General features: G+C 48.6%; 2 protein-coding genes and 1 pseudogene across 3 annotated transcripts; 2 read left to right on the top strand and 1 right to left on the bottom strand.

The window, feature by feature from the left end:
- The first annotated feature begins 47,136 nt into the window (after positions 1-47,136).
- On the top strand, positions 47,137-75,854 carry ZNF592 (zinc finger protein 592). Its single transcript, XM_081114730.1, has 9 exons — positions 47,137-47,261; positions 55,048-57,322; positions 64,811-64,989; positions 70,592-70,768; positions 71,049-71,208; positions 71,323-71,610; positions 71,814-71,926; positions 72,542-72,677; positions 74,527-75,854. Exons 2-9 carry the CDS (start codon positions 55,067-55,069, stop codon positions 75,043-75,045), a joined length of 3,828 nt encoding a protein of 1,275 aa, XP_080970856.1. The 5' UTR covers positions 47,137-47,261; positions 55,048-55,066; the 3' UTR covers positions 75,046-75,854.
- Positions 75,855-83,104: 7,250 nt separating this feature from the next.
- Positions 83,105-133,300, top strand: ALPK3 (alpha kinase 3; the record flags this gene model as incomplete). Its single annotated transcript, XM_081114729.1, has 14 exons — positions 83,105-83,247; positions 87,830-87,868; positions 91,319-91,440; positions 102,529-102,646; positions 103,221-104,451; positions 115,808-117,890; positions 118,889-119,036; positions 119,418-119,545; positions 119,672-119,707; positions 123,271-123,551; positions 124,014-124,102; positions 124,831-125,051; positions 126,851-126,899; positions 127,512-133,300. 14 exons carry the CDS (start codon positions 83,105-83,107, stop codon positions 127,855-127,857), a joined length of 5,034 nt encoding a protein of 1,677 aa, XP_080970855.1. The 3' UTR covers positions 127,858-133,300.
- Positions 133,301-136,508: 3,208 nt separating this feature from the next.
- On the bottom strand, positions 136,509-139,359 carry LOC308535811 (pantothenate kinase 3-like; annotated as a pseudogene). The gene is made up of 2 exons: positions 139,324-139,359; positions 136,509-137,095 (listed from the first exon to the last, which is right to left on the bottom strand). The product of its transcript is annotated as a pantothenate kinase 3-like (transcript).
- Between the last annotated feature and the right edge of the window lie 3,544 nt (positions 139,360-142,903).

Raw genomic sequence — 142,903 nt, 5'->3', positions numbered from 1 at the left:
AACGAAACCACATTCAAAGATATCATTAGCAATCATTTATATATGCAGTCAAGGAATAAAAAACATTTACCTACAGGATGCTGGTGCTTGTGTTGACATGCATGATTTGGCCACTGCGTTTGATCCTGAAATTCTTTTTTTTTTCTTCTTTATATTTCTTTATTGATTTCAGAGAGGAAGGGAGAAGGAGAGACAGATAGAAACATCAATGATGAGAGAGAATCGTTGATCGGCTGCCTCCTGTACACCCCCTACTGGGGATCGAGCCTGCAACCCAGGCATGTGCCCTTGGCCGGAATCGAACCTGGGACCCTTCAGTCCGCAGGCTGACGCTCTATGCACTGAGCCAAGCGGCTAGGGCGATCCTGAAATTCTTAGCCAACCCCACACCCTCCAATCCTGGGCAAACATAGTCCTAAGATAAGACAGAGGGGTTAATGAAGTGAGCTCTGAAGCCAAAATGCTCTACCCCTTACAGACTGTGACACTAGACAAGTTACATCTCCTTTCTGTACCTCAGTTTCTTTATCTGTAAACACAGGGATTGTGGTACCTAGGGGTTTTTATGGAGATCAAGTGAGGTAAGACTGTAAACCAATAGAATAAAGCCTGACACTTCCTATATAATAAAGAGCTAATATGCTAATTAGACTGGATGGTGGAACGACCTTCTAGAATGACAAGTGGGCAGGGGGTGGGCCCGGGAGGTAGCCGGGGCCATGAGGGCTGAGCCGCCAGGCACGAATTTTGTGCACCAGCCTCTAGTACTAAATAATGGTTATTATTATCATCAGGATGTCCTTCTGAATCAAGGGAATGGTGAAATTGAGACAGAGAGTGATTCAAACTGGCCCCATCCAGCATCCTGACTCACCTTCCTCCTCCTCCCTTGCACAATCACTCCCTTAAGCACTAAGCCCTCAGGACAATGAGGTTTTGATCAGGATCAAATAATCTTAGGAGCAAAGCCTTGGGTATATTGACCACACAGACACAGTTTTGGTCACACTAGAGATAAAATCTCGGCCTCAGTTGTGTTTCAGCTCCAGGCCCAGAAAAGCAACAAAACCAGATGAAGCGAGTGCACTGCGGGCTGACAGCAGGACCAGATGCAATGACCAACGACTCCCTCCCCTAGCGTGAACCATCGGTAGAGACCACAACCCTGAAAGGACACACCAGGAAACCTGACGAGTATTCTATTGAGAACCTCCTCTGAGACCTCCCCTAAAATTCCTGCCTTTAGAAAACAGATAAAAAATCCATGCCTTAACTGGTTTGGCTAAGTGGATAGAGCGTCGGCCTGCGGACTGAAATGTCCCAGGTTCGATTCCAGTCAAGGGCATGTACCTTGGTTGTGGGCACATCCCCAGTAGGAGGTGTGCAGGACGCAGCTGATCGATGTTTCTAACGCTCTCTCTCTCTCCCTTCCTCTCTGTAAAAAATCAATAAAAAAAAAAAAAAATCCTTAAGGTGAAGGACCCAGTGCGCTCACCCTGTGCTCTCTCTAGAGCAGTGATGGCGAACCTTTTGAGCTCGGCCTGTCAGCATTTTGAATAACCCTATCTTAACTCTGCTGCCGTGTCACATATAGACATTTTTTGATCTTTGCAACCACAGTAAAACAAAGACTTATATTTTTGATATTTATTTTATATATTTAAATGCCATTTAACAAAGAAAAATCAACCAAAAAAAAATGAGTGCGCGCGTCACCTCTGACACACGTGTCATAGGTTCGCCATCACTGCTCTAGGGCAGGCCAGCGCCTTTCCCCTCCGTCTTTCCTTAGTTGCATATCTTTGCTTCCTTTCTCCAAGGGCCTTTCTTTTGCCTCTGTAACTTGCGTCCTGAGCCCACGCAGCCCAGTTGGCTCACTTCTTCTGCCTCTGTGACTTCCTTTCTAAGGGGCCAAGGCAGCTATCCATGCCTAGGCGCACTCCTGTGGCTGTGATCTTGCCTCTTCTATCTGAAGTCCTTCCTTGGTCTCCCCATCCCCAGCGTCTCCAGCGTTAACAGACGTACTCTCAAAGTCACCTGGACTCGTGTTCTGAAATCATTTCTGCCTGAAGTCCAGATGGGAGAGCCCACATCGCTGACTAACGCTTCCGCCTGGAGGCCTGGCAACTCTAACTTCTTCTTTCAGACCCTGCTTAGGCGCCATCTTCTGTGTGACGCCCACCCAGACCTCCCCTGGGCAGAGTTACCATCCTTCCATTTGTTCTACTCCTGTAAGTCCTTTATTACATGGGACTTCAATCACGCCCCATGTTCTGAAGCCAAGACTAAGACATCAAGGCTTGACATGAGCCGAAAAGAGAATTCTCACTCTACGAGATGCTCGCTTGGATAAAGAGCAGCTCACTAACCGGTTTGAGCCTGTAACTAGTCACCTGGTAAACTTGCACTGAACTGGCCAGGGACTATTTTTGGGGTGGAGCACTTCCTGTGCCGCGCCTGCCTATTCCAGATTTGTCAACACCCTGCCTTCCAGCTCCCCCTGGTAAGTAGGCTGCCAGAGAATAACGCAGGTCAGCCTTACCTCTCACCCTGGGGGCCCCAAAGGCTTCTGGGCCTCCCCTAAGCTGCTCTTTCTGCCTCTAGAGCATTGTTCCAGTCCTCCCTTCTCCCTTTCTTAGCCATTTTTTAAAAAATTATTATTATATAGGATTTTATTCCCATCACCATTTATCCTCTCGATGCCCTCTTCCGTGTCCACCCACCCACCATCACCGCCATCAATGAGTTTCTTAAAAAAATATATATTTTATTGATTTTTTACAGAGAGGAAGGGAGAGAGACAGAGAGCTAGAAACATCGATCAGCTGCCCCCTGCACACCCACTACTGGGGATGTGCCTGCACCGGAATCGAACCTGGGACCCCCCAGTCCGCAGGCCAACGCTCTATCCACTGAACCAAACCGGCCTCGGTGCCATCAATGAGTTTTGAAATGATCCTGGGGACAAAGAGAAGCCACTGGAGGATTGAGGAGGAGCAGTCTGGCAACTGGATTTGCATTTTAGAAGACCGCTCTGGCTACAACAGGAACAGATTGGGGAGGCCAGCATGAAGATAGGAAGAGCAGCTGGGGGTCCATTTCAGAAATACAGGACTACTTCCTCGGAACTCCAGTGCCCAGCAGCAGCTTTGGGAGAATCCAGGGACATACAAGGAGGATCTGCACTGTTTGGGATCAGGGTTCCTGCTGTCTCCCAGACAGTGGTGCTCACAGGGGTCATGGTTCCTGTGCTGGGATCTCCACAATTCCAGATTTAATTGGCAGTCATCTCTGCATCTCCATCAGTGTGGCCAACACTGTTCACTCCACCACGATGATTCCTCCTTTCTTAGCCATTTTTTAAAAAAATATATTTTATTGATTTTTTTTACAGAGAGGAAGGGAGAGGGATAGAGAGCCAGAAACAACGATGAGAGAGAAACATCGATCAGCTGCCTCCTGCATGCCCCCCACTGGGGATGTGCCCGCAACCAAGGTACATGCCCTTGACTGGAGTCGAACCCGGGACCCTTGAGTCTGCAGGCCGACGCTCTATCCACTGAGCCAAACCGATTCTGGCTCTTAGCCATTTTTAATTCAATCTTCATTCTCTCCCCCACACCCCCAAGCCTTTTCCCATCTCCCAAAATGGTGGTATTATTCTCCTAGGTAGCCACTTAGCCCCTCATTCTGCCCCAATCACACTTACTACATTTCATTGTAATTATATGTCTCCTTTTCTGCTAAATTGTAGGGTTCACAAGCCAGGGAATATGCCTGTAAAACTAGCCCTAGGCACAGTCCCTGACCCTTAGTTGATGTTTAATAACTGTTGTTAAGAGAAGCAATGAGCCCTAGCCGGTTTGGCTCAGTGGCTAGAGTGTTGGCCTGCAGACCTGTGGACCAAAGGATCCCGGGTTTGATTTCGGTCAAGGGTACATACCTCGGTTGCAGGCTCCTCCCCGGCCTGGGCCCTGGTCAGGGCGCATGCGTGCAGGAGGCAACCCATCCATGTGTTTCTCTCACATTGCTATTTCTGTCTTTCCCTCTCTCTCTCTTCCACTCTCTCTAAAAATCAATGGAAAAATATCCTCAGGTGAGGATTTAAAAAAAGAAAAGAAAAAGAAACAATGAAATGAATAAATAGAAGAATGATTAGGAGCAAGGACCTGCATTATATTCCCCTGCTTTTTTATCTTCTCAAGGGATTCGCCCTGGGGAGAAAAAAGCCACCTCTCGGCCATAGAAAGAAAATTGCCTGGGAGAGATGGCCCTGAAATATTTAAAATTTCAAACTAGGGACTCTCAGAATGGGAGTGTTTTTCCTATTCCCTTCAAAATCCAGCCTTACCCAATTCAACATGTCTTGAAAGAAAGAAAAAAGTAAAGAAAAAATACAGACAAAACACTTCAGTGTCAAAATAGCAAGTATGTTCTAAGCCTGTGTGGTCCAACACAAAAGCCACTGAGCTCATGCAATGGGGCTGGTCTGAACTGAGATGTGCTATGAAATACAAGGGCCTAGCAGGTTTGGCTCAGTGGATAGAGCATCAGCCTGTGGACTGAAGGGTCCCAGGCGTGATTCCCATCAAGGGCACATGCCTGGGTTGTGGGCTCGATCCCCAGTAGGGGGCATGCAGGAGGCAGCTGATCAATGATTCTTTCTCATCATTGATGTTTCAATCTCTCCCTTTCCCTTCCTCTCTAAAATCAACAAAAATATATATTTTTAAATACACCCTAGATCTTGAAGATTTAGTATGAAAAAGGGAATGTAAACAGCTATTGGTCCTATCTACCTACCTATCTATATATAAAAGGCTAATGTGCTAAGTGTCTGACAGTCCAGGTTATGACGTCATGTAGCAACGCCCGGCTTCCTTTCCCTAGCAACTAGCCTCCTTGGAGTTTTTTCAGTCCCGGAACATGACTTGCTTTATAGCCAGGTGGAAACATTTCACAATTTAACCAAATATTTGTGAAGCGTTTTCCCATGACTCATCTCATTTGATCCTCACAGAAGTGCCGGAGTAGGTAGATAGGAGACTCAGTAGAATCCAATTTTCTTTTCATTAGCTGGAAAATGGAGATTTAGAAAGCTGAGAAACTTGACCCAACTGAAAAGAAGTAAGAAATGGTGGACCTTGAAAAATGACTTCGAGTTTTCTCACTGTGCAGAATATAGTCAAACACTGCTGCAGCTAAATATTTTACCCTTTGTTCCCCATGCGTAATCTACAATAATAATCTGCTTCGTGTTGATATTTACTGCTGTGTTGCTGACAATTACCTGAAAGAGAAGTTAGGGTGCTGCACTGGACTGGAAAAAGTTTAAATCAGAAAGCAGATCTAATTAAGCAAGTTTATTCTATATCTATAAAAGGCTAAGTTGACGCATGCATGCGTGATACATATAAAGCTCTCACTGGCGCCAATCGCACGCATGTGTTTCGATCTGTCATTGTCGATCGTGAATTTGGTTGACACTTCTATTATAGAGATAGGGCGAATAGCAATATTAAAATATTTCTTCTAATTAATTTCCTTTCAATGTGCACGAATTTGTGCACTGGGCCACTAGTTGATTACATATTAAAATACTACTTTGATATACTGAGTTAAAGGAAACAAAATATATTAAATTTACTTCCACCTGTCTCTTTTCTCTGTTTTCTCTATGGCTACTAGATCATTTAAAAAAAATTTTTTTTGTGGGAGTGTGGAGGTTAATGTGCAAGCTGAGCTGGGTCAGGTGGCTACCTCCTTTCTGCTCAGATCTGCTTGTTCAGTCTCTCCCTGGTCAACTAGGTGCCCTTGAACCCTGGCATTTTCTGCACTGCCTTTGGTGTGATCTCTGGGGGGCAGGACTTTGGTGTGGCAATAGGGTCTGACCCCTGTGTCCTGATCTTGGGTCCTGTTTGCCCAGTTACTCTCCACAGCTCTTGGTTTCTGCCTCTGGCGCTAGCCCGGGACCTGACCATAACACTGTCCCGTTCCCTTTGGCCTATGGTTTGGTTTTGGTTTTCTCTGTGCTCACTGCAGATGGGAGTTTGGCAAGAAGAGATGAGGTCTGTTCTTTATGCAGAGATTCTGAAGTCACCTCTGGGAAAATACTGATGGACGAGGAATGCATCACAAAATGCCTCCAGCTGATAATTGTAATAAACGACTTGTTAATATGTGCCAACTGTCTTCTCCTCCATCCCCCTGAATTAGGGGAAGACTGATTCTCCCCTGAAGCAACTGTTGGGGTGGAGGGTTGGGTGAATCCGTTGGCCACACAACTGTCCTGAATCTTCAGCTGTAACTTTCTTGGCCATCTCCAGTCAACTCTCTCACCACAGAAAGGCCAGCTCAGTGCTGTGGCTGGCGTTTTCTTCTATGCAAAGTGACATTTTCCCAATCATGCCAACTTTATTTAATTTATTTTTTTAAAATATATTTTTTTAAAATATATTTTTTTATTTCAGAGAGGAAGGGAGAGGGAGAGAGAGATAGAAACATCAATAATGCCCTAACCCAGTGGTTCTCAACCTGTGGGTCGCGACCCCTTTGGGGGTTGAACGACCCTTTCACAGGGGTCACCTAAGACCATCGGAAAACACATATATAATGACATATTGTTTTTGTGATGAATCACTATGCTTTCATTATGTTCAATTTGTAACAATGAAAATACATCCTGCATATCAAATATTTACATGACGATTCAAAACAGTAGCAACATTACAGTTATGAAGTAGCAACGAAAATAATTTTATGGTTGGGGGTCACCACCACATGAGGAACTGTATTAAAGGGTTGAAGAATTAGGAAGGTTGAGAACCATTGCCCTAACCACTTTGACTCAGTAGATAGAGCATTGGCCTGTGGATTGAAGGGTCCCAGGTTCGATTCTGATCAAGGGCATGTACCTTGGCTGCGGGCACATCCTCAGTGGGAGGTGTGCAGGAGGCAGCGGATCAATGTTTCTCTCTCATCGATGTTTCTAACTCTCTATCCTTCTCCCTTCCTCTCTGTAAAAAAATCAATAAAAAATATATTTAAAAACAAAAACAAAAAAATCAATCATGAGAAAGAATCATTGATCAGCTGCCTCCTGCACACCCCCTACTGGGGATCGAGCCTATAACCCGGGCACATGCTCTTGATCAGAATGGAACTCAGGACCCTTCAGTCCGCAGGCTGACACTCTATCCACTGAGCCAAAAAGCCTAAGGCAATCATGCCACTTTAAAAGTCCACATGCTAATATATGGGGGGGGGGGGGGGAGAAGGAGAATAATTCTAAACAAACACATATTTTTAAAAAATTAAATCCTCACCCAAGGATATTTTCCCATTGATTTTTAGAGAGAGTGGAAGAGGGAGGGAGAGACAGAGAGAAACATGGATGTGAGAGAGACACATTGATTGGTTGTCTCTGGCATGAGCCTGACCAGGGCCTGGGCCGGGGGGCAGCCTGCAATTGAGGAACGTGCACTTGACCGGAATCGAACCCAAGACCCTTCAGTCAGCAGGCCAGCGCTATATCCACTGAGCCAAACCGGCTAGGGCTAAGTAAATGCAGATCATAAGCACAAATGTCTCTTCCAATTCTTTCTTCCTTCACTCGGTGCCTACAGAAGTATTTATTCCTCCTCCTCAATCGTGCCGGCTTCTCTGTCTGCCTGTGGGTTAGAAACACCTCCAGATCTAGATCTCCTGACTTTTAGAAACAAATGTACAAACAAAACCCTCACTTGACTCAGTCACTCTCTGTGGTTAGTGTTTTACTTTTCTCTTTCTTCTCGAAGGCAGTGTTCTCCGATTGCCCGTGCTTTACAGCCTCAGCGTTCTCTCTCTCTCTTCTTCTCTGCCCTGTGTCATCTGCTCTGACACTGCTGTGACCCTTGAGACACTACTTCAGCAATGACCAGCTCCGATGGCAAACCTAACAGTCCCCTTTGTGTCTCCATTCTTCCTGACTTCACCCCTATGACGTTCAGCACTCACCGCCCCTTCCATGCTTCTCTCCTCCTGTAGCTCCCATCCCACCAGAAATTATGCAGCCAGGCAGACACATTAATATTCCTATAAATGCACTGGCGCTGGAGAATCCCTGGCAATCCCATCTCCTCCCTCCAGACACTGGCTACCCCCTCTCTAACATGGTATCCCATTGCCCAGCTGGTGTGGCTCAGTGGTTGAGCATCAGCGTATGAACCTGGAGGTCATGGTTCGCTTCCCGGTCAGGCCACACGCCTGGGTTGTGGGCTGGATCCCCAGTGTGGGGCCTGCAGGAGGCAGTTGATCAATGACTCTCTCGCATTGACGTTTCTAGCTCTCTCTCCCTCTCCCTGATTGACTGATTGAAATCAATAAAAATATATTTTTAAAAATGGTATGTCACAACTTCTCTCTCCTCCCCGCCCCTCCCGCTCGGGTGACATTCTTTCTCCTTTGCCTGTGGTTACTTCAGAAGCCAGCACCTGCAGCCACACCATGTTCCCCTCCTCCCCTCCAGCTCGCAAGCGGAAGTGGCTTCCTGGCTAAAGCCAGGCCCTCCACCTGTGCCCTAAAACCCTCCCTCCTGCCATCGGGGCACCCTTAGGGAAAAAGACAGACCATCAGCGATGTGTCTTCAGCCTCTCCCACTCCACCCCGTCCTCCCTGTCAGCATTTAGGATCCCTTCCATCTTAAAAAGTAAATAAACCATCTTCCTTGCCCTCGCTTCCCCTCGTCCCTGCCTTCGCTCTCCTCTTCCATTTCAGCAACAGTTCCCCAAATCATGAGCTCTCTGCTTCCTCCTCTTGTTTTCCACTCAGGTTTCTGCCTTCGGGCTCTGCAGAGAGCTCCTGGCATGCACAGGCCATGAATGCTAAGTGCCTTCTGGGAATGGAGGGTTCCCTTAAAGCAGCGGTTCTCAACCTGTGGGTCGCGACCCCTTGGGGGGTGGAACGACCCTTTCACAGGGGTCGCCTAAGCCCATCCTGCATATCAGATATTTCCATGACGATTCATCACAGTAGCAACATGACAGTTGTGAAGTCGCCACGAAAATAATGTTATGGTTGGGTCACAACATGAGGAACTGTATTTAAAGGGCCAGAAGGTTGAGAACCACTGCGTTAAAGGCGAAGTGGTGATCGCACTGTCGCTCTAAAATGCGTACGAAATGCAGGTGGCTCTAGTAAGTCAGCCAAGCTCACCTGGCAGGAGTTTGAAACCTGACAGCTGGGCTCAGAGTCTGTGCTTCTTTTTTTTTCTTTTTTTTTTAAGCCTTGTTGAAACAAGGCCACCAAAAATTTTGGTTGCCTCACCCCCCCAAAAATTGGGAGAGTGACAGATAACGTGCTCTTGACCACCATGCCATACCGTTTCCCATGCCCCACTGAATGGTGATTGTTCTCAGCACAGTGCCTTGCATACAGTTGGAGATCAGTAACTGCGCCTGGTTGAATGAACACATATTGCCACCATGGTTCAGGCTTTTCTTCTCTCACGCTTAGAATAACCCACACTCAGTGGGTTCTTAAAAAGTGCGTGGGGCCCAGCTGGCGTGGCTCAGTGGTTGAGCATCCACCTATGAATGAGGAAGTCAGGGTTCGATTCCCGGGCAGGGCGCATGCCTAGGTTGCAGGCTCGATCCCCAGTGTGAGGCATGCAGGAGGCAGCTGATCAATGATTCTCTCTCGTCATTGGCGTTTCCATCTCTCTCCCCCTCTCCCTTCCTCTCTGAAATCAATAAGCAATATATTTTTTAAAAAGTGCCTGGGCTTGGGTTTATGTCTATCTTTCTGAAAGAAGGCATTTTCATGAGTTTTCCATAGGAGTCTGCGTCCAAAAAAAGGTAACCTCTGGATTCATTCATTTTTCTGTCTTCAGTTTCATTTTCACCCACCTCCTCCCCGTTACATCCTGTACATTGCCATAGATGACTAGGTTGTTAATATTTTGTCTTGATTCTGTGACTGGTAGGGACAAAGAACTTCCCTTCACCTAAAAAGTCTTGACTGCCTCCCTGGCTGACTGCATCCAAGATAAAAATCAAACACTTTGCCTAACAGCCGGCACTTTCGATAATCAAGCCGCAGCACATGCTCCCAGTACCACCACCCATTTTCCTCCTCTGTTCCAGTCAAACTGGTCTTCTTATAATTTCCGAACATCTGTTCTAAGCCACCTGTCAGTAGTTCACTCAGTAACGTATGTATTGCATTCCTGATCGAGGCCAGGCACTGTGCCTGGGGCTGAGGACACAGAGATGAATACGACATAGTTCTTTCCCTTGAGAAACTGTCAGTCCAATTTGGGAGAGAGACGTGAAAACAAAATCCCCCAAATATGGGATGACAAACTATTCACGGCAGTTATTCCTGCCTGGAGGTCGGATGGAGCCGAGAGTAAAGGAGACTTCCTCTTTCTAAGTTATATGCGTCCGTATGCTTTGTTGCTTTTATAACAGCGGTTCTCAACCTGTGGGTCGCGACCCCTTTGGCGGTCGAACCACCCTTTCACAGGGGTCGCCTAAGACCATCCTGCATATCAGATATTTACATGACGATTCATATCAGTAGCAACATTACAGTTATGAAGTAGCAACAAAAATATTTTATGCTTGGAGGAACTGTATTTAAAGGGCCAGAAGGTTGAGAACCACTGTTTTATAACAAGCACGCAGTAATTTTGTAACAGGAAAGAAGTCACATCAGGTGACCATTGCACTAAATTCAATTCTGACCACCTGCATTTCAAGTGGGAAAAGCCATCACTGTCAAAGAATGAGCAAAACGGATGAGGAAAGAGCAATCAACCAATAGAAAAACGGGCAAAAGCTATGAATAGACATTCCTCAGAAGATAAAACATTTATGGTCAATAAATATATGAAGACCCCAGAAATCAGCCCGAACCAATATGCTCAATTAATATTTGACAAAGGAGGCAAGAACATACAATGGAGCCAAGATAGTCTCTTCAATAAATGGTGTTGGGAAAATTGGACAGATACATGCAAGAAAATGAAACTAGACCACCAACTTACACCATACACAAAAATAAACTCAAAATGGATAAAGGACTTAAATGTACGACGGGAAACCATAACAATTCTAGAAGAATCCAAAGGCAACAAAATCTCAGACATATGCCGAAGCAATTTCTTCACTGATACAGCTCCTAGGGCACTTGAAACTAAAGAGAAAATGAACAAATGGGACTACATCAAATTAAAAAGCTTCTGCACAGCAAAAGAAACCATCAACAAAACAACAAGAAAACCCACTGCGTGGGAAAACATATTTGCCAATGTCATATCTGATAAGGGCCTAATCTCCAAAATTTATAGGGAACTCATACAACTTAACAAAAGGAAGATAAACAATCCAATCAAAAAATGGGCAAAGGACCTAAATAGACACCTTTCAAAAGAGGACATTCAGCCGAAGCCGGTTTAGCTCAGTGGATAGAGCATCGGCCTGCGGACTGAAAGGTCCCAGGTTCGATTCCGGTCAAGGGCATGTACCTGGGTTGCGGGCACATCCCCAGTGGGAGATGTGCAGGAGGCGGCTGATTGATGTTTCTCTCTCATCAGTGTTTCTAACTTTCTATCTCTCTCCCTTCCTCTCTGTGAAAAATCAATAAAATATATTTAAAAAAAAAAAAAAAAAAAAAAAAAAAAAAGAGGACATTCAGAAAGCCAAGAGACATATGAAAACATGCTCAAAGTCACTAATCATCCGAGAGATGCAAATCAAAACAACAATGAGGTACCATCGCACACCTGTCAGACTGGCTATCATCAACAAATCAACAAACGACAAGTGCTGGAGAGGATGTGGAGAAGGAACACTCGTGCACTGCTGGTTGGAATGCAGACTGGTGCAGCCACTATGTAAGACAGTATGGAGTTTCCTCAGAAAGTTAAAAATGGAACTCCTATTTGACCCTGTGATCCCACTTCTAGGAATATATCCCAAGAAACCAGAAACACCAATCAGAAAGGATATATGCACCCGTATGTCCATAGCAGCACAATTCACCATAGCTAAGATCTGGAAACAGCCTAAGTGCCTGCCCATCTGTAGATGAATGGATTAGAAAACCGTGGTACATCTACACAATGGAATACTATGCTGCTGTAAAAAAGAAGGAACTCTTACCATTTGCAACAGCATGGATGGAACTGGAGAGCATTGTGCTAAGTGAAATAAGCCAGTCAATGAAGGAAAAATACCACATGATTCATGGATAATAAAGACCATTATAAACTTTTGAACAATAATAGATACAGAGGCAGAGCTGCCTCAAACAGATTGTCAAACTGCAGCGGGAAGGCCGGGGAGGGTTGGGGGTGGGGGTGGTAAGAGATCAACCGAAGGACTTGTATGCATGCATATAAGCATAACCAATGGACATAAGACACTGGGGGGTAGGAGAGGCCAGGGGATTGTCAAGGGCGGGGGGGGGAAAAAAAGGACACATTTGTAATACCCTTTGTAATACTTTAAGCAATAAAAAAATAAATAAAAAAATATATGAAGACATGTTCAATATCGTTAATCATCAAAAAGTATAAACTGAGACCGCCATGTGATTCCATTTGGTACCTGAGTGGTGAAAATGAAGAAATCTGACAATATCAAGTGTTGGCAAGGACGTGGATCAATGGGACTTCATAGACAATATCGCCAGAAGTGTACATTGGTAAAAACGACTTTGGCAAACGGTTTGGAATTATCTTGTAAAGTTGAAAGTTCCCATAGCCTCTGTCCCAGCGGTTCTACCCCGATGTAAACCTGCAAGAGAAATTCTTGCATTTGTGCACTGGTGGGTTTTACATGATGATTCCCCAGCCCCCGTCATAGTAATAGTGATAATGACAGGAAATAAGTAGAGAGTGTTACCATGTTATAGCAACAGAAAATAATTAAAGAGTGGTACAGGAAATGTAGAAAAATTATTTTGTGTGAAATACTAAAGAGCACAGGGAATGACCACTCTGGCCAAGCCCTAGCTGCACCAGATAGATAAGACCATAGCTGAATGCTACCCTTAGGAATGACGTATGTAAACCTGATGGACACCTTCTGATTGACGCACTGTGATTGATAACCAGTCTGTACTCTGATTAACACTTGTGTGACGACGTATGTAACTGATAGCCACCTGGATTGCCATGGGCCAGAACAGGCTTAAAAATGGGTCCTTGGCCAAAGCCGGTTTGGCTCAGTGGATAGAGCAGCCGTGGGCAAACTACGGCCCGCGGGCCGGATCCGGCTCGTTTGAAATGAATAAAACTATTGAAAAAAAAAGACCGTACCCTTTTATGTAATGATGTTTACTTTGAATTTATATTAGTTCACACAAACACTCCATCCATGCTTTTGTTCCGGCCCTCCGGTCCAGTTTAAGAACCCATTGTGGCCCTCGAGTCAAAAAGTTTGCCCACCCCTGGGATAGAGCGTCGGTCTGTGGACTGAAGGGTCCAGGGTTCGATTCCGGTCAAGGGCATGTACCTGGGTTGCGGGCACATCCCCAGTGGGAGATGTGCAGGAGGCGGCTGATCGATGTTTCTCTCCCATCGATGTTTCTAGCTCTCTATCTCTCTCCCTTCCTCTCTGTAAAAAAATCAATAAAATATATTTAAAAAAAAAAATGGGTCCTCGACTTCAGACATCAATCATCCTCTTGATCCATGCTCCATGCTGCCTTGCTCCACGCTGGACGGCAGAAGGACGGCCGAACCTCCGATCGTGAGACTTTGGTAGCCCTCCTCCCGCTGACTCGACCCAACCAGACGGCCAGCCACCCAAAGATGGATCTGCCGCTGCCTGCAGAGGACGCCACTCTTCCCCGCAACCCTGTTAAGTCTGAGCCCACGGCACCAGGAACCTTATGAGTAATAAAGTGTGCTGCGTGATTTGCAACTGCATATTTTTGTGTGGCGTAATTCCTCCGGCGATCTTAACTATATTAATACTAGAGGCCCAGTGCATGAAATTTGTGCACGGGTAGGGTCCCTAGGCCTGGCCAGCAATCAGGGCCGATTGGGGCCTTCTGGCTGCTGACCGGGGCCTCCCTTGCCTGACTACCGGCTGGGGCCTTTCTTTGTTCCTTGCCGCCCCCTGGTGGTCAGAGCACATTATAGCAAGCGATCAAACTCCCAGTCTCCCGGTCAAACCCAAGGGGACAATTTGCATATTAGGCTTTTATATATATAGATAAGGTCAGATGACAATGCCTACCCTTGGTCCTGCTTGCTCAGAGTAGTCTCTTCACTAGCAACTACTTAATGTCCAAATACCTGCACGGTTAAGTTTATCTCAAGGGATGCCTTAGATAACGCCCCATATACTCTACTCAGACACCCCCCTTCTGCTCATCCCCTCCCCCCTCTAATTGATCCTTAGAGAGTGTCGAAGGGAGGAAAGAGGGGGAGAGAAAGAGAGAGAAACATCAATGTGAGAGAGACATATTAATTGGTTGCCTCCTGCACAGGCCCCTGACCCCTGAGGTATGTGCCCTTGACCAGGAATTGAACCCAAGACCCTTCAGTTCTTGGACTGACACTGTAAGCACTGAGAAAAACTGGCCAGGACTACACAAAGATTTTTAGAAGCACTTTTGCAATAGCAAAAACCCGCAACACCCAAATGTTCATTATCAGGAAATTGATTGGATCGTGTAGGGTTCCCCCAAAGCAGAGCCTGGGACAAGGACTTGGGTGCTGGTTGTTTATTTGGGAAGTGGCCTCAGCAGCAGGCATGATGGAGGGAGGAAGAATGAGGCAGGGGAGAAGGAAAAGTCCATGTTAGGGGTGTGATTCCATGGAGACCTCTGTACAGAATGCCTCCCAGAATTGTCCAAATGAAGGATGGGAGCCTGGGGCATTTACCTCTTGGCTCACATCTCCCATTGGTTGAGGGTTAATGCTCTTTACCTTCAGGCTGCCCCTGGGAGAGGGCTGAGAAGGCGTTTGTGTCTTTCAAGAAGGCAGGAATATGGAGAGGCCCAAGGCCTAGCACTTATAGTGGAAATTGTCAGTGACTGGGAGCTCCCATGAAATCAGACACCACAGATTCAGCCAATTTCAGAGGTGGCCCAAAGGCAGGAACACAATGTACCAAGAGCTTTTGCTGCAAGGGACAAAGTAATATTAGCATATTCTACACTGGAAAAGTCTACAGCAGACATAATAAATAAAACTCAATTATGTGTAATAAGCCTGAGATAAATCTGAGTCCTATAGCATAATAGTCAAAAGTCCCAGGATAGTATGTGAGGAGTGATACTCTTTTTAAAAAACAAGACAAAACATCTTTTTTATTGATTTTTAGAGAGAGAGGAAGAGAGAGAAATAGATTGAAACATTGATGAGAGAGAATCATCAATTGGCTGCCTCCTGCACGCCCCCTACTGGGGATTGAGCCAGCAACATGGGCATGTGACCTGATCTGGAATCAAACCAATGACCTTTTGGTTCCTGAGTTGACACTCAACCACTGAGCCACGGAAGCTGGGTGATAGGAATGGTACTCTTTTAATTAAAATTAGTAATATGTGTTTTGGAAAGATATGTACATGTCCATATACACACACATATACTTTTGTATGTATGTAAATACATATACATAAAATTTTGAAAATTACAATAACCTTTTTCTGTGTACTTGAATTCTAAGGAAAAACTGAAAAGGATTATTAAAAGAACATATTAAGAGATCTTGAAAATTAATAAGAAAAAGATAAACAACCAATAAAAAATGGGCAGAAAGATATGAATAGACATTTCAAAAAAGAAAAAAATATATAACTAATAAATGTACAAAAACACATTCAACCTCAACTTTATATTTTATTTTTAAAATATTTTTTGCCCTAGCTGGTTTAGCTAGGTAGATAGAGCATCGGCCTGCGGACTGAAGGGTCCCAGGTTCAATTCCAGTCAAGGGCATGTACCTTGGTTGCAGGCACATCCCCAGTATGGGGTATGCAGGAGGCAGCTGATCGATGTTTCTCTCTCATCGATGTTTCTCTCTATATCTCTCTCCCTTCCTCTCTGTAAAAAAATCAATAAAATATATTTAAAAAAAATAAAATATTTTTTATTGGTTTCAGAGAGGAAAGGAGAGGAAGAGAGAGAAACATCAATGATGAGAGAGAATCATTGGTTGCCTGCCTCCTGCACACCCCTTACCGAGATCAAGCTCGCAACCGGACATGTGTCCTTACTGGGAATCGAACTGTGACCTCCTGGTTCATAGGTCGACACTCAACCACTAAGCCACACCAGCCAGGCTAAAATATTTATTATTATTATTATTTTTTTAAAATATATTTTATTGATTTTTTACAGAGAAGAAGGGAGAGAGATAGAGAGTTAGAAACATCGATGAGAGAGAAACATCGATCAGCTGCCTCCTGCACATCTCCTACTGGGGATGTGCCCGCAACCCAGGTACATGCCCTTGACCGGAATCGAACCTGGGACCTTTCAGTCCGCAGGCCGACGCTCTATCCACTGAGCCAAACCGGTTTCGGCAAAATATTTATTATTTTTAAGAAAATATTTTTAAGAGCAAGAAAACCATAAGTATAAGCTTAAGCACTGGGTGGAGGGAATGGGGGAGGGGAATCTGTACTTGTCAATTCTAACGTTCAGGGTGAATTATGAGTAACAAAAGAGGGCTGCACATGAACCAATGAATAGGGTCCTGACCCATGGATTACAGGTAATCCAATCCTGTACCCTTGAGCTTTAAGAGATAAGATTATATGGCATGATATAGACATGCTGACAACACAAAGGAAGAAGCTGGAAGATACTCCCTTATTCCTGGGGAGGTCAGGGACCAAATGGGTGACAGTTCATTGGCATAGAAGAATGTGGAGAGGATTGCCAAATGGGAGGAGCAGAGGGTGTGGCCGCCCATTCCAGGTGGAAAGGTACTGAAATGAAGGACAGCATGGCATGATCTATAGACTATAGATAATTAGTGTTGGTGGAAAAGGAGAATGAGAGTGATAGAGGCAAATGATGGACTCAGAAGATAAAAGGTTAGACACTGCACACTGTAAGAAAACAAGAGCACTGGAGGACTTGAAGGAGGGTGTTGTCAGGATTCACTTCAGGAAGAGTCTCACAGCAGAGGGAGGGACTGGTTGGAGGGTGCCGGAGGCAGGAAGATCAATTAGGACATAATGATCTTAGTCCAGGACAGAAATACTGAAGGCCTAATTTATGTAGATGCTCTGGTGTATGGGCGCCTGTGTGGTCTAAATCAAGAGGTTTTTAAAGAGAAAGATAATTTTGTTTTCCTATTCTCTTGTGCCTTTCTTTCTTTCTTTTTTTTTTCTTTTTGTTTTGTTTGTTTGTGTGTGCCTTTCTTTTCTTTCTTTCTTTTTTTTAAAAAAATATATTTTATTGATTTTTTACAGAGAGGAAGGGAGAGAGATAGACAGTTAGAAACATCGATGAGAGAGAAACATTGATCAGCTGCCTCCCGCACATCCCCTACCAGGGATGTGTCCGCAACCCAGGTACATGCCCTTGACCGGAATCGAACCTGGGACCCTTCAGTTCGCAGGCCGACGCCCCATCCACCGAGCCAAACCGGTTCTGGCTCTTTTCTTTTTTAAAAATATTTTTTGGGCCCTAGCCAGTGTGGCTCAGTGGATGGAGCATCTGCCAGAGGACTGAAGGGTCCCGGGTTCAATTCTGGCCAAGGGCACCTGCCCGGTTGCGGACACGGTCCCCAGTAGGGGGCGTGCAGCAGGCAGCCAATCAATGATTCTCTCTCATCACTGATGTTTCTATCTCTCTCTCCCTGTCCCTTCTTTTCTGAAATCAATAAAAATATATAAAAATATTTTTTGGTGTGTATGTGTGCCTTTCTTTATAGCATTTATCACCCTTGGCATATTTACTTATTTATCTGTGGTCTATTCCGCCCCAACCAGCATGTAAACTCCATGCTGGAAAGGAGATGTTCCTATTGTTCCCCTTAACCCCCAGGGAATGTCATAGGTACTAAACAACTACTTGTTCAAGGCATGAAGTTAAAGCTCGGAAGGAGAAATACAGGATGATACCCACATCGGGGAAATTGGCTAACGCTCCGTCTAATGTAGCTCGTACATATCCCCCACAATCTCTTCCTGAGCTCAGACTCCAGCTTGGTACTTTGTCATCTTGGTCTCGATCTGAGTTAACAATCATTCCTGCCTCTTTTATGTATCCTACCTGCTCTCTAGCTATCTCCACCTTGTACCCCTAGAAACCCTGGTTTTCAGGATCCCTTAAGGTCCCAGTCACTTGCGTAGACAGTTCTCACATTGTTATAGGACAGGGATGGTGAACCTTTTGAGCTCGGCATGTCAGCATTTTGAAAAACCCTAACTTAACTGTGGTGCCGTGTCACATATAGAAATATTTTTTAATATATTTTATTGATTTTTTTACAGAGAGGAAGGGAGAGGGATAGAGAGTTAGAAACATCGATGGGAGAGAAACATGGATCAGCTGCATCCTGCACACACCCCCGCCCCCCCCACTGGGGATGTGCCCGCAACCAAGGTACATGCCCTTGACTGGAGTTGAACCCGGGACCCTTCAGTCCGCAGGCTGACGCTCTATCCATGAGCCAAACCAGCTAGGGCAATATACAGGAATTTTTTGATATTTGCAACTATAGTAAAACAAAGCCTTACATTTTTTATATTTATTTTATATATTTAAAGGCCATTTAACCAAGAAAAATCAACCAAAAAAATGAGTTCGCGTGTCACCTCTGGCACGCGTGTCATAGGTTCGCCATCACTGTTATAGGATCACCTACTGCTGGATAATTCTGCCTTTGTCCATCCAGATCCACTCTCCAACCTTCTCCAGGGCTGACCTTGAAGGACAGCATCACCTGGGCTCCTGTGCCCTTACTCTTCCTCTGGGTTCAGCCACTGGGAGGTATCACAGGAGATGAGAGAGAGAGAGAAAAGAGAGAGAGAGAGAGAGAGAGAGAGAGAGAGAGAGAGAGAGCGCGAGCTGTATTCCTCTAAGTTGCTGTTGGCTCTCCCTCCCCTTCAACTATTTCTCTCACTGAACATTGGTTACATCTCTTTGCCCCTCAGGCCTAGGGTTGATAATGGCTTCTTCTTCTTTTTTTTTTTTTATAATATTTTATTGATATTTTACAGAGGAAGGGAGAGAGATAGAGAGTCAGAAACATCGATGAGAGAGAAACATCGATCAGCTGCCTCCTGCACATCTCCTACTGGGGATGTGCCCGCAACCCAGGTACATGCCCTTGACCGGAATCGAACCTGGGACCCTTCAGTCTGCAGGCCGACGCTCTATCCACCGAGCCAAACCGGTTTTGGCGATAATGGCTTCTTCTTCTTCTTTTTTTAAAAGGATATTTAAAAAATATTTATTTTTCTATTGATTTTTAGAGAGCATGGAAGAGAGAGGGAAAGACAGAAATATCGATGTGAGAGAAACACATTGATTGGTTGCCACCTGCGTGCCCCAGATCAGGGCCTGGGCCAGGGAGGAGCCTGCAACCGAGGTACGTGCCCTTGACCGGAATCGAACCCGGGACTCTTGGGTCCGCAGGCTGATCCCCTAACCCAGTGATGGCGAACCTATGACACGTGAACTCATTTTTTTGTTGATTTTTCTTTGTTAAATGGCATTTAAATATATAAAATAAATATCAAAAATATAAATCTTTGTTTTACTGTGGTTGCAAATATCAAAAAATTTCTATATGTGTCACGGCACCAGAGTTAAGTTAGGGTTTTTCAAAATGCTGACACGCCGAGCTCAAAAGGTTCGCCATCACTGCTCTAACCACTGAGCAAACCGGCTAGGGTGCTAATGGCTTCCCAGCAGATGCTAGCTTTGGGGTATTTCACTATCCCTTGTTGGTATCCCTCACCCCTGCCCACAACTTTGTATGCTGTCCATTCATTAACTCTCCAGCTACACATTTTGAGCCAGCCATCTGTGTACTAGTATTTTGATGCTGATTTTGGCTAATACAAAAGCAAAAAGGCAGATTGTATCATTAAAAAAAAAATTAAGATATAAGTCACAAAATTCACTCTTTTAAAGTGCATGATTCAGTGGTTCTTCAGAAAGTTGAGTGACTTGTATCATTTTTCATTTAATATGTAATTAAGTGTTTTCCAAGTTTCCAGTTGTTTGAGTACTCAATGGTAAGTTATACAATGTTGCTCAAGTTGAGTTAGATGCCTAACAAGAGTCTTGTTGTGTTTGATCCCAAACCTGCTTATGACAACTAATATGCCAGAATACAATTTAATTAAAATTTACATAAACCGATGAAACGTAAGCATGAAAATAAAATCTCTGTGCAATATCAATTGATTGCTTTGGAAACATTAGCTAAAGACCAGCTGAAAATTACTATCAAACCAAATGTGGGTGAGATGATTACAAAGGATTTAAAAATATATATTTTTATTGATTTCAGAGAGATGGAAACATCAGTGATGAGAGAGAATCATTGATCGGCTGCCTCCTGCACACCTCACACTGGGGATGGAGCCCACAACCCACAACCCACAACCCAGGGATGTATCCTGAACCGGGAATTGAACCGTGACCCCCTGGTTCACAGGTCAATGCTAAACCACTGAGCCACACTGGCTGGGCTTTTTTTAAATAAGGAGCCTCTACTTATATTGCTTTGCAAGAAACTTTAAGTCCTCAGTTAACCTTAAAGAAACAGCTTGGAAAGTATTGAAAATACATCATGGATATGACTTAGGTAGGAAAGAGCTCAAGAACTCTAATCAGCACTCCTGCTCCAAGAAAAGGTTTGGCCTCACATAGGAAATTTGGCAACTTGGTTTCCTAATAGGTTTTAAGTGAATATGAAATGTTAAGATGTGTATATGTAATACACGTGATTATTTTAAAAATAATTCACTGCTTTAATATACCTTTTAACCTAACTGACCTTTTTTTGGGCTGGATCCTGTTTGCTTGGGAAGAGATAAATCCTTATTCACTAATCCCTTTATTTTCACCGGAGGGCAGGTAGGGGAGAATTTGTCTTGGTTTTTCCAGAAGACTTACGTAATTGGTGAATTTGGGTCTGCCTGTCCGCAGAGAGAGCGTGCAGTCTTCTCTAATCAGACATGGTTAAAGTTGCTAGACCTCTGCAAGGGGGAGGCTGGAGTTTTGGGGGAGCTACTTTTAATTCGCGGGATATGAAAAAGCCTATTGGTCACCATCCAAGCCCCATTCTTCAGTTCATCTTTATGGGTAATAGAAGTTGATATTGTCATCTTTTCATTGGTTCCAAACTTGTAAGAAAGATGGTACTCACTGTCCCTGTGGATAAGATGGTCTCTATGTACTGTCACAATCAAAACACATTATTTTCCCTTTGATTTTAGTCCGTGATTCTGTTCATTCAAACAAAAAGTTGTCTCTGGTTTGCCGGTGGTAGTCTAGCCTTGTACGAAGTCCAATCTGTATCTCAAGCTAGACAAAGAACACACACACACACACACACACACACACGCACACTATGGCTCCTGAGGAATACTGATATCAGGAAGTATTTACTGAGAAGGGAAGAGGAACCCAAACATTGCTCCTGCCAATCCTTCTCTCCCCTCCCCCACCACATCCTGAGAATCTTACTTGTCCTGATTTCTGCAACAGGTAAACATGGCAAACTTAAGATCACAGTCTTTGCGGCTATCTAAATGGGACCTAGCAAACATTGAAAGGAATCATCTACTAGTTCTTTAGTGGGTCATAAAATTAATGTAGTAGGTCCTGACCAGTATTTAAAAAGAAGTAAAAATAATAAAGTTGAAACTATTAGCAGGCAATGGGTGTATAGAAGTCGAAACAATAATGTACATTTTAAGTATATATGGTTTATTGTATGTCAAGCATACCTCAATAAAGCAGTAAAAACACCTAAAAAGGCCATCTTAAAATAAAGATGAAGTAGAAAAAAACGTTAGCATGCATTGCATAAAATAAGGGTAATATTTCAGGAAGCTTCTTTTTCAGAGGTGTGTGTATCTGGGCACATGTGTGTATACATTTTGGGTTGAGAATTGGAATGTATTTCTTCTAATGGGAGGAGCACAGTCACAAAAGCTTGCAGAGAATATTATTTAGCTATAAGAAAGGAAATCCTGCTATTTTAAACACCATGGTTAGATCTTGAGGGCATTACGCTAAGTGAAATAAGTCAAGCAGAAAAAAGACAAATACTGTATGATCTCACTTGCATATGGACTCTTAAAAAAGCATAACTCACCCCGCTGGCATGGCTCAGTGGCTGAGTGTCTACCTATGAACCAGGAGGTCACGGTTCAACTCCCGGTCAGAGCACATGCCCGGGTTGTGGGCTTGATCAAGACCACCAATGATTCTCTCTCATCATTGATGTTTCTATCTCTCTCTCCCTCTCCTTTCCTCTCTGAAATCAATAAAAATATATATTTTTTAAAAAGCAGCCTTAGCCAGTCTGGCTCAGTGGATAGAGCATTGGTCTGTGGACTGAACGGTCCCAGGTTCGATTCTGGACAAGGGCACATGCCCGGGTTGCAGGTTTGATCCCCAGTAGGGGGCGTGCAGGAGACAGTTGATCAACTGTTCTCTCTCATCATTGATGTTTCTATCTCTCTCTCCCTTCTCCTTTCCTCTCTGAAATCAATAAAAATATACATTAAAAAAAAGCAAAACTCATAGAAAGTTGTGAAAAAAAGTTTGCAAAGCACTGGTTTGAGGTGCACATTTCTTCTTCATGTTTGCTCTTTGCTAATTTGCTCTGAAACTGCTGCCTTTTGAATAAAACCTGTCAGTAACCATGAGACGGGCCAATTCTCACGCAGTAAACAGGTGGCATGCAAAAACTATTGCTCCTACCTCATTGCTCTGAGCCAAATGTCCAAGTATCATTAAGATCGAAGGGCAGGGATCTGGAACCTCATGAAGTAAGAGGCGACAGGAAAATTTACTTTAACGTTTACCTACGCAGTTCAATTTCCAGGGGTCCTTCCCTGCCAGCAAATTACTAAAGGTTCAGGTTAGCGTTCAGGACCATAAGCCTAGCCTACCTTTCCGACTGACTCACTCACTCTTCTCCCACAGGAATCCTGTGCTCCAACCAAACTGGCTTCTTGGTGTTCCCAGAACACTCCTTCCAGTTCTCATTCTGTGTCCTTGATTGCACTGTTCCTTCTGCCTCCTCAGCTAGCCTGTCTCTGCTTGCCAGTCCCATCCATCCTTCAAACATCCACTTCCAATTTCCTTGCTGGGTTCCTAATATCTTTCCTTTGAATTCCATAAATATCTTTTTAAGAAATACCTTTTGTCACGATAACTTTAATAATATATTTAAGAATACCATTGCTCTGGCCGATTTGGCTCAGTGGATAGAGCGTCAGCCTGTGGACTGAAGGGTCCCGGGTTTGATCCCGGTCAAGGGCATGTACTTTGGTTGCGGGCTCTTCCAGGGCCCTGGCCCTGGTTGGGGGCATGCAGAAGGCAACCAATCGATGTGTTTCTCTCACATCAATATTTCTGTCTTTTCCTCTCTCTTTTACTCTTTCTAAAAATCAATGGGAAAAAAAATCATCAATGGAAAAATATCTTTGGGTGAGGATTGGAAAAAAAACAAACAAAAAAAGAATACCGTTTGTCCTGACATTCAGAAACATGTAGTATAAAAATAAGAAAATACAGAAGTCACAGAAAGAAAAACATCCCATTTTTTAATGTATGCATGGTACATAGATGTATATATATTACAAGGTGGTATTATGTCATCTTTTAAAAAATATTTTTATTGATTTCAGAGAGGAAGGGAGAGAGAGAGAGATAGAAACATCAACGATGAGGGAGAATCATGGCTTGGCTGCCTCCTGCACGCCCCACACTGAGGATGGAGCCCACAACCCCGGCATGTTTCCTGATCAGGAATCCAACTGTGACCTCTTGATTCATAGGTGGATGCTCAACCACTGAGCCATGCCCATTGAGCCCCATTGAGCTATGTCATCTTTATTGATTTTTCACAGAGAGGAAGAGAGAGAGATAGTTAGAAACATCGATGAGAGAGAAACATCGATCAGCTGCCTCCTGCACATCTCCTACTGGGGATGTGCCCGCAACCCAGACACATGCCCTTGACCGGAATCGAACCTGGGACCTCTCAGTCCGCAGGCCGACGCTCTATCCACTGAGCCAAACCGGTTTCGGCTGAGCTATGTCATCTCAATCAGTTTCTTCAACAGGGCTTTTGACGGCTGCAAACAAACTATAATTTATTTAACAATCATAGAACATTGGGCATTTTGCTTGTTTTTCACATCTGGGAGCATATATGGGGTAGTATAGAAAGAGCCCGAATTGGTCAGTGATAATTAGGAGAAATGTAAGTCACCCCCCCTCCCCCCCGAGGAATCTTTGGAGATATTTTAGAAATGCTGGTTTCCCGCTTAAAGTGAAATAGGGCTTTGAACCAATTGCACTTTAAAAAAAAAATTTTTTTTTTAAGCTTGCAACGCGGGTGTGTGCCTTTGACCGGAATCGAACCCGCGACCCTTCAGTCCGCAGGCCGATGCTCTACCCACTGCGCCACACCGGCCAGGGCCCCAGGCGCTCGTGTTGAAGGGCCGTAACCCCTGCGGAGGCCCGCGGATGACTCAGGACTCGGCGGAGGGGTCACCCGGGCAGCCGATCCACGGACACGCGCGGGGCGCAGAGGCAGGCCTCCCTTGACGCATCCCTTCAACCTCCCACCCCGATCCCGGGCTCCATGAACCATCTTATCTCTTCCTCTCCCCGCTCCGCGCCTCCGCCCGAGAGCTCCTCCTCGAACGGACACGAAACACCGGTCCCTTGTACTGTCGCTGCCCCCGGAGCCTCAGGCCTGCGTTTTGCCTCCAAACTCGCGGAGAGCATCCCCGGGGACCGCACTCCTCGCCCCGGCGAGCGCTCGGCGCAGGGGCGGCAACCGGGCGCGCCCTCCCGCCAGCGGGGCCTCTCCGCCCGGCTCCGCACCCCGCCCCGCCCCGCCGCGCGAACCGGGTGCGCCGGGGGCTGGGGGCGCCTCGCCGGCCCTCGCGCCGCCCTGCCAGTCACCCCGCGCGGGCCACGCTCCCAGGACGCAGACCCGTCCCGGCGGCCCCGTCCTTCGGCCACCGCGGCAGCCCGGCCGCGCCCCGCACCTCCAGGCCCGCGCGGACCCGCTTCCTGTCAGCGCCGCCCGCGGCCCGGCCGCCGTCCCGGCCCCTGAGGCGCGCGCCGCGAGACGCCGCCAGGCAGCGCCCGGCCCCCTAGTGGGCGACTCGGCCCCGGCGGAGGCCTCGGGCCCGCCCCGCGGCGCCTCACACGACGAGGCCCAGGTCGCGGGGAGCCGGGCCCCGAGCGGTGCTCGCCGGGCGGGAGGAGGGGCCCGGGGCCGGGTCTGGGAGTCCGGGGTCCGGGGGTCCAGCCCTGCTCGCCGCTGTGGGGCCCGCGCCGCGCGGCCCGACTCGGGCGGGAGGAGGCGGGAGGCGGAGGCCGGGCCGGGCAGCCCCTCGGCCGCGCCGCGCTGGCCGGTGCCCAGGTCCGAGTCGCCTTCCGCCCGCGCCCCGCCCGCGGCCCCAGCCGGGTCCCGCCAGCCCGGCTCCCGCCCCCGCTCCGCCCCCGGAGCCGCGGCCCCGCCCGCCGCCGCCGTCGCCATGTTGGGGCTCCCGCAGCCGGCGCCGCGGACGCGCGCGGCCGAGCCCGGGGCCTGTCGCCGCCGCCGCCAGGTAAGCGCCCCCGCGGGCCGGGAGGGCCGGGGCCGGGGCGGGGGCCGCCGCCGAGGTGGCCCGAGCGCGGGCCGGGGGGAGCGGGGCTTGGGGGAGCGCGCGCCCGCGGCCGGGCCCTGCAGCCTCGGACCCTGCGCGCCGCCCCGGGCGCAGCCGCTGCCCCGCCGCCGCCGCCTGGCGGCCCGGCCGCCTCCCACCCGCCCCCGCGCCCGCCGCCCGCGGGACACGCCGCTGCCCTCCCCGCGCGGGGCCCGGGCCGCCCCGCGACAGCCCGCGGCCCCCGCCCGGGCACCGCTAACGGGGCACTTTCGCCGCCGGGACGCCTGTCAGCCGCCGTCCCCGCCGCCCAAGGAGCTGGCGCCGTCGGGAGGCGGACTCTGCGCGCGGCGACCCTTTCGGGCGCCCCCGCCCCCCCTTCACCGCCGCCCGAGTTCTGACCCCGGAGGACTCTTCGCGGGCGGACAGGTCCTCCTGCCCGGAGCGGGGTCCTGGGGGCGCCAGGCCCGCGGGTCCGCGTGGACATGTCCCTGCACCGGCTCTTCCTGCCAAGCCGGGGGCGGCTCAATGTGACCCGCGGAGGACGGGAGCGCCCGCCGGACAGATGGCCTCCTGGCCGCGGGTCAGCGCGTGCGCGGGGGAGGGGTCCTGCCGCCCGAGGGGCGCCCGCTGCCGCGCACCCCGGGCTGTGGGAGCTGCCCAGGAATTTTTTACTTTTTTTTTTTGGAGTAGGCCGGAGGTGGCGTGAAAAGTCCTGGATTGCAGTCACCCCGCAGGCCCATCCAGGGGAGCGCGTCTGGCACCCAGGACCCGCCTGCCATAGGACGGGCAGCAGGGGAGTGGGACCCGGGGCTGCAAGATGGTGCGTGGCCCGGGCCCGGCCCCTCGCCTGCAGCCTGTGCTCACGCAGGGCCTGCTCCGAGCATCTGCCGGTGTGCACACAGTGTGTCTGGCAGGCAGGGCCTGCTCCGAGCATCTGCCCGTGTGCACCGGGAGCACACAGTGTGTCTGGCGCGCAGGGCCTGCTCCCAGCATCTGCCGGTGTGCACCGGGAGCACACAGTGTGTCTGGCGCGCAGGGCCTGCTCCGAGCATCTGCCGGTGTGCACCGGGAGCACACAGTGTGTCTGGCGCGCAGGGCCTGCTCCGAGCATCTGCAGGTGTGCACCGGGAGCACACAGTGTGTCTGGCGCGCAGGGCCTGCTCCGAGCTTCTGCCGGTGTGCACCGGGAGCACACAGTGTGTCTGGCGCGCAGGGCCTGCTCCGAGCATCTGCAGGTGTGCACCGGGAGCACACAGTGTGTCTGGCGCACAGGGCCTGCTCCGAGCATCTGCCGGTGTGCACCGGGAGCACACAGTGTGGCCGCGCAGGCAGGATGTGGACACAGATGTCTGGCCTGGGAGGTGCTTGGCGGGATCGCAGGGGTCTGTTTCCTCAAACTCGGGGCAGGTCCACGGCGCAGCGGAAGAGGAAGTCATGGTGCGGGAACGCACGTTCTGACCATTTCCCCCCTTTTCCTCCGCTGGGTCGCGGCTTTGATTCACGCGGGCCGTTTCTTTACTGAGCACTTACTATGTGCCAGCCGCGGGCCTCGGTGCTGGGAGGACCGTGGCCAACCAGAAAGGCGAGTTTGAGCTCGAGCCGGTCGCAGCCTAGGGGGAAGGCCCGATCATGAACAAATAATCTCGAAATGACACCCAAACAACCGCGTATTTACTCAGAAGCATGTGCCAGGCCTTGTTTTAGATGCTGCGAAGAAAGCTAGCAAAACGTATCTGCCCCCGTGGAACTTTCATTTTCGTGGGGGTGGGGTGGGGGGGGGAAGACAATCAAAGGAGATAATGTAACAAAAGATAGAGCCTGTTCGAAAAGTGCTAAGTGCGAAGGAGAAAAAGAAGATAGGGAAAGAGGATCTGAGATATCTGGTGGGGGTTGCGTTTACGTTCGCGTGGCCTGGGAAGGCCTCCCCAAGAAGGTTGCCTTTTGAGTAAGACTTTGAAGGGGTGCAACGAATCATTTCAAAATGCGATGTGTGCAAGGAAAACAAAACCGAACAAAAAAAGAGCTGTGAGAGAACAGAATGGGCCTTGATTTGAGTTGGGGGCTCGGGGAAGGAAGTGACGAGGAGGCTGAGCGCTGGAGGAGGGTTAGGAGTTAACCATGTGTGGAGCTGCAGCGAGCTGGGCCCGTTGAGGAAGTGAAAGAAGCCTGTGAGGCTGGAGGGGGGGAAAGGAGAGGGGAGATAAGTCTGGGGAGAGGTGGGTGGGATCACGGGGGGTGGGGTGGGGGTGAGGGGGCCCTGGGGCCAGGCCCGCTAGTTCGGATGGTATCCCCAGTGTTGTTAGGGACCTGCGGAGGGTTTTGAGTCTGTGACATAATGACATTTACATTTGAAAAGGTCTCTGGCCTCCGTGTGGGGAATGCACTTTGAGAGAAGCAGGTAAGGCGAGGCTGTCAGCGTTGCGTGGCCTAACTACTTGATCGCCTTCGGAAAGTCTCCGTCTAGCAGCCTGGGGGCGATCCCTTTCCTCCTGAGGCTGTTTTGCCCAGTTTTTAGGAATTAGCATTTATGGAGCCGCATGCTAGGTGGGGCAATCAGCGTTAGAGACTTTTCCTATTTAATCCTCTCTGCACCCTAACAGGAAGGGGTTGTCCTGCCCCTGGGCGGATAGCAGCCCAGAGGGGACAGAAAACAAGCCCCAAGGGGAGTAAGTAGACAATTTATCTAAAGCCACCTTTGTAACACAATCTGCTTTCAAACTCAGCTCTGCCTGATTCCAGAGCCGGGGCATCTTGCTTCTACAGCTTGCTAACAGGATCATCTTGAGCTATGTAACCCCTCTTGTGCCTCAGTTTCCTGTTTGGGAAAGCCTCAAGCTTTCCCCAGGTTACCTAAAAAGAAAAAGGAACTACCTCATGAGGTTGTCATGCGGGTCACATGAACTAATCCATGTAAACATTGTAATGCATAGCTCAAATCTTAGTTGCTACTATTATTTAAACATTTTGTTTTTTATTTTTGTTTTTTTGGTATAGCAAAGGTGGAGATTTATTGAAGAACAAGTACAGACTCCCACGTGGGGAGGGGAAAGAGTCTCCTTAAACATTTTAATATGTTTTATTGATTTTTTACAGAGAGGAAGGGAGAGGGATAGAAACATCGATGAGAGAGAAACATCGATCAGCTGCTTCCTGCACACCTCCTACTGGGGATGTGCCCGAAACCAAGGTACATGCCCTTGACCGGCATTGAACCTGGGACCTTTCAGTCCGAAGGCCGACGCTCTATCCACTGAGCCAAACCAGTTAGGGCCCTTATTTAAACATTTTAAACATCCATGCTGCCTCTCAGCATATTTTGGTCATTTTGGATGAGATTAAATATGTAGATAATTAAATTCTGGAATTTTGTGAGACCCCTGTGTTCCCTCCCTTTTCCTCCAAATAACTTAATGCCATGTTCCATGTGATCAATCATTCAACATTGATCTCCCATTTCATTTGTGACACTGTGCTAGGATTTATGGATACAAAGTGACTTCCATCCCTGAAGAAGCTCAGGGGGCCCAGGGGAGGTCAGATATTTTAAAAGATGAGCTACAATGTACTTAATAAGTTCTCTAATGCAGCTGTAATTAGAGACTTTTTGGGAGTAGTAAGAACTAAAGACATGGGGGCTTCAGGGAGGAGGTGACTTTTGAACTGGGCTTCGGAGGAAGAATAGGAAATTAAAGGCAAGATTGGGCAAAGGACATTCTAGGTAGAGAGAACCATGTGTGAAAATATGGAATCATGAGAGGCTTGGTTTGGCAATGAGGTTGGAAAGCTGAGTTGGAGCTGTAAAAGGCAGGTCAAGAAGTTTGGATTTTAGCCCTAGCCGGTGTGGCTAAGCGGATAGAGCATCAGCCTGTGGACTGAAGGGTCCCAGGTTTGATTTTGGTCAAGGGCACATGCTCGGGTTGCCATCTTGATCCCCAGTGGGGGGTGTGCAGGAGGCAGCTGATAAATGATTGATCTCTCAGCATTGCTATTTCTATCTCTCCCTCTCCCGTCCTCTCTAAAATCAATAAAAATATATTTTTAAAAAAGTTTGGATTTTTCCATGGAAGCTCTCAGAGAATCTGAGATACATCAGACACTTACAGGGATGGGTGCTGCAGTTACAGAGACAGACGTCATACTGGAGGTGGCTTTAGGTTGGTGGAGTCACCCTGCTTCAGGGCCTGGTTCTCAGTTTTGTAGACCCCAAATTCAGTTTTTGTAGGGCGCTCAGAGCTGATTGGGTTCCAGGAGACTGACTGACTAATCAAACTTGGAAGAGACTGCTGTATAGACTCAGGGTATTCACTGGCCGTGAGAAATGAAACTGCAGAATGACAGATGTTTTTGTCCCCTGGCCATTGCCTCCCCACCCCCACCCGTGTCAGACCAGGGCTGGGACATGCTAACAAACTCTTGCTCTTCAATTCCTGTTTGTTTTTCTCAGCCTCCATGAAAACGAACCCTTTCTGTTAACATAATTTTTTTCCCCTCAAGCTCTGTATACTGTCTTCCACAATGATTATTAATTGGTAGAGTGAATGATTCCATATCAGTTGGGTAGGACCCTGTGTTTGTGACAGTTCAGGAAGAGGAGGAATAACTTTTTTAGAATTAAAATGGGAAAAAGGGGTTTCCCCAAATTGGGTTCCTGGAGGAGGTTTGCATTTATTTATTGATTGAATTTATTGGGGTGACATTGGTTAATAAAATTATATAGGTTTCAGTATGCAGTTCTATAATACATCATCTTTATATTGTATTGTGTTCATCGTCCCAAGTGAGGTTTGCCAAGTTCTAAGTGGCATGGGTAATTTTGTGGCTACGGGCATGGGGTTGTGGACAGATACATTGGAAGTTGTTCTGGAAACAGAGTTCTGTGAACTCGAAGGTTTTTTTTTGTGTGTGTTTTTTTTAATCCTTACCTGAGGATATTTTTTTCCAACTTTTAGAGAGTAGAAGGAAGGGAGGGGGAGAGAGAGAAAAAAACATGATGGGAGAGACACACTGATTGGTTGCCTCGGGGATCTAACCTGAAACCCAGGTACATGCCCTTGACTGGGAACTGAACCCATGACCTTTTGGTGCACGGGCCGATGCTCTAACTGCTGAGCCACTCCAGCCAGGGCAGGTATTTCCATACAAGTCGGAGACAGAAAGGAAGGTAGCCATTCCTGTCCCCTGTTCATCCTGAGCTTTCCTATTGGATTGCAGTGTTCATGAGGTTTGAGCCTCTTACACTCTTTCTGCTTCTGTGACACTGGGTAGAATGGTGGACAAGTTTTCAATCTGTATTTTTTTACAGTGAAAAATGAAATCCAAGTAGACCAACCGAGATTGTGCATTAATTACTTTTCTTTTAAAACGGTAAAATTTTCTTTCCAGGAGTATTCATGCCGAAGCACTTAGGAATTGCAGATAGGTATACAAAGGAAATAAAACTAACTAGACCCGGAGCTACTGTCAACATTTGAATATTTAGTGTTTGTATTAGACCTGTATCTTTGGCTCTATCTTTATGTGTAAGTTTGTTTCAAGTTTATCTTTTCCTACAGAAGAATAGGAACATCCTGAAGAGGAGAGAGTTCCGAGTGTTGACGTCTGTGAGCTGGAGCAATTGCGTGCACCCCAAATCTGTGATACCCATTAGCTAATGACTTTTGAGAAATGTTTTCAGGGGGTCAGAGTGTTGCTTCAGCCAACCATTCACTTTTATTTGACGGTGGGAAGTGTGTGTGTGTGTGTGTGTGTGTGTGTGTGTGTGTTGAAGTGACATAGCTGATCTTTTTTATGACTCAAAGAAAAGTTAATAAACACCTTCCAAGTTTGGTATCACCCCAGAGTCATTTCTCAAACCTGTTAGCACTGTGGGCCGTCCTCATTCACTGTGTGACTTTCGGTAAATCCTTTGCCTTCTCCAGTTCAGAATCTGAAGGTGTTGTATCAAGAGGTAATGGCGGCCCCCTTCCTCGCATTAACACGCTCTAGGAGTTGAAAAGGATAATGAAGCCTGTATATGTGACTGATTGTGGAAAGACTGCCACAATGTTTAGTGAAAAAGTAATCTGTTGACTCCTAGTAGTCTGCTGACTAGTATCTGAGTGAACAGATTAACTCCTGGCCTCCAGTCCGTATGTGTCGGGGGCAGGGTGCCTATATGACATTGTAATTTCTGCTTGTGAGAGCTTCAGAATCATTGGAGCCCCTGAAAATTTTCTGAGTAGCCCAGAGGTGGCATGAAGGGTCTTCCGCAAAAATAAAGCCACAGATACCGCCCTAGCTGGTTTGGCTCAGTGGATAGAGCGTCCGCCTGCGGACTGAAGGGCCCCAGGTTTGATTCCAGTCAAGGGCACGTCCTCGGGTTGTGAGCTCGATCCCCAGTAGGGGGCGTGCAGGAGGCAGCCAATCAATGATTCTCATTGGTGTTTCTATCTCTTCCTCTCTCTTCCTTTCTGAAATCAATAAAAATATATATTTAAAAAAAATGTCACAGACCCCACACCCCAGGTTTAACTCAGAATAGCTCACTTCCTCTCTGCAGAGCAGAGTTTACGGTGAGATTCCTTACCTCTGAATAGTGGGATTGGGCTGAGTTTTACTTTTTTCTTTGTTTTTTTTTTTTTTTTATTCCCCATCATGACTTTTTCTATAGGCTTACGTGTCTTTACAGAAGCAAACAATCAGTAAACCTATTTTCATTTTAGAGACAAACATTGAATGCCCTAAAGCAAAAACTCAAGCTGTCCAGAACTGTGTCCCTATGGAAGACACGTGCTGTTGCAGCTGGCCACCCCAGCCTGGTCACATCTCAAAGACGATGTGCGTTTGTTACAGATGCGGCAGACACAGCCCTTCCGGGCAGGTGATCGAGGCCAGGCCCTCCGACTGCTCTAGGCCCTGAACTCGGAGAGCAGGGCTGCACCCGTCTGGGCGGAGCTGATGAGTAGAATCTGATTTGGCTGCTTTTTTCTTTTTACGTTCAGCAGTTGAATGGTTAAAGTCATCATCTGAATGATTTGGCTTCCAGCTTCATTTGTTGGTTTTTTTCTGTGAGAGTGCTTTTAAAGAAATCACTCCCTTTGGGCGTCGTCCTGGGCCTTCTCGCTCCGACCACAGGGCTCAGTCTGCACAGGGACCTGGAAGATGCCGGAGCTCTTGGTGTTACAACCTGGGGACCACCGGACTCTAAAGAGATGGGGTTCTTGTGTGTAAACCTCACTGGGCTTTCTCCCTTTCGGGGGCTCAGCCTTTCTTAGGGCTGAGGTGGGAGGCCATTCCTTCCTCATATCCACCCAGTCTTTGGGCGTAGGAGCATTTTACCGCATTGCTCTTGGCAGTGGAGCTGAATGTGGACCAGCGGAGTGACTCTTGCTCCACTTTGACTGCCCAGGTTTGCTGCTGTTGACAGCATTCTCCTTCTTTCTGCCAATTCAGTTCCTGAAGTTGAAGTTGTTCCTTTAGCTGGCTGAAGAGCAGAGTGGGACACGGGGCGGGGGTTGGGGGGTTGGGTGGGAGGGAGGGGGCTTGAAGGTAGGTGTCGATTGTAAAGCAAGCCTCTCAGGGCTGTTCCAGGGCCTGCAGCACACCTCACCCCGAGGCAGTGCTTTGGCATTTTCAGGGAAGGGAGTCTAGGGGTGGGCAGCGAGCAGCTGTTTGGATTCTCCTGGGGTTTGGCCCAGTCCAGGCTCTGGTCTGTGTGGGCAAGGGCCCCCCCTCTGCCTTTGCCTCCTTAGACAGACTCTCCAGACCTGACCTGAACTGGCTGAGGTGGTAAAAACCGCTGCACTATCTGATACTTTAGTAAGGCTGTACACCCTCAGGCACTTAAAAATATTAGATGTGTGATTAATGCTACTATTAGTTTTTATTTTTATTTTTTTTGTTAATGCTCACCTGAGGATATTTTTCCATTGATTTTTAGGGAGAGTGGAAGAGAGAGGGAGAGACAGAGAGAAACATCGATGTGAGAGAAACACATCGATTGGTTGCCTCCTGCATGAACCCTGACCAGGGCCCTGGCCGGGGAGGAACCTGCAACGAAGGTACGTGCCCTTGACCAGAATCGAACCTGGGACCCTTTGGTCCACAGGCTGACACTCTAGTCACAGAGCCAAACTGGCTAGGGCGGTACTGTTATTGTTTTTATTTGATTTTATTTTAAATATATATTTTTATTGATTTCAGAGAGGAAGGGAGAGGGAGAGAGAGAGATAGAAACATCAATGATGAGAGAGAATTATTGATCGGCTGCCTCCTGCACGCCTCACACTAGGGATCGAGCCCGAAACCTAGGCATGTGCCCTGACCGGGAATCAAATCGTGACCTCCTGGTACATAGGTCAACGCTCAACCACTGAGCCATGCCAGCTGGGCAAGGTACTGTTATTTTTAATTAGAATGTTTACTTGTATGTAAGATTCTGTGGAGCCTTTTAGGAGCTGGGCCATCACTGATCAGTAACCCACAGTTGCTATGAAAGGTCCACCTGGGCCCTTCCCTGTGGGACATAAAAGAATCCTGTGAGATGAACTTTGCCCTCAAGGGGTTCCCCCACAGAAAGCGATTAGAGAACACTTTGCTTCCAGACCAGAAGTGTCTTAAGGGGGCTTTTCCTTCTGAGGGTGGTGGTTACTTTCACACAGGTCACCCCTGAGATGGCTGGGGTTACCTCTGGGGAACATTCTCTGGGGCTCACAATGGATCGAGTGGCCATTTGGGAGGAGGGAGGTGGTGGCAACGATGTAATCTCATCTTTCTTTTTTTTTTTAATCCTCACTCGAGGATATTTTCCCACTGATTTTTAGAGAGAGGGAAAGAGAGAGAGAAATATCGATGTGAACCACATCGATTGGTTGCCTCCTGTAGGAGTTCGAACAGGGGCCTCAACTGAGGTACGTGCCCTTGACTGGAATCGAACCCGGGACCCTTCAGTCCGCAGGTGGACGCTCTATGCACTGAGCCAAACCAGCTAGGGCTCGTCTTTCCTTACTTATCTCCCTTTGGTGCTGTTCTCTGAGCACCAGTACTTTAGAAGGTATAGACGTTTGTCCACAAGTAATGAACCCTTTCATGCCACCATTGTAGCTCCATTCCTCCGAGCCTAAGGCTTCTGCATTTCTACTTTAAAATATTTACACCCCTGGGAGAGGTCAGACTCTTAGCAGTTCACCACCAAACAATAGCTGTAATTATCAGGAATTAATTAAGTCAACAGAGAGAAAGACCTGGGAACCCAGTCAGGCTCTTAGGGGCAAGATTGCCCAAAGGGACACACTCCTGTCGGGCAGGAGGGAAGTGAGGGGGCCAGAGGAGCTCCAGGCACAACAGCTGTGGCTGGGGGTGGTGCTGCGCCCAGCTCCTTCCTGACTCTAGGGCCACCTTGGGGTCCTGCTGGCGGAACCTGGGGTACAGCACTGGTACAGGGGGCCCTGAGGCAGAGGGGGAATGTGAGCTGAGTCTTACAGGGTTGGGAAGGTTGTTGTTATATGCTCAGTTTAAGAATGTTTGGAGCATTCAAGAAAAAAACAAGCCCTAGCCGGTTTGGCTCTGTGGATAGAGCATCAGCCTGTGGACCAAAGGGTCCCTGGTTCGATTTTGGTCAAGGGCTTGGTCAAGGGCGTGTACCATGGTTGCAGGTTCCTCCCTGGCCCTGGGCCCTGGTCAAGGCGTGTGCCGAAAGCAACAAGTCCAAGAGTTTCTCTCACATCGATGTTTCTCTCTTTTCCTCTCCCACTCGCTCTAAAAATCAATGGAAAAATACCCTCAGGTGAGGATTAACCAAAAAAAAAAAAAGAAGAAAATAACCCCACAATCTTATACCTTATGATAGACAGCTAAAGGGGAGTGGCCTAGGCCTAGATTCCCAAGGTTCTCAAAAGCCTGTCCAGAGTGTTGGAGCTCACGCCTGGGGAAACGCTTAGGTTTGTGAGCAGAGAGAGTGACGTGATGAAAATGGTGTTTGGGGGAGATGGCTCTTAGGATGACCGTGGGGAGGTGGTGGGGAAAGAGGTAGCGAGGACAGGGCCATGGAGTGGGACCTACGACGTTGGTGAGACTTGGTTGAGGCGGGATGCCCTCCAGCCTCTGTGTGGCTGCCTTGACAACGGTTTCCAGCGCTCCCAACCTGGTGGGCATTCAAGTATTGCCTGTGACTTTGGGTGTGGTGTCCGTGGGAGAAAGGGAGGGAAGGGGCCTCAGGTTCATGGGTCTGGTGATGTGCTGGCCTGTGTCTCAGACTGTGACCCAGGCTGGAGCCTGTCTGTTCCCTGGTCTGTGCGAGGTGAGCGTAGCTGTCAGTGCGCTCAGAGCGTTCCCCTGAGCCGGCACCTGAAACCCATGGGTTCCGTCACCTTCTTTCAACCTCATGTTCTGTCTCCAAAGTTTTATCTGTTTCTTGGAACCAATTGTCTCTGATTCACAAACCCATTTGGATGGGAAATGCTTATTTCTAAATGGTTTCTGTTTCATTAGGCTTCTAGCCTGGTTTTAAAAAGGCTTTTGCCAGATGAGATTGGTGGAGAAGTGATTTTGACATAATCAGCTTCTTATGATCTTCTCGGATAAGTTATGTTTTGAGATTGGTGTCTCTGATGTATTCATTTCTAGAATAAATATATGAGTTCCCGTTACGTGCCCGGCACTATTTCAGGCGTTGGGAATATAACAGGGAACAAAGAAAAATCTTACCTACATGGAGCTCCTATTCTAGTGTGTGTGGGCTTATAGACAATAAATAAAATATAAAGTACGAGAGATGGTGAAAAGTATTTTGGAGGAAAACAAAGCAGGGATGGAGGACAGGGAGGCTCGGTGGGAGGGGAAGGCCGAGAAGCCTCACTGATAAAAGGACCTTTGAGCAGAGATCGGGGGAGGTGAGAGGGAGCCAGGCCGTTATCTGAGGGAGGAGCCATCAGCCTGGAGAGAAAAGCAAGACAGCTAGTCCTTGAGGCCAGAGAATGCTCGAGAGTCTGTGGAACAGCCAGGAAAGCAGTGGTGGGGCCGAGTGAGGAGGGGGAAGGCCGGGAGAGGTGTCCGGCGCTCCCAGTGGGGCCCCGAGTGTGGGTGAGATGGGAGCCTGCAGGGCTGTGCAGAGCACAGTGGCCTCAGCCTCTTTTGGGAGGGTGCCCTGGCTGCTGGTGATGGAAGCAGGGGGGCTTAGCTCTCCGCGAAGAGTGGGCATCAGCGTCGGATCTGGGAGCCTCTCCCAGGCCGGCTGCTCGGCCGCCCAGGACCCGGGGTCCGCTGGAGCACACGTGTGGCTTCCGGGACTCAGTGCCCTTGTTCCTAACCGCTCAGTGACTGCCACGGCTTCGGACCCCTGGGCCCCACTCCATTCCCGAGTCAGTCTCCAGGTGGGCCCGCGCGCCTGCATCGTTAAGCCTTTATGGGTGGCTTTTGAGGCCAGTGGTCCGTGGTCTAAAGACAGTTGTTTTTTTATCCCAGATAGCATCAGTCACCTGGGTGACCCCCATCCCTAAAAATTCTGATTTAATTGGTCTGAGGTGGGGTTAGGCCAGGGATGGGCATACTTTTTGACTCGAGGGCCACAATGGGTTCTTAAACTGGACCGGAGGGCCGGAACAAAAGCATGGATGGAGTGTTTGTGTGAACTAATATAAATTCAAAGTAAACATCATTACATAAAAGGGTACGGTCTTTTTTTTTCAATAGTTTTATTCATTTCAAACGGCCGGATCCGGCCCGCGGGCCGTAGTTTGCCCACGGCTGGGTTAGGCATTAGTATTGCTCCCTAGATGTGCATCCAAGGCTAGAATCGCTCTTGGAGGTTACGTAAGCCTGCTGCCTGGTATTTGATGGAGCGATTTCAATGGGTAACTGTGAGTAGGAGGCCTCAGCCTGTCTGAGAAGGCGAGGGGAGGCCCGTCCCCTGGCAGGCATAAGAGGAGTCTTTCACAGCAATGAAAACTCTTCAGTCTACGTGCTTTATCTCATACTCACCTCTCTGGGCCTTCATTTTCTGTTTTTTTTTTTTTTTTTTAAATATATTTGTATTGATTTCAGAGAGGAAGGGAGAGTTAGAAACATCCATGATGAGTGAAACTCCGATCGGCTGCCTCCCGTACACCCCCCACTGGGGACTGAGCCCTCAACCCAGGCATGTGCCCTTGACTGGAATTGAACCACTCAAGCCTGCAGGCCGATGCTCTATCCACTGAGCCAAACTGGCTAGGGCTGGGCCTTCATTTTCTTGCTACAGTCAGTGACTTACACTGAAAGGTTTCCCAGGGTCTCTGGCTCTGACAGGTTTTAATCTTTCTGGTCCTAGAAGGACTTCTAATCTGGAATGATGTTCTAGAACAGTGGTCGCCAGCCGGGGGTCCGAGGACCATTGGTGGTCCGCGAGGTTCGAAAGGCTGGCGACCGCTGTTCTAGAGCACTGTTTTCTAACCTTGGTCTTCCAATACCCTCAGGTGTGTCATAATTATGGCAAAGGCTGTGGTGACTGCCTTTGTACCACCTATAACGGCACCTTGGGAAGGCGAGGGTGTTGGGAACCTGAAATGTGAAACCCGACCTCCTGGTTCACAATCCTGAGGGGAAGGGCCGCTTGGTCCTTGGAGGCCTGAAGGAGTCTGGGCTCTGGCCTTGGCCCCGCTCCCCCACTGGCCACTTCCTTGTGCCGTGGGAATCATGTTTTGTAAACGGTAAAGCTCCTGTAAATCAACGCGTGTCTAGGGGGTAGGGCGACCTGGGAGAAGCGGCCAGCTGGGGCCAGTGAGGCCTGGTGCTCAGGTGTGCCAGCTGCGCTCTGCAGCCAAACCCTGTTCACTGGGTGCAAGAGACGGTCCGGATAACCTGGCAGAGGCCAGTGGCCTCAGGAGCCAAGGTTAACGTGGAATAAGTCACCGGGCTTGCTCGCTCGTTGGAGGGCTCAGAACTGACTCGGGACATCGGATGGGAGACCCCGCAGCCCCGGCCCCGGCCCCGGGCTCTGACTTTGGTCCTCATTTGGACAGCACAGTGTCTGCTTGTTAGTTTATATTTTGAAATGTGAAGGTCCCAATACGAGGAGGAAAAAGTGTTTCTCTTTCTCTTCTGTAGAATTGGGGTAATCACTTTTTGTCCCTGCCCCTCGAGATTCTTCCGTTAATATTGTCTAGATCTCCATTTATTTATTTATTTATTTATTTTTTAGGTCTCCATTTAGAATCCAAACTGAATTCTGGTTGGTCAAAGTTAAGACAGAAATGAAGTTCAGTGCGGAGTGCAGGGATAGGATTCGAGTGAGCAGAATTAGGAATGAGGCTTTTTCGTTTGACGTTTGTGGGTACAGGTAGCTGATGGGCCCTTAACAAGGTCTCCCCAACACTGGCCGGTTAAACTGGAATTCGGGGCTGTGGCCAAGCGTCCATTGTTTGCACAGTGCCCGAGGTGACGCTGATGTTCAGCTAGAGGTGAGGACCACCGAGTTGTTGTTCTTTTTATTTTTTAGTTATTATTTTTTAATCCTCACCCAAGGATATTTTTCCATTGATTTTTAGAGAGAGTGGAAGAGAGAGGGAAAGGCAGAGAGAAACATCGATGTGAGAGAAACACATTGATTGGTTGCCTCCTGCACACGCCCTAACCAGGGCCCGGGCCAAGGAGGAGCCTGCAACCAAGGTGTGTGCCCTTGACTGGAATCGAACCCGGGGCCCTTTGCTCTGCAGGCCAACGCTCTATCCACTGAGCCACACCGCTAGGGCTAGTTGTTGTTGTTGTTTTTTTAAAGTTTATTTATTGCTTTCAGAGAGAGAAGAAAGGAGGGAAACATCGATTTGTTGTTCTTATTTATGCCTTCATTGGTTGATTATTGTATGTGCCCTGACTGGGGATCGAACCCGCAACGTTGATGGATCGGGACGGCCCTCTAACCACTGAGCTACCCGGCCAGGGCAGAGGACCACCTCGTTTTAAAAATGGCTTCTGCCATTTTTTCCCTTGTCTTCCCTCATTTACCTCCCCTCCTCAGTGGTGTCCCTTCCTGCCTCTCCCCACCTGTGACGTTCCCCTGCTTACCTGGCCCTTGGTCCGTGCCCACTCCTTGACCCTGTGCTACCTCTGCTTCAGCAGGCTTCTGAGCACTGGAGAGTGAGCTGTGTGGCGTGGTGAGCGCCCCTCATGTACCTTGTCCCTGTCCCTTGTGCATGCTTCCAGTCAGCCTGACAGTTAGGGGTTCGGCAGTCTGCTGGGACACTCTGAGAAACTGTCAGATAAAGCTTGCTGGCCACTGAGGTTGGTGGCATAACAATGAACAAACACGTGGTTGCTGCGTTTTAGACATTGTAGTAACAGCTTTACAGATGTTAACTCTAATCTCCATAACACTCGCTTATATGCGGGGGACACAGACACAGACGTGAAGAGACCTGCTCGAGGTCACATGGCTAGAAGGTAGTCGATCTGGGATTTGAACCCAGGTTGAGGCTGCACTGCGAACCTCTACACTGGGAGGGGGAAGGAGAGAAAGCCTGGGGCTGGGACACGGTTTGTCTTTGACTACATTTGGGGCCTGCATTGAATTTATGTTGGAGATTTTTCTCAGGGTTTGACTTACACTATTACTATCATCATCATCATCTTAACCTGCTTTAACATTTACCTTCAGGCCTATTTAAAAGACTTTTTTTTTTTCTTTCTGCAGGTGGTGTTTGGTCACTAAGCCATGTGCCTAGGTGAAAGCGACTCCTTTCTCCACGGCTCTGCACCCCCAGCAACGCTCACCACACCCTTGTTTGGAGAGCCTCACTGAGGTATGCAGTCCAGGCTGACCTGGGCTAGCCTTCAGGAGTTGAGAGTTTGGACGCAAGTGATTTTGTTGTTGTTGCTGTTCCTTGGTAGTTACTATTTGAAATTATAGTCAAGCGGACATGACAGAGTTGAGCATTCTAACTGTTTTCGGCACTGAGCAGTGGCATTAAGAACATTCACATTGTTGTGAACCATCACACCACCATCCACTTCCATTACCATTTCATCGTCCCCAACATAAACCCTGTGCCCATGGAACATGAACTCTCCCTGCCCTGGCCAGTGTGGCTCAGTTGGTCGAGCAGTATCCCATGCACCGAGAGGTCTCCAGTTCGATTCCTGGTCAGGGTATATGTCAGGGTTGCAGGCTCAATCCCTAGTTGGGGGCATGCAGGAGGCAGCCAATCGATGGTTCTTCCCCTGCCCTTACTTCTCTATCGAAAATCAATAAAAACATATTCTTTAAAAAACTGCTCTCTCCCATTATACTCCCTGTCTGTGTGAATTTGACCACTCTACGTACCTCATATAGGTGTAGCCCTACAGGACTTGCCCTTTTGTGACTGGCTTATTTCCCTTAGCAGAAGGTCCTGGAGGCTTACCCACAGTGTAGCATGTGTCAGATCTTTGTTCCTTTTTAAGGTTGAATAATATTCCCCTGCCTATTTATAGCACACTGTTTACCCAGTCATGTTTTGATGGACAGTCTGTTTGATCCCACCTTTTGTCTGTTGTGATTAATGCCGCTCTGAATATGGTGTACAAATACCTCTGAGACCCTGCTTCCAGTTCTTTTGGGCCTATACCTGGAAGTGGAATTGCTACATCATGTGGTAAATTCTATGTTTAATTTTTTTTGAGAAACCACCGTGCTGTTTTCCATAGTGTCCGAACCATTTAATATTCCCACCAGCAATGAATGGGGATGCCAATTCCTCCACAACTTCACTGACACTTGTTAGTTTCTGCTTTTTGTTTTTTAAATCCTCACCCAAGGATATTTTTCCATTGATTTTTAGGGAGAGTGGAAGAGAGAGGGAAAGAGAGAGAAACATCAATGTGAGAGAAATATTGATTGATTGCCTCCTGCATGAGCCCCAACCAGGGCCCTGGGAGGAGCCTGCAACCAACATACGCGCCCTTGACCAAAATCAAACCCGGGATCCTTTGGTCAGCAGGCCAACGCTCTATCCACTGAGCCAAACCGGCTGTTTTCTTTTTTGTTTTTTAAATAATAATAGTCATCCTAATGGGTGTGACCTTGGTGATTATCTGGATGGACCCATGCTGTCCACTAAACAAGGGTCTGGTGCCGGTTGTGCCTAAATGCACAAACGTAGAGAAGATAAGATGATAAACGCCCATGTACTCCTCACCCAGATCAACGGTTATCAGCTCATGGCCAATCCTGCTGCACTGGTGTCCTCCCTCCCTGCCCTCTTCCTCTCGCCCTGCGCTATTTTGAGGCAGTTGCCAGACATCACATTGTTTTATCTGTAAGCATTTCACCATGTGTCTTAAAAACACAAGGGCTCTAATACTCCATTTTGTCTGATGGTAGAAGGGCACATAGGGCTGTTTCTTTGGATATTATTCCCTGTCATCCCCGAGGGTCACTGGGCACATACACAGTGGGCACACGTGTGGGCACCTGTCTCCACTCTGGGTTGTTGGTGCAAGGCTGCCCGGCTGGGCCCTGCTTTCCTGCAGAAGGCCGACTGCCCTGAGGTCTGAGCAACCATCATGAAAGAGCCCACCTGGGTCTCAGCCGAGAAGGGAAGGAGGGAAGCAGGAGGGAGAGAGGGATGAGAAAGAGGCTGAGAGAGAAGGAGGAGGGAGGGACGAGCAGGCATGGAGAAAGGGACGGGACAGAAAGGCATGGGCAGGAGAAGTGTGTGGAGGTCTGAGAAAGAGAGAAAAAGAGAACACCGGAGAGAGAAACTCTTTTCTTTAAATCCTCACCCGAGGATGTTTTTTCATTGATTTTCAGAGAGAGTGGGAGAGAGAGGGAAAGACAGAGAGAAACATTGATGTGAGAGAAACACATCGATTGGTTGCCTCCTGCACACGCCCTGACCAGGGCCCAGGCCGGGGAGGAGCCTGCAACCGAGGTCTGTGCCCTTGACCGGAATCAAACCCAGGACTCTGGTCTACAGGCCGACGCTCTATCCACTGAGCCAAATTGGCCTGGGCTGGGAGAGAAACTCTACCAGGTGCTAAACTCCTGCTGAAGTCATCTACGGGAACCACAGAGATACCCAGGACTAATAGCATGTTCCGTGTGTCCCCTCAAACCTTCGATTTTGGAATCTGGGAGTGTAGTTCACCTATAGCAGTGATGGCAAACCTTTTGAGCTCGGCGTGTCAGCATTTTGAAAAACCCTAACTTAACTCTGGTGCCATGTCACATATAGAAATTTTTTGATATTTGCAACCATAGTAAAACAAAGACTTATATTTTTGATATTTATTTTATATATTTAAACGCCATTTAACAAAGAACAATCAACCAAAAAAATGAGTTCGCGTGTCACCTCTGACATGCTTGTCATAGGTTCGCCATCACTGACCTATGGTGATGAGGCTGGTGGCACACTGGGCGGCACCAGGCACAGGGGTGACAGCTGGGGACGGAGTGATCCCATGGCACAGCCGCTTTCTCTTTGCTGGGCCCTTTGGTCAGGGAGTGGAGGCTTGGTTCCCAGCAGGTCCGAGGCTACTGGCTTCTTGCTTAAATTCAGGAGTCCCCACACTAAGAGATGATGCTTTTACAGAGTTCAGTGGGAGAGGCTCCTCAGGATGGTGTGGGAACAAGAGGTGTCCTGTCCCCTTTTTGTCTCAGGCTCTGGGTCTCGTTCCCCTCTAACAAAGTTCAGTGCCCAGTGAGTGCGGAGATCTGTGTCCCAGTTATGAACGGTGACGGAGGCACCGGCTATAGAGTGTCGGTCTAGCTCTCCATTTTCAGCTCTATTTACTTATTTATTTTTAAAGTAATGTCTTTTTAAAAATATATATATTAATTTCAGAGAGGAAGGATGAGCGAGAGAGAGAGAGAAACATCAATGATGAGAGAGAATCATCGATCGGCTGCCTTCTGGGGATTGAGCCCGCAACCCGGGCATGTGCCCTTGACTGGAATTGAACCTGGGACACTTCAGTCAGCAGGCTGATGCTCTGTCCACTGAGCCAAACCGGCTAGGGCAGCGGTTCTCAACCTGTGGGTCGCGACCCCTTTGGGGGGTCGGACGACCCTTTCACAGAGGTTGCCTAAGACCATCGGAAAACATATATATAATTACATATTGTTTTTATGATGAATCACTATGCTTTAGTTATGTTCAATTTGTAACAATGAAAATACATCCTGCATGTCAGATATTTGCATAACGATTCATAACAGTAGCAACATGACAGTTATGAAGTAGCAACGAAAATAATGTTATGGTTGGGGTTCACCACCACATGAGGAACTGTATCAAAGGGTCGCGGCATTAGGGAGGTTGAGAACCACTGGGCTAGGGCTTCTCAGCTCTATTTAAACTTTGTTGCCTGTACCTAGTTTCCACTTGCAGCAGCTCAGTCAGCTGTACGGTCCTATCCCCTTTTCTACCTTTTTATCTATTTTAAAATATAGTCACTCTATTGAGAGATAATTCACATGGCATAGAATTCAGTCATTTAGCGCGTACCATTCAGTGGTGTTTAGTATATTCACAGAGTTGTATCCCCCCCTCTTAAGACTCAAGACCACCCCATGCCCTCTTCTCCCTGTGGCTCTCAGAGCCAGCCCTCTGTCTCCTCCGGCGCCACACACATCCCATCCTCAAGACACATGGCCTTACTGTGGGACGGTGGCCAGCAGGCACTTTCCACCATTACAGTATTGAACGTCATCAGCCTGCAGGAGCCCAGCTCTCACAGGCAGGGCTCCTCAGGTAGCCCCCTTCCCGCTGGCAAGCCCCGTCACGACTCAAGGCCTCTTTATTTATAGCAACATTTTAAAGGCTAAACACAAATAACACTGCAAATTTGCCAGCTGCCTGACTGGTGATGAACCTGCTCAGGACTCCGTGAGTGTCCTTGGACAAGCTTAGTTCTGGGCAGATGAACCTGTCAAGTCACTGTCCCTTCCTCATGGTGGGTTTCCTTCCAGTAAACGCATGGGAGCGCTAAACAGACGACGAAATGAGCAATGACAGGGGAGGGCAAAAGTAGGTTTACAGTGGTGAGTCCGTGAAACAGTTTATCCTTGTATTACGATGTGTTCGTTATTGTATTACTTGTTTGAACACTTACGAGATTGTACCTCAGTGCACTGTGCCGCTGCGACATTCTTTTGAGTTATAAAGCTATTGTAATATTCGTAACCCGCACATCTTTTTCCGTACAAACAACGGTAAGCCTACTTCTGCCCACCCTGCATATAACAGGTCCGGCGATGGTAAGTGCTGTGAAGAAAAATAAGGCGGATTAAAGGGGTGGAGGCTGACGGTGGGCTGGGGGGTGGTGTCTATGTACAGTGGTCACAAGACCGTAAGACCTGGTGATATCTGAGTAAAGACCTGAGGGAGCGAGGGGTGAGCCCGTGAGGCCTGCGGGGAAGGACTTCCCAAGCAGAGGGAGTATTCAGTGCAGGGGCTCTGAGCAGGTGTCCACGGGCCTGGGGAGCAGCAGGGGCCTGTGCACACCTGGAGCGGACGGGGTGACCGAGGGACCTGAGGGCCGTTAGATCACCCTCGGGCTGGGGTACAGACTGGGTGTACCTGTGTGACACGGGGGAAGGGTTTGAAGGGTTTGAGGATGGGAAGAACATGGCCCGATGGGAGTGGAAAGGCAGCGCTCTGGCTGCTTTGTGGCGCGTGAAGAGAGGAGGCAGAGCTGGGGGCCAGGGGGTCAGTCCGCAGGCTGCCGGGGACCCAGGGGAGAGAAGGTGATGGCAGAGCTCATTAGAAAGGGCTGGTTTGGATAATTTGAGACGGTTTCAGAGGATTTGTGTGTGGATCAGATGACGGGTCCGGAGGAGAGAGAACTCAAGGATGTCAAGGTTTTGGCCTAAGCCACGGAAAGGAGGGAGTTGTCACTTCCTGAAATGAGGAATCCTGGGAGGAACTCAAGGGTTAGATTTTTCTTTTTTGTTAAAATATATTTTTATTGATTTTTTTACAGAGAGGAAGGGAGAGGGATAGAGAGTTAGAAACATCGATGAGAGAGAAACATCGATCAGCTGCCTCCTGCACACCCCCTACTGGGGATGTGCCCGCAACCAAGGTACATGCCCTTGACCAGAATCGAACCTGGGACCCTTGAGTCCGCAGGCCGACGCTCTATCCACTGAGCCAAACCGGTTAGGGCATCGAAGGTTAGATTTTGAACATAGTAGGTTTGGATGCCTATCTGAGTAGAACTCCACGCCTAGAATCCCAGGGATACTAATTTATAATTTAGTGAGGGCCCGTGCAGGGGCTTATGAAATAGCAGACGGCAGAATGTTTTACTGAAATAACTGCAGTAAAGGTAGAGAACCATGCCGGGAGGAGGAATAAGTGAAACAAGCATAAGGGAGGGTGAGGTGGCTTGTGCTGGGCGGGCAGAGGCCCCTCCCTCCATCCTGTGGGACGCCTGTGCCCCGGGGGAGCCTTCCTGGCCCCGCAGATGTGTGGCTGCGGGTGTTCCCAGCAGGCTGGTGGGGACTGGAGAACAGGGTATGGATGGGCCTTCCCTCTTGTCCTCAGTGCTAGGCGTCGGTCTTGGCACCTGGTAAAGGTTTGCTGGGTGACCCTCCCTTTCTGAGCCCCAGTTCTCCGTGTGTAAGATGCAGAGGTAGACTAGACCAGTGCACTGTGATCAGCTGGGAAGCTTAAAAAATGCAGGCGTCGCTGGGCTGGCGTGGCTCAGTGGTTGAGTGTCAGCCTATGAACCAGGAGGTCACGGTTCGATTCCTGGTCAGGGCACATGCCCCGGGTTGCAGGCTTGGCCCCCAGTGTGGGCGTGCAGGAGGCAGCTGATCAATGATTCTCTCTCATCATTGATGTTTTTATCTCTCTCGCCCTCTCGTTCCTCTCTGAAATCAATAATTAAAAAAAAAAATGCAAGGGTCCATCCCAGACCTACTGAGTCAGAATTTCCAGCTGGGAGCTGGGAGCTGGGAGCTGGGACGGTATTTCAGTCACGTGTTCTTCTTTTGCAGTCGGTGCAGCAGCTCCCCAGACGGGTGTCTGAGAGCCACCGGACCAGATACCTCCCGAGGCCCCTCCAGCTCCAGTGTCCTGTGAGTCTTGTCAGAGTGCTCACAGGATCACTCTGTTCTTGGGACGTGGGAGTTTTGGTTGGGGTGGAAGGGCCTGGAGGGGGAGAGGAGAAGCTGCCACTGGGTGAAGGTGAAGGGCACCGGGGCAGGGGCATCGGCAGGGGTTTGGAGAGGCCTTAGGAGTGGACCCGGGAGGAATATGGGACCATTTTTCCTCCATGTCCTTTGGTCCAGCTGAAGTTTCTCCCTCCTCTCCCACCCACGATGCAGTGTCTCTCTGTGGTCCGTGTTCAGCCACAGTCCAAACAGAAGCCCCTGCAGGTCGCAGGAGCGGCGCTGACCTCGTGCCTGCTCACTCGGTCTCTTCGCCTCGCCAGCTTCCACTCCTGGAAGAAGCGCCTCCACCTGGCAGCCACCGCACGCACTTTCTCCCGGTCCCAGCTTCTGCTAAGTAATTTCTCTCCTTCCCTCCCTGCCTCCCTCCCTCCCTCTTTGTCCCTCTCCCTCACCCCGCCTCTTTCTTTCCGTCTGTCTCTGTCTGTCTGTCTCTCACACTTGAGTCATTCTTTGGTCTCTTGCCCCTGCCATGTTTCTCCTTCTAAAATGCAAAGCTGATGGCAACTTCTCATTTACCCACTTTTTATTTTTTATTTATTTATTTATTTTAATATATTTTATTGGTTTTTTACAGAGAGGAAGGGAGAGAGATAGAGAGCTAGAAACATCGATCAGCTGCCTCCTGCACACCCCCTACTGGGGATGTGCCCGCAACCAAGGTACATGCCCTTGACCGGAATCGAACCTGGGACCTTTCAGTCCGCAGGCCGACACTCTATCCATTGAACCAAACCGGTTACGGCCACTTTTTAATATGTATATATATTTCATTGATTTCAGAGAGAGGAAGGGAGAGGGAGAGAGAGAGAGAAACATCAATGATGAGAGAGAATCATGGATCGGTTGCCTCCTGCATGTCCTCACACTGGGGATCGAGCCCACACCCAGGCATGTGCCCTGATCGGGAATTGAACTGTGACCTCCTGGTTCATAGGTTGATGCTCAACCACTGAGTGACACCGGTCGGGCTCATTTACCCATTTTAAAATCCTTAACCATTGAACCCAGATGATATACATATATGTAAGCCATATTCAGCTGGGGGAGCAGTGTAAAGAGTTCATCCACAGGTCCTAAAACACACGTACATGGGTCCTTTCTTCTAGTCCTGAGCCAACAAACAGTCGCCAGTTCAAGGAACCTTACTCGTGTTGTCTCGTAGCCCAGGGTCCCTTCATCACTCGGCTCTTGCTTTCACAGTGTAAATCTGTGACAAGCTGTTTGCCTCCTTGTCTCAGTAAACAATATTCTCAGTACAGATCAGATTTTCCTTAATGCTTTCAGGGTGCCCTCCTTCATGTCCAGTTACTAAAAGTTTATTAATCCATTGTTGGTGAACTTAATATTGCTAAGAAAAAAATAAAAAGACAACCAAGTTTAATGTTATTTAAAATTCAAAAGCTTCAATACTAAGGGAAAGAAAGCTCATCGGCATAGTGACATTTCTTGTTCTTATTTCTTAAGAGCCTTTTATTATTTTTATTTCTAAATTTGAATAAGTGTGGACATTTTCATATTTATATCACTTATCTGCAACAACTTCCATATGTTTTCTGACTAATGGATCAGTTGTCTTTTGTCTGCATCTTTTATTTCAAACTTCAAGGTGCTGCCCTCTTCTCTCTAGTATTTGGAGGTTTGATGAACAAACCTGTGCTTCGGTTATGCTCCCTGTCCCCTAAGTGTTCATTTCTGCAGAATAAAATAGAGTTCTGTTTTTTAAGGCTCTCATCAGAAAGCTCTTCATCTACGTTACAGCCTCAGCATTCCTCAGACCCTCTTCCTGCTCTGGTGTTTCTTTCTCATGTTGTGGGGGCTGCGAACTACACAGCATACTCAGGCACGGGCCCTGCGAGGTTTTGAATGAGGCAGGATCACAGGTTTCGTGTTGTGTCCAGTGTCCTTTTGGTGATGCCAATGTGTTCTGGGCCTTTGGTGATGAGACATGTAACATGGTGTCATCAGGAAACAGTCTGGGCTGATTATAAAATTATTGTGTTATAAATAATCATCATATATAATAAAAGGCTAATATGCAAATGGACCTAATGGCAAAACTACTGGTCGCTATGATACGTGCTGACCACCAGGGGGCAGACAGTCAATGCAGGAGCTGCCCCCTGGTGGTCAGTGTGCTCCCACAGGGGGAGCACCGCTCAGCCAGAAGCCGGGCTCACGAGCTGGCAAGCACAGTGGTAGTGGTGGGAGCCTCTCCTGACTCAGTGGCAGCGCTTAGGATGTCTGACTGTGGGCTTAGTCGGACATCCCCCGAGGGCTCCTGGACTGCAAGAGGGCGCAGGCCAGGCTGAGGGACTCCCCGCACCCGCCCAGTTGCACGAATTTCATGCACTGGGCCTCTAGTCCTGTATAATCATCTTTGCCATGTGCATATCAACTTCCTTAGGATAAGTTTCTGGAAGTGGAATTAGTGGGTCTTAAGTATGCATTACTAACTTGCTATGTTTTTTTTTGGGGGGGTTTCAATAAGACATTTTTTACTTAAAAATGAGGTCTCTCTGCAACTGTCAACATGGATGTATGTATCACATGATAAACCTAAATTAAGGCATGAAACACGATTGACGTAAAATTAGTGCAGGAGCCCTGGCTGGGAGCCTCAGTTGGTTGGAGTGTCGTTCCATATACCAGAAGGTTGTGGATTTGATTTCCGATCAGGGCCCATAGCTAGGTTATGGATTTGATCCCCTGTTGGGATCTCCGATTGATGTTTCTCTTTCTCCTTTCTCCCTCCAAAATAAAAAGCCAAACAAACAAACAAAAAAACACCACCATATCCTCGGTGAGAATTAAAAAGAAAAGTGCTGAGAGTGCTTTGCAAGTGTTTTATAAGAAATAAATATTACTGTTTTAAGCCACAACAATTCTCTACTGAGGTTGAATCCTGGGAAATGAAAAGCCCTGTGGGTCGGGGGAACATCTGGTAACCTTGGTCAATTTGGTGAGCCCAAAGTGGTTTCTCATTATTTTCATTTAAATTTTTCTAATTTTATTGATAGACTTTTTTTTGTATTTTCTTTCTCTGCTTTTATAACAGGGTAGATTTAAATATATATATGTGTGTGTGTATATATATACATATATATATACATATATATATTATTTTAGAGAGGAAGGAAAAGGGGGAGAGAGAGAGAGAGAAACATCAATGATGAGAGAGAATCTATGATCCGCTGCCTCCTGCACACCTCCTACTGGGGATCGAGCCCGCAACCTGGGCATGTGCCCTTTACCGGAATTGATCCTGGGACCCTTCAGTCTGCAGCCTGATGCTCTATCCACTGAGCCAAACCGGCTAGGGCCAGGGTATATTTGACTGATTTCTGTTTTCTACTTACAAACAGTGTGATAGTTTACAACAAGGCTTAAAGAAACATGAATACTGAGTACACAGTGAGTCCCATCACTGTTATCGAAGACTAGTGTTTTGGGTTTTCCTTATGAGGGCAAAACAGAAATCAGGACTGGATCTTAGGTTTTTAAAAGCATCAGCTTTGCCCTAGCCCTGTGGTCGGCAAACTGCGGCTCGCGAGCCACATGCGGCTCTTTGGCCCCTTGAGTGTGGCTCTTCCTAAGCCTTAGGAGTTACCCTAATTAAGTGAATAACAATGTACCTACCTATATAGTTTAAGTTTAAAAAATGTGGCTCTCAAAAGAAATTTCAATCGTTGTACTGTTGATATTTGGCTCTGTTGACTAATGAGTTTGCCAACCACTGCCCTAGCCGGTTTGGCTCAGTGGATAGAGCATCGGCCTGTGGACTGAAGGGCCCCAGGTTCGATGCCGGTCAAGGGCACATGCCTGGGTTGCAGGCTCAGTCCAACATGCAGGAGGCAGCCAATCAATGATTCCTTCTCATCATTGATGTTTCTGTCTCTCTCTTCCTCTCTGAAATCAATAAAAAATATATATTAAAAAAATAATAAAAGCATCAGCTTTGGTATTTAAAATTCAGAGTTTATAAATGTTTTTCCTGCTGCTGATGTTGAGCTGCCACATCCTTTACTAGTTCTGATTTTCCTAGCAAAAGGCACCTTACCTCACCTCCGACTGCTTTGAGCCAGTTGCTGAGATTTCTCTGTGTGGAGAACATTGCTTTCTTCTGATGTAACACTTCTCTGCTTCAAGAGTGAGACAATAGGAGGCTCCCTGCTATTTCCTTGCACACCGCCAACTACCCCTCCTCCCCGCATGCTCTTCCCAGCTCCTTAAAGAGACCAGTCTCTCTGCCTTCCTCCTCATCTTTTCTCCTAGATAGTAAAAAATAAAGGGGGGGGGGGGGAGGGCTGGGGTGGGATTAGCTTATAAAGCGAATATCACACAGGTGTTTCCTTGGTATTGGGGTGCCAAGTGCTTTCCCTGATACCCAGTATCTTGCCCCTGGTTATGGGTTCCAATACTTCCCAGTCCAGGCACAGTCATTCAGCAAGCTACTCTGCCAACCCGTATTCAGTATAGACAATCCACTTTATTATTATCCACCATAACCAGGCGGCTTTCCAACGGGAGTGGTTTTTATTTCCTGTGAACTCTTAAGCAGGCAGATGTATTTTGTTGGTCGGAGGTTGGGAGGGGGGCAAGAACGCAAACCTGTAAGCCTGTTGATCCCCTGGGGCGGTAACAGGTTTACCTCCCCCACGCCACCTGCTTCCCTGCGGTTCTGAGTGTTTTGTCTTTATTTTCCCATTTAAAAGTTACAAAAGCAGTTTATCTGCACAAAAAAATCTTTTGAAAAAATAACCCACCAGTAATCCTAGCACCCTGTATAATTTTTCTTCTCATCTTGGCTCAAATGCAGACTTAGTTTTACATCGTTATAATCATAGCCTGACATGACAACACTTTGTATTCATTTTTTTTTTTTAACTTAATACTACAAGTAACTTTCCGTGTTGCTATGTAGATGTCACAATTAGGATTTTAGGATTTTTAAACATTTAAATATATTTGGGTAACATTGGTTAATAACATTATATAAATTTCAGGTATATAGCTTTATAACACAACATCTGTATATTGCATTGTGTGCTCCTCACCCAAAGTCTAGCCTCCTTCTGTTATCGTATATTTGACCCCCTTTACTCTCTTCATCCTCCCCCCACCCCTTCCCCTCTGATAACCTCCATTCAGTTATCTGTATCTATGAATTTGTTGATTTTTTTTTTTTTAGAAAGAATTTATTTTATTTCATTTCAGAGGAAGGGCGGGGGGAGAGAGAAACATCAACGATGAGAGAAAATCATTGATTGGCTGCCTCCTGCACGCCCCCTACTGGGGATTGAGCCTGCAACCCGGGCATGTGCCTTGACCAGGAATTGATAGGTTGACACTCAACCACTGAGCCATGGAGGCCGGGCTGTTGGTTGCTTTTTGTTTCATATGCTCCATAGAAGTGAAATTGGGTTCTTGTCCTTTTTTGTCTTTTTTTTTTTTTTTAATTGATTTTTTACAGAGAGGAAGGGAGAGAGATAGAGAGTTAGAAACATCGATGAGAGAGAAACATCGATCAGCTGCCTCCTGCACATCTCCCACTGGGGATATGCCCGCAACCCAGGTACATGCCCTTGACCGGAATCGAACCAGGGACCTTTCAGTCCGCAGGCAGACGCTCTATCCACTGAGCCAAACCGGTTTCGGCCTTTTTTGTCTTCTTTGTTTCACTTAGCACGGGACTCTCATGATCCATGCATGTTGTCACAGATGGCAATGTTTCTTTCATCTTTCTCTGGCTGAGTAGTATGCCATTGTGTACATGTACCACCTCTTCCTTATCCAGTCATCTGTGGAAGGACACTTAGCATAATTAGAATTTAAAAAATAACTTAAACTGTACATGGATTTTTTTGTTTGTTAATCTTCACCCGAGGACATTTTTTCCACTGATTTTTAGAGAGAGTGGAAAGGAGGGGGAGAGACAAAGAGAGAGAAACATCCATGTGAGAGAGACCTGTTGATTGGTTGCCTCTCATGTGTGCCCTGACCGGGGCAGGGTTATCGAGCCCGCAACCGAGACACCTGCCCTTGACCGGAATCGAACCTGCAACCCTTCAGTCTGCAGGCTGATGTTCTAACCAGTGAGCAACCGTCTAGGGCTGTACATGGACTTAAATTTTTAAAAAATTTCCCTAGCCGGTAGCTCAGTGGTTAGAGCGTCGGCCTGCGGACTGTAGGATTGCAGGTTCAATTCTGGTCAAGGGCAGGTGTCTCGTTTGCAGGCTCAATAACCCTGCCCCAGTCAGGGCACATATGGGAGGCAATCAATCGATGTGTCTCTCTCACATTGATGTTTCTCTCTCTTTGTCTCTCCCTCTCCTTTCCACTCTTTCTAAAAATCAATGGAAAAAATATCCTCGGGTGAGGATTAACAATAACAACAAAATTATTATTACTATTATTTTGATTTTAGACAGAGAGAAAGGGAGAGGGAGAGAGAGAAGCATTGTCTCCCACACAAGCCCCTGACCGGGAATTTAACTCACAACCTTTTGGCATATGGGACGACATTCCAAATAACTGAGCCACATCGGCCAGGGCATAATTAGAATTTTTAATGACTGCATAATAGTCTGTCAGTCAGTCACTCTTCTTGGACTCTGTGTCTTTGTGTGTGTGTGTGTGTTTAATCCTCAACCGAGGATATTTTTTCCATTGAATTTTAGAGAGAGTGAAGGGAGAGGGAGAGACAGACAGAAACACCGATGTGAGAGGGACATATCTATTGGTTGTCTCCCACATGCCCCTAACCAGGGCCAGGGAGGAGCCTGCAACTGAGGCACATGCCCTTGACCGGAATTGAACCCGGGACCCTTCCATCTGCAGGCCGACGCTCTATCCACTGAGCAAAACTGGCCAGGGCATAATGTGTGTATTTTTTAAATATTTTTTTTGATAGTATTACAGATATCGCCCATTTTTCTGTGTTGTTTTTAATAATGCTGCACACATTTGCATATGGCTTTTGGGAATATTTGTTCTTAGGATAAATTTCTGGCAATGGGCTTCTTGGACCCAAGGATTTTTCTCCTTATCTGGTTTCTGTGAGACAACTATACTACTTTCTAAAAGAATTGCGTCAGTCTGCATCCAGAAAAGTTTTCAGTATAAACGTGGTGTAAGAAGTATGTAAGCAAGTAAGGCTCTGAGATGCTGAAGCAGATGCAGGATTCAGAGGCTGAGCATGGGAGGCGGTGGGTTTTTCTTCTTCTTTCTGGCAGGTTTGAGCGAGCCAGCTCCAACCTCCACTGAGTGGGAGTGTCATAGGGATTTCCTAACCTCTGTTGTGGTAGTTCTGTAGCTCTGCTTCTCCAGATGATGAAGGAAACAGGTGGATTTTCTTTTCCTTGTATATTAAGTTGAAATAAAATTCAAGGCTCCTCCGAAACCGTTCCTGGCTGATTTGGTAAGAGTCACTTTAAGAGTCACCCTGCCCCTCAGGTTCAGTGGTCTGTTCATCAACCAATAACAGTTTTAGAGTGAAAAGGAAGGAATTAAGTAGATGCTGACTGGAATAAAAAAATACCAAGGGGATAATATAATTTTCTAGAGTGTACTTATGAGGCAGCGTAAATCCTGGCAATAGCAAATCATTTTGAATTTGATTGAAATTTATGCAGCAAGAAACCAGAGTTATACAAAGCCAATGATAACTACGTGTAAATTAGCAGAACTTATAGCCACATCACATATATGAACCAGAAGTTTTCTGAAGAAGGGAGGTGCTGAGCCACGCCTTTTCTCCAGCTGAGTGAGTGACTTGGCCAGTACACATGGAGATGATGTTCCCCGACAGGTGGAGGGAGTGTGCTACGCCTGCGCCTCTTGGCTGTGCAACCAGCCAGGAGTTCCTAGGTGTTGAGGTGTAAGGCCTGCCAGGCTTGTCACTACATATAAACACCCCCCCTCCTCGCCCCTCCCTGTGTCTCTAGCATTTTGGAAACCTGTTGGGGTGAAGCACAAGTGTGTGACTTCCCCTAGGGTGGGCGTTTGTGGGTGGGCGTGCTGGCTGGGTGTGTGTGAGTGTGTTGGGTGTGCAATGAAGGTGACGCTGGGCCGGGTCCAGCAGGAGCCTGGTGATTAGATTCTCTTCTGTGTCTCTGTTATAGCCCTTGCCGGCGTCCAGCCATGGGGGATATGAAAACTCCAGATTTTGATGACCTTCTGGCCGCCTTTGACATCCCAGACCCCACCAGCCTCGATGCCAAGGAGGCGATCCAGACCCCCAGCGAGGAGAATGAGAATCCCCTCAAGCCTCCGGGCATGTGCATGGATGAAAGCGTGTCCTTGTCCCACTCGGGGTCGTCCTCAGACGTGCCTGCCGTGAGTGTCATTGTCAAGAACACCAGCCGCCAGGAGTCCTTCGAAGCGGAGAAAGACCACATCGCTCCCAGCCTGCTGCACAATGGGTTCCGGGGCCCGGACCTGCCTCCGGAGCCCCACGGCCTGGGCCACAACTGTGGGAAGTTTGACTCCACTTTCATGAATGGAGACAGTGCCAGGAGTTTCCCGGGCAAGCTGGAGCCTTGCAAGTCAGAGCCACTCCCCACCTTCAGCCAGTTCAGTCCAATCTCCAGCCCAGAGTCCGAGGATGCCATCAAAGATAACGGCTTCGGGCTGAAGCCCAAGCACTCCGACAGCTACTTCGCACCCCCTCCCGGGTGCGGGCCTGTCGGGGGCCCAGTCCTGGAGGCTCTGGCTAAGTTTCCGGTCCCGGAGCTGCATATCTTCGATCACTTTTGCAAGAAAGAGCCCAAGCCCGAGCCCCTGCCCTTGGGGAGCCAGCAGGAACATGAGCGAGGGGCGCAGAAGGCGGCAGAGCCTCACAAGGACCTGGATGCCAGTCGCTTCTTTGGGGACGCCTTGGACTTCAACAGCCACCCCAGCAACAGTATTGCAGAGCCCAAGGGGCTCGCTGCCGAGCTCGGCTCCTGCTCGTCAGTGCCCCCGCGGCAGCGACTTAAGCCGGCGCATTCCAAGCTGTCCTCTTGTGTTGCAGCCTTGGTGGCCCTGCAGGCCAAAAGGGTCGCCAGTGTCGCCAAGGAGGACCATCCTGGCCACACCAAGGACCCCTCAGGGCCCACGAAAGAGGGCTCCAAAGGCAGCCCCAAAATGCCCAAGTCACCAAAGAGTCCCCGGAGCCCCCTGGAGGCGACTAGAAAAAGTATGAAGCCGCCGGACAGCCCCCGGAGCATCTGCAGCGACAGCAGCAGCAAGGGCTCGCCTTCGGTGGCCGCCAGCTCCCCACCAGCGATTCCCAGAGTCAGGATCAAAACCATTAAGACATCATCGGGGCAGATCAAACGGACTGTCACAAGGATCCTGCCGGACCCAGACGATCCCACTAAGTCCCCTGCCGGGTCACCTCTAGGGAGTGCCGCTGCGGAGGCCCCGAGCGAGGTGCCTGAGGACGAGGTCGCTGCCCTGCCTGCCCCCGAGCACTTTCCTGAGGGGGACACAAATGCAGGGAGCCCCCAGGGCGACAGGAAAGGGCTTGAGAGCGTGACCAAGGCCAGTGAACCTTCGTCCCCCAGCTGTGGCTCTGGGTCCCGGGCCCCGAAGGGGGCCGCCCCGGGCCCCCAGGCGGGCAAGAAGCAGCAGCAGAGCACCGCACCGCAGGCGTCCACCCCGGCCTCTGCCAACCTCCTGCCCAAAGCCGTGCACCTGGCCAACCTGAACCTGGTCCCCCACAGCGTGGCCGCCTCAGTGACGGCCAAGTCCTCCGCGCAGAGGCGGAGCCAGCCACAGCCCACACAGATGTCCGTGCCCCTGGTCCACCAGGTGAAGAAGGCCGCCCCGCTGGTCGTGGAGGTCTTCAACAAGGTCCTCCACAGCTCCAACCCCGTGCCCCTCTACGCGCCCAATCTCAGCCCGCCTGCGGACAGCAGGATCCACGTGCCCGCCAGCGGGTACTGCTGCCTGGAGTGTGGGGACGCGTTTGCCTTAGAGAAGAGCCTGAGCCAGCACTACAGCCGGCGGAGCGTCCACATCGAGGTGCTGTGCACGCTCTGCTCCCAGACGCTGCTCTTCTTCAACAAGTGCAGCCTGCTGCGGCACGCCCGCGACCACAAGAGCAAGGGGCTGGTCATGCAGTGCTCGCAGCTGCTCGTCAAGCCCATCTCCGCGGACCAGATGTTCGTGGCGGTCCCCGTGAACTCCTCGGCCCCGCTGGCCCCAGCCCCGGCCCCCCCTCCCCCGCCCTCCCCCAAACAAGGCCCCGCCTCGGACAGTGCCAGCTCCACCGTTCCAGCTTTGCCGCTCTACCCAGACCCCGTGAGGCTCATCCGGCACGGGGTCAAGTGTCTCGAATGTCACAAGCAGATACGCGACCACACGGTCATGGCGGCACATTTCCAGAGGATGACGGAGAAAACGGAGGGCCTGGTGAGTGACCCTTCCTGTGGCGGGCGTCAGGCCCTGGTTCCCACGGGCTCATCCATGGGGGCAGTGGTGGCATCGTAGCGGTCTGAGAACAGGATGTTTGCTGGACGGTTAGCGACCTGCTTGACTAGATGGTGCTTGGTGTTGACTGAGAAAAGCGTCCTGCCCTCAGCTGACGGGAGGCCCTGAAGATTGGGTGAGCGTTTATGTGGACGTGCCCCACAGTCCACTCAGCTCCCACCCCAGTGGGCTGCCAGGGCCCCTGGTCAGGCCTGGGCTAGGTCTCTGCTGGCAGGTGTCCAGGCAGCCCTCCCAGGTGCCCGCAGGACTCGGGGCAGAGGTCGTGTGACACTGCTCTGCACCTCGGTCTGCCCTTCTAAGAACCATCCTTTGCTGCGTGCTGCCTGCCGTGGGCTCAGCTCCTTGTGCAGAATCCTTTGTGGAAACTGCAGCCGGGCCCGTGTCAGGGCTGACGTGGAGGGAAGCACAGCAGGCTGACCTGTGGGCCTCTTCCTTCCTTCCTTCCTTCCTCGCTCTCAGCCCTCTAGGAAAGCAGCCGCGCGTGTCTGCTCCCCGTTCTTGGTTATGTTTGACGAGATCTGGCTTTATTTCAAAGAAAAAAAAAGGCATCTGTGCTGAAAATATCCTCTGGCACCCTCTGTGCCCTTGGCTGTCTGAGGGAGCAGCGCCCGGTGAAGAATTGGGGCTCCAGACGCCTCCAGAGGCTCTTTTTCTCTCCTCCACGTGGCAGGAGTCTCCTGACCTAGCCAGGCCCGCCCCTCACCAGCTTCCCTCAGCCAGGGCTGCAGAGCCTGGGGCAGAAGTACAGCAGCTTCTTTTTAAATTTATTTTTATGTTTTTTAAAAAATATGTTTTTATTGGTTTTAGAGAGAGGAAGGGAGAAGGAGAGGGGTAGAAACATCAATGATGAGAGAGAATCATTGATCGGCTGCCTCCTGCGCACCCCCTACTCGGGATTGATCCTGCAACCCGGGCATGTGCCCTGACCCGGAATTGACTGTGACCTCCTGGTTTATAGGTCGATGCTCAACCACCGAGTCATGCCGACTGATCCAGGAGCTCTTTTTATGTCAGTTCGACAGGGGCCTGCACACCTGCTGGGGGCCTCTGAGCTTTGCATGTGTGTTCCTAGCTGAGCTCAGGGGTGCCAGCAAGAGGGAGTCGCGCTGTTCCTCCTGGAGCTCCCGGTGGCACAGCCAGCACAGAGCTCGCCACCCAAACAGCTGAGTGTGTGCAGACGCAGAGCCGGTTGGAACAGGCTTGTCAACATCGTTGCAGGAAGTGCCTCAGAGGGACAATTCACTGTGACGCCACACATGACATTTGAGCGTGGAGGAGGGAGAGGCGGGGCGTTCAGGGAGAGGGACAACAGTATGTGCCAGTGCCACGTGTGTTTGAGAACAGGGAGCTGTCACGAGTGAGGCAGCCTCGGGAGTGTGGGGTAGAGGCAGGAGGAGGAATTTGGGGGGGGCGGTGGGGCTTCTGCAGCTCCAAAAGGGACCAGAGGTGCTGAGGGTCGCTGTTGCCTCTCATGTTCACCTCCGTGTCTGTATTTTCCTCCCGGTGAGTCAGGTGGAGTATGGTCTCTCCAGCCCTCTCCTTGGGGTTTCATATACCAGCAGGGTTGACTGGGTCCCAGATTGCACCTTCTGAGTCCTGTGATCAGAGCCATCGCCAGTGGAGGTCTGATGCCTGGGCCTCTTTTTGCCCCACACTGTTCCTCACTGGTGTCTTCTAACATGTGAGGGAAGTCGGGGTCAAGGATCCCCTGCTGGTGACCTGCTGGTCCTGCCTCTTCTCTGTGTCATTCTCGTCTAATCGGAGCTGGACAGCAGGGCCCAGCCGAGAGGAGGGGAGGGACCACCAGGAGGGCTGTCAGGCCTCTCAGCCTCGTTCTAATCCCTTAAAATCTCATGCCTATAAAAGTGGCCTCTGAATCTCACAGAAAGGGTGAGGCTCGAGCTCGGGGGTCAAAACTAGCCTGAATGGCTGTTGGATCTGGGTTTCCCGGAATGAGTGCCCTAGCTTCAGGTTGGTCTAGGGCAGGGGGTAGGCGAGGGGAGGGGGGGTCCCACTCTTCCACTCTGGGGTTGTTGAGTGACTGCAGGACAGCATGTGCGGGCCTTCTGCGTTCTTCCTGGGAGACTGTCCCTGAACCCCATCTGCCTCCCTGTGCAGTGGCTAGGGGGGTGTCCTTCCCCTGACATTCCAAGCCACCCTCTTGGGTGGGATGTCAGCACAGAGAGACAGTTTCTTCTTGTTCTTAATGCCATTATCATATCTAACGAAATTAATAACAATTCCTTCATATGTCCTAACACAAGGCCATATTCAGATTTTCCCCTTTGTGACAAAACTTGTCTTTGAATCAAGATCCAAACAGGGACCACACTTTGCATTGGCTAATAAGCCTTTTACCCTTTTCGTCTAGAACAGTACCTTGTCCCATCCACCCGATCGGACCCCCCTTTTTTCACGTCACTGGTTTGTTGAAGAAACTGGGCCATGTGTCCGGAGGGTTTTCCGGGACGGTCCTGAGCCTGATTACTTCCTGAGAACTTTCCAGGATAATTTTGGCTTTGCCTGATTACTTCCTCAGATAATTAACTTGTTCTTTTTCAATCCCACACTTTGTCTGTAGACTAGAAATTAGCAGTAAAGACTCCCATTAGGTTCGGGGTCAGTGCTGAGGAGGGGAGTTCCATGTCCTCCACATTTCATGACTTCAGGGAGGTGCAAAGTGTCTGATTGTCTGCGTCTTAATGATGCAGACCTTAGGGGGGAATTTAGACAGTGGCTTTCTGGTCCCTTCATTGTAAAGCTCCCTATCTTTTACCTAATGATTTTAATACCCAATCATTGCTGCTTGAGTCACTAATATTAAGACTTGCAGACGGGTGTTTTTCTAACGTTATTCTTTCTTTTTGTTACTTAGTTTAGTAACATTAAGTACATTCACACTCTTTTGCAATCAGTTTCCAGAACTCTTCATCTTGCAAAACTGCAGCTCTTTCCCCATTAAACAACATTTCCTCCTCCTTCCCCCTCCAGCCCTTGGCAACTTCCTGTCTCGATGAATTTGACTACTCTAGGGACCTCATCTAAGTGGAATCATAGTCTTCGTTTGTTTTTTTGTGACTGGCTATTTTACTTAGCATAATGTCCTCTATGTGTCAGAATCCCCTTCCTTTTTAAGGCTGAATAATGTTCCACTGTATGTAAAAAGCATATTTAGTTTATTCATTTGTTGATGGACACTTGGGCTGCTTCTGCCTTTTGGGTATTGTGAATAATGCCACGAACGTGCGTGTACAAATACCTTTTTGAGACCCTGATTTCAATTCTTTCAAGTACATACTACCCGAAAGTGTAATTGCTGGATCATATGAGAGTTCTATATTTAACTTTTTGAGGAATAGCCATACTGTTTTTCAGAGCAGCTGCACAAATTTACAATCCCACCAACAGTGAATAGCGGTTTCAGTTTTGCCTCATTTCCACCAACATTATTTTCTTTTTTTTTTAAATAGTAGCCATCCTAATGGATGTCAGCGACAGTCTGTTATTTTTAGTTTTAGTGTTATCATGAACTCATTCATTTTTAAAAAAATATGTTTCTTTAATTGATTTCAGAGAGGAAGGGAGAGGGAGAGAGAGGTAGAAACATCAATCACGAGAGAGAATCATGGATCGGCTGCCTCCTGCACACCCCGTACTGAGGATCGAGCCCACAACCCAGGCATGTGCCCTGACCGGGAATCAGATTGTGACTTCCTGGTACATAGGCCGATGCCCAATCACCGAGCCATGCCAGCTCGGCTTCAGTCATACTTTTTGATGCTCCAGTTATCTTTGGTCCCTGGGAGCCTCTTCAGAGTGACTCCTGTGTCCCTTTTGGACACAAACCAGTTAAGCCTCGAGAAGCTTTCAGCCCCAACAAGGTGCCCTGGTACATTTCTTGTGCCAAACCTAGAATCAGCCATTTCCCCAAGAAGCCAACTTTCTTTTACTGCGGAATGGTGTTTAGAGGCCACATTCTGGGCAGCAGAGATGCTCATAGCTACTGGATATATCTTTGTTTCTAGGCCTTTTCAGTGGCGAGAGCTAAGAAATAGAAGTTTTTAAAAAGAGGAAAGAGCCCAGCCGGTGTGGGTCAGTGGTTGGGCGTCGACCCAAGAACGAAGAGGTCATGGTTTGATTCCCGGTGAGCGCACATGCCCGGGTTCTGGGCTCGATCCCCAGTAGGGGGTGTGCAAGAGGCCGCTGATTGATGTTTCTCTCATGGATGTTCCTATGTCTCTATCTCTCTTCTTTCCTCTCTCTACAAAATCAATAAAGAAGTCATATTTTTTTAAAAAAGAGAAAAAAAGATCATGAGTTTATGCTGGTATTCAGATGTAAGATTATAGAGTGCTTATGGAACTGATTTTACACTGAAAGTCTTGGTTCCTAAGATTTTCCTTTTACACACACACACACAAATTTCAAAGTATCAAAACCAATATTATTTGTTACATGAAGACAACTGCAGAAAGGTGAAGGTGTGCTCGTAGGTCTTCCTGCCCGCAGGATGTATCTCATTAAGGACATATTGGTCAAGATGTTGTATTTGAAAGGTCCTGGGAGTGCAGTAATCCTCTTTTCTATGTAGTTGATATAGTTACTTGATGTTAGTTAGGTTACATGTTTCTGTTTTTCAATTCTTAGGGAATGCTTTTGGTTATTTAGTTTCATTTCATATTACTTAAAAATTACGTAAAACATCTGATTCTGCCCTGGCCAGTTTGGGTCAGTGGATAGAGCCTCAGCCTGCAGACTGAAGGTTCCAAGGTTCAATTCTGGTCAAGGGCACGTACCTCGGTTGCAGGCTCCTGGCCCAGGCCAGGGGCGTGTGGAAGGCAACCAGTCGATGTGTCTCTCTCACATCAGTGTTTCTCTCTGTCTCTCCCTCTCCCTTCCACTCTCTCTAAAATCCAATGGAAAAAATTATCCTCGGGTGAGGATTAAAACAAAACAAAACACACATTTGATTCCAAAATTAAAACTGTATAGCAGGGTGCATTGAGAGAAGTCTTGCTTCCATCCCTGTCCTTTTGGCCCTGTTCCCTCCTTCCTTATAGGTAACCATTTTTATCAGTTTTGGTTTATCACTGCATTGCTCCTTTTTGGCAAACAAAAGCAAATAGGTGTGTGTATGTGTGTGTGTGTGTGTGTGATAGTCTCCTCTTACACAAAAGGGCATGCTCATTTACTGTTCTTCGCCTAAAGTAATACTTAAATAAAAACTCACCCTTTTTATTATGGAACATTCCAAACATTTACAAAAGTGGGAAGGATGGTTAATGAACTCTCCTAATGGTACAATGAACAAGTACTAGCTCATGGCCCACCTTGAGCTTGTATTTTCTTTTTTTAAATACATTTTATTGATTTTTTTTTACAGAGAGGAAGGGAGAGGGATAGAGAGTTAAAAACATTAATGAGAGAGAAACATCGATCAGCTGCCTCCTGCACACTCCCCACTGGGGATGTGCCCGCAACTAAGGTACATACCCTTGACCGGAATCGAACCTGGGACCCTTCAGTCCGCAGGCCGACGCTCTATCCACTGAGCCAAACTGGTTAGGGCTTTCACGTATTTTCTTACCCCTCCCTTCCCCTCCAACAGATTATGTTTAAGTAAACCCAAACATCATTGTATCTGTAAATATTTCATGTGTCTCTAAAAGATAAGATTTCCCTTCCAAAATATCAACATAGTATCATTATTTCTTAAAGTTAATAATCTCTCATTATCAAATCTTAATATCAAGTGGCTAATGTCCCAATGTTATGCTTAACACATTGTATGCGGGAAACATATTTATACGTTTTACTTATATGTTTTACGTTGACTGGTAGTAGAGCGCGGGACACGTATTAATACGTTTTTTATAGACTAGCGGTAGAATGCGGGTAACGTATAAATACGTAAACTAAAGTTATCGTAATTTTACTGAACGTTGCTATTTGCGCAAAAAATTTGCAAAAATGGCCCGCGCCACCTGTTAGTGCCCGGTAAAAACTACCCGCAAACAATGTGTTAAGTTAGTCTTTTTTTTTAAATGATGTAGATATTTTTTTTTCTTTCAATTTTATTTTGTATTGGTTTCAGGTGTACAGCTTAGTTTTTAGATAATCATATATCCAGAGTGCTCCAAGTTAGTGTTAAATACAATAATATAAAAATATAATAAAGGTAGTGTCTCATTCTTTTTTGCACTTGGCTAGCTTGAATTATTATCCAAATAAGTGCCATACATACACTGCAGTTATTGAAAATTTCTTTTAAATCAAATCAAAAGTTCCCTTCCCTCTCTTTTTTCACCCCCTTGTCATTTATTTGTAGAAAGAGCTGGGTTTGTCCTGTAGAGGCCCCCCATCTGGATTTAGCTGATTAAAGCAGAGACCCTTTTCTGTCCTCCCTAACGACTTGTCCTTCTGCAAACTCCTCGGACCCAGGTCAGGCCCCCCCTCCCCCCACAAGTGAGCAGCACAATTGCCTCTCTTTGCTGAGAAGGACTTCTCCAGATGTGGGCACCCTCAGCCCATTGTTCCTCCCTCTGGCTGTCTGGGCTCCGCCCATTAGAACTTCAGTGAGTCTGGCTGTAGGACTCCTCGTCCTTGGTTCCGCCCCTGCCCACCCAGAGCTGACAGACAGGGCTGAGGAAATGGAAGCTGGCAAGACCCTCAGTCAGCGTGCCCTTGGGGCTTCTGCAGGCAGCCGGGGCACGCTCTGGTCCCCGGTCCCCGTAGGAAGTCACCGAACCATCTGACAAGGTGTTGAGTAGGAACCACCGCTGCCAAGCCAGGGTGAGGACCTGGTGAGTGTGGCAGTGCAGTGAGAGCTCAGACTTCAAGAAGGGCCTTAGGCCTCTGGAGAGGAAAGGCTGGCCCTCTGCTCAGCCAGAGGGAAGAAACCCTCACAGTCCTCGCACAGGACTAATCGGGAAAACAGGGCCTGGTCTGTCTGTGATTAACAAGGTAAGGCTTGCTTGGGTCAGTATCAACACTTTTAAAAAATAGATGCTTTTGAAATTGATTTCAAAGAGGGGTGGAGGAGGGGAAGAGAGAGAGAGAGAGAGAGAGAGAGAGAGAGGGAGGGAGAGATACGAGCATCAATGATGAGAGAGAATCATCGATCGGCTGCCTCCTGCACACCCCCTACCCGGGATCGCGGCCGAAACCCTGACTGGGAATGGAACCGTACCCTCCTAGCTCATGGGTCGACGCTCAACCCCAGAGCCACACGGGCCGGGCCAGGCGGTATCAACACTCTCAATGAGGGCTAGGGTGTCAGGTGTCCTAAGAGGATAGCTGCAGGGGGTGGAGGGCCGTTCTGACCCAGGCCCTGGGAAAGCAGGCAGCTGTGCTTGGAGAGCCAGGGCCCGCGGCGCCTGCGTGAACCGTCTTCTCCGTGCTCTCTCCTAGACGTGCCCGGTGTGCCAGATGCTGCTGCCCAACCAGTGCAGTTTCTGTGCTCACCAGCGGATCCACACACACAAGTCCCCGTACTGCTGCCCGGAGTGTGGAGTCCTCTGTCGCTCCGCCTACTTCCAGACCCACGTGAAGGAGAACTGCCTGCACTATGCCCGCAAGGTGGGCTACAGGTGGGTGCTGCCTGGCTCGCTGTCCTGTCCGGGGGCCGCCCGGGGCTGGTCCTTCTCCTGGCCCAGAACTTGCCGCTGAGCTTGGTCTCCGGAGCCCTGGGCTCCGGCCTAGTAAGACAAGCTGATGGGTATGTTTTCTAGACACCAAGAGGCGGGCGCGGGAGAAGAATACGGAGTTCACACAAAATTAAACATGAGCAAAAATCGCTTCGGAGGGGAAGGTATAACATTCGCTTTGTCAGCTTGGTTTTTTGAAAGATGCTAATTTAATTTGCTCACAGTTATTGTGTTTGGCGTATTAAATGGAAAGCACAATTTCAACGATAAATTTACTAATTGCAGCACTTTGAAATGTTCCCAATTCTCGTTAACAAATGGAGCTGCCAGACTCCAAACTCAGAGGGCTCTAGTGTCGCTGTGTTGATTCGTTTTTGTCAGTTTGTGAGAAGCAAGTGACACCTGAGAATGGAAAAATGGTCGGCCTCAGAGTAAGAACAAGAAAAGCCTATTTGAGACTGAATCTCCTCCAGTGTGTCAAACATATATATGCAAGACGTCATTTTCAGGAAAAAGAGTAGGGGAAAACCCTCCAAAGCTCACTGATCTCTAACTTTCACATCGCCCCCATCAGGTCTCCTGTGCTGGTTTACTGCATTTGGGAGTTACTACATTTCATGGTTTATTTTATTACTTTCACTTCTGAAACTTAATGTTGCCCAAATTTAGTAAGGTTTTCTTCTCTTTGGTATTTAAAAAAAATTGTTGTTTTAGTCTATTTAACTTTAGTACTTATTATTGTCTTTAGCATTGTGCCAGACACTGAAGATATAAAAATGATTAAGACACATTCCCTGAGCTCAAGGGGCTTCAGTCTGGTAGGTTATAAACATGTACACAGAAGTTGTAACTCGGAGTGGTAAGTCCCGTATGGAGGAATGGCCCAGGGAAACTTCAGAGAGCGGGTATTAGGAGGTTTTCAGACAAAAGAAAGGGAGAGTATGTCTGGAGCAAGGGTATGGGCGGGATACTAGCACACACAACAGGGCTTATGGGAAGTTCAGCATTTCTGTAGAGGTGGGTCAGGAGGAATGGGGGGAGAGGTGAGAAATGAGACCCGGAGTTGGTGGAGGCCAGGCCTTGCACAACCTTGTATTCCTTGGTAGACATTTGGTCTTTAGCCTTGGACAGTGGGAAGCTATGGACAGATGTGCAGTGGGGAGTGATTGGCTCAGTTGTTTCTGGGAAGCTGACACGTTATGCTAAGGAGGGTGGAGACTGGAGACGGAGAGGCAAGTGTGACGGTCCAGGTGAGATGCTGAGGGCTTCAGCTCAGGCATAGACTTGGGACGGCGGGAAGGTAGAATTGAGAGAGATTCAGGAAGTGTAAGCGTTAGGGTTCGATGATAGCTTGTAGACGGGGGTGAGGACGGGGAGGGTTAGTGATGACTTCAGCTTTCTATCTTGCTATAAACACATCCAAATGTAGACTAATTTCGTTGCATGTTATGGAGAACAGAGAATGAAGTGCATGAGAAACGAAACGGCCAGACAGGGTTGTGTGAAGCCCTTACCGCCATGTTGCAGAAGAGCAGGGCTTGGCAGCCTCCCAGGCTACATTTTAAGCCAAATGCCTGACGAGTGCTGTTCCAGTGTCCTGTAACATAAACACGTTGTTTGCTAACTGGCTGAAGCTTGTGCTCCTTCCAAGATCCAGTCCAATAGACATGCAAATCAACACTTAGATTTTTAACTTTGAATCTATATAGGTGGATGAATAGAGTTTTTTGTTTTCTAATTATTTTATTTACTTTCTTATATAAGAGTAAAAGGAAACTGTTTCAAAAGCAGTTTAGTTTTTCAAGCCTTTTTGTAAGAAATGTCAGCTAAAATGTATTGTGACTCAGCTATACATTCTGGAAGGATTACTGAATATAACAGACATCAAAATCTCCAATGATCTGTTATTGCATTCCAAAGACATACACACTAACACACTATTCATTACAGTTAAGACCTTCTATTATTAATATATTTTTTGGTAACAGCTTTATTCAGATATAACTTACATACCATACAATTCACCCACTTAAAGTGTACAATCTCATGGTTTTCAGTATATTCAGAGTTACATATTCACCTAAAAAATGTCTATATTTACCCACAAAATCTCTACATTGACTATTCTCCCACCCCCTCAGTCTATAAACAACTAATTTACTCTCTGTCTTGTAGATTTATCTTGGACATTTCATATAAATGGATCATAAAATATGTGCTCTGAGCATAATATTTTCAAGATTCATCCATGTTGTAACACATATACAGTATTTCATTCTATTTTATGGCTGAATGATATCCTATTGGATGTATATACTACATACTGTTTATCCATTTGTCAGTTGATAGGCACCTTTTGACTATTATGAAAAATGCTGCTAATGGATATTTATGTACGAGTTCTTGTGTGGATATATGTTTTCAGTTTTTGTGGGTACATACCTAGGAGTAGAATAGCTGGGTCATATGGTAACTCTAAGTCTAACTTTAAAAAAAGTTTGATTCTAGAGAGGGAGAATGGGGGGTAGAGAGGGTAGGAGGGGGGAAAAGAGAGAGACAGCGACAGAGAGAGAGAGACATTGATACATTGATCAGTTTCCTCCCATATGCCCCTACTGGGGATCGAACCCGAAACCTAGGTATGTGCCCTGACTGGAAATTGAGCCCAAGACCTGCTGGTGCAGGGGACAATGCTCCAGTCAACTGAGCCACCTGGCCAGGACTCAGTTTAACTTTTTGAGCAACCGCCAGACTGTTTCCCAGAGTGGCTGTACCATGTTTACGTTCCCACCAACAGTGCCTGAGAGTTCTGCTTTCTCTACATCCTCGCCAACATTTGCTCTGACTTTTGATTCTAGCCGCCCTTGTGGGTGTAAATGGTGTCTCATTATGGTTTTGATGTGGCTTTTCCTGGTGGCTTGTGGTGTTGAGCATCTATTGGTATATCTTCTTTGGAGAAATGTCTATTCAGATCTTTTGCCCATTTTTAAATTGGGTTGTTTTATTATGGAGTCGTAAGGGTTCTTTGTATATTCCGGATACAAGTACCTTGTCAGATACATAATTTGCAAATATTTTCTCTTGTTCTGTAGGTATTAATATTTTAAAATAAATTCTCAAAAAGTACCTATGTTCCATTTCATTGAGCTTTAGTACAATTTTACAATATTATTTTTTATATTACTTTTGCTTTTTCTTGAAGGCAATGTAAAAAGCCTGTATACTTTATATTTTTTTATGTTTATGTATTCTATGTGCAATGTATATATACATTATTAAAACTGTATAAATTATTCTGCTCTCTGTTGATAATTTGGAGAGTGGCCAATGATGTCATAAGGGAACAAATTTAGGCTGTCTTAAATAAGAAAATAATATGTTATTTTCTTATTATTTGTGATTGTTAGCAAAATCAAAATTATTATTGCTCTCTCTCTTTTCTAAAACTACATATCTCACAGCATATGATTCTATCCCTGTCTGTTTTCTCTTTTTTTCTTAACAATTTGGTACAGACCTGTGTCATGGGGTTGGATTTTCTCTCCTCCACGGAGGCTGCTCGGCGTGCGTTTACCCCTCCACATTCTTACTTTCGGTGCGGTTTCTTTGAAGAGCGTGTCTCCTGGGCAAATAGGATGTGTTCTCAGGCGGATTTTTCAAGAGGATTGTTCCTGCAGGAGTTCAGTCCAACTCCACAAATAAGGCCACTGAGCAGCGTCTTTACACGTATCAGGGGTCCCTGGCCACTGTGGAGGAATTTGGAAATATGTGGATTTTCCCCTCAGAATACCTGTGGTGTGGAAGTTACTCTGTGTGCTAGGGTTGGCCACTCTATTGTTTAACAAGAGAGAAAAATAAATATAGCTAAGTGGTTTGTATAGAGCAGTGATGGCGAACCTGACATGCGTGTCAGGCGACACGCGAACTCATTTTTTTGGTTGATTTTTCTTTGTTAAATGGCATTTAAATATATAAAATAAATATCAAAAATGTAAGTCTTGGTTTTACTATGGTTGCAAAGATCAAAAAATTTCTATCTGTGACACGGCACCAGAGTTAAGTTAGGGTTTTTCAAAATGCTGACACTCCGCGCTCAAAAGGTTCGCCATCACTGGTACAGAAACTCGGCGGCACGTCCAGGTGTAGTAGTAAGTGTTCATCGGCGTTCATTGCAGGCAGCTTTCTGGGTCTGCAGGCTGCTCCTCACTGCTCATATGTTTGCAGAGGTGATTCCGCAACCCCTGTCGCCTCCTCTAGTCACACACACACACACACACACACACACACACACGGAAGGAAAACAAAAACGCTGGTCGGGATTCTGTGATGGTTTCTGTGGATCGTGAAGGAGTTCTTAAGTGAAGGCGCGCCCTTTCCGCAGGGCAGCGGCAGCCCCTCTCCGAGAGCTCCCAGGGGTCACGGCTACGGGGCAGGCATGTGGCAGGCAGTGTTGCAGCAAGAGGGAGGTCGGAGGTGTTTTCTCCTGGAGGGAGGCCTGTGTGTGTCCACGGGCAGGAGGAAGGCCTCTGTGGGTTCAGGTTGGCAAGGAGGCAGGTCACATGCTCAAAGGCAACGTTTATAGAGAGGTATCTGAAGTCAAAAGAAGAGTCCAACACGGCCTCAATTTCAGAAAAGTGGTTGCAGACAGTTCATACATAATAAAAAATGATATATCTGCTAAACAAAACGCAGAAAATAGCAATTAGTAGGGAGAAAGAGAAACAAAAAGTCACCCACCAAGGAGACGTCACAGCACTGACGAGCTGCATGGTCCAGAATGGCACCAGCCACAGTGGCTACTGAGCACTTGAAATGTGTCCAGTACGTCTGGCCGTTTCATTTTATCAACTTAAATTTGAAGAGCAGCATGGACGTTGCAGCATAGGACACTTCCATCATCAGAGCAAGTGCCGCCGGACAGGGATGCTCTAGAGCAGCAGTCGCCAACCTTTCGGGCCTCAGGGACCGCTGCTCTAGAGTGTTTCTTCCTGGGCTGGGGCCATTTGTTTTAATGTGGTTGTTACGGGGAGCTTAGCATTTCTTAACTGTTTCTTATTCGGTGGCCATCCCTGCTTAGCGAGTACCAGCCTGTGGGAAGTACAGCCTCTTGAAATTCCTCTTGCAGTTGTACCACATTAAATGAATACTGTTTGTATCATTTTTTTGACCACTCCCTCCCTTCTCCACCCCCACCAACTTCTCTTAGCTGGGCCCAAGTTTTTAGTTTGCAGACGAATATCCTCTGGCCAATGAGGGGAGGGGAGGGTTTCTCCCCACTTCTCTACCAGGTGTGGCCTTGGGCTTGGGGGGCCCTGGGTGACTGCATTATGCCCGACAAAAGCAGGCAGGCTCTCAGATGTATGAGTGAAGGATGGAAAGTGAAGCTTCGGAACTGTAGGATAGTTCTGGGTGCACCCCCTTCTCAGACGAGTGGTGGTGTGACCATGAGTCCCAACACGGCTCTGTTCTTGTCCCCTATCCCTCCTTTTCCAGGACCACCTCTGGATCTAACCTCCACTCCCACCCGCCCCCCCCTGTCATTCAGGTGCATCCACTGCGGGGCCATCAACTTGTCCTTGTCCTTGCTGAAAAGCCACATCCAGGAGAAACACTGCCAGGTTTTCCACAAATGTGCTTTCTGCCCCATGGCCTTCAAGACTGCCAGCAGCACCGCGGACCACAGCGCCTCCCAGCACCCCACCCAGCCCCACAAACCCTCCCAGTGAGTGCAACCCCGGGGCCAGCAGGCCTGGGGGCAGAGCCCAGTGGCCTGGGTGCTGTAGGGGAAGGTGTTGGGCCCGCCTGGGAGCCGGGGCTAGTGGCAGAGATGTCTGGAGTCCACCGAAGACATCCCGAGGCCGGGGAGAAGCCACCCTGGCTCAGAGTGGTGCTTTCCCATGCCCGACCCTGGTTCAGAGAGAGCGGCGACGGGGGCGGGGGAGGGCCGCGTGGTTCTGCCAGCAGAGCCCTGGCCACCTCACGCCCTGGGGCTTGTCCCACAGGCTCATGTACAAGTGCTCCTGCGAGATGATCTTCAACAAGAAGAGGCACATGCAGCAGCATTTTTACCAGAATGCCAGCCAGGCACAGGTGGGCGTCTTCAAGTGCCCCGAGTGCCCGCTCTTGTTCCCGCAGAAGCCGGAGCTGATGCAGCACGTCAAGGTGGGTGGCCCTGGGGGAGGAGGCTGGGAGGAGGGCGCCTGCCTCGGGCCAGGGCGGTCTGACTCTGTGCCTCTTTCCCCTTGCCCAGTCAGTAACCGCTCTCCCCATCCCCAGAGCACGCACGGTGTTCCCCGAAACGTGGAAGAGCTGTCAAGCCTCCAGTCTTCAGCAGACACGTCCTCCAGCCGCCCTGGTTCTCGAGTTTCCACGGAGCCCCCCGCCACGAGCGTGGCTGCTCGGGGCAGCTCCCTGCCGTCCGGCCGCTGGGGCAGGTCCGAGGCCCATCGCAGGGCTGAGGGCAAGCCCCGGCTGAGGAGCACTGGCTGGACCTGCCAGGAGTGCCAGGAGTGGGTTCCTGACCGGGAGAGCTACGTGTCCCACATGAAAAAGAGCCACGGTCGGGTAAGTGCAGTCTCAGGTCACAGGGCCGCGCCAGCTTCTCTGGACTTCTCTCCTGTGGGGTCAGCGGCCCCTTAGGGGGCCGACCCCCTAGGATTCCTGGTCCTTTGAGGTCTGTGGGCATCCTTTCTGCCCGTGTCATCTGAGAAGGGGCCACACCCAGAACGCTCCTGCAGTCCTGATGCTCCGCTTTCTGTGGCCTGCAGACGCTGAAGAGGTACCCGTGTCGGCAGTGTGAGCAGTCCTTCCACACCCCCAGCAGCCTGCGCAAACACATCCGCAACAACCACGACACCGTCAAGAAAGTCTACACGTGTGGGTGAGTGTCCGCAGGGGGACGCCGCGAGGTCTGAGACCCAACAAGACTGTCCATGGCATTTCTCTACTCTGAGATCAGCACGTCTTTAAATGGAAAAGTGCTGTGACTAGTTCAGAAGTCAGGGCAGGTCAAAACCAGCTCCCAGGCCCTGGGGGCTTCTGAGGCCTTCCCCCTCCCTCTCCCCTAACCCCGGCTGCACTGCCGGTCAGTGGTGAAGGGCCCTGGGGTTTACGAGGAGCGGTGGTGTGACCATGAGCCCGGCAGCACCACCTGCCTGTGCTCCAGCACGTACGCCGGCGTCATGCTGACCACCAGCCCCGCACCCGGACCTCTGGGCAGTGATACCAGGCAGTGGAGGGTAAGCTCACGGCCGAGGGCCAGTGCACACATTCCGACCTGCTGTTGTCTGTCACCTTGGCTGGCTTGCTGCCTAGAGTGCTCTGAGGAGTGCCCAGCACTCCCCCGCCAGCCTGAGGACCACCCAGCCCGCTCTCTGTCTGCTCCAGGCTCTCAGCCCTGGAGCCAGAAGCAGCGTCAACCTCTGCCTGCCTGCCTGGCTCCGCTGGGCGCTGCGGCCTGTCATCTCACACCATTCCGTTGGCCGTCCTTTCTCAGGTATTGCACGGAGGACAGCCCCAGCTTCCCGCGGCCCTCCCTCCTGGAGAGCCACATCAGCCTTATGCACGGCATCAGAAACCCTGATTTGAGCCAGACGTCCAAAGTCAGACCTTCGGGTGGACATTCCCCTCAGGTGAGTGTGGAGCCCTTGCCCACCAGAGCAGCTTGCTCAGTGAGGGCTGGCGCTGGAGGGGCACTGGGAAGGCCGCAGGGCGCCCATTGGTTCTTGTGGCCACGTCACAACAGCCCTGACAACTTCCCTCAAGGTGGGTCACTCTCAAGCCTGTGTGACCCACACCTGGGACTGCACACAAGGAAAGGACAGGGACAGAGACCCGCGAGGCAGCCCATTGGCCTCTTTTAAAAAAAAATATTTTATTGATTTTTTACAGAGAGGAAGGGAGAGGGATAGAGAGTTAGAAACATCGATGAGAGAGAAACATCGATCAGCTGCCTCCTGCACACCTCCCACTGGGGATGTGCCCGCAACCAAGGTACATGCCCTTGACCGGAATCGAACCCAGGACCCTTAAGTCCGCAGGCCGACGCTCTATCCACTGAGCCAAACCGGTTAGGGCCCATTGGCCTCTTGGTCCTGCCGTTTCTTTGTCGCCGGTAGCCCTGCCTTCGGGGTGGGCTGCGCTCAGTGACGGGGGAGCTTTCACACACACCAGCCTGCTTCTGCCTCACTCAGTCTTAGGAGTGGGCGGGGGCTGATTGTCAGGTGACGATGGCCAAGCTTGGCTGACCCCCACCCCCACTCCCGCACCGGTTGTGGGAAGAGCCATACTCCAACACCTGCTCTCCTGGACCCTTGTTCTATGTTTTTTTGTTTGTGCACTTATTTATTTTTAAGTATATTTTTATTGATTTCAGAGAGGAAGGGAGAAGGAGAGAGAGATAGAAACATCAATGATGAGAGAGGATCATTGATTGGCTGCCTCCTGCATGCCCCCTATTGGGGAAAGAGCCTGCAACCCAAGCATGTGCCCTTGACCGGAATCGAACCTGGGACCCTTCAATCCACAGGCTGACGCTCTGTCCACTGAGCCACACCGGTCAGGGCCGGGTCCTTATCCTGTGACCTCATCCCTGTTCCAGGGCCATTCCTGGTGAACTTTGGGGGCAGCCTGGTCTCCCTCTTCACTGTGGCCTCCTCCCCGGGGCGCGGCACACCTGGGGAGCCGAGAGCTCCTGGAGGTCCAGGCCCGCCCATCTGGGCTGTTCAGAGAAGGGCTCTCGCTCATCGGCGAAGGCCCTTGCCCACATAGCAGGTGGGGTGTCAGCATTTTGGCAACATCTGCCTGCGATTAAAATGCACCCCCTTCCCTGCCCTCCAAAAGCGCACACCCTTCCTTCGATGCAGCAAGCCGGCTTCTTGGGTTTATCTGTCCGGTGTCTCTGGCCTTGGGCACAAAGAAGTGTGCTCAGGGATGTTCACTGCAGCTCCGTGTGCGTGACAGATGGAACGCGACTCAATGCCCGCTGGGGGGACTGCTCATCCCCACAGGGGGCCCGCATGCTGCTGTCAGGAGAGCGTGGCCTCTCTCTCAGCCTCATGGAGACCAGCGCCAGTCATGTTGTGCCGTGAAAAGAACAGGGCGGAGGAACGTGTGCGTGCAGCGCTATCATCGTGTGAAAGAGCAGCTTTGTTTTTGTAAACGTGTAGAATATCTCCGGGAGGAGCCCCAGAGGCCGGCCGATACCGCGATCTCTGGAGAGCAGGCCTGGGCGTGGGCCGGAGGGATGTCATCTCCATGCCCTTCCTGTATCTTTGGAATGTTGTGCCACAGCAGACGTCACATTTTAAAAAGCAAATAAAAAACCCCCAGACAGACCCAAGTCAAACAAGCGTTCGGGGCCGGGGTGACCCTGGCCTGGGTGGAGATTCTGCGAGGCCTTGGGCTGCACTGGTCGTGGGTGGGGCCTCCCGTGCCGGGCTCAGCTCGGCCTGGGCTCGGCTGACGCTGTGTCCCTTTCAGGTGAACCATCTGAAGAGACGGGTCAGCGGGGCGGAGGATGCTCCCGGCACCAACAACGGCGAGGCCGCCTCCTCTGTCAAGAGGCACAAGTCCCTTTTCCAGTGCGCGAAATGCAGCTTTGCCACGGACTTGGGGATCGAGTTTCAGAGCCACATACCTCAGCACCAGGCGGACAGCTCCACGGCCCAGTGTCCCTTCTGTGGCTTGTGCTACACCTCCACCAGCTCCCTCAGCCGCCACCTCTTCATCGTCCACAAGGTGAGAGAGCAGGAGGACGAGGAGGAGGCGGCCGAGGCGGCAGAGGAGGCAGCGGAGCCAGAAGAAGGCTCTGGGGAGGAGGTATCCATGGAGACCAGGGAAAACGGACTGGAAGAGTGTACTGGCGAGCCTTTGTCAGGTGACCCAGAGGCCAGGAGGTCGCCGGGCCCGGCCCCTGAGGAGGACATTGTCCGAGACGCTCAGAGTCAACCACTGGCCTCTCAGGACCAGGACAGCCACGCACCGTCCCCTCAGGTGTGACCGGAGGTCGGGTGGTGCTGCGGGTGCTGCACCTGCCGTGTGGACAGTGGGAAATAGAAGGCTCTGCCCGGTGTGCGTGGCAGGCTGTGCCCTGGAGCTGTGTCTGCCCTGAGCTGCGGGGAGCTGGGTGTGCCCCGGCCCCAGGCGCTGTGGGGTCGCCCGGGACCCTCACAGATCTGAATTCTGTTATTTATGGCTTTGTGCTGCTTCTCAGACCCCAGCTCCTGTCTGTATCCCTCCAGCCCCAGTACTGTCCACTCCGCTTGAAACCCTCGGCGGCTGTGCTCTTCCGGGAGGCTCCCCACTGCTGCCCTCAGCCAGGGGACTCCTCGGAGCTCTCTGGGCGGACAGAGCCTGAGAAGGGGGTTTGAGGGGGGCTGGCGCAGTTCCTGTTGGAGAGCTCTGCCCAGCCTGGCCTGACGCGGGCCTCGGCCACCTGGCCCGTCCTTCCTGCCTTCTCTGATTCTTTCCCCCAGAGTAGTCCCGGAGAATTGGCTGTCCCGGCTCTCTGCGTGAGCGGGAGAAACTTCTGCAGCACCCCTGGCTGGGGCCCGGGGAGCAGCAGTGCGGCCCAGGCAGGCAGGCAGGCAGGCGCCGAGGGCAGACCCTTCAGAAGGAGTGTGCGCCTCGTCCGCGGCCGCCCTGCCTCCTGACCAGGGGGCTTGGGGCCCACAGACGTTGGGATATTTGTATTCTTGCTCCTGTGCCATTAGAGAGGCTGCTGCCCCAGGCAGGCCAGCCCCTCCTCCTCCTGGCTACACTCATGTTGCTCAGACTATATTTCAAATAAAAATATTCTTCTTACCATGCAGGTGGGCTCTTGTATTCCTCTTCAGGTGAGCCTGGCCCCACCCTGCTCCCCCCGAGGGTCTTCCCAGACGCCCCCCATGTCCCATTGCTGTAGGAGAGCTGTGTCCCTCTTGTCCACGGCGTCCTCTAGACTCTGGAGCTGTGGTTAGGACACTGGGAGTCTGGGACTTCCTGACCCTCTAGAGCAGCGGTTCTCAACCTGTGGGTCGCGACCCCTTTGGCGGTCAAACGACCCTTTCACAGGGGTCGCCTAAGACCATCCTGCATATCAGATATTTACGTGACGATTCATAACAGTAGCAACATTACAGTTATGAAGTAGCCACGACAAGAATTTTATGGTTGAGTCACAACATATGGAACTGTATTTAAAGGGCCAGAAGGTTGAGAACCACTGCTCTAGAGACCTTCTGAAGGGGTGAGGGAGGGTCTTAGTGCTGGTCAAGAGTCACCTTTAAGGTCTCCCCTGGGCTAATGGCATTGGCTCTAGGGCCACTTGAAATTTTCTGGGCACTTCCATCTCTCCTCCAAATGGATTTTCAACCCAACAGAACCCTTTGCTGGAGGGAGGAATTCTGTCATGTCCTTGCAGCGTCCAAGGGGCCTGGGATTGCCACTGCCACAGGGAACTTGGCTATGACAGACTTGGAATTAGGTATTTGAGGCTGGGCTGCCTTTTCACTCACTGATGGCAGCGTTAGGTCCCGACCCAGTGGGACCTAACCACTGGGGGTGTGGGGGGTGTCCTTTGACCTCTGACCCTCTGACCCTCTGACCTTCTGATGCCCGACAGGATCTAGCACAGCAAAGGGAAGTGAGTGCTGGCTGCGTTCTTAGGATCTTTCAAGGGAGGTATTGAATATCAAGTATACATTACTAAGTTAGATAAACATGCTCGACCTTTTCACAATTGAAAACAGAAATCATTTTCTTCCGCTGTCAAATGCCACATCTTCAGTGGAAATGCTAATGGCGCTGGGAAAGGTTGGTGCTTGCCTCAGTTTCAGAGAGACTCCGCAGTTTAGTGATTGCTATCACCAGCTCTCGACAAAGCCCCTCGCTGCACCGGCCCCACCCCTTCAAAACAGAGGGAGTCGTTCCCATCCAACTCGCTTCTCTGGCTTCTGTGAGATGATGAGTGTGAAAGCATTTTTAGGAAACACTATATAAAAGTGAGGGATTCCTTAAAAACAAATATTTGTATTGATTTCAGAGAGGGATAGAAATAGAAACATCAACGATGAGCATCATTGATTGGCTGCTTCCTGCACGCCCTACACCGGGGACCGAGCCCACAATCCGGGCATGTGCCCTGACCCAGGATTCGAACCGTGATTCATAGGTCGACGCTCAGCCACTGAGCCACACCAGCCGGGCAAAAGTGAGGGATTCTTCCTGTGACTTCAGAGCACCTCGCCTGCCATTCACACTTGGATGCCAATGGCCAGTTAGGACCAATCTGGGACACACCTCTCCCTTATTTAGTCATCCCGATGACAAGAGCACTTTAAGCCCTGCTCCCATGCCCAGCATGTTGCTAAATACTTTCTAGTGAGCCTCATAGTCCTCACGATGATGGATCTCGCAGTTACGCTTCCCTTCACAGAGGAGAACACGGGCGCAGAGAGGTTCAACGAGTTGCCGGGCCACCTGTACGCGAGGGTGCTGAGTCAGGCTTGTCTGGTTTCTTGAGTCCCTGGTGTCAGCCACTGTGCTGTCTTCGTGACCTGCTGCTTTGGCCGGAGGCCAGCTTGTCGGGTTTGCAGACATCCACATGCCTCCCTCCCCTGCGGGTGGTGTGCCAGGTTCTCTTTGGAGTCAGTCTGCGCCTCGTCACCCCAAGGAGGGCCCTGCACATCACATTTGCTTGCGACAAGAGCACAGGCAGTGTCGCTATAACCTTGGATTCCCATCGGGATTTAACTTGCCATTTGAAGACCCTGCTTTTGAGGGGAGGGGGGCGTCTGTCCCAGAGGCGGCTGCCTAGCCCTTGCAGGGAGCCTGGTGCCCTCAGGGTCCAATACCTTTTGATCTTTTCTTCTTCAAGGTGTTTTTAATGGCCGTGCTATCATTTTTATCAGAAAAGGCTTGCCATAAGCAGCACTTATCTGCACATTAGCTGGAGTGCTCTCCTGATGAAGTTAAACAGATAAAATCCCCGCCCTCATAGAAACTACAATTTAACACATGCCGAGGCTTGACAAATGACTAGTATTTATTTTCCAACTGCTTTATCTCTGTAAAACGCTATGCGGAGTGACTATAAAGCTCGTTGAGTGTGTAGAGAGAACTGTTCCCTTCACTTATGTAAACAGTCTGGGTTTTGAAACCTTAACAACACGTGTGGCCCAGCGAGTCCAACACACTTTGCCTTCCCGAAGCCGGAGGACCCTCCCCCATCCCGCCTGCCCTTTCACCGCTGTGCATTCAGCACTGAGCACACCTTATTTCACTCGTTTTAAAAATGTTTGTGTGTTTTGAAAAATTAATACATATACATGGTAAGACATTCAAACAATACAAAAGAGTATACAATGGGAAAAAAGTAAGCTTCTCAATGGAGGTCTCAGCTTTCAGTTCCCTATTCCGTCTCCGGAGTTAATTGCTGTTATCTATATCTTGTGTATCCTTTCTGAGCAATTCGATGAATTCACAACTTTATAAATATGTATATTTATATATCTATTTTTAATACAAATGGTAGCATTCTACACGAAGTGTTCTGAAGCTTGCTTTTTTCAGTTATATAATGGAGATTGTTCCACATTCGTCCTGTGGGTCAGTCTAATATTTTAAAGTTCCTTGCATTCAGTAGTGGCTCAAAGAGTGTTTGAGTAAGTGAATGAATGAATGAATGAATGAAAAAATCAGATTTTCTCAGGGTCTGATCTGAGCAAGACAGGATCTTCTAGATCGGGGTGGGCAAACTTTTTGACTTGAGGGCCACAATGGGTTCTTAAACTGGAACGGAGGGCCGGAACAAAAGCATGGATGGAGTGTTTGTGTGAACTAATATGAATTCAAAGTAAACATCATTACATAAAAGGGTACGGTCTTTTTTTTTTTTTTTTTTTTTAGTTTTATTCATTTCTCCGCCCGCGGGTCGTAGTTTGCCCACGGCTGTTCTAGATTCTAGAACATTCCCTCTCCAGGCCTCCCCCTCCCCCCCCTCCCGTCTTCTCTAAGTGAATCAGGTCATGTTGACCTTTTCTATCATCTGACAGCAGCCTTAGGAACTGGGGGGCATGGGCCCCAGGTCCCAAGTATGGGATTTCTTTGCGGTCCTTATTTAAAATTGCTTTTTCCTTTGGGAAATGATATAGAATTATTAGAAGAAGTAAAAAACAACCATGCACATTTATAATCCCATCTCACCTTTGCAGTCGTTTTTATTTTGTATATCACCTTTCAATCCTTGTTCAGTTAATAGCTAAATTTAAGGCATAATTATGATAATGTCAGTGGTTAACAGAACATTTCTACAATGACAAACATTTTTTTTACATTCATCCTCTTATTTAGCCTCATGAGAATCCTCTGAGACAAATGCTGCTTTTATTCTTTTGGAGGTTCAGAGTGGTTGAGTGATTTCCCTAAAGCCACAGAGCGAGGAAAGGGGCAGAGCTGGGATTAACTCAGGTGTGAATGAATTCCATTTTCTGCACTGCCCTGGATTTTGTACCCTGCTTTTTTACACTTAACATTACGTCTGGACATTTCCATGTTTCTCCATAGTCTTTTATTTTTTATAAAGTATATTTTATTGATTTTTTAAAAATATATATTTTATTGATTTTTTACAGAGAGGAAGAGAGAGGGATAGAGTTAGAAACATCAATGAGAGAGAAACATCGATCAGCTGCCTCCTGCACGCCCCCTACTGGGGATGTGCCCGCAACCAAGGTACATGCCTTGACCGGAATCGAACCTGGGACCCTTCAGTCTGCAGGCCAACGCTCTATCCACTGAGTCAAACCAGTTAGGGCTCTCCATAGTCTTTTAATCACCATATTCAATAATTGTAATAATTTTTAGATCAACGTAATTTATTTACCCACTTCCAGTCCCACTTCATCATGGCAGGGAATGGAGTTGAGCATATAACTTCTTATGCAGAAGTATTTCCTCGGTATTTATCCCTATTTCTCTTTTTAAAAATTAATTAACTTTTAAAGTACATTTTTATTGATTTCAGAGAGGAAGGGAGAGGGAGAGAGAAACATCAATGATGAGAATCATTGATTGGCTGCCTCCTGCATGTCTCCCACTGGGGATCAATCCCACAACCCAGGCATGTGCCCTTGACCGGACTCGAACTCAGGACCCTGCAGTCTGCAGGCTAATGCTCTATCCACTGAGCCAAACCAGCTAGGGCTATTTATTTTTTATTCTTTTTTTTTTTTTTGTGGTGGTTATATATATTTCCTTTTGTTTTTCATATTCCTATTTCTCTTAAATAAACTCACTGGCAGTGTGATGGAATGATGAAATCAGAAGCTAGGTTCCAGTCTGGGCTCTGAAACTAAGTCATTTGATCTCTCTTGGCCTCAGTTCTTGCATCTGTCAAATGGGGAGGGGGGGGTGAAATTTTTGGGAACCTAGAGTCTGGCTAGATTTTATCTTCTTGTATATGTTTATGGCAAAATAGGGGACATCTCAAAGGCAAGAACTCTCACTGAATTTCTTTTGTTGTCTTATTTATTGGCCTAGATATATCACCAAATGGACAAGATTCCTCCTACTCTGCCCCTCCCCCAAAGCAGTATCACTTTTAATTTGCACTTATTTATATTTCAATTTGCATTAGATGTGTGCTTCTTCAGATAGAGGTTGAGCTCTTTTATGAACACCTATTTCTTTTGGCTTTTCTCAAGCCTTTCAAGTTTGAACTGTTGATAATTCCCAAACGTCTTCAAATCCTTCTGTTACCCAGGTCTCTGTTCAGTAGGGACCTAGGTCCAGATCAAGCATGTCAAACTCGCGCCCTGCGGGCCACATGCCTCCTTTATTTGGCCCGTGTTAGCCTTTGAGTTTGACATCCTTGGTCCAGATGATTTCTTGAGCTAGTTCAGTGGGTCATGCCTTGTGGCCTTTTAAAATGCTCTGTTTAAAAAAAAACACAACATTTATTATTTGCAAACGGAATTTTTAGTGCACAAACACGAACACATCAACATGTGTGTAACTGACTGCATGGAGAATGAAGCAAAAGGGTTTGATAGTGTCATTTAAGTCACTTCTCACCGGGAAAAGCCCCCCATCCTGTGGGTCAGCAGCACCATCTCGTTTCATGGTGGGCGTGGTGGTATATATCTATCCAGATGTAGACAGAGCGTCCAGAATCTACCAGATGTTCTGAAGCTTCATCCCGTAGCCTTTGCCTCTCTTTTCGGTGGAAATGGCGGTAGTTGGTTTTGCCTTTGATGAGTGAGGGCGGGGATTAAGCTGGCTTTCACCAACCGGGGCAGCTCCTCTGTTTCTAGGCTCCCCTTTCGACAGCCCAGGGCCCACTGCGCACGCTTCCTGTTTCCCTCTGGGGTTTTCTAGTCCTCGGGTCATTTGCTTGGAGGAGACTCATTGTGCAGAGATGGACAGGGCTGAATGGCTTTGGTGTCTGAGAAGGAGGGTGGGCTCTGCTTTCTGAGAAGCTCTTTGCCCAAGAAGAAGGCTTCTTGTTTCTACCCTAGACTGGTTCTGAGGAGGACTTTGAATATGGTTTTTTTAAAAAAATTGATTTTAGAGAGGAAGGGAGAGGGAGAGAGAGAGAGAGAGAGAAACATTAATGATGAGAGAGAATCATGGACTGGCTGCCTCCTGCACGCCCCCTACTGGGGATGGAGCCTATAACCCGGGCTTGTGCCCTTGACGGGAATCAAACCCGGGACCCTTCAGTCTACAGGCAGAGGCTCTACCCACTGAGCCAAACCAGCTAGGACTGGATATTTTTTTAAAAAATACATTTTTATTGATTTCAGAGAGGAAGGGAGAGGGAGAGAGAGATAGAAACATCAATGATGAGAATCATCGATTGGCTGCCTCCTGCACGCCCCACACTGGGGATGGAGCCCACAACCTGGGCATGTGCCCTGACAGGGAATGAACTGTGACCTCCTGGTTCATAGGTCGATGCCCAACCACTGAGCCACGCTGCTGGGGCTGGAGATGACTTTTGAATGGGGAAAAGGAGAGGGAGGACAGGTGCGGGGAGTGGGAAGGTGACGGTAAGGACAAGGGTAGAAAGTTGTGGAGAAACGTCCCTCAGAAATTGGCGAATGAGTGCTTTTTCCTGGGCTTTAGGATCAGCCTGTTTCCCGTCAGGTGCTGGGAAATGGAGGCTGAAGGGGTGGGAGCAGGAGGGTCACTGACCCCAGAAGTGTTTGTGGAGCCCTCATCTGTGCTGAGTAATGGAGGGAAGACACATGCGGCCTCCCCGGGGGCCCAGGGCGCTGGCAGGGGAGCGGCCTTGTCCAAGGGCTGGACCCACAGCCCCGGCGCCCTCCCCCAGCTCCCCGCTCTCCTGGCCTCTGGCCTCGCACCCTCCACGCAGCTCCTCGGAACCTCGGCACCTTCCGCTCGCCCAGGCCCGGAGCCCGCGCCTCCACGTCTGCTGGCCCGCAGCGGGGCGGAAGGCGGCGGCCGCCGGGGTCTCCAGAGCGCGCCCCTGCCCCGACGCCGGACGGCCCCGCGGTGGACGCCGCGCACGTCAGGCGTCGCTGAGGGAGCCGACCCGCCGGGGTCGCGAGAGAGAGCGCGCCCCTGACCCCGACGCTGGGCGGCCCCGCGCACATCGGGCGTCGCTGAGGGAGCAGCCGCGGGGGGCTCTCCAGAGCGCGCCCCTACTCCGACGCCGGGCGGCCCCGCGCACGTCGGGCGTCGCTTAAGGAGCAGCCGCGCGGGGTCTCCAGAGCGCGCCCCTGCCCCGACGCCGGGCGGCCCCGCGCACTTAGGGCGTCGCTAAGGGAGCAGCCGCCGGGGGTCTCCTGAGAGAGAGCGCGCCCCTGCCCCGACGCCGGGCGGCCCCGCGGCGGACGCCGCGCACGTCGGGAGCCGCTGAGGGAGCAGCCGCCGTGGCCCCTCAGGCCGGGCCCGCGCCCCCGCGCCTCAGGGCCGCCGGGGGAGGGACAGCGGCAGGTGACGGCCGCCGGGGCTATAAATAGGGGCGCGCGTCAGCCGCGGGCGGAGCGGGCGGCGCTGGGCCGGAGGGCGAGGGCGCGCGGGGCCAGGCGGGCGGCGGCGGTGGGGCAGCAGCATGGGCTCGCGGAGGGCCCCCAGCCGGGCCTGGGGCGCGGGCGGACGGGCCTGGGCCCGGGGCGACCGCGAGGACGACGGCCCCGTGTGGACGCCCAGCCCCACCAGCCGCAGTTACCTGCTGGGCGTGCGGCCGGAGACCAGGTGAGCGGCGCCCCGGGGGCCGGCGGGCGGTGCGGGAGGGGTGAGGTGGGGGGCCCAGAGGCCGCGGCCAGGCCCTGGGTGGGGCCCCGGCTCCTGGAGGCCCGAGCCTGGGGGCAGGGCCGGGCCTCAGTGGCCTTCACGTCCCTTCACGTCTCCTCAGGCCCCTCAGTCAGTGGGCCTCACGCCTCTCGCTGCTCGAGGCTCCAGAGGAGAAAGGGCTTTCTTGGGGCGATTTCACAGGGGCCCTAAGGCGCCCTTATCGCCCCTGCCTGACTCCCGCCCGTGGCCCCCCGCGCCCCACACTGGCTGCTCGGCCTCGGATTCCACAGTGAGAGATAAGGAAGCCCGAGCGCCTGAAATTCCTCGGGCTGGAGGGAGGGGAGCGGACACCAGGTGGGGGGGGGGCGTCGGGAGCAGGGGGGGCTCTTAGCTGGAGTGGGGGTCACCGGGAGGAAGGAAACCGAAGCCAGGGAGGTTCTTCCTATGGGCACAGGGTTCTCGTCTCCCTGGGATCTTTGTGGGGGCTCGTGAGGTGAGGGGGTGAGCTGGGATGCCCCGTTTGGGGGAGCGGGATGCTAAGGGAGGGGCCGGACCGATGTGCCCTTTACTCCTCAGGAGTCACAGGGGTGTGGGTGCTTTAACTGTGGTTCTCAACCTTCTGGCCCTTTAAATACAGTTCCTCATGTTGTGACCCAACCATAAAATTATTTTCGTGGCTACTGCATCACTGTCATGTTGCTACTGTGATGAATCGTCATGTAAATATCTGATAGGCAGGATGGTCTTAGGCGACCCCTGTGAAAGGGTCGTTCCACCGCCAAAGGGGTCGCGACCCACAGGTTGAGAACCGCTGTTTTAGGACCTGTGTTATCCCAGGTAGAGAGAGACAGGTAGGCAGTGGAGAAGCAGGCGGGCTGCAGAGGCCCCGCAGACACACAGGGACATGTGCATTGCCATGGAGATGACCCTTCCTGACCCCTCTGGGCAGCTCAGTTTCCCTCCCAATGGGGAGCATATTTTCCAGAGGGAATTGTGAAGGTTGGCCCCAGAACTTGGCTTGTGGGCGTGCAGAAAACAGCCACTCGGAGAAGCTGCCTGGTCACCTACCTCCCTCTGTCCTCAGTTCCTAAAACAGCACCAAAATAGGCACCAAGGACATTTAGGAAAAGTCCCAGGCACTTCCTCGTGAATTGGCTGAGTTCTGTTGACCTTGGAGTTGGAAAAGTTCAAATGTAACCGGAACCTGTTTCTGCATAAAAACTCGTCAAATGGTATCACATGTCTGGGGCAGGGCCGAGGGCTTGTGTTAGTGACTGAGTCAGACTGGACACGGCCCCTGGCTGCCAGGAAAGAATGCCCCTTGCTCCTAACTCCCGGCTCTACGGAAAAACTGGCATTCCAGTCTGCGGGGACGCCGACTGCCTTGTGGGAGCCTCACACTTGTCTCACACTTGTCACAGTGACTTATCTGAGCTTGGCCTCCCATGTCTGGCCTTTGTCAATACCCATGGAACAAGTAGGAGAGAGAAGCAGGGCCTTTCTTGGAGACAGCAGCACTGGAGGGAGGGGAAAAAAGGTGGTTTCAAAACCAGGCGGGAGGCGAGGGGGGCAGGGGTCTGGGCTGTTAGGGAAAAGGCTGGAGAGTGGACATCGTGCTCACTATCCAGCTGCCCCGACAAGCAGGAGTCTTGGCCCAGGTCTAGAACTTGTCTCCCAGTACACACCTCCCCTCCCCGCACCCCATGGCCCTGGAAAGGTTTCTAGTCCATACACAGCTCAAGGGTATTTCTAATGTCCCCTGGGGTCAGAGATCCAACATATAAATAGTCCCACCAAACTGTAGGCCCAGCCTCCTAGGGAGTCCAGCCTCTGGAACTTCAGCCCTATAGGCAGGTGGGGCTAGGGTAGGTTAGGAAACTACCGTTGGCTGGATGTAATCACAGCCACCTCATTTCTGAGGGACACTCAGAAGTCCCAGAAGTCCTTGCCCCCTCGTTTCTTGGAGGCCCTGGTCCAACCAAGTGAGCTCGGAGGAGCAGCAGAACCTATGATGTTTGCTACAGACGACTTTGTAACACCTGTTTTGCTTAGGTCAGGCAAGTTGTCTAGGATTTTCAGGTCAGGACTTCCCAAGGGCCTTTTATGGCCCCAAATATCTGAAAGCCAGAAGGATGGGAGGCCTCCAGCTTCCGTGGCCAGGCCTGGTTCTCTCCAGGCCCAATTCTGTCTTTATGAAGAGACATATCCTTCCTGAGCCCCGAGTTTCCATTCTTTAAAATTAAAGTGACATTAAGAACTGTTTTAGGCCTTTCTGCCCCAACACTTGATGTCTCTGATTCTGACCCCTCAGAGCCAGTAAATGGGGAGTTCCCTGCCTGTGAGAGCCCCTAGCCTCATTCTGGCCCAGTCAGCAGGGCAGTCCTATCTTCCACCTTCTGAAGACACGGTGCCTCCATCGCCCAGGATTCCTCCTGCTCTGGCTGACATCTCTGGGTGGGGCCCAGAGAAAGGACAATGGGGCGAGGGAGCAGAGACTCCTAACCAGCCCTGGAGAGAGATCGGGGGAGGGTCACTCTCCCAGCTCAGTGCCTTGCCCACTTGCAGGTGGAAGCTGTGGAACCTGTCATTTTTCTCTGTAATTTAGCTGATTCTCTCCCTCTACTCCTCAGGGAAGAAATCCAGACCCAACAAAGGAGAAATCTCTCGATTCTGAGGAGAAAGGCAAAGGAAGTTGATGGTCAGGAAAGGATGGAGTTGGCCAGTGCCTTGGAACCATGGGAGGTTCCTCCCACGCTGTCTCGAGAGGATTTTTAAAGCTCTGTGCAAAGACAGCTGCATTCTTGCTTTCTTCTTCCCATCTTTTCTGGAGCAGCAATTCCTTCTGGGAGGCAGGACCCTTCCTGTGTGAAAGATGCACTTCCCTTCCTTCCTTCCCTCCTCTTCCCTTTTTCTGTTTCTTTCTTCCATGAAACAGTTGTTGAATACCCACCGTATGCCTAGCACTGTGCTAGGGGCTGTAGAAACCACAAAAAGATCTAGGTTTGAAGGCTGGGTAGGAAGGATTTAGTTGAGCAGAAGGAAAGAGGAAGGGCTTTCTAAGCATGGAGGACAAAAATGAGGGCTCAGAGTCCAGTAATGGATGTGTCATGCTAGTTAGGAGCAGGCCTGGTTACAGTAGAACCTGACTAAGTGTTGGAAAGCAGAGAACCATGGATGTAGCGGGAGTGTGAGTAGATCAGGGAGGGCCTTAAGTGCCCAGCCAAGGAGTAGAGACTCAATATAATATATGGTGGGGGGACTGTAGCATCTGAGGAGGGGTGTGGTATGAGGGGTGAAGGAGAAGTGGGTTGAGGTGGTCATCAGATATGGAGCCATGAGGGTCTAGATCAGAGCACAATAGCTGGAGTAGAGAGGGAGAAAGAAGGGCCAAGAAGTGTTGATTGACTGGACCTGGGGGTTAGAAGGGGTGAGAGGAGCCCAGAATGGCCAGGGTTAGAGCTCTGGAGTTTGGGGGAGTGTTGGTGGTATCCACAAACCCACTGGAGGGAAAGCCAGGTTTTTTGGATGGAGAGGATGAGTTTGGTTTTTTGGTTACAAAGAGATACAGCCTGTCAGTGGAGCTTTCTTGTAGTGAAAGATGTACACTGCGAGTGCCATTGAGCAGGCTGGGCTGCTGACAATGGAGGGAGAGCTATTCCCACGGTAGGGACAGCTGCAAGAGTGAGTAGATGGGCTGGCCCCTGAGGTCTCCCGAAGAGCAGTGGGAGATGGTGGTCCTAGACTTCACTAGAGATATTTGTGTTAGGAGGGAGGAGGGAGAGGTAAAAGTTGGCTCATATCTAGTGGGCTGGAGCTCTACTATGGGGCAGCCCTAGGTGGGTCCTCCTCACCCGCCAGTGGCCTACACAGCCCCTAGCTAGTGCCTACTCTCAGCTGCCCCGCGGCAGAGGGATGATCAAGGCTCTAGGCATAATGGGCCTTGTGCTGGTCTGACTGAACTGGGTGCCTCCTGGCTCCTGCTGAATTAACTGCTTTGTTTTTTTCCCTCTTCACTGTCCCAGCTGGTTTGCCTTGTGTGGCCTCTTTAACCGAACTTTAACACATTAATGGGTGTTCTCCAAGCCACCTGAATCCTTCCCAGCCTATTAGGGGATTTCCAGGAATGGGGGCTTTTTTCCCTCAAAAGGCTGAGGGTTGAAGCAGGAGCTGCCCCCAGGCTGCTATGCTGTGGGCTGGAGAAGCGTGCCAGGCAGCTCTAAGCCCTTTCTTGGGGGCAGTGACTGAAGTGCCTGGGACACACCTTTCTCAAAGCGCAGCCCTAATGGGCTTTCTTTCTGCCTAAGCCCTAACCATTTCCCCGGACTCTGCTGCATTTAATGAGCTCTTGGTTTCAGATAGACTGGTGTCCGATGGTGAGGCCACTTGCTAACCGGAACAGGCCAACTAAGACAGCTGGTCCCTTTTAATAGAAAGGCCTCTGGGCCCTAGATGATGGCTGGTTAATACTTTGCAGACTGTTGATTTTGCCTCCTCCTCTCCTTGCTTTTTTGGCCTAATGATTCCATTTGCTGTTTTTGCTTAGCTTATCAAGCAGCCGGTTGTCTCTCCCCAGCTCTGGAAGGTAAATGCACATTGCATTACATTTCTCTGACTGCCTTTTTTCTTGGGTATGGACACGGAGGGGCCCTTGGGTGACTGCTTGTGCACTACTAACCAGGCTGCATGGAATGAGGGGAGGGCTGGAGGGTGGGTGGTGTAGGATGTGAGAGGTACTCGCGTGAGCATGGGTCTCACAGGCCACACATGATGCTTGCATGGACCATTTGAAAGGGGTGCAGGGACTCAGAAGTAGGCATGGGTTCTGAGATGCCTGCACTATATCTCTGTGCACTCGGGAGAGGCATCACGGAACCAGAACAGGGAGCCACCAGTCATGTGACCCACTTCTTCATCCTAGGTTTTCATGGTTTTTGTAACCACATATCTAGGTTTGACACCTCATTGTCTATCTTCTAACCATGGCTATTGCCTTATATTTTTTTTTCCTTCAGTCAGTTAAGGCCTCCTACCACCTCTCATTCTGAATTTCCCTTTCCTTTGGCTCCTCTCTACCCCTGCAGACTATGAACTCTGTGAGGTCAGGAGACACCATGTTAGTGTATTCCTGCGTTAGCTCGTTCTCTGAATCTGCTGCAGAGCCAGGGCAGGGCCTGAACAGGCCGCAGATGGGGTTTGCCCATTGAAAGACTGCCTCCTGAGCTGGGGACAGCTCTTTACCCCTGACTATTATAATCAGAGTTGGGAGCATTTCTGGACTATTCCCACCACTTGGACCGCATCCCAGACTGGTAGATTGGGGGAGAGTTTGCTATAATTTCTTTAAACAGAGAAGGATTTCTAAGTAGCTAACTGGTCTCAATAGCTAATAATATCTACAGATGTGATTAGTACCTACCATGTAGGTTTCCTTTGATGGGGAGAACAGTGAGGAACATGGTTCTGGATGGAAGAAAGGGTATTACAACTAGTTCAAAGTGGAGCATGGTCACTGCTGAAAGAGACCATCATGGAAGTTCATTTAAAGCAGGGTAAAATAACCATACCTAAGGTCAAAGTTAGGTTCCTTTGAACATTATGTAAACCACTGATTCTGGTGTTCTCTAGAGCAGCGGTCGCCAACCAGTGGTCTGTGGACCACTGGTGGTCTGTGAGGTCTGAAAGATTGGCAACTGCTGCTCTAGGGAACACATGATTAGGCTGTGATAGCCGTATGAAGTCACAGAGTTGGAAGGACTTAGAGGTGTCAGGGTGGGAACAGACCACTTCCAGATGTGTGGACTTCCTGGCTTTCCAGGGGACTGGAAGCACACTGACTCCATCCCATGTCAGAGTGGTTAGGAAGATGGGGACAGAAAGCATGTGACCTTCAGTGGAACATGACAGTGTCTGCAGTTATTGTCTGACATGCATCCAGACCCACTCCCCTGGAGGGCCTCATCCAGGCATGCCCTTCAGCAGTTCCTATGATTTTCCAATTTAAACATATTTTTTATAATATAGCTTAGGACCTAGTGTGGAAAGTTTGAGATATGTTTTTTTTCCCCTTCAAAAAAAGTAATAACACAAATGACTACCTGTTGTTGAATATTTAGCATGAGCGCTTGTCTCTGCAAATTTTCTTGAAGCTTGATTTCCATGTTTTCTTTCTTACCCAATAGTTGAAATTATTTTCTTAGACTTGCTCAAGCAGCTTCGTCCTAAGAGCCTAAGCTGAATATTACATCCAGGCTCATGTTCATGAGTAAGGTAGGATTCAAACTAAGCATGGAGGACATAATTAGGAATGTTTTGAATTAGTTGCAAAATCATAGAAATCTGATTGCTTTTGGCATGGCAGTTTCTGTTGGTTGGATTTAGTATTCCCCAAAGTCAGAGATTGCTGTTAGTACAAGAACAGCAAGAAACATTTTCAGATGTTATATTTCCTGAGTGTCAGGGAGTTGATAGTCTAGGTCCTGATGGACCCTCTGTTTCTGAGTGGATTAAAGGGAAAGGAAAAGACACTGACGGAGGAGTTGTAGGTGAGAATGTTGCAGGGAATGTCTAACTGTGACTTCACTCAAGTGTTCAGTTATGTGAGAGGCCAGGATCCGCTTTCTTGGTAGTCTGGGGGGGAGGGGGGAAACTGTCCTCCCTGAAGGCCTGAGCATCTGCATTCCTGTAGAGATGCCATGGCTGCACCCATCAGTCTAGAAGTTTTACTTGATTTTAGATACTCTTCTTGGGATGCAGTCTTTCTCCTCAAACTCAAGTCCAGAATGATCTCCATGGAAAGGACAAATAGAATGTGGAAGGTATAGGGTTGTAGTTCTTGTTTGCTTGTTCCCACAGACTCTCACCCTGCCCGCTCCTGCTGGAGAGATCACAGGGAGACACACACTGCCTGTGGGTGACCACCCCCTCCTCCGAGGCACAGAGAAAGGCAGCTTTGAATGATTTGTCTTTTTCATCACAGTTCTTACTGCTTCTCTTCACTTTACCCCTCACAGTCCTCCCTGCTGCTCATAATAGGGTGTGTGAATTTGGATGGGGAGGAAGGCTGGGCACAGCTTGTGCACCATACAACCTGGCTATGTGGTTACGCTTCACGCCTTGAGTCTCTGCTGGCCCATGAAAAGGTCTGGCATGGTGGTTTGCTTCCTGTGCCCAGGAAGGAGAGGACTGTAAATGCTAAACAGTGTTGGTGAGTCTGTGCTGGACGCAGTGAGCCCACAAATGCCTCTGAATTCTGGGAGTTGGATTGTCACAGGGAACTAAAAGTCCTCTTTGTAGTTTGGCAATCCTGCTGGTTGGTCTTGGAGCTGCCAGCCATGTGTTCACTTGAGCATGTGGTCTCCAGGTATGGAACAGGGGGCCATGGCTGGCTTCCCACGACAGGTCCATAGCCCTGTTTAGGGTCAGAATTCATTTAAGTCTCTCTTTTCCAATACCCCTAGGAACCTGGGTCTAGACCCCCTGGCATTGGCTGGCTTATATTTTGTCTGCTATGAGTCTGTGCTTGCAAATGCAGGCTTTTTTTTTTTTTTTTTTTTTTCCTGAGCCCAAGCTTTAGAATAGGCTCCTGAGCTCCTAGGACCTATGGATCCTTAAGAGTTGGCCAGCTTTTCCCTCTCTGGCATGAGTGGAGGCTCTGCTATGCTGGGGTCTCCCTCTCTGAGGCTGGGTCTATACATGCACGAGCTTCCACGGAGCCGAAAGGTGGAGGGTGAAGCAAGGCCCCTAATGAGGATGGGGTGGGACGCCAGGCTCTGGCATGCTCAGGAATCTGGCCTGTGTTCAGAAGGCTTCCTATTGTAATGGGTCTGGGTCAGGATTCCATTTAGCCCTTGGTCCCATGGCTGTCCCCACCTGACTAAGAGACCTAGGCTTCCTTGAAGAAAGACTTAGTCAGGTGCTGGCCATGGCCCCAGGATGACAGATGGAAATGGTAAGATTTAAGCTGCCCTGGACAACGCCAGGCTGTGGGATATTGGGGGGAAGGCAGCTCTGAATAGTTCTTTGCCTTTCCTAGGAGCACCTTCTGCTCCATCATTGCTCAGCTAACAGAGGAGACCCAGCCAGTATTCGAGACCACTCTCAAGTCCCAAGCTGTGTCCAAGGACAGCGACGTCAGGTTCACCTGCGTGATCACAGGTAATGAGGCCATCCCCAGGCAGGGCCCAAGGGGGCTGTGGGGCGGACATGGAGGGGGATTGGCGTGTGCACAAAACTATGCACGTTGACATTTGTTTTCTTAGTTTTCTCACCAGTTTAATCACCTTATGTCGGCTGGGGTCCCTTTCACCTCCCATTCTGGAGCCATATATACACTCTGCCCTTCTTCAAAACCCGTCTTCAAGAAAGGTTCCTCACCTTCAAGCACGTACATACACGACTGATGAATCTTAATTCTAAGGGAAGAGACAATTCAGTTGAAAGAAGTTTTTGAAACCATCTCTCCCCCAAAATCCCTGTTTTACAGTTGAGTAGCTTGAGGCTTGGGAGTCCCAAGCCTAGAGACTAATGTACAATGATTCTGACTGCAGACCTTGGAGACAGACTGCCTGGCTTGGAATGCTGGCTTGCCCCCTTTTCAGTTATGTGATACTGAGTAGGTTACATAACCTCTCACTGTCTCATCTGCAAAGTGGGGAATGATAATAGTATGAACTTTATAGTGTTGTTATGAAACGAAACGTATTAATACCTGCAAAGCATTTGGAATAGTATCAGGCATACAGTAAGTACCATGTAAGTGTTAGAATAGAAGGCCATTGTTATTTGCATTTCACTGAGCTCCCTGGTAGAATTTGAAGCAACAGGTTGGCAAAATAGGAAGCAAAGTGATGTTCCTTAGAAGGGGAGGGTAGAGGAGTGAGAGTACTGGAAAGCTGGACCAGGCATTGCCCCTCCCCAGACCTCTCAATAGAGTCTCCCACTGTACCAAGCTGACCCACTTCAGGTCCTGCAGGACTCACCAATAGATGCCTACCCTTCCCAGCTGTGCAGGCAGCAGTTCAAGGGTTCTAGGTCAAGCAAGGTTCCCTCCACAAGAATGTATTTTATTATTTAATTTTAAAAATTTTTATTGTTAAAAGTATTACATATGTTCCGTTTTTTCTCCCATTGACCCCTTATAGCCTGTCCGCACCTCCCGCCCCAGGCCTTTATCCCCCTGTTGTCTGTGTCCATATGCATACAAGTTCTTTGGTTGACCTTTTCCCACCCACCTTTGCCTTTCCTCTGAGATTCTATAGTCTGTTTTGGCATGGCAGTTTCCTCTAGAAACTGTTGGTTGGGATTTAGTATTCCCCAAAGTCAGAAATTGCTGTTAGTACAAGAACAGCAAGAAACGTTTTCAGATGTTGTATTTCCTTCTATGTCTCTGGATCTGTTTTGTTCAACAGTTTATTTTGTTCATTAGGTTGCACATATGAGTGCGATCATGTGATACTTGTCTTTCTCTGACTGGCTTATTTCACTTAGCATAATACTCTCCAGGTCCCTCCATGATTTCTCAAAGGGTAAGAGATCCTTCTTTTTTATTGCACAAGCACATATTTTATATCAAGGGGATTGGTAGTTTCCAGCTGTGATATGTCCTGATTCCGGGGGTCTTGTCTGCTCTAGCCAGCTAAACCACTTCTCTGGGATTGGTTTCCCCTGGGCAGGTCTCACCCTTACCTAGAACCCTCTGAGCTCCAGTTTGAGAACACTGCCTATTCCAGGGGACACAGAGATGTGCCTGCTTCCCTTACCTTTGTACAGCATAACACATTTTGCAACGTTTATCTGTTTCCATAGTCATTGAATTCTTACAAAACCCAGTGAAGTAAGTGCTATTATTTTACACAGAAGGAAACTAGAATAGTTGAGGTGATTTGCCAGAGCCTACAAAGCTGGTAAGGAGGAGATAAGCTTTTGCTCTGCGGCTCCTGAAGCTGTTTGCTTATGCCCGCTTCTCCTACCCTACTGTGGCACTAACTGTTAAATGTGGCTCTCTCACAACTCCAGGCTTTTGCATATGATATTTTCCCTATATAGAAAATCCTTAATCCTTCTTTTTGAAGAAAATTACATTTTATTTTATTTTACCAAAACAAACAAACACATGCACATTATTTAATACTTCAAATTATACTAACAGGCATATTATCAAAATATAGTAGTTCACCCCTTCCACCAAACTTATCTTCTTAGAAGCAACTGTTTTCAGCTTTTAGCTGCTGCTTCTGGTGTGCATACATTTCCATAAGACTAAGTAATATGTGAACACTGCTGACTTCTGAGTCTTCAATTTTAGATGCTATCTCATCTTCCTTTTATGGTAGATGGGGAATTAGCTCTCTTTACCATAATTTTCTCTGCTCCCCCTTACTTATTTTCTCAATATAGTTATAATTTTTGTTTAAATCAATATTTACTGTTTGCCTTATTATGCCTATGCAATATTATTCATAATTAATGTTGTAGTACACTATGATTGTATTTCTTATTTTTCCTAAAGTTAGTACTTTCTTTAGTTTTTCACTTAATTAGTTTTTGGTACCTATTACTAATTTTTTTACACTTTTTAATAGCCTTTAAAAAATTGATTTTAGAGAGTATAGAAGGGGGGGAGAGAGAGACAGACAGACAGACAGACAGACATTGATGTGGATCGGTTGCCTCCCACATGTGCCCCAACTGGGGATTGAACCCATAACCTAGGTATGTGTCCTGACTGGGAATTGAACCGGCAACTGTCCAGTGCATGGGACAACGCTCCAACCAACTGAGCAACCCAGCCAGGCCCTAATAGACTCTTAATATAATTTTCTGCTAAGTCATTGCCCTCAGTACTCTGTCAGTTACTTCCTTGGAGACATCTCTCTTGCAGATCTCTATTCTTCGGTCTGAACTGGTGGCCTCTTAGGTCTGATCCACTGGTGGCCTATTAGGCCTGGTCCACAGCTATTCTCCTGGGTCTTCCCTTTGCCTTTATCCTGGGTTGACTCAGTTTCCTGGGTCTCACATCTTCCTTTTTTATTTGACTTACTGTATGGCTTTATTGAACCACATCCTTCAGTAGTTTCAGCAGGTCCTAAAGATGGTACAATAGCAGGAGGCATTGTGATGACAGATCTCAACCTATCTTTCCTGTGATTCATTCTGCACCAATATGATTTAGTTGCTTTCTATGTCCGGTGCATGATTGACATCCTAGGATCTCACTTCACTGTCATCCTGTAGATTCCCTTTATTTCTCTCCTGTAAAGGATTTCCTGTGTTTTGTATTCCAGGGTTTTCTTTCTTGATTTACATTTTTGTTTTGGTAGCGTCCTAGGAGGAGTATATAGGAAGTAGATGTTAGACAACTTATATCTTAAAATGTCTTTTTCTTTACTTTACTCTTGATAGAGAGTTTGGCTGGGTATAGAAGTTGAAATTGAAAATAATTTCCCTTTAGAATTTTGACGAGATTTTTCCATTGCCTTCTTGCTCCTAATGTTGCTGTTTGGAGCAGGAGGAGAGTTTGGTTCCTAATCTTTTGCATGAGACCATTCCCCCCCCCCCCCCGCAACCCCTACTCCCCTATGGAAGCTTGTAAGAATGTTCTGCTATTTCATAACGATGTATCTTGATATGGGTATCTTTTCATCCTGGGGCATGCTTGGGCACTTTCAACCTGGAAACTGAATGCCTTCAGTTCTGAGAAACTTGAGATTATGTTGATGTTGAGTCTTCCTCCTGTCATGTGGACATTTACTACCAAGGACTCATTCTCTTCTCTTCTGGACCTTTTTTCCCCTTTCCATCTGGTCATCTTTCTGCTCTACTTTTGGGACATTTCCTCAGTGTTATCTTTCAACTCTTCTAACATTTTTTAATTTCTAAGATGTCTTTGTAAATCCTATTGACTGGTTGTTTCCTGCATGGGCCCTAACCAGTGGCAGAGAGTAAACCCACAACTCCGGTATGTGCCCTTGACTGGGAATCGAACCCAAGACCCTTCAGTGCACAGGCCATCGTTCTAACCACTAACCACTTCAGCCATCCAGGGCTTAAATCCTTTTCTATAGCATCCTGTTCTTTTCATGAATGTAATATCTTCTCTTTATTCTCTGAGACTACTAATGATAGTTTTCTAAGAGTTTCCTTCTCCATGTATAGCTTGTGTTTCTTCCAGTTGGCTTTTTAAAAATTTGTTTGGATCCATAATCATCTATTTACAGGCTTTCCTTAGATATCTAGGAGATGACTGGCTGGTAATGATTAAGAGTGGGAGACTAAAAAACTGATTGGAAGTTCTTAGCAAGTAGGAGGGGCTTGGGTCTTCTCTGTAGGGTGATTTGGGGGCCACTGTTGGTAACTGCCACTGTGTCTTTAGTCCTTTCCTCCTGGACCAGCAAAATTCCTCAGTGTGTAGTCTCCAGTATCTTGTCTAGAGGGTAAAAGTTTTATGGGAAACACACAGATTAAAGGGTTGGGTGGGCTCTCTGTATAAAGCACTTATTTTATATGTATGATTATTATATTTTTTCCGTTTTCCACTGAATAGTCATGCCCTCCGTGGCTTATCCTCAGGGATAAGTTTTATCTTTCTAGTTATAAATCTCACCCTTGGCCATGATGGGGAAGGAGCTGTCACCTAGTGGTACAGAGTGGATAAAGGGATCCAGAGATCTGATAGTTTTTCAAGTAACTTTTTACCTTTCCAGCTCCTCCTATAGCCCCAGTCTTAAAGGCACCTGTGGCCAGTTCTTATGCCCTTTGGGGGTTTTCTAGTGTAGGAAGGGTGATTGTCAGTTTTCCTCATGCTGGACTGGGTCAGGCGGCCTTAGGTCTGCTAAGCAGTTTCTCCTTGTCCATCTGCTTTCCAGCTTCCAGTGTTGTTGCTCCTAATACTCTCCTTGCCTGTTCTCCCCTTACTTGTGGTTTTATATCGTTAAGAAAAAATCTCTTTAGTGTAGTCTTAGTGGTTTGGGGGAGAGAGTGAAAATAGATGATCTGCCTATTTGGCCTTCTTACCTAAAAGCCTACTACTTCTTTGCCTGGCAAATTCCTTCTCATCTTTTAAGGCCCAGCTCAAATGGCTCATCTCCAGGGGGTCATCTTTAGTATTTGCATTTAAAGCTCTTGCTCTCTCCTCAGTGGCACAGTTTGTTTATACATCTCTTTCTTCAACAAGACTGTGAGATCTGTGAGGTTAGAGCACACACCTGACACTGACACATTGTGCCTCTTGGGAGCTGGCACAAAAAAGGTGCTCAGTATATATTTGCCCACTGACCATGCTGTGAACAATATCCGTATCTTTTCCACTTTCCATGTTGCCTATACATTTCAGTTGCAGCTTCGGTGCCTTGGCAGTAGCACCTGTTGTGGGGGCCTCTGGCCACTTGAGAGGTGCAGGCCTCAGGGATGGCTTTCCCTTCTCTCCTTTTGTCCTTCTGTCCTTTGTAGCCATGGACTCTGAGAGCAACGTAGAGAGCCCAACATGAGTCTGACTTACAGAATCTTGGGACACTTTATTGAACACTTCCAATGTCATCAAGGGAGTAAGCTTTTCCCTGCTTCAAGCACAACCTAAAGGGGCAAACTTGTCTCCCCTCAGTCTCCTGAGACCGGCTAGGGTTTTCTGTGTAGGAGCCTCTACCGTGCTGAGATCTACAACACTATCAACAAGGTTGTAAGATTTCCAGGATTCTGTATCTCTAACCTCCATACCCTTGTCCATTATTGTACCTAACTCCCTCTTCCCCCTCCTCACCTCCACGCATACAAACTATCTCAGGTTACCTGGGTTTTATGCAGCAGATTAGGAAAGATTTCTCTGTGATCACCATAGTAAAACTGTAAATAAGCAATGAGAAAAGAGAAAATGTAGACTGTAGGAGAGGGGGAAGGGTGATGCAGAAAGATCAGAGAACAAAAGAAACAGGGTTAGAAATCAGCTTTCCAAGAGGGGAGGGAGGTAGAAGTGGGTAAAGGGGGGATACATGTTGATGGAAGGAAACTTGACTTGGGGTAGTGAACACACACTACAATATACAGATGAATTGTATACCTGAAACCTATATAATTTTATTAACCTATGTCACCTCAATAAATTCAATTAAAAATATTGGCTCTCCACATATTGGAAAGGTGGGTGGTGGTGGATGGGTGGATGGCTGAGATTGGTCTGTGTGTGAGACTGGCATGGTAATCCTGGCTCGTTTCCATGGAGACAGTAATCACAGTTGCCTCTCTTCCTCCACCCCGCTGGTATCATTTTTTATACTAGGCTGTGATGAGTCAGCCCCTGCCAGGAGCAGGTGATGCTTTCCTGGTGGGTCAGAACCTAGTCCAGGTGAGAGAGAGGCGGCTGTGCTGGTTCCATGTGGGCTGACCTGTGAGGGATGCCCTTGGAGGCTCAGAGAGGAAAAGTTTTACCTTGAGATTCTTTGTCAGAGTTAACACGTAGGAGGATAGCGGACCTTGACTGGTCCTTTTGCCTCCTATCTCCCCCAGGAGCCCCTCAAGCCAGAATGCTACTGCCTTCCCTGAGGCTGTCTAGCCCATTGCTGTCTGGCATGGTGGCCTCCTTCCCCACTCTCCTCAACACTGTTATAGATTCAATGTTGGGGTGTGTGTGAATGTGGGTGCACATATGTTGGGGCAAGAGGAAGAGGAAATACTAGCAGCAGGCTAGATGGAACGAGGGACTGAGCCTTTAGACAGAACCAACCAAGTTCCTGAAGAAACTTGTTAGAGATGTCAGTCTAAATAATGACTACTGGTGCAGAAACTTGCATATTGGTCCCAGAATCACCAGTAGAAAGATCGTTAGAAAAGGAAAAAGGAAACCAGGGCTTTGTCATGGGCCAGCTATGTGACCCTGAGTAAGTTTCTTAGTTTTTTCTGACTCTCATCTTTTTTTTTTTTTGCATAAAATAGGGATTAAAACACCCGCCCTGTTTTATGGAAGAGAGGGATTTGAATTTTGGCTCTTCTACTTAGCAGCTGGATGAATTTGGGTAGGAGCCTTCATTTCATGGGCCTTGATTTTCTCTTCCTCAAATTGGGAATTAACATTCTTCACAGGATTTTTGTGAGGATTAGATGAGATAATACATGAAAAATGTTCAGCTCAGTGCTTGACTCAAAGTAAGTCATGAGTAAACATTAGCAATTGTTTTCACAAGATTGTCCTGAGGGCCAAATGAAACTCTGTACTTGAAAGCTCTTTGAAAACTTGAGATTTACATTCATTATGACTCTTGAATCTGAGCTTCTCCAAACGGAATGGTTGGGAGGAGGCTGCAAGTTCCAAGCTGGGTTCCAGACTCGGGTCTGCTGGCTGTGAAGCAGAAGTCACAGGGTGTGACCGGAAAAGGGAAGGCCACCGGCTCCAGTGCCTCTGTGGGCACACACTTCGGCATGCACGTGTGTGCAGCAGGGAGGGAAGGATCTCTCCTGCTTTTGTCTGTTTTAGAATGCAGTTCATATTATCCAGGGACTAGCCATGTTTTCTCCCCAATTAAAGTTGTTTCCAAAACTCATGGTTGCCATGGAGCTCTGAGCTGTCAGGTTGGTCCCACTTTGTAAAGAGGCACAGTGGGCGGCATGGGGGCTTTGGCCCCAGCCTTGAGGCTGTGGAGTTCAATCAGTGTCCACCTTCTTTCCCCACCCCTGCCCCCTTGCTCCAGCCTGGATGGACTCAGATGCCCTGATGCCGAGGCCCTACTGGTCAGGTCATGGGGCAGGGAGGCTCTGAGCCGGGCCCTTGTAGGGATGAGATCATCCCACAGGATGGTGAGGGCACCCGTGCTGGTCCTGGCCATATGCATAGTGATGTAACCAGCGGCTTTAGCTCACAGTGGAAACATGGGGTTCACTTTACAGTCAGGGCTGCCCAGAGTTTGTTCCTGGCCGACCTGGCTGCAGCCTTGCCTCTCTTGTTCCCAGCTTCTGTACACAGTTCCAGGGTGCCCTGTGCTTCCACCACTCTACTCTCCCCCCCACCCCTACTCTACTGTTGTGCTCCTTTGTCAGGCATGCCCTTCCCGTCACCTCTGGTTTGTTTGTTCACTCATTCTCTTACTTATATACTCACTTATCCAGCAGGTTTGATGAAGTGACTGCTGTGTACCAGGCACTGTCTTAGTTGGAGGGGATATAGCAGTAAGGAAGACATGATTCCTGTCACATGGGACAAAGTCAAGGAGGGGAGGAAGACAAGGAAATAGTCAATTACAGTGCTGTGAAGGGCAAGTAAAGAGGAGGTGGGATCCAGTGTGGGCGGCCCACATTTTCTGGCCTACCCTTCAAAGCTAGTTCAAAAGCCACTCCTACCATAAAGCTGTTCCTTATTCCCCAGCCAGGAGTGCTTGCTCCCTTCTCTGCACCCTGAACACTTAATGCATTACTTCATTCATTCATCTATAAATATTTAATGAGCGATTCCATACCAGGCACTATTCTAGAAACTGGTGACACAACAGTGAATAACATAAGTCATGCAGCTGGTATTTCCATGGGCAACCTGGAGAGGATGGATGTAAACTAACAAAGTCATAGTGTATAGTATGTCAGGTAGCCATGCATTCTGTGAAGCAAGATTAAACGGTAAGAGGATTAAGAAGTGCAGGGAGAGGCTTCTCTGAGGAAGTGATGTGAGGACAGACAAGGACTTGCAGTGTGATGTTCACATGGTGTGTGAGAAGGGAGCCTGCAGCATCATGGGCTGGAGTACACTGGGCAAGGCCAAGTGGTAGGAGGTGAGGTCAGTGTGCTAATGGGCCCCAGATCAGGAGGCCTTAATGAAATGGGAGCTATTGGGGTGTTTTGAGCAGACAGGCATCATGGACTGACGAGAGAGGAAGGGAGAAAGAGAGGGATAGAAACATCAGTGATGAAAAAGAATTATTGATTCGCTGCCTCCTGCAGGCTCCCTTCTGGGGATCGAACCTGCAACCTGGGCATGGGCTCTTGACTGGAATTGAACCAGGGACCCTTCAATCCACAGGCGGATGCTCTATCCACTGAGCCAAACCAGCTAGGGCCTGACTTTATTTAAAAAGGCTCCCTCTGGTTGCTGTGCTGAGAATGGGTTGAAGAGACCCAGGGAGGGAGTAGTGAGACCAGAGAGGAGGTTATTGCAGAAATTGAGGTGTGAGATGATGGTGATAGACCAGATCGATGGTGAGAATGGCAAGAAGTGATCAATTCTGGTTATTCTGAAGGGAGGACTCTTAGGTTTGTCTGATGGAGTCGACATGAGAAAAGGAAGGAATAAAGGATTTGCCCTGAGCCAAAATAGAAGGGTAGAGTTGCCATTTACTGAGCTGTGTGGGAACTGGCTTGGGAGAGAGAATAAGGAGCTTGGATATCAGGTGAGAAACAAGAACTAGCAGTTCAGGGGAGAGGTCTGGGCTACACATATAACTATGGGAGTCATGAACATATAGATATTTAAAGGCCACAGGATGGGATTAGAGCCCCTAAATTATTTGGAGAAAGAATGGAAAATGATTCTGAGGCCTGAGCCCTAGGACATCTCACATTTATAGGCCTAGGTGGTGAGGATGAAAGAGATTAGGAAAATCGGCCAGTGAAGCAGGAAGAGCCCTCGGAAGGACCAGGTGAGGAGAAGGTTTCAGAAGGGGTGGGTCAATGCTGATAGATTGGATAGATAAGGCATAAGAATTGGCAGTGGATTTGGCACTGTGTGAGTCACAGGTGACCTGGACAAGAGCAATTCTGGTGCAGTGGTGGGTACAAAAGCCAGATTGGAGGAGAGAATGGAAGATCAAGTACAGACAAGTCTTTCTGAGTTTTTTTTCTGTAAAGGAGAGAACAGAGAAACAGGGGCAGGAGAAGAAGATTGGGGTCAAATGAAGGTCCTTTTCAGAAGGGAGACAGTGCAGCAGGCTGTGTGGTGATAGCAATAATATAATAGAGAGGAAGAGTTTGGTGATACAGGAGAGAACAGAACAATTGTTGGAGAGATGTCCCTGATGAGACAGGAAGTGGGATCCAGTATGGGCAGCGTTAGCAAGGCGTGTGGGCAGTTTATCCATAGACAGTAGGGCAGGGCGAGCAGGTGTGTAAGGACCTGTCTTATCTTGTTTTGCTGTGCAATAGGTTCCCTGAGAGCAGATACCCTGCCCGTCCTGCTTCTCTGTCTTCATAACCCTCACTTGGCCGTCAGCACATAATATATATATTTGAGGGGGTTGTACATTAGGAGTCTTTGTTTTCTAGTAAGTATTGCAAATCTTTTGTAGTTAGCTGAATTCATTGGTAAGGCTAGCCAGGTTTTTTTATGAAATTGACTGGAGGGCGGCCGTGCCCAGGTAAGGAATGGAGCCAGTATTTGGAAGGATGTTGGGACACTTTCTCTGGCTCTGAGCTCTTATTCTGTCCTGAACATTGAATTCGTTTTTCCATCTCGCTACAGACCACTGTAGTCTGCTTCTCAGTCCATGTGGCAGAGCATGGTTGTACCCCTTTGAAGTTATATTTCCAGACAACAAGGGAAGACTCTCTCTTGGTCCTAACTCCCAAATCCTAGGTCAGTGATTTGGATTAGATTAGCTGATTGGGTGTCTGTTAGTGGACCGGTCAGCTATGTGACTCTAATAGTTAGACTCTCTCCTTGTGGGTAGACCTGGAAGTCCCCAGAGAGGAGGAGCTGGGAGGACACTTCAGCCAGCCTCACAGCAGTAGGGTAGGTAGGTGTGGATGGTTTGGTGGTGGATGGGTGAATGGATGGGTGTTTCAGCCATGTCATCAAATAACTGCTCCGGAACCTGGAATGCAAGAAAGAGGGCTCTTGGCAGTGGTGCTGGTGTTGAGGTGTTGCTCTTGTCCAGGCCACCTATGACTCAAACAGTGCCTGGTGAACTGTGTCTGCTGAGGATAGAGCCGTCATTACAGTTGAGGATGTGAACAGGCCACTGAAGAAAGGAAGCTTATTACTATCAGCCAAGGCTTTCTAGAAACTTCTTCCTTCTCTTCTTACCAGGAAGCTAGGAAGTTTCTCCTCCGTATTTGCCTTCCAGATGCTGAAGAGGAGCAGTTTTCGTCTTTGACAGGGCCTAGATTCTAAAAATACCCTCAACCATATGATAGCCCTGTTCTGCCAGCAAGCCTGGGGCAAGCGTGCCAGTCCAGTCTCTTCGGGTGGTTTGGGGGAGCCATGACATCCTGTTCTCTCATCTCACTCTTTTGAAATTGGTCTTCCTGCAGCCCAATCTCCTGTTTCCTTCTTAGGATACCCAGAGCCAGAGGTGACCTGGTACAAGGATGACACAGAGCTGGACCGCTTCTGTGGCTTGCCAAAATATGAGATCACGCATCAGGGCAAACGCCACACACTGCAGCTCTACAGGTAAGGGAGCAGGGCTTGCTCTGACTCTCTGTCCTGCTGAGGGTTCTGTGGCCCCAGCCTGCCCTCAGCAATAGAGTCAGCTGGATGAAGATGTCCAGGCAGGCTGTCGGCCTGGAGCTGGGGTTGTGTTGTTGAGTTGAACCACCTGGTGAACTGTGTCTGCCTGCCAGTGTCTGGAATCTCCTAAGGCCAGGGTGGGAGTATTTGTGACAGCCAACGAGCTGAGTGCAACAAGAGGAGGTCCTGACCCATGGAAACATTTTCCATGAGGTCTGCGGCCAAAAAAAGCTCCTGTGTCATCCTTCACAAGGGGCTGTGTGGGTCACCTGCTTCTGAAGGGAACTCTCCTGTGCCCCAAGTCTAATCCCCCTGGAACAGCATGATCTTGATCAGCTTCCATCCTCTTGCTGGCCTTAGTTTCCTCAACTATCCCGAAGAGTGATGGGCGTGGCACTCAGAGCAGGACTTTAGGGACTGGGGTAGCGTGCTCAACTCTGAGAGGCTCTGGCTGTGGGGAGTGGGGGCCTCTCACATCCCGGAAGGAAGAGTTGGCATCTAATGCTTCTGCCCCCAGGTGTCAAGAAGAAGATGCTGCCATCTACCAGGCCTCTGCCCGGAACACCAAAGGCATCGTGTCCTGCTCGGGGGTTCTGGAGGTGGGCACCATGACCGAGTACAAGATCCACCAGCGCTGGTTCGCCAAGCTGAAGTGCAAGGCCGAGGCAAAGATGCGTGAGATTGAGCAGAGCTGGAAGCGCGGGAAGGAGGTGGCGGGAGAGGCCGATACTCTGCGCAAGCTCAGTCCCGACCGCTTCCAGCGAAAGCGGCGGCTGAGTGGGGCTGAGATGCCAGTCCCCTCCGCCCCCACCAGGGAGGCTGAGGACAGGACCTCAGCAGCTTGGCAGGAACGGGAGGCTGAGCCTGGTCAGCAACCAGGTTTAAGCCTGATCAACAGTTTTGCCCCTGGAGAGGTGACCACCAATGGAGATGCTGTCCCGGAGAATGGGGAGGACGGGGATCATGGCCTATTGACATACATCTGTGAGGCCATGGAGCTGGGGCCTCAGAGAGCCCCCCAGAAGGAGTCAGGGGCCAAGAAGAAAAAGAAAGTTGAGGAACCTAAGCCAGGCCTACGGAAGCCAGAGTTAGAGAAGGCAGCTCGAGGTCACCGCTCTGAAAACTGCGTCCCTAGTTCAGACAAGCCTGACTCCTGTGGGACACGGGGGCCCATGGGTGCAGAGCAAATTCAGACCTGGTCCAGAGGCAGGGCTGCACGGGGGCCTGGGTCCTCAGGAGTAGAAAGCACCAGAAAGCCAGCCTCTGCCATGGGCTCTCCAGCCCAGGCCCAGAATGTCCCAGCCCCTGTCCCAGGCCCAGACCAGGAAGTATATTTCTCCCTGAAGGACATGTATCTGGAGAGCACCCAGGCAGTCAGGCCTCAGGGGGAAGAAGGGCACCACACACAAAGTGGCAGGGAATCTAGAGAGATGCCCTCAGGGAAGGTGCTCAGCGAGGCAAAAAGTGAGAAGGGGCCTCCAGCCCCTGACCAGCCGATACCCTCAGCCCCTCAGCCAACTAGGCCTTTCAACAGGAAGAGATTTGCCCCTCCGAAGCCCAAAGGAGAGCCCACCACCAACAGCAAGCCTGATTCGCCCCTGAATCAAGCTCCAGAACCCGGAGCCCAGAGCTCAGGAAACGCTCCACCTCAGGCTTCTGCCCAGGTGCCTACACCTCCTGCCCGACGGAGACACAGCACAAGGGACAGCCCCTTGCAGGGACAAGCAGGCTGTAGGACTCCAGGAGAGGTAAGTGGGGGTGCTGGGTGCCTGGGGGTCGCTCTGGGAAGCTGACTTCATGGAAACTCTTGCCACAACAGCTCGGCAGCCAGTGAGCAGTGGGATATTTATAGAAGGGGTGGGGTAGGGATGGAGTGCCAGCCTGGAGCAGGGGACCTTGCCCCAGCCAGTCTCCAGATGCCAGGCATGTGGGCAGCACAGCCTGACAGTGTGGGAGTTCACAGCCAAAGGTCCTGTGCCCCAGAGGGAGGAGGAGGAAGACGATATTTTTTTGTTGAGGAAAAAGTCAGTGGAGAGTTTTCTGTGGGCTTTTCCTTAGAGAACAGCTTCCTGGGGGAGATAGGAGCAGGAGTGTGCTGTAGTGTGCAGTGGGGTCTCGACCTGGATGCTCATTAGAAGATTTAAAAAAGATCAGAGTTCCAGGAAATTCTGATTTAATGTGGGTTTTTATCTAAGATTTTGGAGTCGGGTGTACCTGTGTACAAATCTGACTGTCCTTAACATTGTGTGATCTTGGGCAAGTTGTAACATCATCATCATCATCATAAGACATACTTCATAAGGCTGTTACAAGAATTAGAGTGCTTAGCACAGGGCTTGGTACATATTAAGAACTAAGTAAATGACAGGAGGGATAAGATAGTACTCTGGTGGAAGACAGGTGGACTGCTTTACCTGGGAACAGGAGTGTCGTTGTTTTCTGGGGATCAGGTAGCCAACAGAGAAAAGGTGATGTGTTTTTGTTTTGTTTTGTTTTGTTTTGTTTTAAAAGGTGATGTTTTGTGTGGAGACGGGCAGATAATTGACAACATTAAGGCACTTGATGGGGGTGGGACAACATTAAGGAGTTTGATGGGGGTGGGGAAAGAGGGTGGGAGGGCTGGGATTGAGAGGATGGACAGAAAGGAGTTTGTCCTGTGTGATCACTGCTTCATGTTTCAGGGGGCAGAGGGCAGGCAGTATTTCACAGGAGTTTAGGGAGGCAGTGTTTTATAGTGGGGCAGAAAGAAGGCAGTATTTCTTATGAGTGGCAGAAAAAAAAAGTGTTTGAAGAGTAGGGGTAGTGTGGATAAGAGATGGGATACACATACTGAGAAATTATTGGTTGTTTATCTGAAATACAGATTTAACCTGGTGTCTTGTGTTTCGTTTTGCTAAATCTGGCAACCTTAAGTGGAAACAGCATTTTGGCGGGAACTAAGATGAGACTGTTTCTTGAAATGGAGGGAGCAGAGCCTGGGCCCCAGGAAACAGGAGGAGCATCTGGAAGCAGGGCTTACAGGGGTTGGGCAGAGGACAGATGGCTTCTTGGAACTGGGAGGGAATCACGTGCATGCGGTACAAGCTGCTACAGCACCTCAGGGAGGGCAAGGGGGAAGGGGTGCTTCATGGAGAGCAGAGAGGGGCTGCCTTTCCCATGGAGAGAACTTTTATGGGGGAAGGAGGGAGAGATCAGTTTCAAGGGTGAACAGGGGAAATGGTTTTCTTTCAGTGGATGCTGAAGTTAGTCTGTGTGGACAGTTTGTTCAGAGGGCGCTAGAGTACAGTGAACCTCAAACCAGTCTGTTTAGAATCTGTTTATGACCCTCATGCTTGGTCTCAGGAGATTTTAGCAGCTGGTTTGGTGAGTTCTAATGGCCCAGATGGGGCTGCCTCATGTACTTGACAGCCCACAGGCTGGACAGCAGGGCTTTCCTGTAGGGATGGCCCTCATAGGGCCCTAGGGATTTCATTTGGGAAGTGACAGGCTGGCACCCAGGTCTGGGAGTGAATCTGGCTCCTCTACCCACAGGGTTGGGGAGCACCATAGCCAGGATCCTGGCAGGGTCCTCCTTGCCTCTCAAAGGTGAGAGGAGAGGGTTCAGGCCATGTGAGCACAGGAGAGGCTGGCTGCAGTGGTTCTGCTGTTCTTGCAAAAAGTGTGTGTGGCTTTTAGTTTTTTATACTTAAAAAATGTGAAAAATGCATTTAACATCTGTGTAAATTTTGAAGCTGTTGCTTTTTAGTGGCTGAAGTTGACTGGTTTTTCATATTTTTACAGTACCAAATCTTTTTAAAAAATACATTATATGTTGGATTATGAAAGAAACACATGGTAATAGTAGAAAATATGGGGCGAAGCCCTAAAAATTCACCTATAATTCTACCATACAGAAACGTCTTGGTGTATCTACAAGTCTTTTTGCATATGTAGTTTATTAGTTTTTAAATTTAATTTGTGCTGTTATTCTGGGCATGGCACTCTACTTCTCATTATTTCATGAGCATTTTCTCATGGTTCCTAAAAATTAGTTGAAAAACTTCATTTTTAATGGTTGTATATGATGCCACAGTATGTATATTTTAACCATTTCCTCCATAGTGTTTATGCTTTCCTTCCCTATGTGAAGGTTAGTTAAATACTAATCTTTATTAAGAAAAATTTTATTGCTTGAATTATTTCATTTGATTTTTAAATTAATCTGGAATTGATTTGCGGGTATAGAAAAGCATCAGTCTCTAGATCAATTTTTGGTTAAGTGGGTAATTTCCGCAATTATCATTTGTTAATATTCAACCCTTACCTATTAGTTTGTGATTCTTTATATAATAATTTTTATAAACATTAAAGTCTGTATATACACATCTGTCATAATCCATTCTGTTTGTTGGTTCTTACAACAGAATGATCTTGTTTTAATTATTATAGTTTCAATTTCTGGCAGAGAAACCCTCTTATACTTGTTTAAAAAACTTTTCTTAGCTGTTCTCTCTTGTTTATTCCTCTAGAAAAACTTTAGAATCATTGTTTGAAATTGTCCAAACTCCCATATATCATTTTTTGTTTTGTTTTTACCTTGTATCTTTATATTCACCATTATAAAAACCCCCACATTTTTTTAAAAAAAGTGATGAATTGCTCTAAGAAAGTAAGCCTATAAGAAGGGAAAAAAAAGTGATGAATTTTTAACAAGGTCAAAAGCCTATTAAATACTTTCCTGGAAAACTAAAGTCAGATTTGCATTTTGGATGGTCTCTTAGTAAAACGTGCTAAATAATATATTTTTAAACAGCTTTATTTAATTTATATACCATAACATTTACCTCTTCAAAGTATATAATTCAGTGTATACAATTCAGAGTTGTGCAGCCTTTGCCACAATCCAGTTTTAGAACATTTCCATCATTATAAAAAGATCCCTCTTCTTTTTTGCTGTTAATCCTTGTTCCCACTCCCAGACCCAGGCACCAATTTATCTGCTTTCTGTCTCTATACCATTGGCATTTTGATTGGGATTGCGTTAAATATAAGAATTAATTTGGAAAAAATCTATATATTAATATTTATCTTTCTCATTTGGGAGCATGGTAGTTATTTCAATTATTCAAACCTTCTTATATCTTTTTAAGTTCTGTTGTCTGCTTCATATGGGTCCAGCATGTCTCTTGTTAGGGTTAAGTACTTTAAGGGTCTCTGCTTCTGGAATATGATACCAACTGTTCCTCCCTCCTGCAGTCTGTCTTGACTTCCTTTCCTGAAAATAAGGGTTATCTCTGGCAACTCAAGTTAGGCTTCCATCTTGGATATGGATGAGGAGCAGATGCCAGAACAGAGGCCTCTTGAGTTGTTAAGACTGTCCAGAGATCCTCCCTCCAGCCCAGCCATGCTGTTCAGACAGCTCTCTCCCTGGGCAGAAGCAACCTTGCCTACAGGTATTTGGTGAATGGGAACTGGCCATTAGTGTTCTCAAAGGCTGCTTTTTAGTGCACTCGCATGGTACCTTCTCTGAGACTGCCTCAGTTCTCTGGAGCTGAGGTACAGCAGTGTGGGGACACCTTACCTCAGAGGGACAGTATAGCTCTGCTGAAAGCCTTGAGACCTGAGTGTTTCTTCTTTTTTTTATATATTTTTTTATTGATTAAGATATTACATATGTGTACCCTCTACCCCCCCACCCCCCCCCACCCCCCCCCCGCTCATCCCCTCACCCCCCCGTTGTCCGTGTCCATTGGTTAGGCCTATATGCTTGCATATAAGTCCTTTGGTTGATCCTTCCCCCTTGCCCCCACCCTCCCCTACCTTCCCTCCAAGGCCCGACAGTCCAATCAAAGCCTCTCCGTCCCTGGGTCAGTCCTTGTTCATCAGTTTATGTTGTTCATTATATTCCACAAATAAGTGAGATCTTGTGGTATTTATCCGCTCTCCAGTTCCATCGATGCTGTGGCAAATGGTAGGAGTTCCTTTTTCTTCTTCCTCTTCTTAAAGAATACCTTTCAGCATTTCATATAATGCTGGTTTGGTGGTGATGAACTCCTTTAGCTTTTTCTTATCCGTGAAGCTCTTTATCTGACCTTCCATTCTGAATGATAGCTTTGCTGGATAAAGTAATCTTGGTTGCAGGTTCTTGCTATTCATCTCTTTGAATATTTCTTGCCACTCTCTTCTGGCCTGCATGGTTTCTGTTGAGAAATCAGCTGACAGTCGGATGGGTACTCCCTTGTAGGTAACTGACTGTCTTTCTCTTGCTGCTTTTAAGATTCTCTCTTTATCTTTTGCTCTTGGCATTTTAATTATGATGCGTCTTGGTGTGGTCCTCTTTGGATTCCTTTTGTTTGGGGTTCTCTGCACTTCCTGGACTTGTAAGTCCATTTCTTTCACCAGGTGGGGGAAGTTTTCTGTCATTATTTCTTCAAAAAGGTTTTCAATATCTTGCCCTCTCTCTCCTTCTGGTACCCCTATAATTCTGATGTCGGTACGCTTGAAGTTGTCCCAGAGGTTCCTTACACTATCTTCATATTTTTTGAATCTCTTTTCTTTTTTCTTTTTCGGTTGGGTATTTGTTGTTTCTTTGTATTTCAAATCTTTGACTTGATTCTTGGGATCCTCTTGTCTGCTGTTGGATCTCTGTAAATTATTCTTTATTTCAGTCAGTGTATGCTTAATTTCTAGTTGGTCCTTTTTCATGTCCTCCATGGTCTCACTATACTCCTTGAGGGATTCATTAAATTTATCGGCGGTTTCCATAAAATTCTTGACAAACTTATAAACGTGGCCTTGAACTCTATATCCAGTCGTCTGCCCTCCTCCGTTTCTGCCAGTTGTGACCTGCTTCTTTGTCTCCGCATTTTGGCTGCTTCCCTGTGTTGATAGAGTGGCCCTGCGCGCCAGGTGTCCTGTAGGGCCCAGTGGCTCAGCCTCCCCAGTTACCTGGGGTGGACACTCTTGGTGCACTCTTGGTGCCTTGGTTGTTGTAGGATCACTGGGAGGAATTGACCTCCAGGCCAATTGGCTGTGGGAAGCAGCTGTGTCTGAAGTGGGAGAATGGTCCCCCTCTGACCACTGGGTACAGTGGCTCCTGGTTCTAAGGAGGTGCTAAGTCAGCCCCTGCCTGAGGCCACAGAGCAGGAACCACGAAGAGGCTCAGCTGTGAAGCAATGCAAGCCGCTGCGGGGCCTTGGGCCTTCTCTTGGAAGTTCCGGGTCTGCTTGGCTGGGCTGTAGTTAGGTACATTCACATGCAAAAGCCTCTGCTGCAGCCTGGGTGGGGCGGGGTCTCAGGGAGTCAAAAGGGCGGAGAAAGAAGCTATGGCTGATTCTCCGCGCCCGGAGTCGTGCGTCTCAGTGTCCCGGTAATGGCTGCAAGCACCTCTGAGGGAAATCCGCCCTCAAGTTCGTCCGCTGCCGCCTGACAGAGCAGCCTCTCCCCGTATGAGTCCTGGGTCCCAAGAGACTTCCCAGAACCGGAGTTCAGAACAGTCAGGAGCTTGTGATTCAAAAAGACAGCCGCGTCCTCAGGTGCCACCCCCTTTCCGCGCGCGCGAGCCGCCGCCATACCTCTGCACTCAGCCTCTGCAGCTCCTCTGGCTCTCAGCGTGCTTTTCTTTTCTTCTAGTTGTAGAAATTACACTCAGCCAGCCTTCCTGTTGTTCTGGACGATGTTTGCTCCGTCCTTTGGGATATTTTTCAATTGTTGTGGGAGGCGACTATTTCCCGGTGTTTATCTATGCCGCCATCTTAGTTTCCGAGTGTTTCTTCTTTAAAAAAAATTATTCTCGCCGAAACCGGTTTGGCTCAGTGGATGGAGCGTCGGCCTGCGGACTGAAAGGTCCCAGGTTCGATTCCGGTCGGGGGCATGTACCTGGGTTGCAGGCACTTCCCCAGTGGGGGATGTGCAGGAGGCAGCTGATCGATGTTTCTCTCTCATCGATGTTTCTAACTCTCTATCTCTCTCCCTTCCTCTCTGTAAAAAATCAATAAAATATATTAAAAAAAAATTTTAAAAAAATTATTCTCAATTACAGTTGACATTCAATATTATTTTATCCTAGTTTCAGGTCTACAACATAATGGTTAGACAATTACATAATTTATGAACTGATTCCCCCCAATAATTCAAGTACTCACTCACCTAGCACCATATCCACCTGGCATCATACCAGTGTCTCTTTTTTTATTTTAATTTTTAAAAATTTATTGATTTTTAGAGAGAGAGAGAGAGAGAGAGAGAGAGAGAGAGACACTGATTGATTTATCATTCCACTTATTTATGCATTCGTTGGTTGATTCTTGTATGTGACAGAGAGGGGTAAATGAAGACCCTGTTATGTGACAGAAATTACAGGGGAGATCCTGGAGAGGGGGAAGTTCGGGAAAATGACTTCGTAAGCTGTTTATAAAGTCCTGGACTTATTCCCAAGCTGTTCACGCATGGATCTGGTTCTGAACAGCCTATCAAAAATGTTGAGACTGGAACTAAGAGACCATCGTTCAAATCCCAGACCGGCCACTGGATGGCATACAGAGAGGACAGCACAGCAGAGGCTTTGAAAACAGAACTTGCATTGCAACTACAACCTCAGAGGCCGAAAGGAACTTATATCCTGGCACAACCAAGTACATTTGCCATGGGTCCATGGGGTAGGAAGCCACTAATTTTTGGGGGGGAAGGGGAGAAGAGGAGTGAACTCATAAGTCTTCATAGAAGAAAAAAACTTGAATGAGGTCTTCAAGGAAGTGAAGAAGGCCTCCAGGTGAGCAAGGAAAAGGTTGAGAATGTCCAGTAGAGGAAAAACCAAAGCGTTCATAAAATAGCACTAACTTACTGTAATTGGTACAGTAAGTTTGTGTTGGGTGGAGGAACCCAAGAGGTGAACTTGGAGAGATATACCTGCTGGGACCCTTGCTGATGGAAAGGCTTCGATGATCATAGAAGGGTTCATTTACTTATTTTCATTTTAATTTAATTTCATTGAGTATGTGTCATGCATGTGGTATAAAACTCAAAAAGTTGCCGAAACTGGTTTGGCTCAGTGGATAGAGCGTTGGCTTGCGGACTGAAAGGTCCCAGGTTCGATTCTGGTCAAGGGCATGTCCCTTGGTTGCGGGCACATCCCCAGTCGGGGGGAGTGTGCAGGAGGCAGCTGATCAATGTTTCTCTCTCATCGATGTTTCTAACTCTCTATCTCTCTCCTTTCCTCTCTGTAAAAACTCAATAAAATTAAAAAAAAAAGCCAAATGCAGACTCACTCTAAAAAAACCCTCAAAAAGTATAAAAGGTATTAGAGCCCTGACCAGTTTGGCTCAGTGGCTAGAGCATCGGCCTGTGGACTGAAGAGTCCCAGGTTCGATTCTGGTCAAGGGCATGTACCTTGGTTGCGGGTACATCCCCAGTAGGGGGTGTGCAGTAGGCAGCTGATCGATGTTTCTCTCTCATCGATGTTTCTAACTCTCTATCCCCCTCCCTTCCTCTCTGTAAAAAAATCAATAAAATATATATATTTTTTAAAAGGTATTGGAGAATATTAAATCTTCCCTCCTTCCTTATCCCCACCACCCACTTCCTCTTCCTGAAGTCAGTCTCCATTACTGGTATCTTGAGCATTCTTCCAGAGCTATTTTCTGTGCATTTACATATATGTGTGTGTATCTGTGTATTTTCTACATAAAGGTGGTGTATGATACTTTCTAGCTCATACCTTGCTTTAAAATTTTTTTTATTGATTTCAGAGAGGAAGGAAGAGGTGGGAGGAGAGAGAGAAACATTAATAAGAGAGAATCATTGATTGGCTGCCTCCTGCATGCCCCCTACTGGGGATCAAGCCCACAACCCGGGCATGTGCCCTGACAGGGAATCGAACCGTGACCTCCTGGTTCATAGGTCGATGCTCAATCACTGAGCCATGCTGGCCGGGCTGAACCTTGCTTCTTTTTTATTTGTATGTTTATTTTATTTATTTGGAATGGGTTGTACCATAATTCATTGGATCAGTCCTGTGTTGATGGAATTTAGGTAATTTCTAATCTTTGACTGTTGTAAACTGCGCTGCAATGAATATTGGCAGTAGAGACAGAGAGGGAACAGACATTGAGAAACTGAGGAAGTGGGTTCAGTTGCACTCAGGAACTGATCAGCTAGGGCAGTGGTCGGCAAACTGCAGCTCGCAAGCCACATGCGGCTCTTTGGCCCCTTGAGTGTGGCTCTTCCACAAAATACCACGTGCGGGCGCGCATGTACAGTGCGATTGAAACTTTGTGGCCCATGCACAGAAGTCGGTATTTTGTGGAAGAGCCACACTCAAGGGGCCAAAGAGCTGCATGTGGCTCGCGATTCACAGTTTGCCGACCACTGAGCTAGGGTGAGAGAAGTGAAGATAGCTTTAGTCAAAAGTTCTCTTTTCATGAGCCTTGTGTGCAAAGTCAGAATTTTCTTTGTAAATTATAGACTTCATGTCCATATTAATATATCCTAATCCTAGAATATCAGAAATTAAAAGAAGTTTCTAATATATTACTAATTGCTATTTGTTGGCTCCAAGGTATTTTTGTCTGTTAATATCTTACTGATTATAAGAGAAGTTGGAGGAGTGTTTTTATTAAAATTCTTTGCTCAGTCAGACTTAGCATTTGATGGCTCCTGATATTTACCAAACTCTTCTATTTTTCTCTACTCATATTCATTCAAAATTCTATATTCAGTAAAGTAACTGTAAATTTCCTAATTAATTTATATTTTCATTATATATTTAAAAAATTATTATATGATCTGTTTCCTTTGGTGTTGTGTGTGGTTCTTCTGATACTTAGAAGTGTTTGTGTATAGTAATTTATAATTAAAATTTTGATGTTGTTGTTAATCTTCACCCAAAGATATTTTTTACATTAATTTTTTTTAGTAGGAGGGAGTGGGGAGAGAGAGAGAGAGAGTGAGAGAGACACATTGTTGACTGGATGCCTCCCGCACACGCCCTGACCGGGTCCCAGGATCAAACTTACAACCCAGATACATGCCCTTGATGGGGAATCAAATCTACAACCCTTTGGTTCTTGGGATGCTCTAACCCAGCAGTTCTCAACCTGTGGGTCGCGACCCCTTTGGCGGTCAAACGACCCTTTCACAGGGGTCGCCTAAGACCATCCTGCATATCAGATATTTACATTATGATTCATCACAGTAACAACATTACAGTTATGAAGTAGCAACGAAAATAATTTTATGGTTGGGTCACAACATGAGGAACTGTATTTAAAGGGCTAGAAGGCTGAGAACCACTGCTCTAACCACTGAGACCACTGGCCAAGGCTGTAATTTAAATTTTATATATATGTCATTAATTATTTTATCTTTTCAGTCAGTGTCTTTTTAAATTTTTTGTAGTGGACAAGGATAGTTTCCACTTCCTTCCCACCATTTTCCCCTTTTATTTTCCATCTCCTATTAGTCTAAAATGTTATTTCTAAGTGATTTTATTTGTATTAGTTAAACATCTTCTATTTCCATATTACCTGGCTTTTTAGCTTTGAGTAATGTCTTTGGTTCCTGGCTTGTATAGGTCAGACATTTAAGGGATTTACTCCACTTGTCACCTTCCCTCTTCCCCTTTTGTGCTAGTTAAATAGTTTCTGTATTGTCAGGGCATAAAACATTGACATTCTGATCTGCCACTCCAAGCTCCTATGGTTTTAGTCTTGGTTCTACAGTTATATATTTCATTCTCATCAATTCTTTGGCTATGGTTTTTCTAATCACCTTTAGTTGAGTGAAGTTTGTTCTCTAGAAGTTTCCTCAAGCAGGGCACATATTCCTTAACTCCTTGTATGTTCAAAAATAATTTTCTTAGCTAAGCAATTTTCAGGAGGATTCTTCAGTAGTGTACTTTTAAAATTTTTATTTTTATTGATTTCAGAAAGGAAAGGAGAGAGAATCAATGATGAGAAAGAATCACTGATTGGCCGCCTCCTACAGTTCCCCCACTGGGGATCAAGCCCGCAACCCCGGCATGTGCCCTGACCAGGAATTGAACCGTGACCTCCTGGTTCATAGGCCGATGTTCAACCACTGAGCCACACTGGCTGGGCCAGTAGTGTACCTTTCCCTGTTTCCTTGGACACCTCCCTTATAGGTTTTCTGCTTGCCCTCCAGGATCCTATAGCTCTTGTAGGTGGAGTTTGGGGGCTTATCACCCTAGGATGAGTCCTTTATGTACAATAACTTTTGCTGCCATATTCTGAGACCTGCTGAACGGTTTCACTATTCACCTGCTGAGCTGTTTCACTGATTATTTCCTCCAAACAGCTTTTGTTCCAGCTCAGCTGCCCAGTGTTGAATCTGTCCGCTTTTGACAATACTGGTCCATTTTTTTTTAGACTGTGAGTTTTATTTACCTCCAGTTTCATAACAGTAGAGTTTGTTTGTTTTCTTGTTTACTTTGTTGGTTTTGATGACATCCAGGAGGAAAGAGGCAGATTACTATCTTATACTACTATGTTTATGTTTAAATAATAAATCCTTTAATTAGAACTTAAATGGGTGGCATTATAGTATAACAGCAAAGAACATGGGATTTGGAGCTTGGCACACCTGGCTTCTAAACTAAACTCTGCCATTTACTATCTGGTAACGGACAAATCAGACCATCAGTGTTTTCATATCGAAAAGATTTTCACAAAGCTATCTCATATTGTTGTGCAGAGCGAGGTGATATATAGCCTCACTTCACCCATAATCATTCCATCCAGGGCAATGAGGGACAGGAGGAATGCTCAGAAGACCTGGGGGGACAACTCCCCTCCAAATCCCGGGGGCGGGTAGGATACACACGAGCAGGTTCTTTCAGGAAAGCAGGATTTCTTCAGGGAGAGGGGAGAAGGGCCAGGCTGGATCTGGGTGCTGGGGATTCCCTAGTCTAGATTCTGGGATCAGGGGTTGGGGTGGGCAGCTTTGGCACTTTGTCACATAGCCTTTGCCTCCCAACCCCCGTGGGCCCCAGAAACCAGGTGGCAGGATTCCCATCAAGGCAGTTTGGATAAGGTCAGAGGAGACTGGGATGCCAGATTGCAGATCCTGAGGCCATGAGTTAAGTTCTTGCTTTTGTCCATGTGTTCTCAGGTCCTGGAGTCGCAGGCGACCATGGTTCCTACTGTATCGGCCAGCAGCAGCACTGGTATAGCCTCTGCTGGTGGCAGCACCCCCAGAAGTCAGAGCATCATTGAGCCCATGGATACAGAAACCCAGGAGAGCAGAACATACGCTGACTGGAGACATGGCGGCATGAAGAATACAGAGGCTGATGGGAAGATGCAGGTGGACGGGAGGACACAGGCAGACAGGAAGACACAGATGGACATTGTGACACAAGAAAGTGAGAGGACAGAGTCAGACAGGAGTTCCCAGAAGGATGTGGTAGCACAGGGAAGGGCAGGGACACAGGCGGAAAGGACACAGGAAGACAGAAAGACACAGGCAAGTGCGAAGACACAGGAAGACAGGATACAGGAAGATAGGGGGACACAGTCAGAGGGGAGCGTACCCATAACTGCTAAAGTTCAGTCAGAGAAGAAGTCAGTGACCAACCTCAGCCCACAGTCCAGAGTCCCTGAACCCTCACCTTCAGAGGGTTCCAGTTCCCAGATTATTGCATGTTTTGAGCAGAGTCCAGAAAGGTCCTCTGTCCCAGAAAAACCTGGCTTCATGCTCAGATCTGGAGAGGCAGCAGAAACGGCCTCTGGTAACCAAGAGGAAATGGTGCTGGGTCCCCTATCAGGGGGCCTCAGGCTCCCAGCACAGCTGCTTCCTGAGGATAGCTTGGAGCAGACGGGAGGAGGGAGATGTTGGGGGCCGGAGTGGTCAGGTCCGGTCAAGGACAAGCCAGAGGATAGCCTGTCCCAGTGCCCCAAGGAGGAGCAGCCGGGGGAGGTGCTTTCTGTGGATCGGGGAGGCTGTCCTCCTGCCGGCCTGAGCCCAGATGTGCCTACTCTGCCTTCTCCTGCTGGTACTGGCCTGACCGACAGCTCACAGCAGGGGCTGCCCAGCACCCCCACTTCTCAGCACATAAGTGCAGCTGCCTTCTTGCCCTCTGGGGACCAGGCCTTGCTGAGTTCTGCACCCTCAGTGCACCTGGGGCCTGAGACCCCCTCCCAGAATCACCCACCAGAAACCGTAGCAGCCAGCAATGAGGGAGCCTGCGCCAAGATGTCAGCTGTGGAAGGGAGGCCCTCAGGCACCCAGAGCTGTGACCCTGGTCTCATAGATTCCCTGAAGAACTACTTGCTTCTCCTGCTAAAGCTATCCAGCACAGAGACGAGTAGAGGGGGCACAAAGTCCCGGGAAGGAGCTGCCCCCAGGGGTTTGGCACCCTCACCCACACTGGCCCCTACTCTGGAAGTGGCTGGTCTGAGTCCGCAGACATCACGGCGCATCCTGGAGCGTGTGGAAAACGACCATCTGGTGCAGAGTGCACAGACGCTACTGCTCAGCCCCTGTACCTCCCGCCGCATCACTGGCCTCCTGGACCGTGAGGTGCAGGCTGGCCAGCAGGCCCTGGCTGCTGCCCGGAGCCCTGGCTCCAGCCCCCTCACCGTGCCTGCCATCGTGGTAGGCGAGGAGGAGGACCCGGGGCTGACCTCAGAAGAATCCAGTAAGGGTGATGGAGAGGTTCCCCTTGAGAGGTCTGGCCTCCTGGGAACCTCTCAGGAGAGCAGTGCGGGGGGTCTGCTGGGGGAGGCAGGTGGGCAGGCAGCCTCTGGTCAGAGACCCCTCTCAGCAGAGAGCAGAGCCCAGGAACCCTCCCGAGAGGAGGAGTTCCCACAGGAGGCGCCAGCAGGTCTCCCTGCAGCCACCCCTGAGGAACTGGCTCTGGGGGCCCGGAGGAAGAGGTTTCTCCCAAAGGCCAGAGCAGCAGGGGATGGGGAGGCAGCCAAGCCTGAAGAGAGGGAGAGCCCCACGGTTTCCCCCCGGGGGCCCAGAAAGGGCCTTTCACCTGGGTCCCCAGGGACTCTAGGGCGGGAGAAGCGCTCTCCTACCCAGGGCCGAAAGGCAGGCCTGCTGGAGGTGCCACAGGCAGAGGAGGAGCAGGCGGCAGGCGACCTGGGCTCCAGCCCCAAGCCCAGCGGGCTGGATGCAGAGCCGACCCTGGATGAAGGCAAGCAGGAAAGCCCGGGCAAGCCGAGGAAAGCCAAGGACCTGCTCAAAGGTGAGCAGTGGTGTGGGGACTGGGGTGTGGCTCCACAGAGAGGGCTGCCCAGCCAAGGACATTGCTGCAGCTGCTAGAGTTGCGCGTGCCTGCTAGGGATTTACAGGGACCTAAAGATATTCTTGCGTCCTAATCCCACAGGCTTTGCAATCAGGAAGGCCTTCTTCTCCTCCTGGCTCTGCCACTTGGAGATGGTAATAGAAGCAACTTTGTAACATTGCAAGGGGTTAAATAAAATAGAATAAATCAAGTACTCAGCACAGAGATTGACATCCACGGCCTCCTACCTCTGTCATCATCATCACCATAATCCGCTCTTTCCAGACTTGTCCCATGAGTATAGAGTGGTAGGAACGGGGTTCAAATGCAGGTTGCTAGAGTTGGGGGCCTGGAATGCAAATGGAAGTTCCTCTTTTGTTTGTTTGTCTTTAATTCTCACCCGAGGATATTTTTTCCCATTGCTTTTTAGAGTGAGTGGAAGGGAGGGAGAGAGGGAGGAAGAGAGAGAGAGAGAAGGAGAGGAAGGCAAACATCGATGTGAGAGAGACACATCGATTGGTTGCTTCCCATACAAACCCCAACTAGGGGCTGGAGAACCTGCAACTCCGGTACATGCCCTTGACCCGGAATCGAACCCGCCAGCGCTTTCTTTGGTGCACGGCTACACTCTCTCTACTGAGCTACACTGGCCAGGGCCAGAAGTTTCTCTTTCAACTGCTGTCTGTATCCTCAGCTGGAAGGCTCGCCCTGGCTTGTGAAAGGGGTTTTAGAGTGGGTTCTTTCTAGCTAGGATGTGTGTTTTTGGGGTCAGGGAAGATGCTTCAGAGATAGAGGTGGGGCGCAGCTGGGCGTTGTGAAGGAGTGGGCTTATGTGGAGACTTGAATCCTGTTTTCTCTCGGCCTGTTCCAGCAGGGACACCCAGGGAAGCAGGGGCAGGGCCAGAGGGCACAAGATGGAGGGGAGGAGTTCAGTCCTCTTCCCTGTCCCCTGCTCCCAGCCCCACAGGTAATTCGAAAGATTCGAGTGGAGCAGTTTCCTGATGCCTCGGGCAGCCTGAAGCTCTGGTGCCAGTTTTTCAACATTCTTAGTGACTCAGTCTTGACATGGGCCAAGGATCTGCACCCAGTGGGCGAAGTAGGCAGGAGGTAAGCTGTCTGGAGGCTAGCTCCCCTGACTGGCTCCCTAATTACAGCAATCATAAAATCATAATGTTGGGCATTGTCCTCATTTAGGTCTGTCACTCACTTAACCCTCACAGTAACTGTACGAGGGAGATTCTGTCATTCTCACAGTAGAGAGGGGGAGGATAGAGGCTCAGAGGTATTGAGTCACTTGCCCAAAGTCACACAGCTAGTGAGTGTCAGGACTGTAAACCAGACCTGTGTGACCTTAACCACAGTGCCTTGCTGCCTGCCCCAGAGCTCCCAGCAGCCTGAGAGCCGGGTCTGAGGAGCCCCAGGACCTCCTTCTGGCCCTGGCTGTGCCGTGGTGATGGCTCTCACAGGAAGGGTCTCCACTCTCTGCAGTGCAGGGGACGAGGGGCCGGCGGCCTTGGCCATCGTGCAGGCGTCCCCTGGGGACTGTGGCATGTACCGATGCACCATCCACAATGAGCACGGCTCGGCCTCTACTGACTTCTGCCTCAGCCCCGAGGGTGAGTTTGCCCTGGGTCTGCCTGGCCTCCCTCCTGAGGGAGGGCAGCAGTCATCTGCAGAGATGGTGCTCTCCCTGGGCAGACCAATCTGAGGACAGCTGCTTTCTCTTCTTTTTCTCCACACAGTGTTGTCAGGATTCATCTCCAGAGAAGAAGGTGAAGGTACGGAGCACCTTGGGGGAGGAGTGGGTGGCCTTCATCCCTGCCTTGCCATCTGTAGGGGGACCTTCTCCAAGGACTTGGAATCTGTTCCAAATGCCATGTTTGCCTTCACAGACAGCTACTCTTTGCCTCCTAGTTCAGGAGATGCTAGAGGAGGAGGATAGAGGAGGACGGCTATTTCAGAAGATGGAGGAAGAGGTGGCTAAGGGGGCCCTTTCCGCAAGGAGTTAATTCAGCTCTGTGCCCTTTGCCTTTGTCAGAGTGCTTGACGAAGGGCAGGACAGGCCTCCAGGGCACATCTTACCCTGCCCAGCACCCTTCCCAGGATTTCTCACAGTGGTCTGTTCATTAGACTCACACGGGAGCCTGGTGGAAATGCACTTTCTTAGGTCTCACTGCAGATCTCCTTAATCACTGTTTCTGGGGAAGGACCTAGGAAAATTGCATTTCTAGTAGGCGCGCTGGTGACTGTGATGTACCCCAACATTTGATAAGCATTTTAAAGGTCCAAATATGAGAGGAAGAGTCTGTGTTGCTCCTGCAAGAGACATACTAAGGATTAGACTGTGAAAGTTGCTGGTGATGGAAAGATTCCTAGAGCTTCATTGGCCAATTAAAACATTAATTCCTTCATTCATTCACTCATTTAATCACTCATTGATTCAACCAGTGGCTTTTGTTCTGTTATGAAATAAAAAATAATATCAAATCTAACCTCATACCTAAAAACTCAGTACAGGCATACCTTCCTTTATTGTGCTCCAAAGATGTTGCATTTTTTACAAATTGAAGGCAAGACCCTCTACCAGCAAAAATATTATATTCCCTTTATTGCAATACTTGCTTTATCGCAGTGGTCTAGAGTCAAACGTGCAGTATCTCTGAGGTATGCCTGTAGTAATTCTTTAATATCATCAAATTTCCAATCCTATTTTCCTGGTTGTCTCACAAGTTTTGGTTTATTTGAATTAGAAACCACTCATTGTGTTGAGCTGACATATCTCATAAGTCTGTCAGATATGTAAGTTCTTTCATCCTCAATTTTTTTCTCTCCTTACTATTTATTTATTTGTTTAAATATTTTTATTAATTCCAGAGAGGAAGAGAGAGAGAGATACAGCAATGGTGAGAGAGAATCATTGATTGGCTGCCTCCTGCACTCCCCTCACTGGAGATTGAGCTCGCAACCCAGGTGATATGCCCTGACCAGGAATCAAACTGTGACCCCCTGGTTCATAGGTTGAAGCTCAACCACTGAGCCACACCAGCCGGGCCCTCTTTGTTATTTATTTGTTGAAGCCATGCGCTGTGTAGAATTCTTACATTCTAGATTTTGTTGGTTATAAAATCATTGAACATGTTGCTCCATCCATGTGCTTCTCTAAAAGATCGAGAGGCTTGGTCAGAGTCGCGTATAATTGTTTTGGCAAGGCCACTTCGCACGTGTGCGGTGTGTTTTCTTTTGTATCTTATCTGGACTCACATAACAACTGATTTACTTTTAGTGACGTTAAGATTGATTACTGGGACCATTCAGGAGTTTTCTGCGTGATCCATCCCCTTTAAAAGTTAAAAAACTGTATCTGATACACCCATGTTGCTATCTAGGGGTTTTAATAGTCACTGATTATTGTCTAAATTGATTACTTCATTAGAGTTTGCAACATGGAGTGTTTTAATTCTATCATTTCTTTTTCATTCATTAATTGTTTTTCTTCTGTAAAGGAGAAATGGTTATTTGGTTACCCTGAGTTGGTACCCTGGTATCCTCCAAAGGTCACCAAAAAGACTTGTTTTGTGTTTGTTTGGTGCAGTGGGGAGAGGGTTCAGTTATAATTGTGAACATAGGGATTTTTGATATATTTGATATGTTTAATACATTGCAGAAATTATTCATTTTTGTTGGTAAGATTATCTAATTTTAGCGAGTGGAAGACCCTTCAGAAGGTTGGTTCCTCTGTCCTTTGGACAGACCTCCAGTTGTTTTATTAAACACACACACACACACACACACACACACACACACATATATCCTATATAATAAAAGAGTAATATGCAAACTGACTCTAACAGCAGAATGACTGGGAATGACTGGTCACTATGACACACACTGACCACCAGAGGGCAGACATTCAATGCAGGAAATGCCCCCTGGTGGTCAGTGCGCTCCCACAGGGGGAGCTCTGCTTAGCCACTAGCAAGGCTGATGGCTGCTAGTACAGCGGAGGTGGTGGAAGCCTCTCCTGCCTCCTGAGCAGCACTAAGGATGTCAGACTGCAGCTTAGGCCTGCTCCCCGCTGGCAAGTGGACATCTCCCGAGGGCTCCCGGGCTGCCAGAGGGATGTCTGATTGCCAGCTTAGGCCCGATCCCCTGGGGAATGGGCCTAAGCCAGCAGGTGGTCATCCCCCAAGGGGTCCCAGACTGTGAGAGGGCACAGGCCGGGCTGAGGGACCTCCCCCCCCCCCAAAGTGCACAAATATTTATGCACCAGGCCTCTAGTATATATATATATGTATGTTAAGGGTGATCTTTTCCTTTTTAAAAAATATATTTTTATTGATTTCAGAGAGGAAGGGAGAGGGAGAGAGTGATAGAAACATCAATGATGAGAGAGAATCATTGATTGACTGTCTCCTGCATGCCCCACACTGGAGATTGAGCCCACAACGTGGGCATGTGCCCTGACCGGAATCGAACCATGACCTCCTGGTTCATAGGTCGATGCTCAACCACTGAGCCATGCTGGGCAGGCTCCAGTCATTTCCAATAGCTTCTTTCTTTTCTGGTCTGACAAGATGATTCAGGTCCATCCAGTAGATGTTCTGCCCTAGGCCTAGAATCAACCATTTCTTCAGGGAGCTCTGGTTCCTTTTAGTGGGAAATGGTATTTAGTGGTTACAATCTGAGCATGAGGGGGGTATCCTGCTACTGGATTGGTCCTGAAAACTTTTTGTTAGAGTCGAAGATGTTGCTTGAGATGGAATCAATTATTCATTTGATCAAAACACCTAATTCTAAAACAAAGTAATTCTGTTTTTTTGTATTGACTAGAGGCCTGATGCACGAAATTCATGCAAGAGTAGGCCTTTCTTCCCCCGGCTGCTGGCACCGGCTTCCCTCTGGCACCTGGGACCTGGGCTTTCCTCCAACTGCTGGCAGGCACCCAGGACCGGACTTCCCTTACAGCCTCACAGGCTTCGTCCGGAAGGTTGTCCAGAAGGATGTCCGGAAGGACATCCGGTCTAATTAGCATATCACGCTTTTATTATAGATTGCCACTTCCACAGAAAACCCCTGCCTTCCACACCACTAACCATGTTCTTACTATGTGATGGGCACTCTTGAGCACTTACACGACAGGCATGTATCAGATATAGTTTCTGCCCTCAGGAGCTCACAGTCTGGTAGGGGACCCACGGTGTACACCAAAGAGCAATAATGGACAGAGAGTGAGCACACTGGGTGGCGGGTGGGAGACTGTTCCAGCCGTTTCCTGCCCTATAGACCCCACATCTATGAGGCAGGAGCTTGTAGTTTCCACGTTTTTCCTGTTTCCCTTCAGTTGGAGAAGAGATTGAAATGACTCCCATGGTGTTTGCTAAGGGTCTGGCTGACTCTGGCTGCTGGGGGGACAAGCTCTTTGGGCGCCTGGTGAGCGAGGATCTACGAGGGGGTGGACATAGGTACAGCCTTCGGAAGGCCTCCCAGGCCAAAGTCATCTACGGGCTGGAGCCTATCTTTGAGTCGGGCCGCACGTGTGTCATCAAGGTGTCCAGCCCGCTGGTGTTTGGGCCCAGCAGTGAGACTTCCCTCCTGGGCAGAAACTACGATGTCACCATTCAGGTACTGGGTCCCATTCCCACGGCCGTCCTGCATTCTCTCCCCTCCTCCCTTTTCCCAGCCCGGGTCCTGTAGGAAAGCCCAGTCCAGAGGCAGAAGCCATCTCAGCCTCAACCTGTGAGGGTCCTGGGATGATCTTTGAGAGCCTGAGGTGTAGCCTGAAGTTACATCTTTGGGGTCTTAGTTTTCAAACTAGATTTTTGCAGCAGAATCCTTTCCCACTGCCACCAGATACGCCTTACACTGAAGCCTTTTATGAGAGACAAGAAGGGAGTGACTGGGTGGGTGGTCTGTGTTGTGCCCATTCATCGGCCTCCTTGCTGTCCACAGCATGGCCCTGGGGCACTGGCACTTATCACCAGGGCCCCCTGGCATCCTCTAGCAGATGGCCTTCCCACATGGAGCTGGGCATGAGAGGACAGGGAGCTTCCTTGCTGATCAGGATGTGTTCTCTGTAATCCACAGGGGTGCAAGATCCAGAACATGAGTCGGGAGTACTGCAAAATCTTTGCAGCTGAAGCCCGGGCTGCACCTGGCTTTGGGGAGGTGCCCGAGTAAGTGCACAAGGAGGGGGCGTGTAGTGATTTCACAGCTTCTCAGGGGCATCCTGACTTATGACCACGTCCAGATGGGCCCACAACCAACTCTGTGCTCAGCTTGATGGTCCTACAAAATCTAGAAACAGAGACCCCAGGATTCACTGCCTGCTTTAGGAAAGCCTCTGCTCTTGTCTTCAGTCTCCTCTTAGCCACCCCAGTTCCCTATCCCGTTGTCCAGTTTCTGCTAATTGCAAAATTTGAACATAGCAGGTTCTGGGCCTCTCTGAAGGTGGTAGGCACACTGGTTAGGATCCTTCTGTGGTAACCGGCAGAGTCGTGTGGGTTTGTAGGAGTCAGCTCTAAAAGGTAATTATTTTCACTCGCCTACTCTTGAATATTGGAGTGTAGCTGACATTGAGCCACAGTCTGGTTGAATCTTCTCAGGAGGGGTTCCTTTCTGACACATGCTGGTCTCAGTTCCTCCCTTAAGCACAGAGTCCTCCTGTGTCCATAGCGTGGTCCAGTTCTACTCCCTCTGACCTCAGAGAATAGAGAGGACTCAGAAGTCAATGCCTCCATTTCCTTTCTTGAACTCAGGGCGGAGCTCCCCTCCCTTGTTGCCCTCCAGGCTCAGAGCTGAGACTTCTTTCTTGGAAGGGTCTTCCTTTATGATCCAGTTGAGATGGAGGTGGGAGCTTTCTGCCACCCTACTTCCTGCTCACTGCAGGTGAAACTGTGTTTAGGATCATTCCACTGTATCTGATCTACCGGCCTGCAAACAATATCCCATATGCTACGCTGGAGGAGGACCTGGGCAAGCCCCTGGAGCCTTACTGTTCCCGGGAATGGGGCTGTGCTGCTGCACCAGCATCAGGCAGCTCGGAGGCCGTGCAGAAATGCCAGGCCTTCCAGCACTGGCTCTATCTGTGGACGAATGGCAGCTTCCTGGTCACAGATCTGGCAGGTATGAGGGTGTGAAGGTACGTGGGCACGTGTGTGAGAGCAGGCCCAGGGTCAGAGGGGGGACTTGTGTACTAGTCTGCAGTCCACTTTCTCACTTTCCTTTGCTGTTGGCAATAACCTGGTGAAGTAAATCGGACAGGCACCATTTTGTATGCAAGCTTAATACATACCAGGGCCTCCTGAAGCCTCGTCTGTAATCACAGTTGTATTTAAAGGCATGCACTCCAGGCTCCACTTAAAATTTTAAAAGAATTTGTTTAAAAAAAATTACATGGGCTCTAATTCAAAACCCACAACCATCTTTTCAAAATCTCCCTTCCTCCCTTCCCTGCAGCTTTGCTCTGGACTTTCACTCTCCATATTAACCAAACTCGCTTCCACCCCAGCAGCGGAGCTTTACTGTCCCCTGCCTCCCTTTCCTCCTCCTCCATCCTCATTAGCTTTCTTTTAATGTAACCAACATAATCTATCTGGCTTCTTCCTGTTTCTCCCATTACTCAGATTCTTCCCCAGCAAAGGAAGGCCAGCAAGCATGAATCCTCCCTCCTTCTCTGACCATCCTCTCCAGGCCTACTCTCTTTACACAACTGGGCAGGAAAGAGGAAAAGATAAAACTCTCTACAGTGGTTAGAGAGGAATGCTGGGAATATCACACATTGTTACATATAGCCCCTGGTGTAAATAAGTGAGGAAACCAAAGGTCAGAGAGAAAACTGGCTCAAATGTGCCTTTCAGTGAGGTTAAACTGTATAATAAATACCGTTTTTATAACTCCATATATTTAGGGGTGGGGAGGCTAGTAGCACATTTAGCCATTGTCATTCACTGTATTTGTAAACTCTGAATTGATCCTTCCTTCCATCCATCCATCCATTTAACTTTACCAAGTATTGGAAAGGTAAAAGGTGATTTAGGAATGGTCATTGTCTTTAAGAAGCTGTGATCAGTATACAGTTTCTATAATGAGTAAAATCATGTAGTAGAAAGACTTGAGAGTTAAAGAAATTAGATTTAAGTCCAGACCTCATTGTTTTCTCGCTGGGTCTCTGTTTTACAGAGAAGAAAACTGAAGCTCAGACAAGTTTGGTCATTTAATCTCTCTGAGCTGCAGTTTCCTTTCTCTCTCTCGGAATAATAATATTGTCCCTGTTGATTTGTTACAATTAACTGAGACCATCTTTGTGAAAGCCTTCTGCAAACTAAAATTCTGTGCAGGTGTAAGGGAGCATCATTATTATAATACAAAATGGAATGTGGTAAATGCTGAGACATCACAGAATTAATATTTATTGCATAACTACTGTGTTTCAGACACTAAATTGGAGTCCTACATGTTCTGATTTCCTCAATACCTCATCTACATGGAGATAGTGAGTGACTTGCCAAGTTCAAACAGCTCAAGTGACAGAGCTGAAATGTAAATCCAGGTCCGTCTTGACTCTCAAGCCCACATTTATGCTGCCTATGGTACTCAGCCTTAGTGAGAGGCAGGTTTCAAGAAGAATACTATCAGACTGTTTGAAAATGCTCAGTTACTGAATGAATGAATGAATGAATGAATGAGAATTTGCTTGAGTCACTTAACTCTGAGCCTAGCTCCTCACCTGTAAAAACGGGAATGTTATTACTACTACTAATACAGAAATACACCACACTGCCTGTGAGATAGGCCTGTGGTGATGACCCACTGACAAGATGCCTGAAGATGTGCCCTGAAACCTGGCAAGTTTCCATCTTGGAGACACGGGGGCCTAGAACCAGCCCTGGCTGCCAGAACTCAGCTTCCAACTTTCTTTCCAGGGGTTGACTGGAAGATGACTGATGTGCAGATTGCCACCAAGCTGCGAGGGTGAGTACTTCTCAAGGACAGAAGCCTCTGAGAGTCTTCTTAGTGTCTAACATGTCAAAATTCTCCTGGTTCCTCATCCCTGAGGTGCTAGGCCTATGGTCACATGGTCCTAGTTGCACCCCTAGCCATGTAGTAACACCCCAGGGGTTGCCAATCCCCACACGCTGTGCCCCTGCCCCAGACCGGGACCAGCAGCTCCTGACGCCCACACACAGGGTCACCTGCAATTCTGGGCTCTGACTGTACCTGCTCCTCTTCCTTCTCACTCGAGAAAGCTCATCACGACACAGATGAGCAAGGGCCCATGAACAGAGTGATGCCCTAGAGACTGCTCTAATTTATATTAAAAAGGCAGATCGTCTTCACAACAGTTAGTGGCCCACATGATGAAATCCATGTGCCAGGGCATAATGAGACCTCAGTTTAGAATTGAGGTTTTAGATCTGCCACTTGAGGTAGTACCAGGTAGACTCCCCAGTACTGACTATAGGGTATATGTACCTGGAGCTAGCCTGCTCCCCTTGGAATGCAATAAAGCCATCCCAAAGCCAGCCCCTCAAGGACCCTCAGTCTGGGTGGGACTCCCACTCAGCTCTTACTGTTTGGCTTCAGATACCAAGGCCTCAAGGAGAGCTGTTTCCCTGCCCTGCTGGACCAGTTTGCTTCCTCCCACCAGTGTAACACCTTCTGTGAGATGCTGGGGCTGAAACCTCTCAAAGGCCCCGAGGCTGCCCACTCCCAAGCCAAGGCCAAAGGCTCCAAGAGTCCATCTGCCGGCAGGAAGGGCCCGCAACTGAGTCCTCAGCCCCAGAAGAAAGGCCTCCCCAGTCCCCAGGGCTCCCGGAAGAGCACGCCAAGCTCCAAAGCCACTCCTCAGGCCTCAGGGGCAGTCGCCACTCAGTTACTGGGACAGCCTCCCAGCCAAGAGGGGGGCTCCAAGGCCCAGGGCACGCGGTAGCCCCTACAGGAGGCTGGGGGCCTCCACCCAGCAGCAGACCAACAAGGAAGCAGCTTGAACCGATGGAGACTTTCCCAATACAGACAAACTGGAGAAGGTGCACCGAGCAGGCACCACGTGGGGGCCTCTCTGTACAGCCTCTCCTCAGTCCGCTCCGCATCAGACGGCTTTGGTGCACAGCGCACAGCCCAGTGGCCTCTCCTGGTGCCATGTCACCGGGGCTCCCAGGCCTCACCTCCAAGTTTCCCAAGGGCTGAGGCCCTCCTTGAAGTTTACACTGGCCACTGCTGGAGGCTCCCTGAGTCCTCTGCATGAGTTCTGCACCCTGACCCCTTGCCCCAGCCAGACCCTGCCATGCAGGCCAGCACTTAACCCTCCGCCCTTTGCTCAACCCTGATCTCTCCCTGACCTCAGGGCTCTAGGCTTCCTCTGCTGTGTGACTCTCAGGGTGTCTTCTCTTTCAGACTACTTCGCCTCATTCATCCCAGCTTACCCTGCAACTAACCTGTCCCTGTGCCAAATGGGCCTCTTCAGTCCTGTGCGGTGGTCTTTGGTGGCATGTGTTCTTGCTTTCTTCCCCCTTCACTCAGGCACTCACTTGCCTGCTTCCCGTGCTTTCTTGCACCCCATCCACCATCCCTGGCTTTGAGCGCAGTTGCAGCCTGCTGCCTGCCCTGCACTGACTCTGCTTGTCCCCTTGCCTGATGGCTTTTCTAGCCTGACCTACCCCCCTACCCACCAGGATCCAGGTAATGAGCAGACCCTCTGGCCTCTGGTCTACCCCATCCACTCCTCCCCTACTTTTCCCAGGCCCTCTGCCTGTGAGGTGAGAACTGGTACAGGGGCTGTGTCAGCAGCTGTGGCCAGAGGGAAAGTGTGGACTTTGTGGGCCTTATTGAAGGAAATGAAGGTGAATTTCACATCCCCTCCTGGCTGGGGATGGAGAGCTGGGACTCTTCTCCACGGGGAAATGGCATGGGGGTTTTAGGAAGGATATAAACCATCTACCTGCTGTGAGGACTGTCTCTGTGCCTGGGACTTAGGACCCCTACCCCCAACCATTAGCTCTTGATTTTGAAGCTCCAGCTCCGGGACCTCATATATCGGCTCCCAAGGAATTGCTGTGCTCAGCCCAGCACCCCGTGTCCTTCCTGAGAGCCCAACCTGGAAGCCCCAAATGGGGTGGGTCTGGAGCTAGCCTGCTCCCCTTGGAATGCAATAAAGGCAGCAACTGTGTTTCCTGCTCTCCCTCATCTGGTGTGGTTGTAGGTATATGGACTCAGGGTCCCCTCTCCCCAGGCAGGTTCTCCCTGGGCCGACTGGAAAAATGGATCCATGTTTTGGCTCTTGGATTGACATTTAGTCTCAGCCTTCTGTGGCCACAGCTAGACAGTCCATGCTGCTTATACAAGTGGGCTGATGGCTTGTGCTCCTTAGCAGGGTGTCTATGAACTTGAGGGCAGATTGGAATTGCTCCTTCATTTGGGAGAGGAATCCGAAGAAGGAAACCCGAGAGGGTAAAGCAGAGCTGGGGACTGGGGAAACGCCACTGTTTCTGGCTTCTTCCACTGCAGCCAAACCAGCTCCGGCGCCAGCCAGCATCTGCCTCCCAGCCACTCACTGACCACTTCCTGCCTCCCAAACGGCAGAAGGCTTCTCATTACCAATCCATTCCCTTCCCTCTGTGGTTTGGGATTTTCCTTGCCTGATGTTTGCCCTCTCCATGCTGACATTTCTGACTTCTCTATCTCCTCCTATGACTTTCCCCACTTTTCTTTCTTGCCCCATTGTGCCCCAACTCTCCCACCTGCCTATCCCCGTTGGCCTGGTGAACTAGAGCTGGAATATTTTCCATTCATTTATTTATCCATTCATTCAGCAGACATATAGTGAGCACCTCCCTACTTTATGTCAGACTCTGAACTCACAGTTGTTGGGGATCAAAGATGCATGATGTAGTCTCAAAAGAGACCCTTTCCATTAGGTTTCTTGGGTTTTTGAGCAACAGAAATGGACTTGGATCAACTTAAAGAAAAAAGGTTCATGAGAAGAGTGTTGGGGTAGCTCACAGAGGAATAGCTGGACATTTAGCCTTGAGAAGCGGGGAGCCAGGTAGCTCCAGAGCTTGCCTCCCACGAGCTACTGCTGTTGTCAGGGGGACACCATCCAGCCATTGGTCCCAGTGGGTCTCCCTCCAAGGTTCACATTCCTGGCATGGGGCTCATGGAATGGGAGGAGGGCAGTTTCCAGAGGATGGGGATTCTCACCAGAAGAATGGTGGAGAGTGGGAGGGTAGAAAAGGCTTGGTGGGCGACGACAAATGATACCCCAGCACACACACACTGTTCTTCCCATCTGCTGTATTACGACTCCTCCACATACAACCAAACACAAATTTCTCCCTGCTTAGGGAGACCATTCAGGGTCACTTCCAATGACTGAATCCACGGGTAATGACTAAGCTACCACTCTCCAAAGTCCAGTGTCACCAGTAATACTCCACCCTCTTTTATCACAATCCCATTTTGAAATATTGCAACCCGTGGATTAACTGGTAAAATTAACCATTTTCAATCAAAATAATATAACCTAGCAAGAAAATAAGTATGAGTAAAAGCTACCATCCATTTCTCTACCGGGTCATGGGAACTGGTGTTTGTGACTGGGGATTTTTGCCTGTCGGAGTGACCTAGGTCTTCAGTTCTGAAATCCAGCTCCTTAGTGGTCCTGCCGGGTCGCAGGCATTAACCACTGGATATGCCAGTACTAGGAATGCTCTAGGAATCCCCATGTCCATCTGTGCCCCTTTCCCATAGCAGCAGCATACTTTTCCTTAATAGAGTTCATCATACTAGCTAGTCCCGCAACCTTTTGTGTGCTGCTCAGAGGTATAGGAGTCCGAAGTGGCCAGATAGAATCCTTACTATGACTCTTTGAGGAGGTGTTTCCTTCGGGACTAAAACCTCTACACCAGCCTGGTCCCAAACCTCACGTCTGAAAAAAGTATTGAGATTAGTGATAACAGATCCTCTCCTCTCAACTCCCTAGCCTGTAGAAGAAATAGCATCATGAATTGGCTGCCAGTTCAGAGCTTATGCTATAAGCTGCAGGCCTGACCCAATCTTGCAAGGTATTGTTTCTCACCTGGAGCTATAGCTGAGTTTTCAGTAAACCATTTCATTACGCTGTCAAGCCAACTGCTTCTGGACTATGGGGATCAACGCATTACGTTAGTTGTGTTGCAAAGTGCATTCTCTGGTGATGTTTACAGCATTTCATAATTCCCTGGATATTGGTGGTAGAGGAGGTGATGGGTACGGAAAGCAAATCTAAACCCAGGAGGGTCCATAACAGGCAAAACAAATTCCTGTCCTCTTAAAGCCATGGGTGTAGACTGAGGGGAGCTCAGCAGTGGGGCAGGAGGAGGCATTGTGGGAGATGGAGTGATCAATCCACATACACGGCTGTCCAGTGCCTTCAGAGACCTGTTCTGGAGTGCCCACCCTATGATGGGGTGCTGCTGGCCATGCCTCACTCTGGCTGAGTGGATCAGATGATTCCAGTTCACAGGGGTAGCCTAGCCACCTGGATGCCGTAGCCAAGCATTTAGGCTTTCTCAGAGGCAAGCCAGAGGGCCATGTCTCAGAAAGGTGATCATTTTTGTCCAACGCATCACTTTTTTCCAAACCCTGGGTTCTCCTGCTGTATTTTTCTAGTCAGTACTTGCCACAAGCTTCATATAGCGTTCTGCTCCGTCTCGGGCTGTAAATGGCTCCCCAGCATTCTTCAGACAGACAAACACCTCATACATCATGGAATCTGCCACTGGTGGCAGAACCCTTTCTACTAAAGGCTTTCCCAGCTGGAGAGCCTTCATTTGCTCTAGGCCCAACTCAAAGCTGGTAGCCTTCTAGGTCAATCAATCAGTAAGCAGGTTGGAGCAAGATGCCCCAGAGTGACTTTTTTTTAAAATTTTTTTACTAGAATTGGGTCTTAATGGTAAGGTATTCAAAATACAATAATTTGTTCCACATTATGGAAGAATATTCTGACCTTAACCCCTTGGCCTCCAGGAACTTATTAGGGTGTTAGGCCTTTGCATTTTAATCTGGTTTATCTCCCACCTCTGACTCACAAATGCCTTACCAAGGCTTCTAGGGAAACTAGAGGTGCTGTCAGCATGATAGAACTTAGTGGTGATGAGGTCAAGGTCCCTGTGAGCCAGGTGGTGGCACAGTGCTAGACAGATAAGATATTCTATATGTCGAAGCCAGGACAGCAACAGAGTACTGCTTCCCTGCCAGATGAAGATGGCATGCTTCTGATGTTCTCTGTTCATCAAAATAGAGGAAAAAAATGAGTTCACTAGATGAGAGGATTTTTACCGAATGCCAGGAGCCGGGATGAATTTGCTTCAGCAAGAAGACCACTCTGAAGCAGCACCTGCAATTGGAGTCATCACTTTGGGACGTTTACAGCAGACAAAGACCTCCTGGTGTCTTGCACTGGCCAAGCTGAACTGTGGTAGTAATCACTGTGACGTCACTCTCAAGACTTTGGTAGTAACACCAGTGTTTACAGTTTCCCCAGGAATATGGTATTACTTCTGATTTTCCATTTTGCTGGAGAGGGCAGATTCTAATGGCTTGCACTTGTCCTACGATAGTCACTCTTACCCCACAAACCAGAGAGCCACTGTGAGGTTTATACCTGTAATACATCCATTTCAACTATACACTCAACCCCTGGTTGGCTTTGGGATTTCACTATAGCATAACATTTCATCTGTGAATGACCCTCATTGATTGGCAGACCACATGCTTTTCCACTGTTCCCAGAAACAATGGAAAAGCTTGGAGCCAGTGTCCTACAGTGTCTCTCCCCAGGTGTGGGTGTTTACCCTCTCCTTCTATAGTCCCCAGGCAAAGGCCCAAACAGATCCCTCTGGGAAGGCTGCAAGGAAGGGTTACAATATTTCCTAAGTGCTAAAGTAAGGTTCCTCTTCAAAGATAATTGATTTCCTCTCCATTGAAGGTCTGGAAATTAACTAAGAGATTTTGACTCTACCTTGGCATCTTGAGAAAGACCTGTTTTCCCACCCAGAAGTCCTCAGTCATAGCGATAACTAGGGACTATCTTAGGGGATGCCTGGTCTTTTTTCATTCCCGGGACCTAGTGATTGATTAGCCACAGCTAGAGGTCTGGTTTTCATGCCTGTGTGCCTTACGATGACTCCCTACTTTGTTCCTTCCCCCTGTCTCTGCTGCTGAGACCAGGAGCTCATTTTCACAGCAGCTCCCAGGCCTGGAGAGGAAAGCCAGCAGAGCCTCACCAGTTAATTTCTCGTGGCAAGGAGTGAGACCCGCGGGTCCTGCCAGAGGATAGTGAGAGGGTGGATGGACTGGATGCATGCCAAGGACCCAATAAAGCATTCTTGTCTCCTGAAATCTGTGAGTTCCTGCCTTTTTGGATTTTTGGTCTTTTCATTTAATTTTGCATAGTCAACATTTGGTTCAGATTTGTATTATTTAACAACCCCCACCACCCCAAAAAACCTGGTAAGCAATGTACCTGACTGACTGAGCTTCAACTTTGAATGCAGAATCTCTGGTGAGTGAACATATAAACAAATATAAAATATAACCTGCACCAAAATTATGTTCTGCTATCTTGGTCAAATAGCCTTAAAGGAGTTCCCATAAAGTTTTCCTTTATTTTCTGACAATGTATCTAGTTCATACAGTTTCTTCTGGGTATAACTCTTCTTTTCCTGCTCTAATTCTGCCTCACATTCCCTGGTCTATGTTGAGTGTGGATTCTGATTACTAGCAGATCAACAGTGTAGCATGGGGCAGGGTCGAATTCAGAGAGGCTGTCTCATTGATAACTAACTTACAAGAAAATGGAAATTGTATACCCAAAACCCACCACCTTGCTAATTTTTAATGAGAAATTTTAACTATCCAGGAAGCTGACACTAGTGTTTGCCTGACAAGTAAATTCTTCCCTTTTTCTTCTGAGAGGGAAAGTTTAAGGGAAGCCGCATTATGAGAAAGTTGTTTGATGAGCATAGAACAAATCAGACAAACCTAAGTTCAAATCCAGCTTTACTAGTCATGTGAACTTGAACTTGTTGCTTAACCTCCCTGAACTGAGAATGCCTCTTTTATATTTTATTTATTTTTAAAATAATTCTTTATTGAAAATATTAAATGTGTTCCCCTTTCCCCCCCACTGCCCTCCTCCAGCCCTTCCCACCCCCCACCCCAGGCCTTCACCGCCCCATTGTCTATGGCCATGGGCCATGGAGATGCCTCTTTTAAAAAAACATTTATTTTTAAAAATTGATTTCAGAGAGAAGAAGGGAGAGGGGGAAACATAGAAACATCAATGATGAGAGAGAATCATTGATTGACTGCCTCCTGCATGTCCCCTACTGGGTATCGAGTTCACAATCCAGGCATGTGCCCTGACCAGGAATCGAACCATGACCTCCTGGTTCATGGGTCGATGCTCAACCTCTGAGCCAGGCCCTCATTTAAAAAATATCTTTTCACTAATACAGATCTATTATATGTGATTAGTATATGTCCTGGGTACACAATAGTGAACAAAACAGACATATACTCCTCTTTCATGGAGCTTACAGTCTAGGTGAAACAAACACACCAATACTTGTAAAATGGCAAATATAGTATTAAGTGCTACAAAGAGGGAAAATGGGACGGAATACCAGCAGGGGGTTGGACCTACATTAGACTGGGGCTCTTAGAAGCTAGTCTAAGGGTGTGATACTTGACCTGAGATCTGAAGGATGTTGATCAAAGGATAGAGGAAACCATCTGTGCAATAGTACAGGACAGAATGGAAGCTTGGGTGGATAGTGTGGTAAACAAGAGGACTGTGGTATTGCAGTGGGAGGTTCAGTCAGAGAGGGGCGGGGCCAGGCTCAATTTGCATTGAGCCCTAAGAGCGGAGATGTATCAGTTAGGATCAGCTACAAGTGGAAATAGAGAAGCCCTCAAGTGACAGTAGTATTAAGCAAGAGGAAGTTGTTTCTTCTTAGAAAGAAGTTGGTAGGCAGAACTGGACGTGATCCATCTAAAGTGGGCGTGGCAGTTGTAGAATGTCGTTGGAACCAAGGCTTCTCTCTGCTCTCTCCCGTCAACTCGAGCAAGAGAAATGATTGATCCCAAGTACAACATCTTGAGTAGAACTAAAATAATGATACAGTTGTCAAACATCAGACAACTAAATTTTCGTTTGTATAGAGTCAACAGATAATGTCTATAGAAAAATAAAAAATAGTATCTATATTTATGTATCAGTTGTCTAGTTGTCCATCCTTCCATATACCCTATCATCTATTTATCTATCTATCTATCTATCTATTATCTGTCTATCTATCTATCTGACTGTCTATCTATCTTTCATCTATTTATTTAAAGAGGTTACTACCAGAAGTGAAAAACAAGAACAGCTTGTTCGTAGTTGTCTGGGGTGGGGGTTAGGGAGATGGCACTGGTCTCCGGCTTTCTCAGCTCTGGTCCTCCTGAGACTGCCCAGTGGTGAGCTTCCATTGCCAGTCACTCGTTTGGATTTTACTTGAAACAGAAAGGCCTCCAGAAAGACCCACCTCCTTCGGCTTCGGAAACTCCTATCAGAGATTGGATTGTATCCTATTCAACTGGCAAATTTGAGCTTCATTGTTAAGTTGCAAAGGCAAATACAAGATTGATGGAACTCAGCTAGACAGGAGTGTCTGTCATCAGGAGGCGATGGTTATGTGAATGGAGCTCGCCTGGGTTGGGGGCACCAAAAGGTCCTGGAACCCAGGAGGCACCTTCCTCTGTCTTCAGAACTGACGTGGTTCAGAGGTGGCTCTTTCCTGTTATTTCCAAAGGGCTTCAAGGAGCAGCTACCAGACGCTCAGCCTCAGGGGACACACCACACACCAGGATGACCCTGGCACTTGCAGCACGTACCTGGATGGGAGAGTGATAACAGGACATGATTATATGGATTCCTGGCCTGAGGTAATGGTCTAGGCAACTCCTCTGGCCACTTTTTAAAAAAATTGATTTCAGAGAAAAAGGGAAAGGGAGAGAGAAAGAAACATCAATGACGAGAAAGAATCATGGATCAGCTGCCTCCTGCATGCCCCCTACTGTGGATTGAGCCAGGCATGTGCCCTTGACCAGAATTGAACCTGGGACCCTTCAGTCCACAGACCAATGCTCTATCCACTGAGCCAAAACAGTTAGGGCTGACCACTGTTTTTTGATTATTTGAGTAGCATATCCAGGCCCAATATGGGACATGTCCCTGTGGATTAAAACTGACATTTATTTTTTTTCCCTCTTTGTATGTGTGAGAAAGCTCAACAATTAGAGGCTGTTTTGCATTTAAGGATTTAACACTGGCTATATACAGAAGGGACAGCATTTCAGTTAGAAATATTTCACCTGTTACCAAGTTCTCGCTGTTAATATGGCAACATTTAGCATCTTGCTATTTTGACATTTAAAAATCAGCAGGCATAATCCTACTCTTTTATCCTTTAGTTCCCAGTGACAAATAATGCAGTGATAAGGCCTGTGGGTTTCAGTTCCTCTTGAATGACATTTATTAGCAGAGAGAAACCTGATGCTTTAGCTGAAATTTGGCAGCCCAAGAAGTACACCAACTGCTCCAAAGCACCCCATGCGCTAGGAACAATGCTTTCAGCTGACCTTCTGACCAGTAATCCAGTGGATATGCCAAAAGTTTCATTGAGAGAGTATTGGCTCATAAAAAGTTTCCCACAGTGACAGCTCCGTTTATTTGCCCATGAACAGCACACATTCCGGCCACACAACGAATGTTACTGGTGATAGTAACTAAAGTAGCTCTTGCTAGAACTTCTTTACTAACAGATCCTTGATTCCCCTTATAAATCATATTGCCAATCATATTGCCAAAACCAGATGCTACAGCCCAGCCCAGCAGGCCAAATCTCCCACAGCCTCCTGCATATCTCAGCTTGTCAGCTGTCAGAATGGGTGCTGTCACCTGTGGATGCCATTTCACGAGCCTCTTTAAAATGTTCACAGACAGCCAATAAACCGCATAAGCCCAGAAAGGTACCCCCTCCAAGGCTTGTCCCAGTGCCTCGTTTATAGTTGTCTTCGGAAAGGACTGCTAAAACACTGACTCCGAGCCAGTGTCCACAAAGGCATCTTTTGGCATCGCTGGGGTTCTGAGGCACCAGCACGGGAAGAGCACTCTGCTGCTCTCTGTGCAGTGCCTGCTATGTTACGTGTATAGCACTTCTGGCAGACTCTGTACACAGCAGGCCCTTTGCAAGACGGTCAAGTTCATCCAGTCTGTGCAGGCGTGGGCACCACCTCCTGTAGCACATTGCACCAGGTGTAATGTTGAGAAGTTTCCCCCTCCCATTTGGATAAAAGTAGACAGGTCCTGACCTAACTGGTGTGGCTCAGTGGATAGAGCATCGGCCTGTAGACTGAAAGGTCCCAGGTTCGATTCCAGTCAAGGGCATGTACCTTGGTTGCGGGCACATCCCCAGTAGGGGGTGTGCGGGAGGCAGCTGATCGATGTTTCTCTCTCATTGATGTTTCTAACTCTCTATCCCTCTTTCTTCCTCTTTGTAAAAAACCAATAAAATATTTTTTTTTTAAAAAAGTAGACAGGTCTTGGTTTGGAAATCGATCAAGTGCAGGCTCCCTTCTGGGCAAAAAGTGTTAAATCCTTCAGTTCCAGGTGTACATCCGGAATACCAGTGGATCCATGTGCTACATTCGAAGTCCAATGTTTCAGGACACTTTCCAAGCTTGCAACTTCTTGTTCTTCCTCTGCTCGGATATCAGTAGGTTCAAAATATGAGAGCTTTACTAGAGTTCCCCCAGTGTCCGTGCAAAACCATGGGAAAGGGTTTTTTATTTTTGTTTTTGGCATCTTTGATCTTCATGGCAAGGCCTGAGGGGCCAGGGGCAGCCTGGGGTTGAGTACACAGAGGGTGGTGGTGACTCCAGGGGTAGCTGGGCCCTTTGAGGAGGAGGAGGGTGGGCCTAGGGTGGGGCAGTGGTGTCTGAGGTGAGGCTGGCCTAGGGGGTGGCCGTACAACCCCCAAAGTGGGAGCCAGGGCCAACCCAAGCTGGGGAAGGCTGCTGGCCTTTGCACCTGGCCCAGTAGGGGGGCCCTTCACCCCCGCAGTTGCCCCAAACGAAAGGCCCTAGTACCCCAGCCACCTCTGCATTCCCGACTGACCTTTCTGATCAAATTATAGACCCGATTTCACATTAAGCCTCTTTGGTTCCACCAAACCTCCATGAGAATTCTCATGGTAACAAGGCCATGGACAAATGCAGGGTTCTCTCTCAGACTCCCCTGAGCGAGGCAGAGTACCTATGGGAAGGAGACTGCTTTGGCCTGGCCCCTGCCTGGGGTAACCCCCAACAGCCTGGGAGTGAGGGGTGCCAACAGAATGAATCAGTTTTCACCTGTAGCGGCAGCTGCTGGCGCCCTGCAGATGCCCTGTACCACGGGTACCCATCTCCCAGGTGCTATGTTAGTTAGGGCATCGCTGCACCTTGTCTGAAAAATTGTCCTGAGTTGAATGGAAGCCACTTTACCTGGGAGGCAACGCCCCCTCCCAACCCCTTCCCTAGTCCTTGGCTCACAACAGACTGGCCTGGCCTGGCCTCGGGGAGGGACTAACCTGTTGAAGAGTTTGTGTAGCGTTTGTGTTCCAGACTGAAGCTAAGCTCTTCCTAAGACGAGGCTCTCACTTCTTACCCCCACCCTATGCTGCTCCCTTTACTCCCCTCACTGCCCTTCGGAAATAATAGGAAAGAGCCATCTCTGAGCCACGTCAGTTCTGGGGTCACAGGACAGTGTCCGACGGGTTCTTAAGTAAATCACTTGGACAAAAATCCTCATCTCTGCTAAGGAATCTGCATAAGATGAATCAGGCACCCTGCTGTGTAGACTGTCCCTGGGCAGAAATTTCACTGGGTCTCCTCTTTTATCAGGGCAAAATGGATGTTCTCGGACAAGTTGGAGTTGGACTTCGTATTCAGGGTATGTGGCTGGTTGCCCAGTAAATCAGCCCCTGCAGAATTTGTGCTGGGTCTTAGGAGGTCGTATCCATGATGTCATGGAGTCTGACCCGAGAACATAATTCATAGCCACCGGCTCTAAGGGTGGGCTCAGAATCCATCCTGCCTTGCCAAGCAGCGGGCGAAGTGGAAACATGGGGTGGACACCTCAAGTGACAGTCGCCTACAGTCTACCTCAGCCTGTTCATCTTCTCAGTAGTTGCCCCATCTATGATGCTGGCTTCCCCTTTACACACCTCCATGGAGGACAGGTGGGGGACATGGTGACCAGTACCTATCTCACTGATTATTATGAGAGTTAATTGAGATACTGCAGGGAAAATTCTTAGCACAGCCTGGCACATACCAAGCTCTCCGGCGTGAAGCTGTCAGCTGGTGCCATAGTTGTTACCGTCTCCTGGAACCACAGACTCCATCTGAGGGCCCATACGCACACTGCTCTTCTCCGAGCCAGGAGACCCCGGGGCTTATCCCTTCGCTCAGATGAGGTGGCCAACCAGCATCTCTACTCCATCCCTGGAAGTGGTCTCATCCTGTGGGAAACAGCCCTGCCTCCTGACCCACAAGCTGGCCAGTGTTTAGCTCCCGTGTTGGGTCCTGTTCTCCACAAACCGCGACTGTCATGGAGCTGAAGGGAATTGGATACAACCTTTGGAATAGTGACACTTGGTTCTACAGGCATGGCGAAATGGAAAGGAGTGGTTCAGAATGAGCCCTGGTGTATGATTGTCAGGTCCACACAGGAGGGACACTTGGCCCTAGTCTGAGGACAATCAGAGATGAGGCCAAGCCTTTCGGTCTCTGGCACAGTGTGACCAGTGGAATTCCCCCTGCTTGGAAGGAGCCAAGATATGCCTGGAAAGTTTCATTCTTCCTAGCAATTTTGTTTACTTTGTGATGCCTCACTTGTCAGCACCTTCCCTATGGACACTTCTGGTCTGTGGTAAATTTATTTTGCCAGCTCCTCCCAGGAAGGCCTGAAGTCCCCTTCATGCAAACTCTTGTAAAAAATTTCTGGCTTTGCTGTAAGGCTCAGTGGGTGCCCCACCAGACCACTTCTCTGACAGGGAGAGAAGACGGAGCAATCAAGGGATTATTTTTGCCTGTATAAATAACCAGCTTATCAGCTGGACTCAATGTCAAATTCTGAGCCAACAAAGCAATGGAAATCCAAATTAATAGCCCTACAGCCCTTCCCAGAGGCTGGAGGAAAATGGTGCACCTCAGATAGAGGATGTGGCCTAAAAGCCATAAATGATATATTTGAACCCAAAGGGATGATGTGCATTAAGAACTACTTTGGTTTGTAGAACATCCTAACCTGGATCCAACTGAAAACAAAACATCTCAATCTCTCATGATATAAAAAGCGAATGAAATGGAGAAGAAAGAAGGATAGAAAGTGAAATAACAACGGGAATATTCTTCACAAAATAGTAACCAGTTAAATATTTGGAAACAGTGATCTCCTACCTGCTTGGGGAAAACCCCCTGCCTGGTGGCCTTGGGCCCTCTTGGATGTGTGACCAGGTGTCCTTATGTCCTTTTGTCACCAGCCCTTTCTTCCTTTCTTTCTCTCCCTCTCTCTCTCTCTCTCTCTCTCTCTCTCTCTCTCTCTCTCTCCTTCCTTCCTTCCTTCCTTCCTTCCTTCCTTCCTTCTTTCTTTCTCTTGAGAGGAACGGAGAGGGAGAGAGCGACAGAAACATCAATGATAAGAGAGACTCATTGATTGGCTGCCTCCTGCATGCCCCACACTGGGGATTAAGCCCACACCTGGGCATATGCCCTGACCAGGAATCAAACCATGACCTCCTGGTCATAGGTCAACACTCAACCACTGACCCAGGTTGGCTGGGCACCAGCCCTTTCTTGTTGGCTGAGAATGAGATGAGCCCCAGACCCATTCTTTCATTTTGTATTAGATAATGGCCCTTTGTGCCCATCTGTTCTCTGTGAACAGAGTCAAGGGGTGGACTCTATCAGGGGACACTTGGATAGTCATGACAAGTGGCCATTGCAGGGGTGTTGGACCTTTTATGTATTGGAGAGAATGACAAGGTCATATTTCTGCAACTTTTTGTTCAGTGCTTGGACACATGAATCAATGCAACGAAAGAGACCTCACCTGTGAAGAGCCAAGACATGAGTGTGGGCAAGTTTGTGAGAAGAAAATAGATTGTTGAACACCCTTTCCGATGATGGTTGCCTCTTACAGCCCTGAATGTTTCACTCACCACTTATAAAAAGATCCTCTTTATTGTATCAAAGCCTGGCAAGGAGAAGGATTTCTTTCCCGTGACTTGGCCAAGAATTCCCCAGAAACAGAAGGTGGCCCCAAAGAACTAAACCCAGAAACAGGTAAGTGGTTGCCTCTAAAGAGTGGGACAGGCATGGGCGAGGTGGAGCAGCCTCTTCATTATAAATCCAAGCGCTGTTTTGTTTTGGTTGGAAAGGAAATATATATGTATATTTATTCCTTGTCTTCCTCTGCCTGGCTCAGGCCCAGGCCTCACTCTACCACCTCATGGGTGGGTCAGGCCTCAGAGCTAAACATCTCAGGAACAGCCTCCTCAGGAAGCAGGCCACAGGGGGCAAGTGATGCGCTGGGTGCTGCGGTCACACAGCTGGATGAGGCAGAGCCAGGACCCCTGCGGTCCCCCAGCCAACCTCCTCACTGCCGGTCTTTCCCACCCAACCTCCTCACTGCCCAGCCTGTGGCTTTCAGCCGAATGCCACCTGAAAAGCGATCTGGTGCCTGACCTCAGTGGCTCAGTGGTTGAGCGTTGACCTATGAACCAGGAGGTCACGGGGCAATTCCTGGTCAGGGCACATGCCAGGGTTGCAGCCTCGATCCCCAGTGTGGGGCGTGCAGGAGGCAGCTGATCAATGATTCTCTCTCATCATTGATGTTTCTATCTCTCCCTCTCCCTTCCTCTCTGAAATCAATAAAAATATAGAGCATCTGGTTTCTGGGGGCCAGGTCACTACGGTCACGCCTCCTTGAGTGGGGGCAGCAGAGGAGAAGCACAGGGTCTCCTGGCCTGGAGGAGGAGAATATGCCAAGACAGCTCTGAGGTGGGACTGTGGCAGTGATGACACCTGCCAGCCTGAGGGTGCCAGGCTGTCTGCCAAACACCCACCAAAATTAGCTCACTTAACCCTCATGAATATTTAAGAGGCAGGTACTATTACCCACCCCCACTGTGTTACAGATGAGGAAACAGGCTGCCTTTGAGAGACAGGAATGAATCTAGACCTTTAAGCTCCAAGCTCAGGATTTTATCTCATGACGCACAGCCTATTAAGTCCTTGCTGTGGAGATTAGGGCACATGAAAAGGTCAAGATACCTGGCCGGTGTGGCTAAGTGGTTGAGCGTTGACCTATGAACCAGGAAATCATAGTTTGATTCCAGGCCAGGACAACGTTTCTGGGTTTTGGGCTGGATCCCCAGTGTGGGATGTGCAGGAGGCAGTGGATCAATGAATCTCTCTCATCATTGATGTTTCTATCTCTCTCTCTCCCTCTCCCTTCCTCTCTAAAATCAATAAAAAATATTTTTACAAAAGAGGTCAAGGTCGTAAGCTGCAATAGAGGGAATGCTTTGAAACAAGCTTGGCTGCTTCTGGATATGTTGTGCTTCCAGGCTTTCGTCTGTCTGGACACCAAGAGAGGAGGAGAGAGGGCAGGGAGGAAGGGAGGGAAGGGGGAGAGGTTAGAAGGGGACCGAGGCAGAGAAGCAGCTTCAGACCCCTCTGCCTTGACTGCGACTTACTTGATGAGGCCCCTGTGAGGGTAGCTCCGCCCACCCTTGTGGAGGTTGCACACAGAGGCAGGTGTCCCGCTCAGGATACACCAGATGACAGGCATAGGCACTGAGTTTACAGTTGTTGACCTGAAACAAATAGGCAGCCAGATATTTCTCTAG

The sequence above is a fragment of the Myotis nattereri genome (assembly GCF_964212035.1).
Source record: "Myotis nattereri genome assembly, chromosome: 21".
NCBI classification, from domain to species: Eukaryota; Metazoa; Chordata; class Mammalia; order Chiroptera; family Vespertilionidae; genus Myotis; species Myotis nattereri.
This window is presented reverse-complemented; position numbering and strand designations above follow the sequence as displayed.

Coding starts and splice junctions, on each gene's coding strand:
- ZNF592 (XM_081114730.1), top strand. CDS start 55,067: ATGGGGGATATGAAAACTCCAGATTTTGATGACCTTCTGGCCGCCTTT. Junction 64,990..70,591: donor GCCCGCAAGGTGGGCTACAG/GTGGGTGCTGCC, acceptor CCTGTCATTCAG/GTGCATCCACTGCGGGGCCA. Junction 71,927..72,541: donor AAGAAAGTCTACACGTGTGG/GTGAGTGTCCGC, acceptor GTCCTTTCTCAG/GTATTGCACGGAGGACAGCC.